Source organism: Conger conger, chromosome 2 (genome assembly GCF_963514075.1).
Source record: "Conger conger chromosome 2, fConCon1.1, whole genome shotgun sequence".
Lineage (NCBI taxonomy): Eukaryota > Metazoa > Chordata > Actinopteri > Anguilliformes > Congridae > Conger > Conger conger.
Genome location: NC_083761.1, coordinates 44,410,396 through 44,554,574, shown reverse-complemented (window position 1 = coordinate 44,554,574; position 144,179 = coordinate 44,410,396). Strand labels below are relative to the sequence as shown.

At 40.9% G+C, this 144,179-nt stretch overlaps 7 protein-coding genes and 1 long non-coding RNA gene across 13 annotated transcripts; 4 read left to right on the top strand and 4 right to left on the bottom strand.

The window, feature by feature from the left end:
* Positions 1-55,289: 55,289 nt before the first annotated feature.
* LOC133122562 (DELTA-sagatoxin-Srs1a-like) lies at positions 55,290-56,981 on the top strand. Its single transcript, XM_061232596.1, has 3 exons — positions 55,290-55,398; positions 55,864-55,999; positions 56,288-56,981. Exons 2-3 carry the CDS (start codon positions 55,896-55,898, stop codon positions 56,706-56,708), a joined length of 525 nt encoding a protein of 174 aa, XP_061088580.1. The 5' UTR covers positions 55,290-55,398; positions 55,864-55,895; the 3' UTR covers positions 56,709-56,981.
* Positions 56,982-57,865: 884 nt separating this feature from the next.
* On the top strand, positions 57,866-60,007 carry apnl (actinoporin-like protein). Of its 2 annotated transcripts, none has more exons than XM_061232501.1 (3): positions 57,866-58,022; positions 59,152-59,279; positions 59,392-60,007. In XM_061232501.1, exons 2-3 carry the CDS (start codon positions 59,185-59,187, stop codon positions 59,840-59,842), a joined length of 546 nt encoding a protein of 181 aa, XP_061088485.1. In that variant the 5' UTR covers positions 57,866-58,022; positions 59,152-59,184; the 3' UTR covers positions 59,843-60,007. The 2 variants fall into 2 exon arrangements, with proteins under 2 accessions (XP_061088485.1, XP_061088484.1); XM_061232500.1 differs by having other exon boundaries at positions 57,936-58,018.
* Positions 60,008-63,328: 3,321 nt separating this feature from the next.
* LOC133121527 (keratin, type I cytoskeletal 13-like) lies at positions 63,329-70,214 on the bottom strand. Its single transcript, XM_061230754.1, has 8 exons — positions 69,774-70,214; positions 69,032-69,114; positions 68,103-68,259; positions 67,399-67,560; positions 66,563-66,688; positions 66,074-66,294; positions 64,361-64,488; positions 63,329-63,548 (listed from the first exon to the last, which is right to left on the bottom strand). The coding sequence occupies exons 1-8, from the start codon at positions 70,197-70,199 to the stop codon at positions 63,331-63,333; spliced, it is 1,521 nt and encodes a 506-aa protein (XP_061086738.1). The 5' UTR covers positions 70,200-70,214; the 3' UTR covers positions 63,329-63,330.
* Positions 70,215-76,381: 6,167 nt separating this feature from the next.
* LOC133122703 (endonuclease domain-containing 1 protein-like) lies at positions 76,382-78,758 on the bottom strand. Its single transcript, XM_061232814.1, has 2 exons — positions 78,292-78,758; positions 76,382-77,460 (listed from the first exon to the last, which is right to left on the bottom strand). Exons 1-2 carry the CDS (start codon positions 78,577-78,579, stop codon positions 76,849-76,851), a joined length of 900 nt encoding a protein of 299 aa, XP_061088798.1. The 5' UTR covers positions 78,580-78,758; the 3' UTR covers positions 76,382-76,848.
* A 538-nt stretch (positions 78,759-79,296) lies between these two features.
* On the top strand, positions 79,297-83,348 carry LOC133122209 (UDP-glucuronosyltransferase 2A1-like). Its single transcript, XM_061232054.1, has 2 exons — positions 79,297-79,549; positions 81,505-83,348. The coding sequence occupies exon 2, from the start codon at positions 81,514-81,516 to the stop codon at positions 83,113-83,115; it is 1,602 nt and encodes a 533-aa protein (XP_061088038.1). The 5' UTR covers positions 79,297-79,549; positions 81,505-81,513; the 3' UTR covers positions 83,116-83,348.
* Positions 83,349-92,338: 8,990 nt separating this feature from the next.
* On the bottom strand, positions 92,339-121,376 carry LOC133122138 (CD209 antigen-like). The gene is made up of 6 exons (XM_061231881.1): positions 121,259-121,376; positions 121,005-121,124; positions 104,178-105,059; positions 103,571-103,722; positions 102,983-103,110; positions 92,339-93,077 (listed from the first exon to the last, which is right to left on the bottom strand). The coding sequence occupies exons 1-6, from the start codon at positions 121,347-121,349 to the stop codon at positions 92,909-92,911; spliced, it is 1,542 nt and encodes a 513-aa protein (XP_061087865.1). The 5' UTR covers positions 121,350-121,376; the 3' UTR covers positions 92,339-92,908.
* Positions 121,377-124,395: 3,019 nt separating this feature from the next.
* On the bottom strand, positions 124,396-135,483 carry LOC133122867 (killer cell lectin-like receptor subfamily B member 1A). Of its 5 annotated transcripts, none has more exons than XM_061233099.1 (6): positions 135,190-135,483; positions 134,878-134,955; positions 129,023-129,145; positions 127,097-127,239; positions 125,164-125,262; positions 124,396-124,654 (listed from the first exon to the last, which is right to left on the bottom strand). In XM_061233099.1, exons 1-6 carry the CDS (start codon positions 135,458-135,460, stop codon positions 124,640-124,642), a joined length of 729 nt encoding a protein of 242 aa, XP_061089083.1. In that variant the 5' UTR covers positions 135,461-135,483; the 3' UTR covers positions 124,396-124,639. The 5 variants fall into 5 exon arrangements, with proteins under 5 accessions (XP_061089083.1, XP_061089081.1, XP_061089082.1 ...); XM_061233097.1 differs by having other exon boundaries at positions 125,159-125,262; positions 135,190-135,475; XM_061233098.1 differs by lacking the exon at positions 134,878-134,955 and having other exon boundaries at positions 125,159-125,262; positions 135,190-135,474.
* On the top strand, positions 134,742-136,160 carry LOC133122868 (uncharacterized). The gene is made up of 2 exons (XR_009708152.1): positions 134,742-135,019; positions 135,319-136,160. It is a non-coding gene; the product is annotated as an uncharacterized LOC133122868 (long non-coding RNA).
* The last annotated feature ends 8,019 nt before the right edge of the window (positions 136,161-144,179 follow it).

Genomic DNA, 144,179 nt, shown 5'->3' with positions numbered 1-144,179 from the left:
GTTTTGTTCTGATGTTACTTGGAAACATACTGATAATCCACGCAAGCCCAGTGTATTGAATGAGGTGTATTACATCTGACAGATTGTTGTGAGAGTTAGTGGTCCGGGGATGAGAGTGTTCTACTGCTGTCGCCCACCCACCTACAGTTATGATGTATTGTGTGTTCAGAGATGCTCTTCTACATGCCACTGTTGTAATGTGTGGTTATTTGCTTTACTGTCACCTTCCTGTCAGCTTTTCTCAGGCCATTCTCCTCTCCTCCAACTCTTTGCAAACTCTACAGACTAGTGTGTGTGACAATCCCAGGAGATAAGCAGTTTCTGATATATTCAAACCACCCTGTCTGCCACCAACAATCATTCCATGGTCAAAGTCACTTAGATCACATTTTTTCCCCATTCTGATGGTTGATGTGAACATTAACTGAAGCTCCTGACCCTTATCTACATGTCTGATTAGATAATCGCATGAATAAGTATGTGTAATAAAGTAAAGTATTCCTAATAAAGTGCTCAGTGAATGTATTTACTGTACACGCATGGTTGTGAGACTTAAATTAAGAAGAGATTTGTACCATTCAGAAATTTGAGACAGAACAAATGTCAGAACATGGACATACACAAAAGTAACACTAAAATACAATTACAAAATGCCTTCTGAATTGTATATTCTTTGTTCTTATATTGGAACATGATTTTTTGACGTAGAGAAATGGTATCAAGGATTGTTAGAATGTGCCTTGTATTGTCTGAGTCTGTGATGAGGTCAGAGTTGTAAGCCATAACCGTGGCATGCCTGCTGTTTTGTCACCCTGCATTGCAAATAAGGGGCTGATAAGAATCTAAACTGCAGTTCTCGCTAGCAGAGCACTAGAGTCTTTTTACTAATCTGGCATCGCCCTTTCGTGGATTACATAGCAGTTTTTTGTACGATTTAAATATGAATACAACAATAATTTGAAATGTGGACATCTCAACCACAAGGGGGCAGAGTGGATGGGGTTAAGTGCCACCACTCTTCCTAAATTTGGATGCTTGTCTGCACTGGTTTGCTCCTCCACCATAGAGTGTTACTGTTTGTAGAGAAAGGATGGTGATTATTACAGATATGGAATGGTAAATTTTAATCAGCAGGCTTAGACAAGATTAAAGAACACAAAGAAGACAAAAGCAAGCATATTACATAAATGTAGTAAAGTATAATGGATACAGCCATGCTTCTCTAAAGAAAGCTGAGGAAAAACAGAGCCCAGATAAAGGTCAGCTCAACATTGTTAAACATAGCTCATTTAGCATTATATAGCATTATGTCATCAAATTAGGGCTCACAATTCAGCAATTTCTCCTCAGGATGCTTTTTAAATGCCATGTCATTATGCTGCTGAACAATTCTTAACAGACAGTATATGCAGAGTGCACCTCTTTCATAGATATAAAGTACTTATTTGAAATGTTGTGTAAATTGGAAAAATTGCAAATGTAATATATGGAGTAACTGCCATGTCTTGATTGCTTGTATAGTGGTCCTCTGCTGGCTATTGAAGCTGCTTTGAATTAGTATAGTAATGAGGTGCATATTGCACTCTCCAGTGAACAATCATGCTTGTTTACTGTCTTGCTTAACAGCAGTTCCACCTGTCCTGGCTGATTCCTGGAACTCTGCCAAGGAGGTGAACCAGAGGTCAAACGCGCTGTGTTGACTGCGGTTGATAGTAAGTTGAAACCCCAGCAGGTGACCACAGCTGTGGAAGGAGAGGGCCCAGGCTCTTGCTGACCCTCAGTTAGACTCAGACAGTGGCTACCCCCTTCCCCCCCAGGACCTAGGGGCTAACCTGTCGAGCCTGGGAGAAGAGACTGGGGAGCCAGCTGAACTGACTGAAAGTTACAACGGAAATATTGAACACAAAATGAGATCAGGAGGTTCTCCTCAAGTTTGCATAATCCATCTTGCCACAATATACTCACTGAGCACTTTATTAGGTAGACCTGTATACCAGCTTGTTAATGCAAACATAGTCAGGTCCATAAATATTGGGACATCGACACAAATCTTTTTGGCTCTATACACCACCACAATGGATTTGAAATTAAACGAACAAGATGTGCTTTAACTACATTAACATTACAGCAATCTAAAAAATCTACCGCAACATTACCACAAACAACTTCAACATACAAATCAAGCCGAGGGCAATCACCCACACGTGTCAAAGAACAATCCCAGTACCTAGCTAGCTAGCTAGTAAACATGTTAAAAACGGAATAACTAAATAAGAAGAACCACCACCAGAAAAAAGCAAAACTGACAAAATGTACTACCTTACCTCTAGCTAAAACCTCGCAGTAACTTCGTGGCCTATAGCGAGTGGAAACTGGTGTACGCGGAGCGCTACATCAGTTTACTCCTGCAAAGCTCAACAACGAAACAGCAACGAACTTTTACACCTGGAAAAGGAACAGCGGATCAGACGACAACGCGCTGCTAAGACGGGAACACCCCAGCCTGCGCATCTCTCCAGGACACACAGTCACAGCACCATCGCGGCTCCTACAAGGACAGCACGTCTTTTGGATCCAATGCGTATGGACTCAGTAAGAGAACAAACATTCAGGCATAGCCAGTGTTTAGTTTAGTCTTAACTGTTTTTGTGAATCTGTGTTTCAATATTTACCATCCAACCATTGTAATGTGTTTGGTTAGCTACATATATATGTACGTGAATTGATTCGCCGTTTTTTGCGCATATATAGAGTAAAACTACGCAAGTAGTCCCTTCTCACAGCTAACTCTAACTCATTACCACACCCAGAACTCTAGCTTACTCAAGCTAGCTACTCCTACCTTTCCTTTGTCCAAGCGACACGCGCGCTTGCGCGCGCCACACACACACACGCACACACACATACCAAACTAAATTTCCTTACTAACTTCCCGTTTGTTTATCTGTTCTGTGTTTTACGTTTGTTTAATAAATATATTTTATTAAACCCCGGTGTCCGTTTGGGAATCACATTGACATGAGAGCCGAGTTAAAGCAGTCTTTCGAAGAACTTCCAACCTTCAGGTTATCGGTATGTTTAATCATTAATATTGGTTATTTTAATTATTAATTAAAATACTAAATTTGTGGTTAGATATTTCTGATAATAGTAATTTTATGAGACTGATTACTTTTTGCAGTTATACTGCTACACAACGTTTAACTGGCGCCCCGGTTTCGTAGAGAGTAAAATCCTTGCCTTATTTGGCGGCCCGTGCGAGGACCCTACATTATTTGGCGGCCCGTGCGAGGACCCTACATAATTTGGAGTCCCGTGCGAGGACCCCTACAGCACTAATGACAGAAAAATAGCCTACACCAGGCAATAACAGGAAAATAATTATAATATGGAGGGATAGATGGAACCGTAGCATAATATTTATGACACAATACTTTATGTCTACATGAGCGTTGGGGGCCATGAGATCCCTCCAGGGGACAGCAGCGGTGGGTGAGCTGAAAATTGCAGAAGCCCGAACCTTTACTTTAAACTGTTCATTAATGTCAACCTGTTTCCATTAAGTTTCCTCAATTTTGTGTACACCAACATTATTTGCAAATGCATGTGCACCTCTTCGTTCTCACACTCAGAGAATAGGTGATTCATGGCAAATATCTGAAATGCACAGATTTTAAATGATCTTGAAGCCCATTTTGTTATTGCTGGTTACACTGAAAGCTACGAATTGAATTTATAATTTATTTATAACGGCTGTGCGGATCTCATTGTGTCTACACCGGAGATCGAACCAACAACCTTGTGTGTCCCAGTCTACCTTAACCACTATGCTACAGGCCACGCGATCCAGTCCCATGCGATCATCAGCATGCTTGTTAATCCAGGAAATTTTATGAAAACAAATCAATTATCAGTTAAAAGGAAAGGTATGGGCTTCCCCAATTTACATTTCACCCCCCGCCACTGCCAATGGTACCGCAAATCTTGTTAATAGGGGTAAGCCAAGTACTTGTTTTAAATGAGTATCTGGTACAATTACTTATATTTGGATCAATATCCATGATGATTGAAGAATTGTTTTTGTTTTTTTGAAGAATTGAAGAACATTTTATATATATATATATATATATATATATATATATATATTTATATTTACAAGATCTGGTATACTAATATATTGACTGAGGTCCATTGTTTTTGTCAAATACCCAACCCCCAACAACAAGAAACACATCCCACAATTTCACATTCCAAGCAGGCCTGTTCCTTATTTATAAGCGTACAGAATGGTAATAAAACATTTTCATAATGTATTTAGACCGATATAAAATTGGGGTCACGTCCCTGATATCGGCCACTATTGTGGAGTCAAATGCGTTTTCACTGTCCTCCTCAGAACTACTCGCTCAGACAAGCAATTTCTTTCGGGCCCTCCAAATTAGTGTTCTATTTAGACATGGTCATCACAAAATATATACATATATATTTTTTGTATATAATTTTTAGGCATAAAATCTCAGGACAGATTTTTCCAGCATGTAAGTTTCTTAGTGTGCGTACTGATAATGAAAGGAAAATGATTACGTTGGTGAAAAAATCTGTGTTGTTTTTTGCAAGCCCAACAAACAAAACACTGTTGGAAACAGAATTTCATTAGCTAAAATTCTAAATGCTTAATCTAATACCTTAATACTAACGGGCTGTACAATGAGCAGAATTTATACTGAGAGGGGCGTTGTATATACCATGGGACTGCATTACTGGGACTGGTCAGAGAACCTCGCAGTTGCAGTGATTGTTTTTGAGAGAGCCAATAAAAAACATAGGTAACAGCATTCCTATATACAAGTACTTTTGTACATATATGCAATGGTGAAATGGACAAAGATTATAATTCCTCCAGAGAAATTCAAAGTAAACAATGGGCATTCTATTCTATTCTCCGGGTTAGCACATTTTTGGAATTATGAACTACTATGGATTTGGTTCACTGGATTGCCACCATGAAAAGGACACAGCTATTATCCTGATTTGTCTAGCTTGTGGATTCCCAAAATGCGTGAAAGCAAAATGGATTTCCACCCCACATTTTACAAAATAAAGAACTGTTGTTGCTAAAGCAATTACATAAAATTGTTGGACAGTGGACAAAGAGATGGAACCATGAGTTATAATGTTTTCAAACGTGAAAAAAGGATACATAGAACAACTCTATTATCTAAAACCGAAGAGTCCAATTGCAGTTACCAGAATATTCACTCTGGACTCTTCCACTTTTTTTTTTTTTTTTTTTACCTATTACTGCATAAATCCTTGATCAACTTAAACAAAGGGACCTGATGATTGGGTCTTATTTGGTTGCATTTGGAGTGATACCAAAACAAGAAATCCAAATAACAGTTCATTTTTTAATTGATCAAGGATGATCAATTAATAGATTAAACCCTGTTTACGGTATCATTTCTCTCTGGTTTCTGCACCAGTTTAAATGTGGCATAAAAGTTGAATATTCCATGGGCCATATCTCAGCTAATTTTCATATATTTTTTATAATAATAATTTTCAATATTCTATCTAATTAGTCACGGTGCTGTAGGGAAAAATTCACAGAATGAAAGATCTCCCTCCTAAAAGCATGATAACCAATCACAAGTCAAAATCAGACTCCACCTTAGTGAGCAGGTTCCTCCAAAACTCTCGACGATGTGTGCTAAAAGTTTATCAATATATCTGTATTAAAGTATGATATGTACCCTGTATAGTTTCAAACTGATTAACTGCTAAATTGTGCTAGGATTACACAGTGAGCCCAGCCAGCTGGCGGGGGGGGGGGGGGCCGTCTTGAACTGTGTAGACCAAACTGTCAAGGACACGGGCAGAGCAAGATATGACTGTACAGCTGATTTCTCCGGGACTCTCAATGTTTTATGCCAGGAGTGTATCTATTTGACCTAGAACATTAATTATAGCTGAGCTTATGAAAACGCAAGAAACCACAGTGAAAACTGTTGAAATGAGAGCAAAGAATGCTATGTACATTTATTCCCTTAGAAGAGAATAATTAATCAAATGTTTAGTATGTCTGTATATTAGAAAATATATTAGAAGTGAATATTAATGAAATGTTTAGTTTGTCTGTATATTTTCAATGATTACTGCTGCTTAGTTCGTCTTATAAAAGTGAAAGATACAGAGTGACGTGTATGGATGACGTGTTAGAGGGAGGGCATCCAGAACTTTACGAGGTCTGGTAGTTTGCCAAGAGCAGGTGCGGGGTGAAGTGAGGACACGTAGTTGGCAGAATGCCCTGAACTTTGTACAGAGTTGGCAGAGCATAAGGACCGTTGGCAATTTGCCACAATAACGTTGTGGGAGGAGCGTTGGGAGGAGTTACGATAAGAAAAGTGTGGGTGATTTGCCAGAATGAGGTTTGAGGAGGAGTTGTAGGTGGAGTAACTGTGTATAAAATGGGTGTACAAATGCCAGTCGGGGTTCAGTTCTGGAGAGCTGATCCGGCTTTGTGCACGTGTGCTAATAAAGTCTGATTTTCCTGAAGATCTTGCTGCCTGGTGTCGTCTTTTCCCTCGCGAAGATGTTTTTCGACAAATTGAAGATTTGGACTCTGTCGTTTCCTAGACACGACAGTGCATCTGTGCTCCACTTGTGTTTGTAGCATCGTCACCAGAACAGCTCTGTTTTCAATAAAATGGTCATCTAATGGGGGTTTGATCTGGAGCATGAGCAAAGGGTTACACTATTTTAAAAACCTTGAACCTGAATATGATCTTTAAGGTACAATAGGTAATTTCAGACTCCTAACGGTCAAGAGAGGAAATGTAACAACATACAACCTCAGACCACCTCACTGTTTAAGCGTCCCACAGTCTATGAATATAACGTGCAATATAAAGCGTTATACAGTTCATGTCGCGTTTCATGTTTGTCATGTTATGTTTCATGTTTAGTTGTTGTTACGATTTAATTGTTAGTCTTGCCATGTCATGTTAATTCGTTTATTTTGTCATATTTCGCAAACTTGTTATGTCACAATTTATGTTTCGTTGTACTGGTCATTGATTAGCATACACTTTTTCATGTCTTTCTGCAAATCTTACATTCCTGCTTTCTCTCTCTCCCTTTCTGTCACTCACCGTAATTGTTTCAATTTCCCTTGTCTACTTACTAATCTACTAATGCTAGATCAGGATTGGGTAATACTAACATTCTAATCATGTGTTCATGTTACCTTACGTTTCTTGTGCATGTCATTTACTAATTTACTAATGCTAGGGCAGGATAGGTTTATTACTAACAATTACTAATTACCTTGTTAACATGTTAATCCTCCACACCTGATTTCCATTTTCTTGCTGCTTTCAAGCTAATTGTCTACACCTGACTTCACCTACATATAAAGCTCAGTTTCATGTTTTGTCTTGGCGAAATTGTTTGCCAGTGCATCGCTTTAACGGCTTTTGTCAAGCCATTGTCTACCCGTTACGGTCAAGCCTGTTTACCGACCAAAGATGATTGACTTCTGTTTTGTTGACCATTGCCTGCCTGTACCATGTCTTTGCCTGCTGTTTTTGTACTTTTGCCATGCAGAGCAGACTTCGGTCTTGACTCTTGCGCTGTCATCGACCCTGAGCCTGCCTACCACCCGCCTGTACTTCTACCCCGCTGACAGCTTTCCTGGCTACCGGACTTCTTGCATGTGTACCGATTACAAGACTGCCTTCTCCCTCGGTACTGCACTTTGGTTTTTTGGCTGGATATTACGTGTACAAACATTGCTTGTTTCTTTACTCCGCTCTCTGGATTTCCCCAAATAAAGCCCTGATGGGACTTAACTACATTATTGTTGTGCATTTTGGGTCCAAACCCCCCACACACCCGTCTCAGTTCAGTGCTCTTATTTTAGAAAGCTGACAGTGACAAACGCAACAGAACCTGCCGTGTTTTCGTAGTGTTCTTGTAAGAAAATGTTCACTGAACGGGTGACTTTTGAAATTTTGACTTTGGTGTGCTACACAACACTATTTATTATTTTTTGTCTTTTTGAGGTTTTCACTTTCGCTAACCAACTATGTTATGAGCAAGTTATTTGGCTGCGTAACTAGTTGGCTATTTAACAAAGATATGATAGTCCACCACAAACGATGCAACTGTAACTTAGTTTGAGAGAAATAAAGGTTTAGCTAAACATGGATGATTGAACACCCAAATTACACTCCAGACAAGCGATCACTGAAACTGTATGCTATTGCTTATCTAGTTAGAAAACAATATCAGCTACTAGCTATTACTAGTTAGCTTCCCAAATGTACACATACCCACCTGAAGTACGCTTGTGCAATCACGACTATGTTCGTTTTGCCTATATTTGATTGTAAGTGGATAGTTGTACATTTGCCAAGCTAACGACAACTAATTTGCTTGTTGCTACCGATAACAAACTGGTATGGTTTTAGAATTAGATATGTAGTCTTCGCTTGGATAATAAGCAGTAGTATACAGAGTTTCAGTGATCCCTTGTCTGGAGTGCAATTTGGGCAGCTACAGGAAAGTGGCAGTGACAGTTAGAACCAATTTTCAACCAATGAGCTTGAACTGTTGTACTGCTGTACAATGTTTTGATACAAAGTGACAGCCCGACAAATGTACACTTTGAAACCCGAGGCAGAGGGTGAGTCAACATGCCAGTGATAGGAAGGGATATACAATGGTCTTGTGACAATGTTTTAACATAAAAATCGTACCTATTGTACCTTTAAGCTTGATATGCAAGCAGGATAGCAAGTCATTTTGAATGTCCTGGAGGTGACCTGATGTAGTAGTTGTGTGGACATTGATTGTTATTCCATTGTCATACGAATATGAACTGAATGTACTTTAGCTTGTTTGTTATATACATTGGCAATAAAAGTTGTAGAACCCGACTTTGGGACGGACTGTAGTTGCGTGCTGTTTTGAAATGATTTATAATTTCACTATGCATTGGTTAATGGCTTTCCTTAGGACTCTACCTAGGTTTTCCGATAGCATAATGTTGATGTCATCACAAAATAATAGCTCCCGATGTCTTGCATAAAAAATGATTAAAGTACATGCTTAACACTTAGCTTTCATTTAAAAAATTCAAAAGTAAGAGTATATGAATAAACCAAAAATTATTGGGTTTCCACACTGTAATTCCGTTTACAAATAAAGTTCTAATTATTAAGTCACAGATGCAGATTAAGCCTAGACCTAGGCTCAATTCAATTGGAGATTCTCCGTTTGAAGCTGCATATAGTCCAGGATTAAGCTTAGTCTGTGTAACAGGCCCCTAGTTTGTTATTGACCCTCATCTTATATTACAGGCCCATGGTAATGTTTATTTAATGTCATATGAGTCTTAAAAAATAGAATGGTTATTTATTTAATCTTATTTATTGATATATCAATGAACTACCACATCAGACCTGAGGTTTTGGCAAAGCCTTTCCCCAGCCATCTTGAGAACAGCTTTGCCAATATGTTGGCTCAGGTGTGTTAATGTTGTAAAGCACTATTCTTACTAACAACTACTAATTTAGATTGAACTAATTGTATTAATACACTTACTGTTTGTCTCACTTATAAACTAACAGTCACTTAATTTGGGTAGTGTAGATTTAATCACGTAACTAACTCACTAACGTTATCTCCTATTTTCCATACTGTTCTATAGCTCCGCCTTCCTATGCTATCCCTGATTACTTGCTTAGATTCAGCGAAGTGTTTCTTACTATGACTACATCTCCAACTCTATGCAAATGTCGACTCCCTAATCTGGAACCGTATGTTTTACATGTTGGTCTTTGTGTACCCAGTTCGCGTTTTTGTTTCCCCCTTGTTATTGTATTATTGCCCATCATGTTGCTCACCTGTTGTTTAATTGTTTAGCCCTCCTCACTCCCGTGCCCCGCCTTGTATGTCAGTTCCCTTCATGTATTTAAACCCCAGTCTTTGATAGAAGCCTTGTCACAACATTGATCATCATTGCCGTTGCCAATTCCTAGTAATTCTGTTTTGCATGAGATTCCTGAGACACACCTTTGCCCAACCTGGAGTTTGCCTTAGCCCTTTTGTTTTGTCATTTTCTGAGTCTTTGTTTTTGACATTCGACTTCCCGCCTGCCTTATCCTGTTGTACCTGTGCACTTCTGCTTTTTGGATTTTGACCTTGGACTTTATTTACCATTCTTTTGGCTACTCGATTTGGAACTGCTGTATAGGTTTGAAACATTTACGTCTCAGTCCTCGTGTTGGTGCCAATTATGTGTGGGAAGCAATGTATAACTGCAATTAGTAATCAGTCTCATAAAATTACTATTATCTGAAATATCTCATTACAAATGTAGTATTTTAATTAATAATTTAAATAACCAATATTAACGATAGACAGATAACGTTGAAGGATGGAGTTCTTCGGAAGACTGATTTCACTCGGCTCTCATGTCAGACAACACCAAAACAGACACTGGGTTTAATAAAATAATTTATTATACAAAACTACAAACTGAGTACACAAGGACTAATCTAATCTAATGAATGAATGCTAACAAGTGATGCTATATGGAATGCTAACCAAGGAATGTGGGTGCGTGTATGTGTACGTACACTTTGTCTTGGACAAAGGAGAGGTGTGTGGTGGAGCCGTAAATGGGGAATTTCTGTGGGAAGCTGCGTGCCAGTTGGTGTCCTTGGCTTTAGCCTAGGCAACGTGATGTGTACTTTGGCCGTCTGAAAGATGAGCGCTGGTGCCGTTGGTCGCAGGCTGCGAAAGTTTGTTTTCTGTTGTGATACATGGGGCGTGTACCAAGTTCCAGGTAGTTTGGAAGTTTTTTCTGGTGGCTATCTAGCGCAGTGTGTACACAAGTTAACTGGGTTGACAGGAGGGTGAGAGAGAGATAGCCTCTGCCTCTGTCTGAGCTGACAGGAGGGTGAGAGAGAGATAGCCTCTGCCTCTGTCTGAGCTGACAGGAGGGTGAGAGAGAGATAGCCTCTGCCACTGTCCAAGCTGGCAGGAAGGTTAGAGAGCAGCAATGGGCGAAAGAGGGAAGGGAAAGAGACTGGACAATGGATTCTCCATTTAACCATTTAACGCTCTTATAGCGTTAACGTTTATTGCTCGACGTCACGCTGGTGTTGTGTTGCAAATGTCCTGTGGAGTCACGTGGGAAATGGAGTTACGTGATCCCTACAGTTGTGTGTTGGATCTCCTGGCTTTGACTTCTGGAGTATAATAAACCATGTTTCTGATTATCCCTTGGTCTGCGCTTGGGTCTCTGACCGTACGTAACAGTCATCGACACTTCTAGTTTCTATTTTTATCGTCATACTGTTGTTTAGGCTGCACCATTCAGGAGACTTGACTCAAACTCTCGCTCAGAGATTTGAGACTTGCCTCTGACTTGCATTTGATGACGTGAACATGTCTGATACAAAGTCGAGGGTGTCTATCTGTGGGTGCCCAGCAAGGTTTTTAGATTATTGATTATTGTTTTTGCTGCCTGCCCTCACTTCACTGTGTTGGATTTTCTTGTCCTCCCATTTAACCCCACTTCCATCTCCATGTGCATCTTCCCCATCTCCCCTTTCCCTAGGTCCCCAGTTTTCTCCCCGCCAATTTGACTGGAATGTGTCTAACATTCATATTATTCAGTAGCCTATGCCTTATGCATTTCATTATATTTGCATTACGAAATCGTGCACATTTAATCATCATTATCTGCAGACACATGTAGACTTCTTTCTCTCACCGGGGTGGAAATGATCTGCAATGCGTAGATTGTAAACTGGTATTGCTGGTCATTCTGAAAGCTAACGCGGTAGATAACAGAGTGATGCATCTTTTTTTATAAGTGTTGGCTAAACTACTTAGTGGTTAATTGATTAGCCCCATCATTGAAACTTGTAATGTAACAAGATGTAACCGGTTACTATTTACTACTGACTAAAAAACACCCTAACTAGTGAATAGGCTAGGTTAACATGCATTCAGGTATCTGGTTTGCTGACACACATATCAATAATTTCAGGAGGCCTATAAATAGGCTGCAGCAACTAGGTACAAGGAAATACCTTACCTGTTTGGGTTCTTGTTCTTCCCTGCTTGTGTGCAGGTTCCTGTACATGTTCCATGTAAGCCTGATGAACATTGTTATTGTAGGTCACCATAGACAAAGTGGTGGAGCTTGAGACTCTGCACGAGCATAGCCTATTGAGGTATTTCTTTTAATCATTATATCTTGTGAATGGTTGTTAATGAGAAGGAAAGCATTTAGCTTCTGAGGTAATGTCATGGTTAAAATGCGCTAAAACATTGCGTTTACAAGAACGCCACACTGCATGTGCACTAACAAATATTTTCTGCTATTGTAGGACATTGGTAGCTACTGTTTTGCCGACATTAGTAATTCACGTCTCTCAGTCTTCTTAAAGAGCTAAGGAATGTGGATACCGGGGCTCCAATACAGCGGTAACTGTCTACGTGGAGTTCCGGCCGTTTGTGTTTTAAACTGTGTTGTACCCGCCTTTTCCCTGGGGTGCCGTATTTATTTCTATTTTTAGTATTCCTACTATTGACAAACCAACTGTTGATCGAGTTGGGGCTTTGGGGCGGCTTACTGTTTACATTGCAGTGCATGGTTTGGGGGTCTGGGTTGGTGTAGAGGTTGTCGCGGCGCTGTCGGAAGTGGTGCCATTCTTTTCATTGCATGCTATAGTGTGTGTATAGAAGTATAATATTTTGTGATATATTCACCGTGTCCATATCTCACCACTTTACAGTGCGTGTGTGTGTATGTCTGCTCGCACCTTTACGAGTGAGTGACCTTTCGGTTCCACTTCCGGTAAGTCCTCCACAGACTTGTACCTGCACGCACCCAGTAGCGCCCCTAGAGGCGGGGAAGACCTACCGGCTAATTTTGTATTCTTGGGGATCCAGTGGGTTTTTGTGTGTGTTTTTCTATTGTGTTTTTAGGATTGTAACAAATAAACTGGATGTTTTTATTATTGAATCCACGTCTCTGCTTGTTCATTTAGTTGAACGTACCTATGTGGGGATTGGTCATAAACCCTTGACTTGTACAAACCATTTATTTGGGTGTAATTCCCAAGGTGGTGTAATCAGGTGGTGTTATGCCAGGTCACAAAGATAATTGAAATGGGATGAGGTCAATGATTAGTTGAGGAAAGTTTTGCGCCCCACCAATTCTGAGTTTGCGAGACACCACTGAAGATGGACAACTCTTTTTCCCACACACCCCACCCACTGGCAGAGGAGGTGGCACAGGTCTCTTAATGTCATCCTGATGGAGATCTAGTATCTTCTCTTCATCCTTCGTCTTCCCCTATTTTGAATTTCATACAGTTTCTGTTATTTTCCTGTGTAAACTTTTCATTATTCTTGTCTATCGCCCTCCAGGTCCTCTGGGGAGTTTTTTGGATGAGATAGACATCCTGCTTAGCTCCTCACCGGACAATGGCACATCCGTGATCCTCCTGGGTGACTTGGAGTCCATCCAGTCAACCTTCCTTTCCCTCCTGTCTTAATTTCACCTCACCCACATACATTCTCCTCCCACCCACAGGGCAGGCAACCTTCTTGACCTGGTTTTCACAAGGTGCTGCATGGCAACCAACCTCTCTGTAACACCCCTCCATATATCTGACCATTCCTTCATTGCTTTTTCTCTTCCACTCATCCATCCCTACCACTATCCACGATCACCTGTCGGTGCAACCTATGCCACCTGTCTACCTCCACCATCTCCTCTGTAATCCTCTCCTCCCTACCATGTGTGGAGTGTTTCTCTTGCCTGACTCCCAATGATTCTGCCTTCTTGGCTTCTCTCTCATCTTCCTTTGACTCTCTGTGTCCCCTCACTACCAAACCAGCTTGGGCCTCCCTCCCCTGTCCTTGGCTTTTTAACGCTCTACGAGCTAAGCAAACCAAAGTCCAGGCAGCGGAGCTCCTGTCTCCCCAGTGATATGGCTTCCTTTCATGCCCTCCCATCATCCTTCTCTTCCTCTATCTCACTTGCTAAATCTTCCTTTCACTCTAAGACTAATGCAGCCACATCTAACCCTCACAACCTTCTCTCTTCTCACCCCCCCCCCCACCTCCCTCATCGCTCACAGCTGATGACTTTGTCTCTGTCTTTGAAAGGAAGGTAGATGACATCCGCAATTCCTTCTCCTCACCCTCTCCCCCTGCTGACCCTCTTGCCTTTCCCTATCCTCATTTTCTCCCCTCTCTGACTCTGACATTTTGAAAACCCTCACATCCAACCACCCAACCACGTGTCCTCTATTCCCTCTCCCCTTCTGCAATTCATCTCTAATGTAATTCTCCCTTTTTTCTCTCTAATCAACACTTCCCTTTCTTCTGGTACTATACCCTCTACCCTGAAGAGGGCCAGAGTCACTCCTCTTCTCAAAAAACCCCTCTGCTCCAAACAAATACCATCCTGTTTCCCTTCTTCCTCTCCTATCTAAAACTCTGGAATGTGCTGTCTGCTCCAAACTGTCAACTTATCTCCTCCAGAACAATCCTCACAATCCCAACCAGTCTGGCTTCAAGAGTGGCCACTCCATTTATATCATCCTTCTCGCGGTCTCCACTCTGTTAGAACCAAATCCCTCTCCTCTGTCCTCATCTTCCTCAACCTGTCGGCCACCACCAGTCTGCTCTCATCACTGAATGGGATGCAGATCACAGGATCTGCACTCACGTAGTCACCTTCCTACCTCTCTGGTCCTTCTTACCAGGTGACTTGGAGGGGCTCAGTCTCTGACCCACGCCCTCTACAAACTGGAGTCCCACAGGGCTTCTTGGTCCTCTCCTCTTCCCTCTATACACTATATCTCTTGATTTTGTTATCCTTTCCCATAGCTTTTCTTACCACTCCTATGCTGAAGACACTCAACTATTTCCTTCCCTCCCAATATGCTGGTCACCACACAGATCTCTGCCTGCTTGGCTGCTCATTACGAGCACCAAGTAGTCAAGCTGCACGTTCACGCCTGTTCTCTGTTCTGGATCCTAATTAACCAATAGCTCAACAAAAGAACAAAAGAGAAAATCCCATGCGACCTCTGTGACAAACACCCAGCCATAAAAATAATAATTACCTTAAACAGTTTAAGTATTTCTCTAACTGCTGATCTCCTGGGATTTTCACAAACAACAATCTCTACAGTTTACTCAGAATGGTGCAAAAAAACTAAAAACATCCAGTGAGCAGCAATTCTGCAGACAGAAACACCTTGTTGATGCGAGAGGTCAGAGGAGAATGGCCAGAATGATTCAAGTTGACAGAAAGGCTATGGTAACTCAGATAACCACTCTGTACAATTGTGGTGAGCAGAAAAGCATCTCAGAATGTACAATGTGTTGAATCATGAGGCGGATGGGCTACAACAGCAGAAGACCATGTCAGGTTCCACTTCTATCAGCCAAGAACAGAAAACTGTGGCTACAGTGGGCACAGGCTCACCAAAACTGGAAAGTTGAAGACTGGAAAAACATAGCCCATAGCCATAGTGAATAAAATATAATTGAAATAAATGTGTAGCTTTGTTGCATTACTTTAAAGTTGTGTAAAATTAAAGTTGTGTTTTCTAGAATGGCAAGATTTTAGTAAGATTTTAAACAGTTGAAAAGTTGAAAATGGAATTGTTGATACCAGAACAATTGATATTGGTATCAGCATCGGTATTGGCAGATGAATCAAAGAATCAGAAATTGGGCCGAAGATTTCATATCGGATGTTGAAATGCATTATTCATTTCAGGACATAAATATGTTCTCATAGAAGTTGCTATTTTAAGGAAGCCTGTCAGACCCACATGGACTGCTTACAGTATATAGTATTAATATCCCAAATATTATAAACCTTCTCATTATACCAAACACAGGAACTCAGCAGTCTTCACCGTAAAAGTGGCAATATCCCAAATTCATACACATGTAGGGTACACAGCCGAAATAGGGCAGCTTGAGTGCATCCATGTTAATACCTTGTCTCTAGCAAAAATGCCTGAACCGTTTCATAACTGACTTGAATATCAGTCATAGATATACAGATGGAGTTCAAGTAATCCATTCTGACATGAAATGTGTCATCGGCCATACAAAAGCAATCTCACATTCTCTGAACGAGGATACACTGATTCACCCCCCTTCACTTTTCAGCACTGTGTCTCCGTTTGGTGCAGGCACCATGGAATGTGCGTCTAATAGAACTATTCTTCAGATACTTCACCCAGACTGTTTTTTTCTCTTTGTTAATTTCTCATGGTTTGTGTTGAGTGCTATACTGTATGTCCTTGTAGTTTACAGATATCCTCTAGAAGGATTGGGCAGGCAATATGTACTGTAATACAGTAACTGTTGATAAAAACATGAATTTTGTATGTGGTTTCATTCAGCACTAAAACAATTTTTGCAAGACCCACAGTAGTGAAAAGATTCAGCCCACTGCAGGCAATTCAGTGGTTATTTGTATTTGTTTCTGTGTTGAAAAAAAGCTAACCAAGAAAAGAGACTGGGTGTTTTCTCTCCAGTTGCAAACAGTAGGAGAATAAAAAAAAAAAATGTTTACGTCTTTCAGGCTTTCAGGTTTTGAAAAGTCAGTTCTGAGGGAAAGAATCAAGTGCTGCATTCGTCCTGCATTAAGAGGAAAAAAATAAGATATAAAAAGTGAAAGGTTTGTGCAATATGTGGATATACCAGGGCCTCAAGGCATGATCTCTATACCTGATGTATACCTGTATCTGTCCTTCTTTCTTTTTCTCTCTTTCCATCCTCCACTCCAATGTGCCCTGTCACATCCACTTAATCGCAGATGTCGGCTATTGATTCTTGGTTCAGTGAGCTTTAAGGAAATGATGCTTGGCTGTGAGTCTTGCAATAACCAAAACATCATTATCCTTGTGGAAACAGACACATACCAAAGGTAATTCAACCACTTCAATGAAAGCAGAGAGGAGATTTTGTGTGTGTGTGTGTGTATATGTATGTGTGTATGTGCGTGTGAGGAAAACAAAATTTTGGGGATGCAGGAAAAACAGAACATTCTGATTAATTAGGTGCCCATCACAGAAATTGGAGACAGTGTGATAGATGGATTGCCTATTACCCTTGGATAGGTCAGACAGGAACCAGGCACATAAGCTGTCTGGAGTTGATAGCCAAAGACAATTCTGCACAAATCTCCTTTCTAGGCAGCTGCTCTAGTCACCTTATCTGTCATCTGATCTTTAATACATTCACCTGGTACTTAATTAATAAAAAGGAGTGTTTGCAGAGGCCCTACTCTCACAAGCTATGACAGTAGATGGTCCTGTACACATGCAAACAGCTGCATCACCAAATAAGTTAGTGGATCTCTGGAAGCCCAGGCAGAGTCAACAAAACTTAAACCCCCCACCTTCTCCAATAATGGAAACAAAAAGAATAAGACCAGGCTCAAAGGGCAAAACCCTGAATATATTCTGCTGCGTTTAAAATACCATGAATAGAGATGGACTTTGACATTCTCGGCTCACAGTGCTTAGCGCCTAATGGAAAAAAGATGTTTTACATATGAGTCGCTCCTTTAATACACTTTAGGCGGTCATCCCTTTCTGTAACTCAGCTCCTGGGTATCTGCCAGCAAAGGACACTGAAGAAACTTAAATATGTTTTTTTGGCTAGCCCAGGAGGCAACTGCCTCTGGACAACCCAAAGTTAGTGCTTGCTGCACTGCAATTTGCAGGGCACATCTGAAGAAGCAAATGCTCCATCACAGGATGACAGCTGAAGAGAGTCAGTCCCTGGTTCAGAACTTGGCCCTAGGTTCCAATAAAAAAATGTGAATTTGCACACAATTCCACACAAGGCCACAATTCATGGAGGTTACAGTGGTGAAGAGACAAATGGGAATTTCTGTTCTACTGTTCAATTTCTGTTGTGAATTCTCTGTTTTCAGACATGGAGCTTTGGATACTGTAATGTAAAGAATTGGTCCGTTGTATTTGATCCAGGTATCCAAGTGAAGTTATATACATTTTTTAATCCTATGATGCCTAAAAAGCAATTCATTTCCTCTAAATATGTACATTAGAAACCAAGACCGAAGACAATAAATATGATCATATGATGCCTAAAGAGCAGTAAGTATCGCCCCTTTTCTTTACAAAAGCTTGAATATGACATACCCAAAATAAAATGGTTACTATTCTTGCAGTGCAACGAATAGTCAACATCGATGACAAATTAGTTGCCAACTAATTAAATTGTCGATTTGTCAGTTACGGGCGGGACGGATGGTGCAGTGGGTAGCACTGGGCGATCACTGAGCACCTCACAGCAAGGAGGTCCTTGATTCGAATCCTGGTCGGCCAGGGCCGCTCTGTGTGGAGTTTGCATGTTCTCCCCGTGTTCGCGTGGGTTTCCTCCCACAGTCCAAAGACATGCAGGTTAGGCTGATTAGAGAGTCTAAATTGCCCGTGGGTATGAGTGTGGGAGTGAATGGTGTGTGTGCCCTGCAACCTGTCCAGGATGTATTCCTGCCTTTCGCCCAATGTATGCTGGGATAGGCTCCAGCCCCCTGCAAACCTGTTCAGGATAAGCGGGTTAAGATAATGGATGGATGGATTTGTCGGTTACATCATCGCATGTGTTTTTCATGCAGACTCGGAATGCTCTGACTTCTAGGCATCACCGCTTACTGGAGTGAAGTGAACAATAGCGCGATGACAACACCTTCACGAACAAAAACCACCCTGAAGTGGTTTATTTCCTTAGAACTGGAGTGGTTTATTCTGCTTGTAGTACGGCTACTCACCAAAGAAATCATTATTATATTAAATTCCTATTTATTTTGAGGAAAGAGTATTATAGTGATATACATGTGTACATCGTCAGAATATAGCTAGATCCTTGTTAACTAAATGGAATTTAGCTAATAGCAATTTACAATTTGTTTAGGGATCACTATCTGCAAAGTGGATAAATCATTAAAATAATGCGGTTTTAAAATGTTGCCCATTAGTTTGAAAGTAACGTAGCTATGAAGGCTAACTATACACATCCACTTACGCTGCCACAACTTAACCCCCTGTCACTAACTCGAGTTTAGCAGGTGTTTTGACAGACAGAGCACTTTTTACTGGACTATCCGGCTGGTTATTTGTCATAATGATTATAGTATCCATATGTGGTAAATAGTGTTGAGTGAGCCTGCATATTAATTTTGAATAAGGCCACTGCACCTACTTCATAGCCGTGGATTATTACCGTACATTTGCTGGGAAATAATGCACACCCCTCCAGTCAATCAGAAACAAGTATTTAGCCAAGCCGTGGTATATCCATCTATCCATCCATTATCTGAACCCGCTTATCCTGAACAGGGTCGCAGGGGGGCTGGAGCCTATCCCAGCATACATTGGGCGAAAGGCAGGAATACATACGCCAGTCCATCGCAGGGCACACACACCATTCACTCACACACTCACACCTATAGGCAATTTAGACTCTCCAATCTGCCTAACCTGCATGTCTTTGGACTGTGGGAGGAAACCGGAGTACCCGGAGGAAACCCACACAGACACGAGGAGAACATGCAAACTCCACACAGAGAGGCCCCGGCCGACGGGGATTCAAACCCAGGACCTCCTTGCTGTGAGGCGGCAGTGCTACCCACTGCACCATCCATGCCGCCTAGCCGTGGTATAATAACCTATTATTTAAAACGATCCTTTTCACCCAAAAAAATGGATATTGGAATTTTTATGTATCCTTTGTATCAGCGGGAAAGTTAATTCAATGAAGTAGTCATCTTTATCAGTTATTTTATGTTATTATGTTAGTTAGCATGTACCTTAACCTCAACCTCAAGCTAAATTTAAAAGCTGATGGCTAAATAAGTGCCATTGAGTAATTTAAGAGACATTGAGTAATTGTTTCAATAATCGATAGATTATTAGACTATTGAAATAGTCGTTAGTTGCAGCCCAACTCTTGAACCCAAAATATAAAATTAAATGCTACAGTTTCGTTAAGCCGGCAAAAAAATGCTGTGTTATTTTATGCAAGCCTAACAAACTATACATCCTTGGACACGAAATGTCATTAGCTAAAATGCTTTTCAGTCGTCACCTAGTCGGTTCATTGCAGGACAGAAGTTATACTGTAATCGACTGCATACGGACATTGATAACGCCTACACTTAGCAACTAAATTGTGATTACTGGTCAGAAAAGCGCGTACGTGAACAAGGGGTGTTCTAGAATGCCTACACAAAACACAGATAATGGCATTCATATGTAAAAGTACGTCTGTAGTTGTATGCAAAGGACTACAGTAATTCCTCCAATGGAAGTAAACAATGGATATTCTATTTACGTTTCTCCAAGTTAGCATGTTTTTAGAATGAGAAACGACCCTTGTCGTGAGAAGGACACCGACATTACCATATTTCTTGTAGTATGTGGATAAGTGCAGAGAAAGTGAGGCCCCCCACACGCATGTTTTCAGGTCACCCACATGTTACAATATAAGGTAATGTTGTCACTAAATCAATGGCATCTTAAAATCGGTTGCACAGATGAAACCGTGACTTTTAACACTTTCAAGCTGTATATTCTGTTACCATAGTGATTGAAAATTGCACCATGGAAAAAGTAATTAAAGGTACACTAGGTAAGATTTTGTGTTAAACCATTGTTACAAGACAATTGTAAATCCCTTCCTATTATTGAAAAAGGCTCAATGACATGTTGACTCACCCTCAGCCTGTGTTTATAGTCCTTAAATTTGGGTTTCAAAGTGTACATATGTTGGGCTGTCACTCAAATATATCAAAACATCAAAACATTGTACAGCTGTACGACAGTTGAAGCTCATTGGTTGAATATTGGTTCTAACTGCCACAGCAAATTGGCACTTGTATTGCTTTTTATCCAAGCAAAGATTACATGTCTAGTTATAAAACAATACTGGTTTGCTAACGGTAGCAATAAGCAAATTAGCTATAGTTTCCAAATTTCCACTTACAATAAAATATAGGCAATACAAACATACTAGCGATGCATAGTGCACAAGCGTTGAGCCTCAGGTGGATATTTGTAAATTTGGGAAGCTAACCTTTATTTCTCTCAAACTGTAAGTTACAGTTGCATCTTCTGTGGTAGACCATCATATCTTAGTCATATAGCCAGCTAGTTATGTAACTAACTGGCTTTATGTAACTAACTGGCTGCTACTTCTGCCTCTGTCAGTACAATTATGGAGTGATCAATGGTGTTGGTGAATATGTCATAGTTTTCGTCATTGTTAAAATTAGAGCGGGGGCGTTATCAAATATAGAATAAAAATGATTCAGGTCATTAGCAAAAGATATACCCTTATTCAGCAGAACGTCTTGGGCTTCCCTTGCCCTGCATTGCATTGACTCTCTACCTTTTCTTTATATTTCATTCTATTCTTCTTTAAAATAATTTAGTTTCTTTCTCTTTAGCTTAACTAGGTCCAAATCCCCATTAATAAAAGCTGTTATCCTCTCCTCTCCTTAATACACTGTTGCATATCTGCAGAAGCCTCTATTTTGTTATTAGAGTACATTCTAATGGTTTTCTTAGTAGTGACAGTAGTCTCACAAAATTTCATGTATTCAGTTATAGTCTCTGTTAGTTCATCAGTACCACTACAGCAATCAAAAAACATCTGCCAGTCTGTTTCTTCAAAGCTATCTTGCAGCATCTCCTCACTCCTTGTATCCCACAGCTGAATGTCCTTTATAATAGGTTGCTCTTGCTTAATTTTAGCTCTGTATTTCGGAAGCAAGTAAATAACATTATGATCTGACTTCCCCAGTGGCGCATGACATAGCGCTCTATAAGCATCTGGTATGTTGCCAAAACACAGATCGAGAATTTTCGTGTGTTTTGTCGGACAGTCAATGGACTTATGGAGCGTAGGAAGATAATTGGCTAGATCACAGTTATTAAAGTCACCTCCTCTTAAATCTCTTTTCTTTATTTTAGTTATCGGTGCTTTCCTCCTCCACTTGTGTCTCAAGATCTCTATACAGTCCGTGGGAATGTGATGTTTAAAACTCCCGACTTGAGCTTGCAGCGTCAATATCTGACCTCTAGTGTACGTAAGTAGGCCTACGGCATTATGTCCCTGTGTTGAGACACCACTCGCCAAAAGCCGTACCAGCATCCATCCATCCATCCATCATCACCCGCTTATCCGGAGTCGGGTCGCGGGGGCAGTAGGCAAAGCCGGGTATTCCAGGCGTCCCTCTCCCCAGCAACGCATTCTAGCTCCTCCTGGGGGATCCCGAGGCGTTCCCTGGCCAGGAGAGATATATAATCTCTCCAGCGGGCTCTGGGTCTCCCTCGGGGTCTCCGCCCAGTTGGACGAGCCCGGATAACCTCCAAAGGGAGGCGCCCGGGAGGCATCCTGATCAGATGCCCAAACCACCTCAATTGGCTCCTTTCGACGCGAAGGAGCAGCGGCTCCACTCCGAGCTCCCTCCGGATGTCCGAGCTCCTCACCCTATCTCTAAGGCTGAGCCCGGCCACCCTACGGAGGAAGCTCATTTCGGCCCCTGTATACGCGATCTCGTTCTTTCGGTCACTACCCAAAGCTCGTGACCATAGGTGAGGGTTGGGACGTAGATCGACCAGTAAATCGAGAGCTTCGCCTCGGATGGTTTGCCAGAACTTCCTCGAGGCCAACCGAAAGTCCTTCTCCATAGCCCCCCCGAACTCCTCCCATACCCGGGTTTTTGCTTCAGCGACTGCCGAAGCCGCAGCCCTTCTGGCCACCCGGTACCTGTCTGCTGCTTCAGGGGACCCCCGGGCCAGCCAAGCCCGAAAGGCCTCCTTCTTCAGCTTGACGGCCTCCTTCACCGCTGGTGTCCACCAGCGGGTTCTTGGGTTGCCGCCCCAACAGGCACCGATGACCTTCTGGCCACAGCTCCTGCTTGCCGCCTCTGCAATGGAGGCTTTGAACATGGCCCACTCGGACTCCATGTCCCCAGCTTCCCCCGGGATGCGTGAGAAGTTCTTCCGGAGGTGGGAGTTGAAGACCTCGCGAACAGGGGCCTCCGCCAGACGTTCCCAGTTCACCCTCACTACACGTTTGGGTTTACCGGGTCTGTCCGGCAGCCTCCCCGGCCACTTGATCCAACTCACCACCAGGTGGTGAGCAGTTGACAGCTCTGCTCCTCTCTTCACCCGAGTGTCCAAGACATACGGCCGCAGGTCTGATGATACGACCACAAAGTCGATCATCGATCTTTGGCCTAAGGTGCTCTGGTACCAAGTACAGTTATGAGCTACCCTATGCTCGAACATGGTGTTTGTTATCGACAATCCATGACCAGCACAGAAGTCCAATAACAAAACACCGCTTGGGTTCAGATCAGGCAGGCCGTTCCTCCCAATCACCCCCCTCCAGGTTTCTCCGTCATTGCCCACGTGAGCGTTGAAGTCGCCCAGCAGAACTATGGAGTCTCCGGGTGGCACCCTTTCCAGGATGCCGCCCAGTGACTCCAAGAAGGCCAGATACTCTGAACTGCCGTTTGGTGCATAAGCACAAATGACAGTCAGAACTTTCCCCCCAGCGACACGTAGTCGCAGAGAGGCGACCCTCTCGTTCCCCGGGTGGAACTCCAACACAGTGGCGCTCAGCCGGTGGCTTGTGAGTATCCCCACACCCGCCCGGCGCCTCTCACCTTGAGCAACTCCAGAAAATAACAGAGTCCAGCCCCTCTCCAGGAGTTTGGTTCCGGAACCAGTACTGTGCGTGGAGGTGAGCCCAACTATATCTAGTTGGTACCGCTCCGCCTCCCGCACTAGCTCCGGTTCCTTCCCCACCAGAGAGCTGACGTTCCACGTCCCCAGAACCAGTCTGCGACGCCGAGGATCAGCACGCCCGGATCCCCGCCTTTGCCTACTGCCCGTTGGGCAAAGCACCCGACTCCGATGCCGACCCCTGAAGGTGGTGAGCCCACAGGGCGGCAACCCCACGTGACCAGTTCGGGCTGTGCCCGGCCCCATGGGATAAGGCCCGGCCACCAGACGCTCGCCGACGAGCTCCCCTCCCGGGTCTGGCTCCAGCAGGGGGCCCCGGTTTCCCTTTTCCGGGCGAGGTAACTGGGTCGATGCGTGGCCGTGTCATGGGAGTCTTTGAATCGCTCTTAGTCTGGCCCCTCCCCCGGGACCAATTTGCCTTGGGAGACCCTACTGGGGGCTAACAGTGCCCCCGACAACCTAGCTCCCAGGATCACCGGGACACACAAACCCCTCCACCACGTTAAGGTGGCGATTCCTCGGAGGGGCCTACCTCCCTGTGAGCCTTAATTGTTGTCTTTGTGACTTGCTTTGTGTATCGGTATTTTTAGTTGGCTAGGTAAGCAGTGTTTGGATAATTAACTTTGGTCACTTTTGCTCTGTTTTGTTTGTTTCTTAGTTCCAAAAATAAATAAATAAATAAATAAAAAAGAAATATTGGCCCTCGTCCTTATCTTTCTTGTACAGGTAGCAGTTGAAATTGTACTTCCCTTTAGGGTCTTTCAGTGCACTTATCCCTGGTTATGGGTATGCACTTTGTTGCACGTCGCTCTGGATAAGAGCGTCTGCCAAATGCCAGTAATGTAATGTAATGTAATGAATCTTTGCCATTCTGACTATTATTTGATCCATTTTAACAGTAGTTGCTTATTTCCTTCCGTGAATTGTGAGACAGTTGCCATTTTAAAGCATTTGAGATCATTTCAGCTGAGCATCCTATAATTTGCTGCACTTCTTTATACGTTTTCCCCTCTCCAATCAAGTTTTTACTCAAATGACGTTGTTCCTCCGAACAATGTTTGGAACGGCCCATCTTACTTAGCAATTCAGGAGGAAATATATTTTCTGACAATTTGTGAAGCATTTGCTTGCTGTCTTCCTTACTAAAGGACGATTAATGACAAGTTTTTTCACAATTGAATTAATTCTCTAATTAAACTCCACACTGCTATTATTTTGAACACTTTCAATGAATGAGTCAATTACTCAGAACAAGCAGCGTGCATGTCATGACCGTTGGGTCTGTTGTTTTTCTATTACACTACTACTTCTACAAGTAAAGTATTTGCCATGCAGAAATATCAGTACTACTTTTAACAGTGGTTCATCAGGTTACTGATGTTGTACTGGTATTTTCTTGAAAACAACTGCAGCAGTTGATGAAACTTCAGCATTTGATCTGGGTGAAAGCTGAGGGTGCAGTGGAGGGGACAGGGCCCAACCTGTGCATAATTTTTGCTTAGAGGCTCTGATGTTTAAGCAACAGCAGATAACAGAACCAAGAGACGTGGTGTATAGTGAGAAGAGGAGAGGCCCAAGAACTGAGCCCTGCGGGACTCCAGTTTGTAGGGGGTGAGGGTCAGAGACTGAGCCCCTCCAAGTCACCTGGTAGGAGCGACCAGAGAGGTAGGAGGAAAACCAAGCGTGTGCAGACCCTGTGACACCCATCCCAGACAGCGATGAGAGCAGAATCTCATGGTTGACTGTATCAAAGGTGGCCGACAGGTCGAGGAAGATGAGGACAGAGGAGAGGGATTTGGCTTTAACAGAGTGGAGTGCCTCAGTGACCGCGAGCAGGGTGGTCTCAGTGGAGTGGCCACTCTTGAAGCCAGACTGGTTGGGGTCATGGAGATTGTTCTGGAAACGAATTATCAAATTATCCTGAAAAAGTGTTTGCACTTCCCCCAACCTGTTACCCTCCCCCTACCTCTCCCTATCCTTGAGCTCTCCTCAGACAGCTACAGGTAAAGAAGATTGTAAACAAAATAAGTACAATAACATCTTGTATAATAATATATTGATTGAGGTCCATTGATTGAATTTTTTGTCAAATACCCAACCCCCATTAACAAGTCAAACACATTCCACATGCTATTTATTATTCAAAAGCATTTCCTATTTATATAATGCATGTATTTAGATCCACACTGATATAAAATGGGGTCATGTCAATGAAAATGCCTTGTATATTGGACCCAAAGGTGTTTTCATGGTCTTCCTCAGAAATATTCACTTGAGAATACTCGAGAGGCTAGACAGACTTAGAAGAGACTTAGAGATGGGAAGTCTTCCAAAGGAAGTCCGAGACATAGGCATACCAAAATAACTTTTGTTGTAAGATGTCAACCTTTTTGGCATTAAAATTGCAAGAACAGCTTTTGCCGAAGCATGTCTCAGTGTGCACATTGAAAATGCTATGGTTTCGTTACGCAGGAAAGATCATTATTTGATGCAATCCTAACAAACTATACATTGTTGTAAACATAATGTCATTAATGCTTCACAGTCATTACTTCAATACCTAAAATGTTTCTGAGTCATTACTTCAATACCATACCACATATCATAGCCAGTTCAAAGCTGAGCTGAAGTAATACTGTATTTTTTGCTCATGGATGGGTATCACGCATTTACTGTGCAACTGGTCCTGGTCAGAGAAGCTTGTACGTGGGTGCTTCCTCCAGAGACATTCTAAGTAAACAATGGACATTCAATCAAGAATTGCATTATTATGAATTTGGTTTGGTTTGCTGGACCCTTGCCATGACAAGGACACTTACATTACTGTATTTTGTATAGTATATGGATATAGTATAGAGAAGGCAAGGTCCTCCCACACTTGTTTTGTCACCCACATGTTGCAAAATAAGTAAACTGTTGCTAAAGCAATGTCATCTTAAAATAGGTTATACATATAGTATACGTATCCTGTTACCATAGTGACTGAAAATTTCATCGTGAAAAAAGGAATTATTGCAAAAAAAACCCACTGGGCCGGGGAGACTTTGTTTTGGTAATATTTGGTGAAATTCTCTTCATATTCCGACAGCAATAAGCCAACTGCTCTGCAAAAGAAATTCAATATCTGTGACAGTCCCGCTACTCCCTGTAGCAAAAATCTAATGAGGGCAGCTCTCAACCAGAAGGTGGTCTTACCTGCCTATCAGAATTGTGGCGTGCATCCCCGAGAGGCTGACTGGACACAGCAACATCAAACCAGTGTGGGTGACGTAGAGGAGGTGGGTTTTTCGCTGTTGTATACATTATGCAGCAGCTTTATGTCTGCTATTATTATATCATTTTCTTTTTCTCAGATATCAATACTTGGTTGTTTTGGTGTGGTAGTGTAAAACCCCACGCTAACCCAACGACGGAATTTAGCGAGGGCTGAAGGTATCAGCGTGCTCATCCTTCTGGTGTTGCTGAAAGAATACTGATAAGGTTAAAAATTAGTGGCCCCTATGCAGACAGTCTAGATCAGCCAATAAACAAACCACGGTACAAAGGCAGTAGTACCACTCTGCCTTCCGCTCTTTACTGGTCCGGGCTGACCCAGAATCTCCACAATAGAATCTTCACCTTCGTTTATCTGACTCCATTTTAGAATAATAATTTAGATTAGTTATCCACATTTAGTGGATGTCGTATTTATAATTTTGACTTGATCGCTATAGGAATCCTGTACTGAGATTCACTCTCCGAACAGTCCTCTGCTGGTACCGCCGCATGTCACATTGCGCGTTATGTGCACGTCTCACGAACTGACTAGCTATCTGTAGTCATCAGAGGTTGCAGGAATAGCTACTCTTGGGTATATCTGTTTACAGCCTAGGGACCCAAGCAGACCAACCTAGCTACTGCTGTGCTCGACATGAATGAACTACCACGTGGAGGCGAGGGATTTACCATCATAGATCTACGGGTGCTATACGCCGTGATACATTAAGCATAAATATTCATCCTCCCTAGACCAGTTTGAGGGGGTAAAGCAAGCATTCCCTGTATAACTTTGAGTGTCAGTAAGCGAAACCACACAGATCAAGTTTTAACAATTTATTTTACCAGGCAGGTTACATACGTAATTACGCACTAGTTCCAAATCAAAAAACATTGCAATGGAAACCATATTACGGAGTCTTAAAGGTCATACCTGGTAATAAAAGCTACATAGGGGAGTCTGGCTACAGACACCCTGTACGTAGAAATTACGTGCACGGAGTGCACGGGAGGCTGATTGCATTCTCCCTGATTGCTTAGTTTGCTGTCCTTAAATCCAAAATCTGGCCTTTGATATTAACCCTAAAAATGGGTCACCCATCTGTAATTTGGAGCCACGCCTCCCCAGGAAGTGCAGGGGGGTTGAGGCACATGGCTTTCACTGGGGCAGAGCTCCACACAGTTTCTCCTGGTTGGTTATGATGTCCAGGGTTTAAATAAAACCATTGCACCAGTCGGACTGAAACAATCAGATTAATACCAAACATGAATATTATCTAAACTGACTTTGTCATGAAACATCCAATGCTGTACACATCATTTAGTGACTGAGTAAAGAGGGAGAGAGCAATAAAGGGGGGTTCAGGAGAAGGTCAGGGCCTAACAGGCCGTGCCCTCTGAAACCTTCCTGTGCCGTAAAGGATGTTGCCCCGTCGTAACGAGTTTTACGGCTGGAGGCCTGAGTCTTCCCCCACAGGCTCCTGCCCGTATGGGTGCGGAGATAGTGGGGGTTAATGGTGCATGCTCCTGGGTTAAATTACTTTACAGCCACATATTCCACAATACCAGAGGAAGCCAGCAAGCTGACCAGCCCTGAGTGATAATGCCAGAATAATAATTTAATAATTAATAATAGTTAATAATTTCCGCCTTACAGTAGCTTTAATAGTCACAGACTTTGAGATTTTTAAGGACTTCGCTATTATATAACAATGCTAAAACCTAGCAACTAATTTGGTCTTGATTCACATGAAGGCAGTCTCATTCCCTGGCTACAAGCAGGCTCAGTTCACAGATTTTCCGTTGTGATGTAAAAATTGGGGACAGCATTTTTTCAATAGATTTCTTAAATTCTAAAATTAATTACAAAATATTATTTTGACTTGCATTTCATAAATATTTCAACGCTTGAATGAATGAGACAAGTCAAAGAATTAGGAAAAATCATTTAGACTTATTTATGTTTAAGGATTGATAATGAGGACAGTTACCTCCCAGTAAACACAGTATAAATATTTATTATTTAACAAATGTACCTATTATTATTGTGATTTACACTCAGTGAGCACTTTATTAGGTATTTATTAGACCTATTTTTAGACATACTGTATGTGAGGAAACGGGCACAGCTCCGATCTTGATGGAAAAGTCTTTATTCCGATACCAACAGTGATAAAGTGAATGACAGGTAAGACAAGAATGCCGGCAAGCACTCTGGATTCAGCGGAGTTTGTCTGAATCCTGGTTTTTGAGAACAGTGACCTTGAACACTACTTCAATTCTAGATGATTGGCCATTTAATCATCTATTCACCTACTCTAAATGGATGGCCTGAGTAGGCGTTTGATCGCCTATTCACCTACACAACTCTAAATGGTTGGCCTGAGTAGGTTTGATCACCTATCCATGTATTATACTGGCTATTGTTGGTTTAAGGAGTTTCTCTGTCTCTTCCTCCCATTCACCTATTCACATGTCAATTACTGTCTAAAATGACAAAAATCCCAGGAGATAAGATTCTGAGATACTCAAACCACCCTGTCTGGCACGAACAATCATTCGAGTCAAAGTCACTTAGATCACATTTCTTCCCAATTCTGATATTTCGTCTGAACTAAACCTCTTGACCACATCTGCATGCTTTTATGCATTTAGTTGCTGCAACATGATTGGCTGTTTAAATATCTGTATTAACAAGCTGGTGTACAGGTCTATCAAATAAAGTGAGCAGCGAGTGTATATTTTAGGTTATATTAAAGAATAAATTATCTAATGAATTACATAGCATAGAAATACTTTTATTCAATTTCTTACTTTTATCAGAATGGGACAGAAATTTGCAAGTCTTCTGTTGAATGGCCTGCACCATAAACTGCACCATACCCAAAGGTAATTTATTCCTTTCATAACAAAGTCTTTTTTAACCATGCTGCAGGTGCACTTCCCCCGCTAGTCACAAAATTATCAAAATTGAGTTGGACATGCCTAAATTTGCCAAGCACCTCGTGTTACCACTAGAGCTTGACAGGAAAATAAAAAGACAGGGCCCTGAAGGTCACCAAAGAGGTGACATTGCCTCCTTCAGTCCTAATGAGAACCTTTTCCAAGGCGTCAGCAGATATTACATTATGATGAGCATGAAGGGAACAATGTGATAGCAAACTAGCAACTGAGAATATTTTCTAAACACATACAAAGGCATTTTGCTTGTATTAATACAGGCCTCAAGCGACCAACGTATTTTGGACCCATTAATGACAAACTGGGGTCAGGTACGACCCCAATTTCAAACTAATGAAAAATAATTCAATTTAGTTTTTGTTTTTATTAAAATGTCATGAAACATGTAGAAGACATTCCATATTCATAAAAACAAAAGAATATATCTATATTATTATTACAGCACATTAGTAATAATTCATGTCACGCACATTGGCGATACACAGGGGAATAGTTTGCCATAACACATGTAACCCATGTGTGGCCAATACAGAATGATATTAATCCTCTGAGACCTAGCCAGATGCTGCCAGGCAATAAAGCAGTTCTCCTAATCACACGTTAATAAAACATTGTTTCTTAATGCATTTTTGATTCATAAAATGTCTTTAAAAGCTAAGATCCTCACTGAGCCAATGGTCACTAAAAAAGGCAGTCCTTTACATGTTTAAATAGTGCTGGGGTTTACAATAATACCAAAAATACCAAAATATCTACCACTGCTTTGGTGTTTTACTGACAACATCGTAAAGCCAATCTGAGAGTTCCATTGAAGAAATGGTCCTCATAACTTTCTGTAGACTCTCTAAGCATAGTTCTAAACCAGTCAGAGTTGGAAGAAGGTGTGTAGTCCAGCTACAATCTTCTACTTTGGCTCTGTCAAGAAAGGAGTGTGAGGAGAGACGAATGTGTGCGTGACACTATTGCGTATATAGGTATTCGTATAGTTAAGCATCATAAGTTTTATCATTTATTTGTTAGTTTAATAATTGGCGCAGTTTTGTTTGGTTATAATTATAGAATCATGTTTTCTGTGATGTGTGATAATGAATTTTTTTCTAATTCCAAGACCATGGAGTAAGAAACAGAAAAAGCCTTTTGCGTTGGTTGTGTGTTATGAAATACAAGTATATCACTTACTTTATTTAGATTTGCAGTTCACACCCAATACAATGAAATGGTTGTATAGACAGAATAAAGTTATGAGTTATAAACTAAGAGGAGGAAAAAGGGCCAAAATATGCTGAGATCTCTCTCTGATAAATTGCATATATACTTGTTTTGAATGTGATATGACTCAATCAGGGGAGTCAGTGATACATATTCACAAGCTTTGTATTTGCAGTTGTTAAACTGTTCAACAGCCACTGAGTTACACACATCCCCTACTTAATGCTGCAGCCCAAAATTGTTACATGTACATATTTTCCACACACTATACTGCGCCATGTGCAGAAATACAAAATTTCTAACTTGAGTCAATGTTTATCACTTATATATTAAAAAATTACCCTCTGACTTATTAATTGAGCACATTCTGTACGTACAGTATTTTTGATTTGGAACATCAATGTTCCTGCCAAAGAAATCTGTGGATATGTATCACTTGATATCTTGTCCTCAGAGACATCTGGATTGTTATAAAGATATGAAGTCATGTTTGACCCTAAAGAATATCACCTAATCATCACATCACTCCAAATTAAGGCAGAAACCAGAAACATTGGTTTGTATTTATTGAGGATGATTCAAGAAGAATCGTGATTGACAAAGTCAGTAGATTTAGGAAAGATCAAATATATTACCATTAAGATATTTTAAAAAAGTATGTCTGGTTGGTCGAGTTAAGAAAACTGTTGATTTCTTCACAGCATTCAGGCATTTCTAATTGTGGGTGTTGTGACAGGGAATTTCTTACTGTGCATCATAATCGTATGTAAACTCGGGAGAGAATTTTGGACCAATTCTTAGGCATGGCTTTTGAAAGGCAGGTGTATCAGGCAAAATAGAATGGTCAGAAAGATTGAGTAACAATTGCTGTCTGCAGACACTGAAGCTGAGCTGTTGTTGGTGCATCTGGAAAGGATATTTTATACCCCAATGAATCATACCCAGGGAATCCATTACAGTTTCATGTTTTCAAACATAAAATAATATAATAATGTTTTTAAAAAGCAACTGCTGTTGTTTTAACGAACAAAGCCGACAAGCTGAAGTACGCAACATACAGTATTTCAAATGTATAATTTAGTATTACTAAAAATGTTCACCAAATGACATACAACTATAGCAGCTGTTAATGCCGAGACACACAAACACATGCATACACACACAGTGTGTCACGTTTCAGGTCTGTCTCGCCATGTTTTATGTTTATTCATGTTGTCTTAGTCACGTAGTGTCTTATCATGTATTATGTTAGTCTAGGTTCGTCATGTTGTTTAGTTTATTTCTTGTTACGATTTATTTTCTCGTCATGTCTAGTTATGTTTCGTTACGATTATATTACCTTGTTATGTTGAATGGTTATCGTCTTAGTTTCGTTTTGTATTATGTTTTGATTTATGTTTATTGTTACGTTAACTGGTCGTTGTGTATGCATACACTTTTACATGTCTTTCCGCAAACCTTGCGTTCCGCCTTTTCTCTCTCGCTCCTTCTGTCATTCACTCCCTAATTATTTCCATTTGTCTATTTACTAAAACGACTAACGCTAGATCAGGATTGGGTAGAAACTAACAAGACTAATCATGTGTTCATGTTACCTTACGTTTCTCGTGCATGTCATTTACTAATTTACTAATGCTAGGGCAGGATAGGTTCATTACTAACGATTACTAATCTCCTTGTTAAACTTCATCCATCGCACCTGTTTTCCATTTCCTTGCTACTCTCTAACTAATTGTCTACACCTGTCTACACCCGCATTTATAGCCCAGTCGCGCAACTGTTCTTCGCGAAATTGTCTGCCTCTGTTTTCCACGCAACTCTTGAGCATTTACTGTTTTGATTACACGTTACGATCCAAGCCTGTTTACCGACCATAGTTTATTGATTTCTGTTTTGTGACCATCGTTTGTTTTTTGACTACGTCCTCGCCTACCGTTTTTGTACTTTTGCCCCGCTGATTGTTTCATGGTTTCGACTCCCGCTTCGCCCACGACTACGCCTCTGCCTGCCGTCCGCCTGTTCATCTGCCCCGCTGACAGCTCTCCTGCTACCGGACCTCCCTGCACGTCTACCGACTACGAGATTGCCTCTTCCCTCGGCACCGTGCTTTTTGTTTGTTTTATATTTGTTTGGCTGGATCTTCGTGTATTGACTTTGCTTGTGTTTACTACGCTCCTGGGACTCGTCCCGAATAAAGCCCTAACGTGACTTTATTTAACTATTGTTTCTGAGTCGTGCATTTTGGGTCCAACCCCCACGCACCCGTCTCACAGTGCACAGTATAGTCAGCCCCATAATGTTCAGGACAAAGATTTTTTTTATTTTTTTTATTGATCTGGCTCTGTACTCCTGTAGGGTGCCATTTGTCAAACAACACTTTAATAAAAAGCTTTAACCACATGTGAGTTGTTTGATTACAAATCTCAAATTGTGGAGTATATGGGGAGTATAAAAAGTTGAAAAGATAGAAGCCCGCACACTGATATACTCAGACCTTTTCAGCCCAGCACCTGACTAAACTGGATGTGCATATGCAGGTGATCTGGAGTATAAAAAGTTGATGATATTTTAGACTATTTTCTCTCTAAATGCTTAAAAAAGTGACATTTTGAAATTGTAATGTTTTTTTTACATTTGCCGATGCAAAATTTGCAACAAAAAGAGAGTGCAACTTTTTACAAAAGGAACCCCATATACTCCACAATTTTTGATTTGCAATTAAACATTTCAGATGTGCTTAAAGTGCAGATTTTCAGCTTTTATTGAAGTATAGTTTTGTGTACTATATATTTATTTTACTGTGCACTTTTTTACACTTTTTTACACATAGCCCCTCACTTCAGGGCACCTTAATGTTTGGGACATATTAATGTTATATAAATTAAAGTAGTCATGTTTAGTACTTTTTCACATATCCTTTGCATGTAATGACTGCTTGTGGTCCGTGACCAGGTGACCACCAGGCGAAGCTCTGCCAGACACCACCTCTGCTGGAGATCTGCCAGACCTGTACTGCAGCAAACGCTGTCTGGCCCAGACTCACAACTTTGTTCTGGCCCCCATTTGGTTTGGGTACGGTCCTTAAGTGGCCCAGATCTGGTATTACATTACATTAATGGCATTTGGCTGACGCTCTTATCCAGAGCGACGTACAGTTCGTAGACTAAGCATGAGACAATCCCCCCCTGGAGCAATGCAGGGTTAAGGGCCTTGTTCAAGGGCCCAATGGCTGTGCGGATCTTATTGTGACAACACCTGGGATTGAACCACCGATCAAGCGGGTCCCGGTCATGTACCTTAACCACTACGCTACAGGTAGCCAGAAATGGGCCGCATTGAGGCCTTAACCTGGCCAGAAGCCAACAACCCAGACAGAGAGCGACTCTGGGCCAGATATGCGTCGATTCTGGCCCGAAGTCAGCCCGAACGGATGCAGGTTCTGGCCCGAAGTCACTTACTTCTTGTGCTGGCCCAGATCTGGCCCCCCAATACATTTGATCAATGGCATACATCTGTCGGGCCGCAGCAAATTTGCATATATTGTTTTATTTTTCCTCAGCAACTACTTGTTGTTCACACAACCACCACCAGGTGCAAATGTGAGCACTCTGACATACTTGCAATGTTCCGACAGTAGGGGGAAGCAGAGTGTCGTATTTCCTCCAATCCATTTCACAAATAATGATGTTCAGGATCAGTTTAGCATTTTATTGTTGGCTACAATGGTTGTGGTAAAATGCATTTAATAACTCTCCAGCCAAATGCTAGAATGCAAGATCATGCACTCAACAAGCAGATCTCTGGGCATTACAATAAAGAACATAATGTAGGCTGACGTTTTTTGTTTCGATGCTGAGTGTGAGTTTAAGCCGCAATTGCTATTCCATTGTATACAGACACTGAACAGTTAATATGAAGTCTCATTCAATTGATTACATTAAACAGTAACTTGCCTGCTTCTAGTTGTGATTGGAGCTCAAAATGTATTTTCTCCAAGAGTGTGGTGCTAATATTTGTCTGTGGAGAAAGTATATGTTATCAAAAAATTATTAAATTATTTCAATGAAATTAAGCATATATTTTCACATATACAAGCTCTTCGTTTGCATGATAATTTTCTTTACAAACCATAATTTTAACAACCATGTATACAGCTACAATAATTTTATATTCTCCATCTGGCAATGCTGGTTAGGCCTCTCTCCCTAAAGGGAACTGGCTGTTGCTGAATTAATCAGGTATAAATCTGGCGCAAGAAGCGAAGACAAAGGGGAGAAACCCTTCCAGTAGTGTCGTGTTTGAATATTTGCTTCTTTCATTTTTGACACGCTGAGGCTAAATCTAGCTAAACAGAACAGACTTAGGCCTACTTAGGCTGCATGTTATTTATTTCTGAGTTCCAGTGCATATCTGAAATGCTCTTTACAGTAAATTTGACAAGTCAGAGCAATGATGCAATGTTTTTTAGAGTCGATGCAGTTTGTCCTATAGGCTAATAATTTCCTTATTGTTTCGGCACATTTGCATTATGATGATGATTATTATTATTAAATAAGCCCATTATTTGGCCTACTTCCTTTGTCGACATGTGTTGCTGTCAGTGGCTATGTTGTTTCTGTTTGGTCTGCCTACGGTTTCTTGAAAAACATTCAGCAACCATACAAGTCATAAACATTGTATTTTTACTGTACTGTACTGATAAAGTTAGGGGAGTTAGTTATCTGTTGGTAGCTATTAGGGGTGAGTAAGTTTTGCATTATCTGTATCTGTATACCCGACTATATTATCGGTATCCATAGCCATGGATCTGTGGTTTAACCCAAAAGTGGGCAGAGTTTCAACTGGTAGCTGTTAGATCAGCACTTTCAGAATCGGCTCTCATTTCTGTAGTACATCCAGGTGCCTTGCTATTCTAAATTAAATCAGGTACATTTTTTTATAATTATTCTTAAGTTTTATATTGAAAAACACAATGCAAGTCAGGCAAAATGGCCCCAAAATGCCAAAAAAAAAGGGAAAAAAAAGACAATCCATATGGAAGTCTCAGAGTGAATGACATAGTCTAGAACTGCCACAGCTGAGCAACAAGAGATCGAACCAACAGCACCAGATTTAACTCTGCCAGTGTATTTGAACACAAGAGCAAAATAGTTACAAAACGTGTTTTTCTATAAAGTAGCCTTTAGGCTACAATCAGCTCCAGAATTACTGGCACCCTTTGTAAAAATGTTGAATACAATAAACAGATATAATAATCATATGCTCAGTAATACATCGTGTTCCACTATCAATATGCAAATGGTCTTCAAGTTCATGCGCTCAGTTCCTTTCCTTTTTATATCACAAACTAAACTTACATCAACTGCCTTTTGATAATCACAATTCCATGCCCTTTTCCCTTTTATCAGTTGGACTTCTGAGGCCTAATTCTCTTTCATCTAATATTATCAGACTTTCGCAACTGCAGAATGCCTGGACTAACCTGGCTAACACACCCGCAAAATAAAGAAACATGTCAATGCAGAACTTACAGAAAAGTTTGGTCCAATGATTAAATCCATGATTAAATGCACACGTCAGCTGCCTGTTGTCTATAATCAGTCTGTTGATGTTACAATTCCATAATATCCCCAGGCTCCAACAAAATGCCAGTTCACTGAAGACTTTTTAAATCATTATTTAAAAGAACCTAGTAATTTCAAGAAATGTTTGGGCAGCTGTATTGACAGCTTGATTTCTGCTGGGTGGAGTGAGACAATTTTCTTTCCTTCTAAAATTTACAGCGATCTCAGAGACGGGAAACCGCCTTGGAGAGGGAAATCTTAAATCCCTGTGTTCAATAAAAGAGATAAGGAGCTGAAGTCTTTTCTTTTTACCAATGTACAAATGAAAGAGCAAAAAGGGAGAGACAGCAACTGCGAGCCACAGACAATATGACAAATGGTTTGCCAGCGTTGCAATGTGCTGCCAGGTGCACCCAAAGAGCCGATCCGCTTCAAGATTTTGTGCCAACTTCTGGTATTATTTAATTAGCTAAATAATGTCTTGATCAGTCATTTGTATATGCACCAGCTACAGCTGAAGACTGCTAGTGTAACCTAACGATTTTACTCTGCTCCCAGTACAGGAGTGAACTAGCATAATTTCTAGACCTGTCAGAAAAATAAAGTTAATTGGTTGGAACAAAAACCAGCCTGTAGACCACCCCTCCAGGACCGGAGTTGTGCACCCCTGTTGGATGAGAACATTGTTTGTCTCAGCACCACGATGCTGTGTATTTTCAAACGGTAAAGTAGGCCACTTAATTGCCTACTAGCAAGTTTTAAAATGAACTTGAATGAGAGAGCAGTGTGTGTGCGCATGCATGTCTGCATTGTCAGCAAATTTGGGGTTGATACCCAGCTTAATACGTAGTATTCTGCTGCAAAAGATAAGTCTTTGTTGTGAGGCATTTTACACCGAAATAAAATGAAAATACAGCTCCGTTTGGCTATTTGCTTTTCTCTGAGACTTTTTATATATAGGTATATATATATTTAAAATATATATACTTCAGGTATATATAGGGCAGATAACGGGTAAACGACAATCAGGTGTCCACGACAATCAGGAAGTGAGAGCAGGGGATATGAATGAATGAGAAAGAATTAACATAAAACCGACTACGGAAAGCACAGAGGGAAATAAAAGGCGAAACCTGAGGGACTTTTATGTAACATGGCACTGTCAATAACATGTTTTATTTCCTAAATATATTGCATTTTACAGACATATTGACAATGATAGATCATACAAATACAGATCAAGACTGACAGAATTAACCTGATGAAACTTCGCATTGTAATATTTCCATTAATTCATTGAAAACAAATGCATCCTCATTAACATGTCAAACAAAAATTGGGAAATTCCAACCTCCAACTCATGCAGCTCTGTTGTGTATTTTATTCCTGAAACAACAGGTAGCCTAGCTATAGGAACAGCATGCTCAGAAACAGTCGCTGTTCACATATTATTTCATTTTCATCTGTGGAAGAGATCAACCGTGCTGTTAATGCATACACTGTTTTAAAATGAACATTTATATAGCAAACAAGGTAACTTTTTTCTGTTATGGATGGACATTTCCTAGCCTATGTACAATGTTCAATGAAGAGTGGATTCATTTGTTTAGGCTCAGGGGGTAGTTTGCTTATGTGAATCCCAATAGAGCAGGATGAGCAGGCGTTTGTCTTGTTGCAGACATTCTTTGATTTATAATATTGCAATAATCAACTTGGGGTGCCAATTCCCAGTCCTCCTTTGGGAGACGGGACTTCTTTGCTATTTCTTTTATCATCTCTAATGGTTGTACCGACTGAGACAGGGTTTTTTTGCATTAAAGTGCAGAGTCTAAGCTTCACAGCATTATTCTGCACCTTGAATCAATGATCTATTATAAGATCTAGAATTTTTAGACAATTATATTTTTAGATGCCAGTGTCTAATCTCGGGGGCCTGTGGCAACATAAGCACAAAGTGTTTGTTCGTAATATTGTTTGTACTTGTTTGCTTGGGCAAGCAAAACTGAGAACAGGAGGACTACACACTTAGTGAGCATGCTGGTGCCTCTGTTCACCTGAAGCTTGTGTGCGCTTACTACAAACTGAATACTGTTGAGATTTTGTAGACCATGGTATATTTGGGGTGCAGTTTGTGTGGTTTATGAGGCCTGTGAGATTACATTCCCATGATGGATTGAGAAGATTTGATTATTTGTTTTCTTTTTGGTGTAGTTTTTAGTGTTTTAGTGTGTGTATTGTCAGTTTTTTGGTTAACTTTTTTTTTTATTTTAGTATATGGTTGACTATGTTGTCTTAGTAAAGGCATCACAAGTCTTCTAATCTCTCTTATAAGCCCCAACATGTCCCAGCTAGTACACATATGTTTTATTACATTAGTTTTAGGTATTATTTTTCAGTAGGACTGATATTTTGACATGACAGCAATGCTTTTGTGACAGAAATGTCTGTGCTAACAATTTGTACTATGCTATGTTTCTAGCATACGACAATACTCCCGAAATAAATTTTCAAGTCAAATGTCCTTAGGTAAAGTAGATTCATTTGCGCAAAATATTTCCACTTAAATATGTATCCAACATATCATCTGGAACATTTGGAATGATCTCATGCTGTTCTTAATGGTGCCAACTGCCAGGATCTGAAGGTATATGTTTCCCCACAGGTATGCCTGAAGACGGGAACCCTTCTTTGTCTGGAACAGAGATGACTCTGGGAATTGAGGAAATGAAAGAATTCTCTAGAAATGATGGCTTCTGACTCTGCGTGCTGGCCTGGGAAGAATGGCAATGAATCCAAGTGCTTTCAGGAATCATGCTTGCGAGGCAGGGGGAGAGAATACAGTGCTCCACTGAAGCAGCTGTCATATGATGATGGACATGCACAGGGGACCCTCACAAGAACCAGCTGGAGTTGAAGCCACCCGATCAATAAACAGCTTTCAAAAGAGACCTGGAGCTCCTCTCGTACCTGTCTTCTTGTTTTTTGTTTTATTTTATTTTATTTTTTTATTTTTTTGGGGGGGGAGGCAGGGGTAGGGAGGGGGGATGATTTAGAGTGATTTGAGTTTGGGGAAGTACAGCATGGGCAGAAGCAACTTATTTAGAATGAGAGTAAGATGGAGAAGTAGGCTGGTGTTTTTTTATGTAGGATCACATAATATAATGGAGCAGTGTCCGGTATCATTCCCATCTCCCCAGTGCCAGCACCGAAACTGGGGCTGTGATATCTAGCATCTGCCAAGAGATAAGTACAGGAAGGTGTGAGAACAGTACTTGCGAAAAATGTATGCGGATGGCATTCTCCTAAAAAAAAATCAGTCTCTGATCATATAAAAAAAGAGACAAGCAAAAGTCATTCATTCTGTGCCCTTTAAAACTGTCGATTCTTGATTTAGGGTTTGTCTCTTGTGCTGGCTTTTTCCTCTTTAATGTCAGGTTCCCTCTTAGCTTGGGGAAATAAAAAAACACAGTGAACTGGCATAGGTATGAGAGGAAGAAATCCATAATTGTGAAGGAACCTTTTCTTTGTCAGTCCCATCACTCTAAATGTGTTCAGTAAAAAAAGAAATGCTGTAGTTTCGATCCCTTTACTGTGCGTGACCCCCCACCCCCTGCCCATTGGACTCCGCTGTTTAATTGCATTAGAGACCAGAATGGTTGACCAGGAGGCAAAGGGTACAGGGTGTGTGGGATGTGCAAAAAGACAGGAAAGCAATAAAACTGATGAATGATCCCAGCCACTCAGGTGTGAGTTTTCCCCCTGAACCGGCCACCTCCTCTCTCAGTCCGCTCTGTCTGTGGCGCACCGCATCTGATTGGATTTTGGATCAATCGGCTTTATTTCTCACAGAAGTAAACAGGTGGCAGCAAAAGAAAAAAAAAAACAAGTTCAAGTGAGGGAGTGAGAGGCTGCTGGTTGAGTGTTGGCAGACATGGAAAGTAAACAGAGCGAAAAGCCAATTCTGTGTGATGAGACGGAAGAGTATCGATCTCACACATGCTTGGAAAAATTGAGCCCATGTGGTCACTGGGAGTTTATCACTTACACCTACTGCGTGAATATCTCGCTAATAACTAGGCAGAATGGATGACAAACTTCTCTACAACATTATTATTGTAGAGAGCTCGCAAAAAAAAGAGATGTAAGCAACAGTGGAGGTCATGTCGAGCAACCTCCATTCTACTACTTCAATGAAATTAAATGAATTTTAATTTCGAATTAAAACATCAAGCAATCCATGTGATTGAATTTCCCTGGATGCCATGCTTAGATATTAGAAAATGTGTGTTGTTTTCTCCAGACTTCTCAATCTCCAATTGCGTAATAGGCTATTTAGACTCTCCAGTCAGCCTCACCTGCATGTCTTTGGACTGTGGGAGGAACCCAGACTGGCGGAAACCCACACGAACACGGGGAGAACATGCAAACTCCACACAGAGAGGTCCCGGCCGACCGGGATTCGAACCCAGGACCTCCTTGCTGTGAGGCGGCAGTGCTACCCACTGCACCCTCCGTGCCGCCCTTAATTTGTGCTATATTAACATTTTAAAAACATTAAAGTATACTAAAGAATGTTAAATTGGAACAATTTATATTATACTTAAGTACACCTTTGAGTTATAAACATGAGCATTGTCTTATAACACACTCAAAGTGTATTGCAAGTCATGTTTCAGTGTAGTGCCATGGGGCAATAAGTATAAATTAAGTATATTAAAAATGTGCTATTTGAATACTGAACATATAAAAATATTATACTTGAAGTATACTCTATTTTTATTAAAGTATAATTGTACTTAAAGCATATGTATGTGTATACGTTCTACCCACTTGAATTTGTATTTAAGTTGCAATTAATATATTAAATAACTACAATAACAATTTTAAGTACATTCAAAGTATGTTAAATATGCACATGTTTATAACTCAGAAGTGTGCTATAAGTTATTCCAATTTAATATACTTTAGTGTATTTAAAATCTTGATATAGCACACATTTAGTGTATTTATTGCAAATTAAATACCAATTAAGATGGAAATAGCACACGTAAGTATGCTTAAAGTGCATATATTATTATATTAAATTAAGTGTACTTCGGTATAATATTTTTTCACAAGGGCATCGATACATGCAGATTATTTTGATAAAATACACGTATAAGCATATACACGTATGTTAATTTGATCATTGCTTTGGATAAAGGAATCACAATTTGAATTTATTCAACTGAAATCTAAGTATACATTGTTTCATATATTAAAGTAAAATTCACATTAAATTATAAGAAATACAACTATACTTTGAATAGGTAATAGGTATAGTGAAGTATAAATTAAATTGCATTAATATGAAGTGTATTTTGAATAAGTATATTCAAGTATAAATTAAAAGATAAGAAATTAAACTATACTTTGAATGAGTATCCTGAATTACAAATAAAAATCATGTATACTTTGATTAAGTAAATTCAAGTATACTTTTCATAAGAACTCCAAATTACCGCGATAAATATTTGTAATTTAATATACTTTTTATGTATACTAAAGTACATTTTAAAATGAACTAACATTAAAGCACACTTTTTGTAAGTAAACTTAAATACACTTCTCTGTGAAAAAGTGATTGCCCCCTAAAACTAATAACTGGTTGGGCCACCCTTAGCAGCAACAACTGCAATCAAGCATTTGAGATAACTTGCAATGAGTCTCTTACAGCGCTGTTGAGGAATTTTGGCCCACTCATCTTTGCAGAATTGTTGTAATTCAGCCACATTGGAGGGGTTGCGAGCATGAACCGCCTTTTTAAGGTCATGCCACAGCATCTCAATAGGATTCAGGTCAGGACTTTGACTAGGCCACTCCAAAGTCTTCATTTTGTTTTTCTTCAGCCATTCAGAGGTGGACTTGCTGGTATGTTTTGGATCATTGTCCTGCTGCAGAACCCAAGTTCGTTTCAGCTTGAGATCACGAACAGATGGCTGGACATTCTCCTTAAGGATTTTTTGGTATAGACAGCAGAATTCATGGTTCCATTTATCACAGCAAGTCTTCCAGGTCCTGAAGCAGCAAAACTTGATTGCAGTTGTTGCTGCTAAGGGTGGCCCAACCAGTTATTAGTTTTAGGGGGCAATCACTTTTTCACACAGGGCCATGTAGGTTTGGATTTTTTTTCTCCCTTAATAATAAAAACCTTCATTTAAAAACTGCATTTTGTGTTTACTTGTGTTGTCTTTGACTAATATTTAAATTTGTTTGATGATCTGAAACATTTAAGTGTGGCAAACACTTTTTCACACCACTGTACTTGCAATAGCTTTTGTATATACAAAATTATATTTCTAATACTCTTAAGTATACTATTTTTTCACTTGGGTCTGCAACGGCAATCTCAGTCTCCAGAATTAAATACCAATTCTCACTAAAATGTCTGTGGTAATTTTTTGTCGTCTGGCATGCCCCATTCCCCTCTCCCCCTAAATTGAGACTTGCCACTGCGGATTGCATGAATGCATCCACTCTGACTATATTTAGGCCTTTAGATCTTTTTATGACACTGAGAAAGTAATTAATGCTTTTAGGTAGAGTATCTATTTTTGGTTAGTACGGTGGACCCGAGACGACATCTCAGTAAAACGTCTGTCAGTCTACAAAAACGTCCGTGGGTGCATGGAAAACAGCCCTTAGTTGAAGAAAAACATCCCTGGGTCTATGAAAAAAGTATCGTGTCTGTGTCCTTCAATCTCAGATGTACTTCGTCAGCTGCAGCATGCTGTTCCTTCACCTGAGAGCCCTTTTTCATGAACTGAGCACCATTTTCCATAAACCGAAGGCTGTTTCCATATGCCCACGGATGTTTTTGCTACCTTGCTATCGGGTGACGTCTGTCCGTCACCTACACTACAGTCAGCCTAAAGTAACCACCAACCTCTGTGGTTACCATAAACAGGCTTTTTTTTTGTTTTTCAGTTCAGCTATTTCACCATTTTAGGAGCTAAAAATCTATTAATTGACATGATCATTAAAACACTCTACTTAAAAGTACAATTTGTTTCTTTAAACGACACCCAGTTATGTCACAGCCACTTCCGCATACGAGTACGGATATGGATAATTTAGTTGGGTTGAAGAGATAAGGATGCAGATACGGATAATGCCATACTTTTTCACCGCTAGTTACCACTATTCTAGGTTAATAATATGGTACTCTGCATTTCACGAATATTGGCTACTTACTCGCAAGCCAGTTCACTTTGGGCACGTGAAAAAAGTTTCCAAAACCCCAGAAACTCCATCGCTGTACAGTTGCCACAAATGCACCACCAATTTCCCCCTACCCTCAGTGTTGGTTCTGGTAGTTATGCTGCAGCTGCGTCCATGGCAGCCTGTTCGGCATCTCGCTATGGAACGGCAACAGTGCCAAAAGTGTCAAAGTGTCTTAGAAAACATGCCTAATCGCAGTCATTTTTGCACTTTTGCACTACTATTTTCCATCACTTCTCTCTTGTGCATGTCAAGAGACTGTTGTGTGAGCTTGTTCTGATTGTAGATTAAGGAAATAACAACTTAACTAGTATCTTGTCATAGTGTGAACAGAGGTGTGTTCAAGATCGCAAACATTAGCAAACTTTTTTTCAAGTTAGTTAACAATTTGAAAAGGTAGTGTGACCCAAACGAAATGGTTGCAGATACGAATACAAATCAGCTTGCTGGCATTGTTAGATCTAAGTTGCATCCATTTGTATTCAAAATGCATTAGTGGCAAACTAAATGGTATGTTTATTTAAAATTGTTCAACAGTAACTGTTTGCTACCTTGAACAAACCTATGATAGGAACTATAGTCACTGGGTGTTCCTGACCAAACTTTATCAGGTCCATGTTCCAGGTTGCTAACGATACAATTATATAGACACGCCCCAAACCATTCAAAGCATGAATGGCAACACTTTGTATGGAGTGACAGGGCTCTCATTACCCGCATCACTGGAAATGAGAGTTAGAGAGTTGCCTATTGATTTTTTTTGCATGCGACAGTCGACACCTTAGAGTGTCAGTGGAGAAATGTCGCATCAGCAGGCTTCTCAAGTGATCAGACCATCAACGCATTTTGGTAGGAGGTTGAAGCCTTCAAAGACACTGGGGGAAATAAGTGTTTTGAACAATTAGCACTGGGTGCCATAAAATTGCTGAATCTGTAGACTTCAGGCCGTTAAGGTGGCTACTGTTTCAGCATGTTGCTATCGTCTGATCAAAATAGAGAAGCTAGACTGGTTTTGATTATTTTTTATCTTGGTTAAATTCAAGGATTTAAACAAGGGTTAAATGTAAAATTTAAAAATTGGTTTCTATTCGCCACTTCATATTCGTATACTAGAATTTTTTTTTCTGTGCTGAGCTGTTGGAACTGCCTGTTGGCAATTTCACGGCAAAGTTTTTAAATGCTGAAATCATCTTGGACCACACATTATAAAACATCACACAATTTAGCCAACATAGCCAGCTTCTCTATATTGTGCTGGTGATAGCCAAAAAAGGAAATGATTATTGCTAATTGAGAGTTGTCGGTTTACAACCATTGCAGCATGTCACATAGTAGGTAGTAACGTCTACCAAATCAATCTAGTAAAACATTAAAGAGCTTACAACTATTAGCTCCTATCTCAATGTAACGTTACTGTACTGTACACAAAACCATTCACCGTTGTATCAGATGCCATTTCACAATTTTTAAATACAAATAGCTATATTGGCATGACAAAGTCATGGTTAATAAGTAAAACCCCATTTAACTCGCATTGCACTGCTGGCTATTAGTATCAGCATATTAATTTAGAATGGTGATTAGGCTTACCCGGGACTACTTGCTAAACATTGAAGGATTATGCAAAAATAACCACCACCCAGCATCCAATCCGAGCATTCAACGAGACCATGGTATAAGTTGTTATTGAAGTTAAAACACACTGTTACATTATGTTTGAAACATTTCCCATGGTTATCTTTCCGACAATGTAAAGTTTAACTCAATGCAATGTAGCCTTCAGTAACATATTTTTGTCACCAGGTTGGCTATAACCAGACTACTTGCATGAATTACAAATCCATAGTGTATGATGTTGCATGCACTGATATTTGTTGCATATGTTAGCTGTGAAAAATTATATGCACCTGTTCGAGATGTTCTTGTTAGCAAGTTTAAATGAGAATAATCCACTCCCATGTGTCATGTCTCGGCCAATCAGAATACTGTATTTGCACTCTGTGTTTGGTTATTTTTCAGTGCCGTAGTATAAGAAATATTACAATCTTAGTTTCACTTGGAGAAGAGTTAATGAAGCTAAAGAAAGCTAGCATGTCTCTGGTCCACACCACTCTGCGATTACCTGCATCCCATACACTCTAGTGTAGCTAGTTGATGCTTTCCTGACAATGAAATTCACCATTACATTACATTACATTACATACATTATTGGCATTTGGCAATAATTACTGGCTAACGACAACTTTCGCCAGTCTAATCTACGCTAGCATCGCTCTGACACGCCTATTTAAATTGCCTACAATTGCTCACAAGCAATATCAAATCAAAGCTAATCTACTGACAAATTCCACAGCTATTTAAGACAAATGTTCAATCACTCTACAGGTATGCAACTGGTATAAGTGATTAACAGCAATAGAGACAAACAAACTGGCTCAAGCCCTAACCTCTGCTGTTCAAATTAGCAATTTCAAATCAAACCTTACCGCGTCTAGAGGAAGGTCCGCAACGATACCAGCACACCTGGTTAAAATTATTCACCACAATGTGAAAAGCGGGCCATAGCAACCAGAAGCAACCTGTTTATACGGTGTCTAGCTAGGCCTGGATTAGATGTTAATTCAATTTTAAAAAGTATCAGTTAAAAATGATCATCTAATGTTTGAGGGTAAACCCAAGGAAACATATACGAAAAAGAGCCCTTATTGACAGTTGATCCGTGTACAACTCCGAAGCACAGTGGACATCAAACATTTATGAATATCCCAGTATATTGAAGTAGGAGATACTTACTCATTGGGCCTGTGCCCAATTGTGTCTAATTGGCACTCAAAAAAATTCAGCTAACTTTACAGAAATAGCTAGGCTGTTAACTGTCTTCTGAGAAGCATTCAGAGGCGTCAATGGTAAATTACATGTTTACTGATGATGACGGCATATAATCTCAGCAATCAAATAACACATAATACATTTATCTAAACTGCTGTTCAACTGCTGAATTAGCTTAAAATTTAGCTGGTCTAGCAGGGTATGAGCTGGTCAGCCAGCTACCAGCTGTTTCAAAATCTAGCTTGAGCTGTTTTTTTCCAGCAGGGTGATGTTTATTTCTATGTATCCATTGCGCAAATACTGAAATCCTGTCAAATATCAGTGGGATCACTCGTTTTATTATTTTATTCTTTGCACTGTTCCGCCTTCTTCGGGCCCCAAACTTCGGTCGCTTAAGAACACAAATCCTTTTCACCTCAAGGCAGGTGTCAAATTGTTTATGGATCACAGAGAGGCAGTCACTCTAGATCCCTGCTTGCTTGCAAATCCTGGCCAACACTGTCACTTTTTTTTTTTCATTGACTTTGGTGACTGCTTCCCCGTGGAGTGATAATTGAAAGAATGGTAAACAAGCATTACAAGTTATTGCCATGGTATATAGTTATTTTATCACTGCTATTAACCAGATTTTATAACCACGATTTATAATATGCCAACATAGGGTTACTACCATGGGTACATTGACATTAAGCCACCATGAGCAATCATTTGCTAACTATGTATCTTATGTAACTATGATTCATACCTTTCTTAAACAGTCTAAAGGGGCCATAATGTTAATGTAGCTAATGCTAGTAATATATTAAAATATTTTGATTTAAATAATATATGAAGAAAACATATAAGTTCATTAAAGAGTTTACTAGTGGTTAAAATACTATTTAATAATATTTATAGTTTATTAGCTGACCCTGGTCGTGGAACAGTGGACCAGCTCTTTACCTTGGCAGGGTTGCTGGCGGGGTCATGGGAGTTTGCCCATCCAGTCCACATGTGCTTTGTGGAATTGGAGAAGGCTTTCGACCGTGTCCCCCGGGGAACCCTGTGGGGTGTACTGCGGGAGTATGGGGTACCGGGGCTGTTGTTACGAGCCATGCGGTCCCTGTATAACCAAAGTGAGAGCTGTGTCCGCATTCTCGGCACAAAGTCAAGCACGTTTCCTGTGGGTGTTGGACTCCGCCAAGGTTGCCCCTTGTCACCGGTCCTGTTTGTGGTATTCATGGACAGGATCTCAAGGCGCAGCCGAGGTGAGGAGAGTGTCCGGTTTAGTGACCTCAGAATCGCATCTCTGCTTTTTGCGGATGATGTGGTTCTGCTGGCTTCATCGGACTGTGACCTTCAGCACGCACTGGAGCGGTTTGCAGCCAAGTGTGAAGCGGCCGGGATGAGAGTCAGCACCTCCAAGTCCGAGGCCATGGTTCTCTGCCGGAAAACGGTGGATTGCTAGGGTAGAAGGAAGCGTGAGATCGACAGGCGGATCGGTGCAGCGTCAGCAGTAATGCGGGCGTTGCACCGGACCATCGTGGTGAAGATTTACTGGTCGATCTACGTCCCAACCCTCACCTATGGTCACAAGCTTTGGGTAGTGAATGAAAGAACGAGATCGCGTATACAAGCGGCCGAAATGAGCTTCCTCCGTAGGGTGGCCGGGCTCAGCCTTAGAGATAGGGTGAGGAGCTCGGACATCCGGAGGGAGCTCGGAGTAGAGCTGCTGCTCCTTCGCGTCGAAAGGAGCCAATTGAGGTGGTTCGGGCATCTGATCAGGATGCCTCCTGGGCGCCTCCCTTTGGAGGTTTTCCGGGCTCGTCCAACTGGGCGGAGACCGCGAGGGAGACCCAGAGCCCGCTGGAGAGATTATATATCTCGCCTGGCCTGGGAACACCTTGGGATCCCCCAGGAGGAGCTAGAATGCGTTGCTGGGGAGAGGGACACCTGGAATACCCGGCTTTGCCTACTGCCACCGCGACCCGACTCCGGATAAGCGGGTGATGATGGATGGATGGATGGATGGATAGCTGACCCTATTATTTTTCATGTAGCCTGTATAACATTTAAAAAATATAAAACATATACCCATAAAATTGTATTTGTATTATGTTAACTCACCACACTTCATTACCCAAATATATTAAAACTCTAACTACTGAATGAAATTACTATTATATTCTGTTACACTAGCAGGGAAGAAATATAGTCTAATACTGTGTAAGTGTAAAACAAACATATCAACAGATGTTTGATCTTTTGAGCTCTCCACAGTGGGTTAGTTCACAAGGTGGATGTGCAATCACGACCTGAAAATAGATCCACAAAATCACACTCTAAAGAACACTCGAGGTGAGATTAATGTCAAGGATTTCCTACATTGAAAATGGAAATGTGAACTAAATGCAGAAATGCCTTCTTCATCTCTTTTGCCGGGAATTGTTGATTGCCTGCTCCACTTTTTATCTGACAATGTGTGTAATCCCCTTTAATGGACATTTAATATTTACACCTGTGAAGCAATCGTTTAAACAGTAATTTACATTCTGTTTCAGAGCCCTGACAGCCTATTCGTCAAAGTAAACGTGCCAAACCGTTTGCCCTCCTCAGCAATCAATCACACCCCACTTTTCCAGTATGGCATGAGATAAATTGTAGGACAGTGTTAATCAAATTGTGAGGTTTGCATAATCTCCCCCCTCCTTTCCTACAATGAGGGGATTTACCTCAAAGACATAGCTATTCAAACATCTCCGAGGATTAATCAAGCTCTTGCACAGATTCCGTTTTCCATTTTACCATCTTATTTACACAAAACCACAAAAACGTGTGCCTCTGGAAGTGTATACAAAAAATAAAAATGCAGAAATGGAAAGAATTTATTTTATTAATCTAAAGAGATGAATGATGTGAAATACATGCGCCATGTAATCAAGAGCACAAAGTATACAATCTATGGTTATTGCCTTGATGTAATAAATGCCTTTTTCTGTGGCATAATCCCTTTTGTTTGTATGTAAAACAAATACACAAGCTATGGCTAATGACCAAATTTACTATTTTATCTCTAAATCATTTGATGTGGCTTCTACCCAGTATTTAATGGGAACAATGATTCTCTCTTAATTTTCATGAAGCACTGTATATGTACAACTGCACTGAGAACAAACATAGAAACAAACTTAAGGGATTTATAGGTTTTACTAATTAATTCAATTTAATTTCAATTAACTCACCAAACATTTTCATTTTTGATTGTTTACCTGTTTCCTAGATAAGCCGATGGAAAATTTTCTTTGCCAAACTGAATTGTCACTATTTTTTATTCTTTTTTTCTCTGGCTACCTTTTAGACATTTTAAAGGGTGATTTTTGCTTCACAAAGCATTTATTCTTTCTCATGCTTTTTTTGGTTTATATTTTTTCTCCTCATGCACTAAATGTTCTTTTTCCTTCTTATCTGGTGCTATCCTCCTCCTTTCACGAAGTAACAGATATATACACTCACTTTCTTAGGTATTTTTGAGACTTTTTTTAGACTTATTAAGTCTTCTGCTTCTGTAGCATATCCACAAGGTTTGATGCACTGTGTATTCAGAGTGTGTTCTTCTGCATACCACTGTTATTTGTGTTACTGTCACTTTCCTGTCAGCTTGGACCAGTCTGGCCATTCTCCTCAGACCACTCTCATTAATAAGGTGTTTCTGAATGCAGAACTGCTGCTCACTGGATGTGTTTTGTTTTTCGCACCATTCTCTGCAAACTAGAGACTGTTGTGCGTGAAAATCCCAGGAGATCAGCAGTTTTTGAGATACTCAAACCACAGAGTCTGGCACCAACAGTCATTCCACAGTCAAAGCCACTTAGATTACATTTTCCCCCATTCTGATGGTTGATGTGAACATTAACTGAAGCTCCTGACATGTATCTGTTTGGCCAAACTTGGCTTTTGGCAGGACTGGGAATCAAACCCCAGTCCTCGGTGTGCAACTACGACAAACTTTATGTTTGACTATTTCATGTTTCAAGGCATTCTTTTAGAACTAATAAAAAAACAAATCAAGCTAAACATTAAAAAAGAATAAAAATAAAATTCATGGAAGTGTTCATAGTTCTTGTAATGAGTGCAGGAATACAACAATAAGGGTTCAACAATAAGGTTTGCCTGCCCAGATGTCAGACATGTACAGCTGTTCAGCCACTTGCCTGATAATTCACAATTCATTCCATTCCATCCTTCATTTGGTGCAACTAAGCTTGCACAGAAGACTGTGTGTAAGAGACAAAGAATGTTACAGTGTGGGGGTAAAGAAAGAAAAACGCTATTTCATGTCTGTGGCTCTGTAAGTTATTGCTTATTGATGGCTAAACTGAACACAGAAAAAGTGCTAGTCATCTCAGTAAATGTATTGTTTATCAGTATTACTTCATACAACTATGTAGCTAGATAATTAAATATGTTTGAACATCTACACTTTCATACATATTTCCAAAACCTTATAACCAATAAGATCTGGAAAGTATTTATTTGACAGATGCTCTCCTGTTGGTGGTGTAGTAGCTATAGGCATGAATGTTTGAGAGGCTGACATAAAGGCACGTTAGATAACCCCCACTACCAAGAACACAAGGCTGGTGTCCAGATGGAGAAATACACTGGGAAAGCAATGCCGCAACACCACTTTGAGATGCAGTGAAAATAAGCGACTTATTTTCCCTTCCTGGAGCAGGGAAAGCAACACATTTTCCCCTCCACCATGGCCACATAGATTATCAGGACTATGAGGACAAAATACAGGGCTTCCACAGATAGGGCCATATAATTCAAGCCCTGAATGTTCCCAGGCAGCGGTTTTGTTTTAGACTGGCTTGACAATGTTGCGACATGGGTGTGTACTGTCTCCGGAATCTTTTTCCAGTCCACACATGTACATTCACTTGAATATACAGGCACCACACTAACTAGGTTGGTTGAACATGAAAAGTTTCATTCATGCAAGCAATTGTTGCGAAATTGTTGAATGTCGAGTAATTCTTTTTTTATTTTCTCATGATACTTTTTCTTTGGTCCATTATTGGACATATTTAATTTATCCAACTTACAAATTTGTTCTCTTGTTAGGTAGAGATGTTTGGCAGATATTCAAGTTTTTTTATTCTTGTAGAACAATGCTGCATTGCAAAGCAGTATAAAATCTTGACCATGTTAGTTACTTTACCACGTTTATATAAATACTTGAATTTTGTTTAATTTAATTTAATTTTGTGAAGTAATATTTTAAGGGCTAACCCTCCTCCCTCTATTCACTGACTATATTTGGGCTATTGGCTTCAAACATGCACAATTAAAAGACATTTAAACTCAAAGATCTCAAGTGATGAGATTAGCAGAATTTTGTGGTTTAAAAGCATTATCTATGTTTTGGATTGTACACTAAAATTACTATAATAACTTACTAAGTACTATATTAACTGACAGATCTAGCTGAAAAGGTAACTGCTGACTTTTAATGAAGTATCAAGTTGCAGACGCACCCATGTTTGCTGTCATATGAGGGAACTGGAATGGAGTGCTTGCCTATTCTAACCATTCCTCATTCCTCGGGCTCAGACAGCAGGATAGCACTGAGCATTCAGTCATCTGAGACGCCACCCTGAAGAAGCAGGTCAACAGGTTCCAAATAAGTATATGTCCCCAGTCTTACGTAGCTTTTTTTTGTTGTTTATTTTATTTTATTTTTTGCTGTTACTCTGCCCTTTGTATCAAATTGTATCATGCATTAGCCAAGTTTATTTTTGCTGTATGTATGTATATTTCCAAAAAGGGGAAAGAAGGATGGCCTGAGAAATACTTATAAGTGTGCATCAACTTCAAGAACAATGCATTTACATGCATTAAACTTGCATTTAGCAGTGGCTCAATGCCCCAAAATCAGTGGTACCAAAATGTAATTATTTATTAAAATATTTTAATATATGGTTCCCAACATTAGTGGTAATATGCACTGTCAATTAATAATTTGTAAGCCTAAAGCATCAGAGGTCTGAGAAGGTGCACATGTGCTGCATTTGGTGAAGAAAACTAGCTATGTAGTGTCATAGTTTTTTGACCAGAGGGTTGAGTCCCTCTGTCTGCACAATCTTGTTAGAACTCAGTCCACACCATTCTAATTAGCCATGTTATATCACTTTGAAACTACTGTTTTGTATTTCTATGTCTTAGAGGAAAACTGAACTAAAATAAATAAAGATGCCTGAGACAGCAGAAGTGGTTTCTGCAACATTGACCACCAACTGCAAGTGCACGGTTGAAATCACGAATGTCTCCAGCAACTATTGTCTTATCAACCCCAAGTAAGATTTGAACGCTTACATCTGCTGTTTAGTGAGTATATATAGTACTGTGCAAAAGTTTTAGGCAGGTGTGAAAAAATGCTGTAAAATAAGAATGCTTTCCAAAATAGAAATGTTAATAGTTTATTATCAATTAACAAAATGCATGAACAGAAGAAGTGAATGAACAGAAGAAAAATCTAAATCAAACCAATTTTCCTCCACCAAGCTTCACTTTTGCCTGCAGACACTCATTCTTGTACCACTCTCCAGCCCTTCGGCAAACAAACAGCCTTCTGCTACAGCCAAATATTTCAATTTCATTTTGACTCATCAGTCCAGAGAACCTTGTAAGCAGAGTTTTGCTGTCCCTCACCCAGCTTTAACCCTCATACACAGCTGTTTCTGTTCCTGTTAATACATATTAAATTGATGATCATTAGCTCCTGTTTGGTATAATTGGTTAATCACACACCTGCACCTGACTATATGCCTACAAAATCCCTGACTCTGTGCAAGTGTACCTTGAAGAATTGATGCTGGTTTGAAGGCAAAGGATGGTCACACCAAATATTGATTTGATTTAGATTCTGTTCACTCACTTTGCATTTTGTTAACTGATAAAAAATAAACTATTAACATTTTTTAAAGCATTCTTACTCAGGGAGACTGTCTTTTTTCACTTCTTTGCACTCATTTTCAGTGTCAAGTATGTTTACACATTTACAGTTCACATTGCAAGACATTTTCATTGAATTTATCTTAATTTATATGGTTAACTCAGAAATGATCTAACCATGATCACATAACTACAAACTGAAGAGGCGCCAAGTGTGGGAGTGGTTTGGGTAGCAGTCTTTCACCACATTACCTGATTTTCCTGTCTTAACCAGCTTTGACTGAGAAAGGCAAGAGCTCAGATGTATCTAACTCTGTCCCACCCTGCTTGTTGTTTATACAGTTATGTATAGTCTATTCATGCTTAACAAACGTTTCAGCTTTCAAGTCGAACCAGGACTATAATTTGAATCTAGCATTTGGCTAACCCATTCTTATAGCCACAGAGTTTATGACTATTTCCAAACCAATAGTAACATTCATTTCCTGTTGCATTCACTGTACCGACATGTAGTCCCCATTTGTTTGCTTTGCAACTATTTTTCTGTAATCCATGCTCTTGCAATTCTTCTTGTATTCCGATCTTTTCTATAGTACATGGGAGGACATGCAATGTATGCTTACACGACAGTCAGACCTCCCCTTCAGAGTATACATGTCCAGTATGCCCCCACCCAGCCCACGGTGCGTACCTCCAAAACTTGTTGGGGTGCTGACCTACAACCTCTGGTTGGCAATAATGTTCTTTATTCTATAAGAATTGGCTGGGTGGGGGGGTCTTTAAGCGCACACGTGAGGTTGACCATATAAGCACATGTACAAAGCAAGAGATTTCACCCACTTTGCCCGCATCGCGGCTGGTGGTAATGGGGTAGCTTACAAGGGCAGCACTTTGGACATCCATGCCACAATGTCAAATGTGGGCAAGGCAATCCTTAAAGTGGAGGTGTATGCCAAAATGGGTGCCTAGTTAAACTGAGGAAACTCCTTGAAACTAAATGGTTCTACTTTAAGCCCTGTTGGAGTAGCAATTCACCAAAGGGTGATTTCCAATCTTTACATTTTCATGGAGGTAAATTCAATATAAAAACAAGTAAAGTTTTGGCTAAATGTTGTCATTATATTGTGTGTCACCTGGTGTATATTTGTTTTACTGTAACAGTAGACTGGTGTAAAAACCCAGAGTACTCAATGGAAATATATACAATCTGACTTGATCTACCTTGCTGTGATCTATTTCTGGAAAATGTTCCTATATAGCTTATTTGCAACACTCACATGCAGCAAAGATTATACACACACCAAAAAAACAAATAAGTGACACCATTCTTCATCTGCAGATTAAGTCTGTGCACACCTGAAATACAAAAGGCGCAAACATGGTTTTATAATTTCCGTGATATATCTAGAAAGTTATGGCCACACCTAAACTGGCTGAATGGGAGTGACAGTGGTGCATGTTTCACCTCGCTCTTCCACCTTTCTTACGGAAAAAGGTATCAGAGGACTGACAGCTCTCTGAAGTACAGAAGCACAGGCAAGGTAGGTGGTTTTCTGCCTCCCATTTTAATTTCTCCAATGCAGTCTATGTACTTTAACAGAAGTGGGTTATGCTTTACATGATGTATGTACAGTTCTGGATCGTATTTCATGATTTGTATCGTTAAGGAGTGACAATTAAGTAATTTCTCCTTCTATTTTCTTCAGCGGCTTATTGTACAGAATAATATGATAAATTACCTGCTCTAAGTACTGCTTTCATTTTGAAGGGTTTACAAGAATTAGATTCTTGGGTATTCAACAATTTCTTCAAAAGTAATTTCGCAATAATCTAATTGCTTGTCAGTCAGAGTGCAACTCATGAACTGAATGTAGCATTTATGTAGCAAGACAAACAATGCTTGTGTTTCAACTGGCTTTCCCCTCATTTTTATTGAGGAGATATTCACATGCTGTACTGATTTTACAGTTTTACAGTTTTACAGTTCCTTCTCCTGTATTTCACAGACAAACGCCCACCAACCTCCAGACAAGTCAATATGCCTGAGACCGCAGAGGAATTTGCTTCAAACCTGACCACCAACCGAAACTGCACCATTGAAATCAGCAATCTCAGCAGTAAATTATGTTTGGTCAACCCAAAGTAAGACCCCAGAACTGTTCCCTGAAATAACTTTTGTAGCTTAATTTACATTGCACTCATTCATTTGTACTAACTAAAACTTGATTTTCTGCTCGAGGCAATGAGGATTTGGTTTGAACCCATAGGACAAGTATTCAGTGGCTCTTAAAAGCGCGTGTTGTTAATGCTTTCACATTGGTCCAAGCATGGAGCCTTTTGGCATCAGAACAGCTTGAGTTATCATTCCTAACACAAGAATAGCTGTGCAATTTGCAGTCTCAATGATACTGTATTGACCTCTCCGTGCAGGGTGTACATGGACAGTGGCTTCAGCTTCAATCCACCTCAGCCCACTGTGTGCACCAACCAGATTGAGGTTTGCTCCTTCACCAAGAAAGAAGACAGTGCCTCAGGAAGCGTGGGGGTCCTGACCTATGAGCTCTTTGACATGCAGGCGCGCCACTGCAATGAGCTTATTGCTATCATGTTCTCGGTCCCCTTTGACTACAACATCTACAAGAACTGGATTGGGGTGGGGATTTTTGAGCACACACGTGCGTGTAATAAGGATCTCTACAAGCATATGTACAACGAAGAAAACATGACCAATTTTGCCCGCAGTGAGGCCAATGGTTCTGGGGTGCAATACAAGGGGCGAGTAGCAGAACTGAGGGCCAGCATGTCAAATGTGGGCAGGGCCATCATTAAGCTGGAGGTGTTTGATAGATAGATAGCTTCTATAAATAGGAGGAATTAACTTGCCATAGTAAGAAAATTCCAGTGAAAAATTATCTGTAACAATAAAATGGCAGGGTAGTGAGATGAGGACTTAAAATCAATATATTTGGTCAAATAGAGGTAGATAATGCCTCCGAGAGTATACTCAAGATAAGAATCAAGAATCTACATTAATAAAAAGTGAGGTCAAAACAATCACATTTTATGGCATGTCTCATTTGAATTTATGTTAATGTACTTTCAATAAATAAAACTAAAAATGAAATGTGTTTCTTTACATGTGATTTCTTTATACGGTCTGTTTTTTTTCTACAACACCTCTTTGCAAAGGATGCCTGGTCATAAGGCAACACAATGAATAGAAACATGTCCTTCTCAAAGAAGAACACAACTGCAAATAATGTGGGTTAGTTACATTTAACTTTTATTCATCTTGCTAAGATATACAAAATCCTGTTCAATAAACGTATTTTTATTTTTCAAGATGTGGTTTATTCCTGGAATTTGAATCACCAATAAAAAATCATTACAATTGCATTATAGATCTAGAACCACACCCATCTCAGTGAAATGACAGCGGCATACAGAAGGCTTGTTCCTTTCAACAATTGGATGATGATATTGCTTTAAGAAAATTTTATTGTAGAGGAATAGCTAAGCTGATATTGCTGATATTGCTTTAAGCCGTTAACTTAGCTATTCCTCTACAATAAAATTTGTGCATTCAATTATAATCTGAGAGATGGACTCAGTGATGTCCTAACTGCTGAAAGTGTGGACATGCAGGCACTGACAATATAACAGACAGTTAAAGCAAAAGACAACAAACCAAACCAGAATTGTGCTGAAACTCATTTAATTTCATAAAATTTGAACATTGAACATTTGAACACCTTAACTGATCTTGAGATAGCGAACACATGCCGAGCATACTTTGCAATGTGGGTACAAAGACGGAGCCTGAAAAAGCCTCTGCATTAGATTATCCGATGACTCACATCTGTTATAGGACACCTTTGTGGTTGAGCAATGAACCCCAACCCACAGATACAGGTGTAACGACTGCTGAATTCAAATTTTCAGAAAGGTACTGTATAGGAAAAAACAGAGCTTAAAAATGATGTGACCACACCTTATTCTCAAACTGTTTTTCGAGGCGGGGTGCATGAAGAAGGTGTGTTTTTTTGAGAGAGGAACAAGGGGAGGAATCTTGTGGGTGGTAAAGTTTGTCCCATCCCTGATAAGCAAGCTGACTGACAGACTTGCCAGGTTGTGCCTGACTTAATGCCTTTTGGTTGTGCTGTAGGTAAGTTCCTCGCTGATAATGCAAGTTAACCTGCTTTCACATATCCTGCAAAACCTTCATCAGTTCAGTTAAAAAGTAATCTGATTGTTGATATAAATGCTCTGTAAAATTATTATTATTGTTTGGACATTTGTATGCATTTTTAATGATCTGTAACTTATGTGTAACTTCTTTTTCATCCAGTGTGAGGGTTTCTTATGCTGAAGTTAGACACAAACCCAGTGCATTGCACACAATTGTATCTCTCACTACACAAAGAAGTGAGCTTTAAAAAATGAAAAAAATCTAAAGCAATAGTGTTTATGGGCAGATTGTGAATATACTGTATAGCGATAGAGTCACTATGAGAGAGTCTGAAATAAACAGGGTGTGACCAATAGGTAGCTCACCAGTAGGTTAAAGTATTGGGTAAAACTTTTCATGTTATTTTTCTTAAAGTTTTTATTAGGTCAATATCTTTTTTGTTCATTTGAATACCTTAATGGTGGCATATCAATTTAATGATTAATTGATCATTCTATCTCGTATTAGATAAATTCTAATAAATTTATCTAGATAAATTTTTTTATGTATGTTGAATTTGCTTTGGTACAGTAGGCAATTTTACACAAAGTGCATTTACAGGGCTGTCTATACCCAGTGAGCAAAAGCCAGAATCTAGACATCTAGAAGGGTGGAAATCTAGGCTGAGAGACGTTTTGACATAAACGGATTAGGCTACCCCCTATACAGCTTAGGTTTTACCCAGTTGTAGGCTACCTATGTCCTAGCTGGGTGGAAAACCTTTCAACCAAATGTAGCTGGGGTTTCATTCTGAACATCTAGGCAGTGTTTAACTGACTGTTTTAAAGATATTTTTTAGGCCTTTTTCAGCTTTATTGGACAGTATACAGTATAGAGAGACAGGAAGAATGGGAGCGAGAGAGAGGGGAAGACATGCGACAAATGTCAGACAGTCGGATTCGAACCGCTGACGTCGCGGCTCGCAATGAGCATGCGGTCAGTGCTCTACTGGCTGCGCCACCGAGACACCCCAGTGTTTAACTGACTTTTAACCAACCTTTCACGACAAAATATGTTCACTTGGAACTTCCTTTTAAAAATCTTGGTTCCACCTTTGTATTCCCAGTGTAGAGCATATACTCTAGTCAAGCTTGCAAAGATGTCTGAATCAGCGGAGGCCAACATGAGCAGCAGGAGAAATATCACCATTGAGATCAAAAACCTCACCAAAGACTTCTGCCTGGCTAACCCCAAGTAAGTCCATTGGGAGTCATTCTGCACTCCTCCACAGGCTTAGATGAAACCCCAATTGCTATTATAAAAATGCTTTTGATCACTTGAGTGGGTATGCATCTGTTTTCTTCAGGGTTTATCTAGACAGTGGAGTCACCTTCAACCCTCCCCAGCCCACAGTACGCCCACTGAAGACCGAAGTGTGCTCCTTCAGCAAGACATCTGGCCAAGCCCAAGGCAGTGTTGGTGTCTTGACCTACGACCTCATGGAGAGGACTGGGAGCACAAAACCAGAGACACTGTGCATGATGTTCTCTGTCCCATATGACTACAACCTGTATATGAACTGGTTTGCTGTGGGCATCTTCGGCAAGGGCCGGAATTGTGATGAGTCATTGTTCAAGGAGATGTACTACAATGATGAGAGCGGCTTTGTCAGGGCAGAGGCCAATGGGTCAGGCATCAACTATATAGGCACAGATCTGGATGTCAAAGCCACCATGTCCCCCATGGGCCGAGCCATCATGAAAGTGGAGGTTTGGGATAAGCTCTTCATACCTCAGGCCCAGAAACCTAAGTGGTAATACTAGTCCTTTGCTTAAAAACATCCCCACACCAAATGCCATAGTTGCTAATAATCTGAAACCATAATACAATAAATTGGCGTGTATGTTTGTACAATAACTTGGATGTATGGATATGCACTTTCCATAAAAAAATAAAAAAATAAAAATGATTAAAAAATGGTATTTTTGTTGCAACTGTGTTTTGTTAATCTAATAACAGAAATAATGAAATGTATTGGAAAGAGATGGAAATTTCATCCAATAAACACTGAGTTAGTAAAGTTCAGCGTAGCTTATATGTAACCCAATGAATCATTCTTTAGTAGTTACAAAGGTGTAATTGGTTTTTCAACTGCAACGTACAGCCATTGACTGAGGATACATTGCTATCACCGTATCACAAAATGACACATTCCATCAAAGTGTTTTCAGCATATGAACTAATTGTGGGCCCATACATATCCTTCAGAAGACAGGGAACATTTTGAGTTCGAGATCAATGCAATTGGAAAATAAAATCAGATCACAGGTATTTCATATGTTGGAGTAGTGTGACCTCTTATGTGAATACATAGGGTAAGAACAAATAACTATAGTCCAGTGATAATGAAGAAGACTGCCTTCTCATCCAGCCTTTAATACTGCCTCTTAGTCTTTTAATAAACTGGATGAGAAAGTATCTCTTGTCAAGTCAGAAAATAAAAAATTAAGTAAAAATCACATAAATGTGCAGCTTTAGTAACTGATGGTTCTTGAGAGAAACATCCAGTATCCACAACCAATTAATCAAGAATGGAAGTTTCTGAATAACTAGCAGATGGCACTCTTTCATCCCTGACACCATCTAGCGGTGAATGGTGTCAAGTGAACTTAACTGTTTAAAGGGAGATGTATGTGAATGCTGAAGTGAGAGTGAATGAGTGGTCAAATGTCACTGTGTAACTGTGATTCCAGTTTAAATTTTCAATTAGATCTTAGAGTAAATATATTTTTGTACCATCCAATAGGAGCCACATGCAGTGGGCTCCAGAATTATTCATAAATATGCAAACATACTGTAATACAGGCGGCACGGATGGTGCAGTGGGTAGCACTGCCGCCTCACAGCAAGGAGGTCCTGGGTTCGAATCCCCGTCGGCCGGGGCCTCTCTGTGCGGAGTTTGCATGTTCTCCCCGTGTCTGCGTGGGTTTCTGCCGGGTACTCCGGTTTCCTCCCACAGTCCAAAGACATGCAGGTTAGGCTGATTGGAGAGTCTAAAGTGTATGAGTGTGTGAGTGAACGGTGTGTGTGCCCTGCGATGGACTGGCGACCTGTCCAGGGTGTATTCCTGCCTTTCGCCCAATGTATGCTGGGATAGGCTCCAGCCCCCTTGTGACCCTGTTCAGGATAAGCGGGTTAAGATAATGGATAATGGATGGATGGATGGATACTGTAATACTGTTAACTAAAAAAATAATAGTTATTGACATTACCTTTATTTTCCAACATGCATAAAGTAAAGACCCCTGGCAAAGATGACACCCATGGGTGTTTTCCTATAATGTTTGATAAGAACACATTTGGAGGGATTTTTGACCATTCCTCCGTGCAGAACCTTTCAGAATCATTGATATCCTTGGATTTGTCCAGATGGACCCCCCTCTTCAGTTCAGACCACAGGTTCTTGATGGGATTTAAGTCTGGAGACTGAGATTGCAGAACATGGATGTTGTTTTCACTTAATCATTTCTATGTGGATTTTGAGGTATGTTTGGATTCATTGTACAGCAGGACAAACTACCTATGACCAAGTCACAGCTTTCTTGTGGAGACTAAACATTTTTGCCAATATTTTCTGGTACTTTGCTGAATGAATTATGCCATTGATCTCAAATAGTGCCACTGGAACACTTGCTGAAAATATCTCTAAAACATCAATGACCCACCACGATATTTGACGGTAGGTATGAGGCCCTTCTCCTTGTATACATTCCTTTTCTGCCACCAAAAGTGTGGCAGCAAGAATGTTGGTCTCATCTAACCATAGCACTCTCTTCCAGTCATAATACCAATGATGTTTGGCAAACTCCAGATGCTTGGTTTTGTTTAGTGTGCTTAGTAAGGGTTGTGCTCATTACATTACATTACATTAATGGCATTTGGCAGACGCTCTTATCCAGAGCGACGTACAGTTGACTAGACTAGAAAAAAATGGATTACTGAATAAAAAACATTGATACGTGAGAGGAAATCTATTGAAATAAAATTAGGTAGTTTTACCATATGTTTGAACATAACATATAGATTCTGTGTTGATTATTACTTACAGCTTTTTTTCATAATTTTTATCAAGCGTGCCAATATTTCTGGAGCCCGCTATATCTATACTTATCTCAGAAGACTGACTGGTAACCACAACAAAGACGTACTTTCACATAGTATATATACATGCGTATATAAACTGCAGAATTTGCATTCGATTGGTTCAGGCATCATTTTCTTTTTTTAAGAGGCATTGTTTGCACTGAAACAGCACAAGTCGGTGAAGCGGGGCCCCAGGTAGATCATCACAGTATGTTTGGCTGGGATTTCTTCCCCTTTCAAAGGGATAAATCCCAGGATTCTTTCATTCGCTCTGTTTCCCAAGATGCTGTCTTCACTTACACAGACGCTGTATAAAAGGCTGTTTTGCCTTTTCAATTTCATTTAAAAGTCATCTTTGCTAACAACGCACATGGGTTTCCTTTTTTCCCCCGAAATGCAACCGATAGGATGATTGAAGGCTAGAAATGGGATGGATTTGTGAGCATTTTGTTTATCTGTGTGAAACGAAATTCGATGGAGCTGTCACTGGTACAAGAGAATGCATCGGTCTCCTCTGAGCTGCAGGAACATTTGTCTTGCTGTGTGCATCAGACATACAGGCCCAAAGGAAATGCATGATAGCTAGAGTTGGACATCTTTGACATGCTTCTGGTTAATAGTGCTCAGCAGCTGAAGTGGCAAAATCTGATTTGATTTCAGCATACAGTATGAGTCTTGGAGTGTAAAATGCCAATGGCAAGGTATGACAACTCAGTATGCAAATGTAACACATTTAGCATCAGGTGTTATCATAGTTATCATACACCTTATGGACATTTATTGAGGCAATGCAGAAGTCCAGGAGAGCCCTGGATGATATTGGCCTAGAGATATTGAGTATTTCATGATTAATGTACTCTCAAGATGAACGCAAACTAAAACATCTTCTCGTTCAATGTGGGAATAAGTGGATCCAGTTGCTTCATAAACTTCTGAATTGAGACTAAGGTTGGACTTATCAACATTTGTCCTTAGGTCTGGACAAAATACAGTAATGCAATTATTTTTGGTTGTTTTCCCAGTCAATAATTTTAACATGGCAGGTATGTGAAGAAAGAAAATCATAACGCGAATATTGTTCATAGCTGAACTTTCCAAATTTTATTTAGTAAATCCAGGTGGTAATGTATAGATGGGCTCTCTCCAGGATGTGGGTGATGGGTTACTCTGGTACTGGAGAGATACTCACTTCTTCTCCCTCCACGATGCATTGGCCTGGGGCATCTGAATCAGCGATGACGGTGTTGCTGGTTGAGGAACTGGAACTTACCACCACTCCATCAACCAGCTCCTCCACCACAGTGACCACCTTCTTAGTGATTGTTACTGAGGACGAGGCCTCTTCAGCTGTTTCAATGGGTTCAAGTTTTGTATCCAGTCCTGCAAGATCAAAACAAGTTATACACATTATATCACATTATAACAAATGTTTTTGTATCATAAGACACATCTCCAACAATGAAAGACTGTAAAAGTGTACTTAGAACTTCATGGGTTTTCTGGTTTCAGACACATTTTTAAACAAATATTTTGCATATGACTTTTCATATCTGAGTCAATATTAAATATTTTATAATATTGATTCTCTTCATAGTTTCATCATTATGCATGACCAATCTTTGAAGCATTTCATAAGAAATGTTTAATTGAACCTGTGAGATTGAGCATTTGTTTAATCTCACCATATGCTTCCCCCATAATCTTTGAGGAAGTATGAACTAACACCAGAATACTGTTACAGAGATCACCTTGAGATAAATCACTGAATGCATTTGTTTTTCTTGCAGAATGAAGAGGTCAATATAGCCTTGTTTTCTATAGTAGCAAATCACAGATTAATGTACATTTTACCACCAGGCTGAGTTACTTTTCCTCTCCTCTTCCCCTGATGCAAAATGATTCCCCTGGGGCAGCGCTTTGTAATTTAAAGTTCTAGTTATATATGGCTACTAGATGCAAATCATTTCTGCATTTCGTAACCAGAAGTTTGTGCTAATTGGGTTTTTTTTCTCTCTTCAATCAAGTAGGACATTGCCTTTTAAAAATAGTTCACAATGCATTAGTCACACTGTTAATCAGTACATTCAATTTTGTGAATGTCCTTCATTTATGTTTTTATGTTTCCATTTTAATTAGAGTTAATAAAATAAATACATAAAATACAAATAAGAATTATGTGGAAAAAGACATACCGACAGCAGAGCTTGACATACTGACACCAGAGCTTGACATACTGACACCAGTGTTTAACATCCCGACCCCAGAGTTTAACATCCCGATGCCAGAGCTTTCCACCACAACACTGCTCTCAGAGGTATACCTGATAAATGCAAGAAAAACAGTGAATTTTAGGATAATATTCACATTCTGATCAAAAAGATCACTTTTTAAACTTGACTTGTTCCAGTCATATAGGAATGCTTTTCTTTGACCACTGAAATGATTATTCCTGTTGTATTCATTGAATCAGGCTTAACCTGAAGGTGGTCAAATTATATTTGAACAGAGTGACACCTAGAGGCTGTACTGGATTACTGCCCCTGCCTCATGAAATTGAGTTTTTTTTCCCCACAAACGCTTCCCCCCCCTTGCATTTTCATAATTGTGCAGTGCCAATTAAAACAACTTTTTAATCCACTATTGTTCAATTACATTTGATTTTATCTTGTAGTTATTTGACAAGTAATTCAATTAATAGAAATGCAATTCACTTTCTTGAAATGTAATAGCCTTTAGTAGTGCTTTAATAGTGCTGGCTTTTGTCAATGAAACCTTGCCCATAAGATACACTTCTGCATAACATACTGTACACTTCAGCTTAATCAATGATAACACATACAATTGTCATATGCTGTCCTCATGCAAAAACAATACAATGTCCATCATTGTCTTGAGAATGTGGACAACAGTTATACAGGAAGATTTGCTTAATTCAGTTTTTAAAAGTGCTTATTCCAGGTATTGTTTCTCAGGATCAGTATAACTGTGAAATATCTGGAGAGTTTTGTCATTCTCTGCTTAGGAGGGCAGAAGCAAAGAGTTCAAACTTCATCTAGTCATTCAATCCATGCTATTTACATCAATATTCATTTTGACAGGTACAGCAAAGCCTGATAATCCTAAATTGCAAATTGATGGCTATAGTGACACCTGCTGTGCACTCAGTAGAATGCACCTCAAGAATAATATTTTAAAAACAAATGGACCATGTCTAAAACAGCTTACTTGCTATTGCATATGTAAATTGAGTACACTGGATGAGAAAGTTGTTAAATTGGCAAAAAGTGTCTCTAAATGTAGTATACTCACAGTCTGCATTTGGGAGCACATCACATATGAATATAAAGCAATATGTTTAGTAGACATTACATATTCTGAGGATGTAGTTGTCAGCAGCCTGTCTACTTGCAGCCACACCTGTTTGTACCAATGTGATCTTTTCATTGAACAATGACACAAATAGTGTTATGTTTAGCAACATTCTGTGTTATCTTGTCAGTCCCGCTCTGTACACTGCCGCTATTTAGATTTTTCTCCTAATTAGCTGGACTTCTGGTGTTGTTAAACATGTGCCACACATGCAAATACAACTGAACTCTTAAAAAATGAATGATTTAGTCCTAGACTAAGGCCCTTAACCCTGATTTAGTTTAGATGTTTGTTTAAGAAGCTAGCAGCAATAGTGAGATGGTTCTGAATTGTGAACATTCACAAGGAGTTATGTATCATGGTGCTATTATATTCATTGTCTGTATACAGTCCCTTCATGTTATTGGCAAAGTTCAGCATAACTATTTTTGGTAAAATCAGTTTTGTGAAGACCACCTTGTGCATATTCTAGCATACAGAGAAATATCTTTCTACAAATTTATCATTGAGAAATTGAGCCATACAGTTCACCTCACCCTATGTCCCCGCCCTCCAGAAGCCTCCTGTACTCTGCGATCTCCATTTCCAACCGCATCTTGATCTGTAGCAGCTCCTCATACTTATAGCTGTTGTTTTCTATGTTGGCCTTCAGCTGCACCAGCTGCTGTTCCAGCCCTGTCACCGAGGCCTGCAGGCTGAACATCTGGGCGCCGTGTCGGGCCTCTGTTTCCGCCAGGGTTCCCTCCAGGGATGCCTTCTGCAAAGGCCATGGTTAGAGCATTAGGGAATATCCCAGGTGGTCATTTTTGCTTCTCTCAATTGGGAAAAAGTGCATCACAACAATAAATATTAGTCACAGCCTCAATTTAGAGATACAACTGATACTGAGTTGATAAAGTTTTATGTTTAAGTTTTCTGCCAAATGCCAATAATGTAATGTAATGTTTGAGATACCCTCTTTGGATGGTTGATTATATTCATATTATATATTCTGACCATTCAAATTTTGTTGTCCGGGTAATTACCATAGAGAGTAAGGCCTGCAACTCGAGCTCCAGGGTGCGCATGCTGCTCTGGCTGTCCCTTAGTTCCACATTGCTGGTCTGGAGGACTTCAGTGGTGACCTGTATTTCCTGTTGCACTGCTTCTGACTGAAAAACACAAAGAGAGAACATGTCAAATCAACCAGGGTGACACCAAGAAATCAAGGGTTTAATGTACCAGGTGTTCCTAAAAAAGGGACCCTGCTGAAAAAAAATAACTCAAGCTAGGTGTTGAAACAGCTGACAGCTGGTTGACCAGTTCAGACCAGCTGCCCAGCTTGACATGGTTTGACCAGCTCAAGCTATGTTTTGAAACAGGTGGTAGCTGGTTCACCAGTGACCAGCTCAGGCCAGCTTATACCCAGATAGACCAGCTTATGACCAACTTGACCAGCTCAATTTTCAAGCAGGTCATGCTGGCACAGCTGGATTTCACAGCAGGATTAAATTGGGAATTGACTGCACAGCTCAATGGGTGGATTGCAGATTCTCTTTGAAGGTCACATACATTTCCAAGGATTTTCTTGCATGTGTGTGCCTTCCTGAAAAGAGAGCACTAAAAACTGTTTTAACTGCATACATTTTATCTTTAAAAAAAAATATATATATACATATATATATATATATACGTTTTTTAAAGATAAAATGTATGCAGTTTTTAGTGCTCTCTTTTCAGGAAGGCAATTATCGGGTATGTAACAAAAATATAAAGCAGTCTTGATTTATTTTAAACACTTGGATGGCACCTAACCCTGGGTGTCAATGTGGAGAATTGATTATTGACTGATATTGACCGGTGTCTTATAAAGACTGCCTACCTTATTCTTGAACCAGGCCTCGATGTCTCTGTGGTTCTTGGCCACCAGGGTTTCATACTGGTCCCTGATATCATCTATGGTCGTGGTGAGATCCACTGCAGGGGCAGCATTCACCTCCACTTGCACTTGTCCGCCCAGTTGGACTTGGAAGGACATGGTCTCCTGTAAAGAATAAGGACACAGTTTGTGTCAGTATGTCTTGAAACCAAGATGGTGGATGTGAGAAAAACAGTTAAATGTCCTGCAGACCCATTACTCTCAAAGTACAATATCAAAGTACACAGTAAACAATATAGCCGAAACAATAATCTTCCTCTGTTTCACACCCCGGTTTCTCTTCTTTTTTTGTGGTCAGACCTTTCCACTTTTCTTGACAATGAATTAAAGTGACAAGCTGATTTACATGCATATCATATTCATACTGGGCGTGGCATTAACCATTTAAGCATAATACTAGGCACGTACACGTAAGCAAAGTTTCACATTTATTGTGAGAAATATGCGTAATCCAGCATTATCTTTGGCTTTTTAGGAAAAGGGTTGAGAACCACTGCAGTAAAGTACCGTTCACAGCTTAAATACAAAAAGTGAGGTATTGGACATGATACAAGCAGCTGATTACGACCTTGCTGAACTTCATTTGTTTTTGTTTACAGACATTTCAATGAGAGCTAGAATAAAATGTCTTTATATTGCTCACTTACCTCTTCGTGATTTTTAGTCAGATAAGCAATTTCTTCCTTCACCCCCTCTAACTGTAGCTCCACATCACGTTTTCCCAAGGTCAGCTCACTCATCATTTTCTTAAGTCCAACGATATCAGCCTCCACGCATTGTCGGATACTCAGCTCATTCTCGTACCTGTGCACACATCAAAACCTTCCACCATCAATGAAAGTGTATCAAACGTAACATGATCCTATTATGATTGGAGTCATAAGCAGAGAATAAGGTACTGATTTTAAATGGGCACTTAAGAGGCTTCACTAGCAGATGAATGATGTCTTAGTGATGAAAAACATTTGCCAGTTAATTAAAGCATTACTAATACTTAGTGTTAACAACACAATCCACAAATGATGTGTTAGTAGACCTTTGTGAGTAACATGGTTAAATGAATTGATGTGAAGAAACGTATTTGCATGAATAATAAATGAGTAATGAATTAGCACAAAATATTTGGCATTTACTCACCAAGTTTTTAATAAATAAAATGTTTTACCAAGGCCTACAAAACCAATGGTATTTAAAAATTTAAGCAATTGCTGATTGGGTATTCTTACTTCAATAAGGTATTACATAAACCAATACTTAATGTAAACACTTGTTGACTGTTTAGCTGCCATCTTCCTCTGTAAAATAGGTTGGGAAAGGTGTGTATCTTCTGACATCCATGTTTCCTGTTAGTCAATTAGATGAGTCATGTTTGAATGTGAGCATATGCTTGACTTGTGTTCACACCCTTGTTGTATATTAGACACAGTTCACACATTGTAAATGATTTACTTATGCTTGTTGAGTGCTATTTCAGAGTGAAAAGCATCAATTAATGTGCTCAACTACACATACATTTTCACTCACAGTGAGTCCTTAATGTGTAACAATATTTCCATCCAAGATGAAAAACACTCACTTGATTTTGAAGTCATCTGCAGCCAGTTTGACGTTGTCAATCTGAAGATTTATTTCAAGGTTTACAGCAGCAGCAGCCAGAATCTTTAAATTGGAAGTGGAAAAACTGTATTAACGTTTTCTGTAATGTTTTAATAATTCAATACATATCACAATGTATGGGCTTCAGTAAGAAGGGAGAAGAGATCTGTCGATTAAGAATATCTGCTATGAATGAGCATAGATTTTTTTGTTATGCGACTAATGATCCATTGGCATTATATACAAATTTGGCAAAACTAAGCAAAAAAGCAAGAACCATAATCAAGACAAAAGTGTGGCCAGTATAACTAAATGATCATATAACTGAAGCATACTGCATTATGTCAACCTACAATTCTTAATGTCAAAGATGTTAAAAGTGAATAAAATAGAAAACCCTTTTTCCAAAGATACTTTACTACACAAATTGTTCCCTGCATTTGATTCTGCATTTACTTTCAGAGAATTCGAAAATATTCATAATTATTAATTAATTGCCACACCCAAAAAAGCATGTAAAACATTCTGAACATATACTCTACTTCAACATGCTGCAGTGAGCTCTCATGGTGGCGCATTCTACATAGAAGCTATTATTAAGTGTGTGTAATAAGTGTGTGTGCTGATTACAGCGTGTTTTGAAACTTGACGCACTCATACCCGGTTGTGTTTTACTGATTGCTCTTTTTTATTGACCCTTTTGCCTGGCCAGCATATTGTACCTGACTACGGAGGTCTCTGATAACGAGGCGCTGGGCGCTCATGTCCTGAGTGGTGACCTTGGTGCGGGAGAGTCCCCAAGATCGGATCTGTTCCTCCAGCTTGGCGTTGGCAGCCTCCAGGGTGCGCACACGCTCCAGGTAGCGGGCCAGGCGGTCGTTCAGGCCCTGCATGGCCTGCTTCTCATTCATGGGCAAGGAAGATCCTTCGAGTGCGGACTCCAGGGAGAAGGCAGCGCCTCCTCCTCCACCTCCACCTCCACCTCCACCCAGGGCGCCGAAGCTGAAGCCGCCACCACCACCACCCGCGGAGCTCAGCTTGCCCACGGAAGTGGATACGCGAGTACCGTGGCCCCCCGCACCGCCGTACACACTCCCGCTCTGGTGAGACAACCGCGACATCCCCCCCCCGCGGGTGGACCCGGCCATAGACCCCCAGCCATAACTCGCGATGAGAGACATTTCTCCTGGGATGTGGCGTAGTCAACCGCTGCGATGCACTGAAGGATGCAGACGCGCTCCTTCAGTCTCCCGCCTCATATATATACACACACTCCCGCTCCCTCCGCCCCCCTATGCATGGGTGTGTGCAGTACAGAATACCCGAGAGGGTATCAGCCACTTTAATTTACGAGTGGAATGTACTGTCCAGAGTATGCCTTGTGGTTCTATGTCGTTTTCGCAAACCTCACCCTTCACTCACTCGTCTTCAACTTTTCAGTCAGCATAGTGACTGGAGGACTGATTCCTGCAAATGTATTGTCATTCCATACAGTGCATGCATGTCACGTTGTCAATCTTAGCTTGAATTGCATTTGGCAACCAACATTTTATTTATTGACAGTGGGAAAATAAGCGGAAAAACAGTGGTAGTTTCTAAAATGTTTTTCTTTTTTTTGGCTAGGCTTTCCTTGGTTTAGTGCGAGAAGCCTGGCCTATTTGTCTTAAATCTATACTATAACCCATAAATCTTCACCATAGAACAACAAGGCAGAAGTCATTAGGGATTCACTGAGTGTGTTTCCTGAATATGCAATAATGCTCTATATAACAATAAATTGTAAGACAAATCCTCCTACATATGCATGCATTGGAAAATGAAATGTGTTTGTTAAGAGGTAAAAATGTTTTGGTGCAATGATTTATAGCCAATGACACCATTTCTGCTCAAACTCAAATCAACAGTGCAATAATTTTTCAGCCTTGCTGGTAGATGCAAGTGTGTATACACCATTACATAATCTTAAGTTTAATATATTTGTGATACCTTTTTAATTCATTAAGTGGATGTATCCTCGTCATTCTTAGACTTCTTATTTTCATAAAGGCTAGCTGCGATTCTTGCATGAAATTTGCAATCTGATTGGGAGATTATTAGGGAAAGGAGAGCTGTATTACCTTTCAGAGATTAATTGAGAGTGATATCAATCTGATATGAAGGCAGTATCTTGATAATGTCTGGATTATTTTCCCCACGCTAACCTCAATTTTAAAAACTCCCTTCTACAAATAAGAGTTTATACTGTATTTGCCACATGATAACAATTAGTTCCATAATTCATTTCTGTATACGTTAAATGCAAAAAATGTAGTACTACTCCTGAAAACCTGTAATCACAAATAAAATCTGCAATTTTTATAACCTTCTCGAAATGTGTAGCAGTCAGGAATCCGTTTATACTACAGATATAATATTATACTTATATATGTAATTATGTAATAAGTTATGTAACTAAACAAGTCTGTATAGGAGCCAGAAGTGATTAAAGGGGCAAGGAAACATTATATTCCCCCAAGCATTCTTTTCCTACTAAACCTGTATGTCTTATCCAGCTAAAAGTACAGCCCCCCAGCATCTTGTCAATCTTTGAGAAGTGAATGAATGATGGTGATATGCACTGAGACAGAGTTCTCATCGCTTCAGTTAACTTGCTCATGTCGGGACATTGCAGAAGCTTATATAATGGTGCATTTCGTTATTGCTGAAGGATACGATGGGAGAAATTGCGTGTTCTTCCCCAAAGACCATAATAATAACGCAATGATTATGGTGGGTATGGGTGAATTCAGTGAGCTGCCCTCAAGGGAATCAAAATTATGTCCATTTTCTATTTTTTGTGTTCTGCACTATACACCATTTAATATCACCCCCAATATTGAACTGACCCCAGCACTAATCACTGTAAGCATATGTTTTCAGGACCTCTCCAAACACACAGAACCTCCAGTATTTGGCATCAGTATCAGAAGTTCCAGAGCCTGTTGGTCAGTTTGTATTTTTTTGTTCCAAATGATGGACCAGTTTTTTGTAAAGAGTCATTATAATGGTAAAGCATACAATGAATGCCATGGCTTTCATGTGAAAAGGGCTTCTATTCAATCTTATGAATGACAGTGTTAGATTTACCGGTTCAAGGCATCTCTGCCTACAAGCTAATCTGTCATATTCAATGATTGAAGTGCAATGTTAGACAAGCACAGGCCAGCTCAGAGTAACACCTGCGCTTAAGGATCAAGGAGTTAAAGAATCTTAATGTACAGTACAGTTTTACCTTTTACTGTAACCTTCAAATGAAAATTAGAAGTTACTGATGTTCATTTTTACAAAACAAGATACAGTTGTAAATTGATGTTTCATTGTTTTACACTCTTTAATATTGTGTTAATTTGATTATAAAATCACTGCGATAAGTTAATTAACTTTAAAACTTAGCTGAAGGACTAGCGCAGCTGTCGCTAACCAGCCCACATGCCACAACTGTGGCATCGTTATTGCTAATATCAGCTAATTGACATTTCATCGTTTTACATTCATTATATGTCTCCTATCCATCCAAGCATGCCTTCTTTTTAAAAATATACAAGTGGCATTCATGGTTGCTTCGAAATATAGCTTTTTGCTGTCTGGTAGTAGTTTTTTTTTTCTTTCTCTTTATTTGTTTAAACGGAAGGAAACAGCCTGAGGTCCTGCTGCTCATGAAGCCGAACTATAAATACAGCAATGACAAAGGGAGGGGGAAATTGCATGTTTTGTTTTGCTAGTAATGTTTACACAAGTAGCCCACAACAGCGCAAATTAAAATATCAAACTAAACATACAATGTTTACCCTAATGGAAGGTGGGGAATTATTTTGTAACAAGTGGAATTTTAAGATAAGTCCCCCCCAAATCTTCAGTCAAACTGTTAAATTGCAGGACTTTGCATCGTTATTTTCTAAATTTTCCTGGGGGAGGAGCCCTGGCCCCACCCACCCGAAAAAAAAAGAAGAAAAAAGAATAACTGTGCCTCCCTGAATTTTTGCTTGCATGAAGCCCCTCAGCTGATTCACTTGTCGAAGATCATTAATAAAAACTATCATTTTACTACTGTCCAAAAACCGAGTAATCATTGGCCAGGAGCGGAGAAAGGATCAGAATAAAAATGTTGAAAGGTAAACGTTGCACTGCTAGCCACAGAGCACTTCAGACTGAAAATAACAGGCAAGGTAGCCAACATATTAAGCGAATCCTCCTGAAAAGCTTTTAAATTTGCCACGATCACAATGTCAGACTCACGCTTTCATTTTAACATTAGCTAGTAGTAGCCTGACTGAAATGCAGCCTGGCTCATAAACAAATCAACCTTATTTTAAAAGTTTAAGACTTGTGGAAGTAGTAGTCTGTCATGCAACAGAATAATGGAACCCAGCGCACACTGAGAAAAAGAGATCTTTAATTACCGGGTCGGACAGACCAGCTACAGAGCCAGTAAACACTAAAAATAGGCAGAACATAGTGACTGAGCAGGCAAAGGTCAAAACCAGGAAGTCTGATGGGGCAGGAGCAGGGAAAGAGCTTGGTGGGGAAGGACGAGGGAGCATAGGCTGGGCAGTGGAGCCGTGCTACCACTGCTTGCAGACATTTATGTCTCACCCAGAACCAGGACACGGCTGCCTGATGGTCCCTCCCCTGGATCCTCATCCCCAGTGACCACCTCCTCCCCAGATGCAGCAACAATGAATACACCCCCATGTCTGACCCCTTCCGCCAGCTTTACCCAAAAATCAGCGGAAGGGGAGGTGCGGAGGCTAACCCAAGCCTCCATGCTATATATTTTGCCTGCAATTGAAAAATCGATCTGTGTAGTCACATAATAATGTACTATATCCCTGTGCACACACCAAATCTATAGCCACTGATGGAACCTGACGTTGGTATGATCATTTTAAAATTCTCAAGATTACATACAGGGCTTTATGTGGAGAAGCTCCTGACTATATAGCAAAGCTGCTGTCTACTTACACCCATGTGTGGTCCCTGAGGTCCTCCAACCAAGGTCTGCTGGTCACCCCAAGGGCGAGACTTAAATTGAAGGGAGACTGCACTTTAACATGTCTTGCCACTAGACTGTGGAATACAGAGTCTCCCTCTTGCTATGAGACTGTCTGATTCCACTGGCACTTTTACTGCCACCCATTTTTACTTTCGTTCCCTGATCATTGATCTGGTGGCTATTTCCTGATATATTCCTTTATCAGTATGCATTATCTATTTTTGAGAAATTATTATCTTTGTATTCTATCTTATTTAATCGTGTTTTTATTGCATTTCCTTTTTCTTTTATTTTTCCTGTTTGTTGATTTTTGTTTTGTTTGTAGTGCTTTTTAAGTATTCCATTGTGAAGCACTTTGTAACCATTGGTTTACAAAGATGGTATATAAATAAACTATTACTTACTTACTTACACACTACCGAAATTGGAGAAAATTGGTGAATGTGCCAAGTATTGAATCACTCGTTTTAAGAGATTTAAGTGACTTAAGAACGAAAGACTGGGGCTCGGGTGGGCGCTGCCGCGGCGCGCGTGGGGGGGCCGGCCCGGCTTGTTGTGGTTGGGGTGGGCCGGGCCCTGGGGGCCTGGCTGCCCCGGCCCGCCCCTGGGCCCCGCGCCCCGGGGGGTGGCGTTTCCGTCTGCCTGCCCCCGCCGCCGGCCCCGCGTGGTCGGGCGTGTGGCCGCCTGGGGGCGGGGGCCCCGGGACCCGGCCGGGGTGTGCGCGGGGGGCCCGATGCTTGGGGGCCACTGGTTGGCGGGGCCAGCCGCGCCCTGTCGCGCCCCTCACGTCCACCAGCGTTCCACAGGAAGTGACAAACCTGCTCACGCCCACTTACATGCGCGTATACACACATACCACTTTAGTGCCTGTGTATGTAATGTTGAAGGTTAGGTGTTGATATGTGCTCATGCAGTTTGCATGCAATATGATATTCTTTAGATTTTTTGGCTGTTAGGTGAATACCACAAATGTCAGGCTATATGATTAGACTATAGTTATTCTGCATATATAATATATTCCCAAGGTACTGTAGTAAGACACCATTGGTATGTCCACCTGAATAGTTTTTTTCATTGCAAAGATGAATCTGTTGGTTTGTAATATATTTGGAGCACTGATTAGCAATAATTCTCACGTATTTCGAATACATTTACGCTTTATTTAAATTAACTGCACTGGTTCTCTCAAAACAATCCATGCTTATTGTGAGTGGTGTTAAAGCCCAACGTCTAATTAAGGGTATTGATTTATCAGCCGCGCAGAAATTACGACCAGACAACCGGCTACCCAAAAGTGCCAAAGTTGTAATGGTGTCAAACATACATATTTACAAGAGAACACATGGAGAAAATAAAACTAGTTACACTATGCACATACGGAAAGGGGAAAGGGGAACTGGAAGCATGTGTTGCCAAAGAAAAGAACATTCTAGCAACTACTCTAGCAACCCACATGTGACTAACTGATTACGTAGGAGAAGTTGCCAAATACTTACTCTCTTGCTAACAAAAATACAAAGGTGGCAGTCACCCCCTAACCTAGGGTGTCTCGACACGATTGGCAAAACTACGTGTAAGCAAGTGTATGTGGGCCCCCGTCTTACCTCTCCAGCTCCCAATAGAGCATATTAACCAAAAGGGAAGCAGGTGTTGGTTTCTAGGTACATACACACAGGCACAAGAACAAGTTAGCTTTGTTGTTTACACTCGGCACAAAGATATACACTTACAAGACTAACCACTGTTCTGGAAAAAGGTCTTGTGGACAGATGAGATGAAGATATCAGAGAGATAGCAAGAGAAAAGTATGGAGGAGAAAAGTAATTGCCCAAGATCCAAAGCATACCACCTCATCTGTGAAAGACGGTAGTGGGGGTATTATAGCCTGGGAATGTATGGCTACCGAAGGTACTAGCTCACTTATCTTAATTGGTAATATGACTGCTGATGATAGTAGCAAAGTTAATTCTGAAGCGTATTGACACATTATATCCCATCCTAAGTTCACAGTCAAGTCAATCACCCGATCTAAACCCAACTGAGCATGCCTTTCATATGCTGAAACCCCCAAAACAAGCATGCGCCCAAGATGCAATACAGGCCTGGCAGATCATCACCAGAGAAGACACCCAGCAACTGGTGATGTCCATGAATGACTTCAAGCAGCCATTGCATGCAAAGGATGTGCAACAAAATAACATGGCTACTTTCATTTACATAACATTGCTGTGTCCCAAACATTGTGGTGCCCCAAAATGACTATGTATAAACACTGATGTCATTTCTACTTTTACCAAAAAGTGTACAAATTTCCTTTATTAAAATCTGACAATGTGCACTTTAACCATGTGATTTTTTAATTACAAATCGTGGAGTACAGAGGCAAATAAATAAATGATGGGCTTTTATCCCAAGGGCACTGTCAATGGCTAAGGCTTTATTTTAATACAATTAAAATGTATCTAATGTTTAAAATACACTTCACATATCAGTATCATAGCATATGTGCAGAGGTCATAAGCCTTACAGAGCACTTACTGTTTAATTTACTGTTTTCACTATCTGCCTGGCACCTTGGGTTGAGTAGAACAGCAGGATTGTTGGAAAGGCAACAATGGCATTTTCTTTCCATTTGGAGAGTATCTCTTTACCCAGGTATTATATCACTTTGTTTAAAATGGTAACAAGATTTGTTGAAACACAAAAAAAGATAGAGAATACAAGTCAAGAACTGACCAAGACTGCAGTGATGAAAGGGCCAAGCATCACTGCTCTGAACACTGGTTATAGAACACACTGACAAAAGTCCCAAATCTGTCCCGCAGGTATATCTCCAGAGTGTCCAGGGGCATAGTCCTTACATCATAACCCCAGAATTGTTTCTTCTTCCCCCTGTCAATGGGAACTATCTTCTCTGTGCTATTTGGGTCATTGCGGCCAATGGCAGCAAAGGTTGGAAATAAATGTCTGAGGTTTTCAGGAGGTTTTGTGTAGTTTGGACAACAGTAGGCTGACCATAGATACTCTGGTATAGCTACACGGTGCTCCTTTAGCCAGCGCTCGGTTTGGTAGGGCATAGCCCCTGTCACAATGTAGGCTTTGTCCTTGCAGTATTTTTTCAGGAGATTGCTCACATTCCTCTCCAACGATGCCCAAGGACCGCCATTTGAGCCAGACTTCTGTGGGACCACATTGGTGAGAGTGAAGGTGGAGCTCCTCGTCTCCTGGTCCTGGTGGTGCAGGTTGGGGTTGAGGTGACCATGGGTATAGCTAGAGTTGATGTAGTCCGTCTGTACAGCTTGGCTCTCCACAATGTTCGGATCCACCTTGCCCTCTCGGAAGAGTACCATGTTTCCATCTGCTTTGGGATATGCCAGCTGAAATTAGAAAAATGCATCTCCCATTAATACATTACAGCTCATTTTTAACTGAATTAGTTTCTTTGTCTGCTCATTTGAAGCATCTAATAGTATATGATGGTGGAATTTCATGCTGAAGCGACCTCCTGCAGTCTATGAAAAAGGAGACTAACATGTGCACTAAAATTACCAGAGAATGGAGTCACCCTGGGACACCCTGGGAGCATATGCCAAACTTCAGTGGCACTAGTGCCATTGGTTTCTGATAGATAAATAGACCATCTACAAACATGCGCAGTGTCTTCATATTATAAGCCTCTCAACAGCCCCCATCTCCAAAGACATCTTCAAAACAAAGTCACCAATACAGGTCAGAAACTGCATGGTGTGCAGTGCATACATATGTGTAATATTTCAGATTACACAATTCTGAATTTAGAATATACTAGCTATACCAACTTGTTTTGAGAAGTTGCTTATGTACATAATAGCCTGTTCTCATTTTCTTTTGGAAATAATACAGTTCCTCTTTCATTCACCTACTGCACATAAACAGTGCTGACTTATTGCTAACTGAATCACTGGTTCCCATAAACAGATGAGCTGTGGCATGTGACTAATTCCAGCAAATGAGCATGTCGATTCACATGAGTGCTCCACTAAACACGGCCAACTCCTGACTTACAGGGAGCAACTCTTCCCCATATAAATACGTTGACTACTGAGTTTTTCCTCTGAAAAGAGAAAACCTTTTCCAGTTGACTACATTGTAAATATGCCGCTATTCCCATTGCTCTGCAATTAATTCTGCTGCAAGCATGCATGCAAACTCCGGTAAAGACTGCCTACCTGTGGCTCATACTTCCAATGGTCTTTAGGTCTCTTTCCCGCCGGCGATGAGAATATGTAGGCAGAGTAACAGGGTGCACGGTATCTTCTGCTGTACAGAGAAGCAAAGCGGTACCTGTTCAGGTAACGCTGGCAGATGGGGATCCCCAGTAGTCCCTTGGGGGATGAGGCACGGTAAAGGAAGTCGGCGCAGGGAGTAAAGTCGCCCACATCAGCTCTGGTGAGGCAACACCAGGCAGTGAGGGCCAAAAGAGAAGCCGTTGATACAGCTGTGTGAATACCCACCATGATGAGCGTAGTCTGCTCCTGAAGGTCTCACACAGCCCTTTCAAGAGAAGAGGATCAGAAACAAGACACGAAACCCTGGTCACAGCTTCTGACATCCCTTGTCCCCAAACAATAGTCTGGCCAGGAGAGGGCGGGACTGTTGGGTGCTGAGTTAGATCAGGAGGCTCAGTAATGTACTGCATGTGAACTCATTTCCGCTTTTTGAATAAGATCATCCTACACAGGAGAAGAATAGTCCACAAGACCTGGCCCCTGGCCACAGTCAGCACTGTACATGCACTGTAAAGTAAACATTTGATGCAAGCCTCAAAGGAACCTCATTGTATTAATTAGTACATGTATCAGTCCATGTGTTGAGAAATGCATTAAAATAAAGTATTGAAACACAAAAATGTTTTATTGGGCAAAGCAAATTCCAGTTTAATTTTCCACTTACTGCAACATTTGTAATGCTGCAATAAGTGGAAAAAGAGCTTAGGAACATTCTCTGTGCATTTTCAGTGGAAAGACATTATCTTATGTCAGAGCACTCCTTATGTGAAAGCAAGAGTAATCTCAGTAATAGGGGAAGGAAGAAAAGTTAAGGTTTCATTTCTTTATTGTAGTAAGAGGAATCCTTCACTCCTCCTACAGTATCAGGCTTTTGCAGATTTTCTTATCTTCGGAAACTGACCATCTGTATGTCTTCTGAGAAAATGTTTGTTTTGTTTTTGGGCAGAGGGAAAAGGAAGGGGCGGAACTGTGGGTGGACGCTGGTGTTGGCGTAGAGGCAGTCACTTGTGAATGGTTTGCCTTGCTCACATCTGTTGTCCATTTTGAAATGCCAGTTTTTTTCCATTTGTGTAATCTCTTGCACATTCCACAGCGATTGCTCAGGCTTGGAGAACAAAACCTGTTCTGCAAAAACGGCAGCGTCTGCAAAGCTAAAGGGGCTCAAAGCACATAACTGTTGTGAATCTGGTGACTCAAGGTACAGTTTTTAACTTTTTAAACAGTGTTGTAATAGTATACATGCACAATATGCAATGATGCCAAAGTTTTTCTGTGAAGTACAAAATCCAGACCTGCAGAAAGTCCTGTGGTAGATACTGTGGATTAGTTTTGTATTAACTATTAACTTGTTTGCAAGGTTGAAGGTTGTTTTTCCCCCTCCGTCATTCATGAACAGGACGTTTGTTTCCTTGCTAGAGTGGTCACATGACATTTATGGCCCACTGGGGAAACACTTCTGTACTTCAGAGTTAAGAATCTGCCCATTCCTTCTTTTCTGCTGCCTTCCATAAGGTTTCACATCACATCTCAGTTTGTGCTAACAGTTTTTAAACTCAAGAATATTCGGTTTGCTGTTTCTCTCACATGGAAAATGTAATACTATAAGCTAAAGTAAAGGCTTGCTACTGGGAGTACTTTTGTGTATCCTTGTGACACCTACCACCACCACCTACATTCGTGCCCCTCTAACTTTTAACAATTCCAACATTCTACTCTCCTTTGCTTGATTTTCTTTTGCTTAAAGGGTACCTGTACCGAAAATGAGCATATGCCTAGATCTGCTTAATATATCATAAATATTCCCATTCTCGTAAGCTAAATAAGTCACGCATAATGACATATTTAATGTTAGGTTTCATGTTTTTGTGTGCATGGTATTCTGTTCTTGTTATTAGCACTTTGATGGTTATTTCCCCCCATTGTTACCTGTGTATATAAACCCCTTTGTTAGTCTTGTTCGTCGCCAGATTGTTATGTGTTTAGACCGTACTTTCCAGTGTTATTCGATTGATATCTGTTACAACCTGTTTAATTTAGCGTATTCCTTCTGTCTGATTCTGACCTGTAGTAATTCGACCCATTTATGTTTTTCGACTTTTGTTTCTGGATTGTGTTTCTGTTTGATTAGGCCGTTTGTTTTTGACCCATTGCCTGTGACTGCTATCATTCTTTGGATTATCATTGACATATCTGTTTCCTGGAAATCTGACCCATCGCCTGGACTATCGTTTACAAACTGCATTATCCCTGCTGTACCTGATTGCTGACTTTTGACCCTTGCTTGTTCAGCCTGCTTTAAGAAAATAAATACTTTGCTAACCAAAGAACTTTCGTTGTTGTCTCGCTATTGGATCCCCAGTTCTGCGTGCCTGATATTTAATTTCTTTTGTCATTACATGGGTCCCGTAACACTTCAGTGAGCAGACATATTGCCAAACACTTGATGAAGAAGTGATGTCAAGTCGTTGCGGGCCAGGAGACAATATGTGTTCTATGCAATCCTTGCAAGCTAGTGATTGTGATGAAGGTCCCATAATCACCTGAATTGTCTCCTTCTCCACCTGAGCATACTAAATTGGGATAATGCTTCATATAAATAACCAGTTGAAGTTTCTGAATAATTTTTGTCACTCAGAATGATGCCTATATTGAAAATTCTCTGCATGATTTGGCGTATATACTGCACTGTGTTTACATTATTCAGTACAGTATTCGCCAATATGTCCGCTCACTGAACTGTTACGGGACCAACATAGTCCAGTAAAATAAATGAAATATGCTATTATGCATAACTTATTTAGCTTACGAGAATGGGAAAAGTTATTTTTATGATATATTGAACAGATCTATGCATATGCTCATTTTTGGTCCAGGTACACTTTAAAACGATGATAACAGACGGTGGCTACTCTTAAAAAGATGATAGCTCCTCAATGCATTCAGCAGTGATGGTAAATATAACTCTTCAGGAGTGGGGTATTTAGAGCTGTGAATAATAATATTACTAATAATAATAATAATAATAATTACAATAATAATAATAATAATAAAATGCATTAAATCCATTTGCACCATTCAGCAGGATGTTTTCATTTTCAGCTAATGTCTAACAGGGAGAAATGTCTTTGACATATATTTTTATCTTTCATATAGAGGGAAGCTATGAGAAACATTACATGGGTCAAATGTGCAGCCCTTATCATCTCTGTCCTTGTCAATGTCCTGGGTTCGCATGGGGGGAAGATCCTGGTATTCCCAGTGGATGGCAGCCACTGGATCAACATGAATCTCTTAATTGAGGGACTCCATGCCAGGCACCACAACATCACTGTGGTACGGTCTGTTAGCAGCTGGTATGTCAAGGAAAAGTGTCCCCACTACACCTCCATCACTGTCCATCTTCCAGAGGTCATCAGCATTGAGGACCAGGACTTCTTTGTGTCCTTTCTCAGCAGAATTATGGAGATCCAGCGGGGAGGGGCATCTGTCCTGGCCTTTATCTCCTTCTACTGGGAAATGTTGACCAAACTGTCAAACATGCACAGGCAAGCTAGTCAGCTTGCAGTGGAGATGTTCAAGAACCAACAGCTCATGCAGAGCCTCCAGGACACTCAGTTTGACCTGGTTCTTATGGATCCAGGTCTTCCAGCAGGGCTCCTGATAGCACACAAGCTGCATCTTCCCACAGTCTTCAATGTCCGCTGGATCACCAGTGGGGAGGGACATTTTATAGTCGCACCCTCCCCAGTCTCATATGTTCCTACTTCTTTATGTACAGTCTCAGACAAAATGATCTTCACTCAAAGAGCAAAAAATATGTTCCACTACTTCCTCAACATCTGCATCGACACATTTGTAGTTTGTCCACATTACAATAGACTGTGTGCTCAGTACTTTGGACCAGATATTAACTTCTACCATCTCCTCCAGTCCATTGACGTTTGGCTTATGAGGGTGGATTTTGTCTTTGAGTTCCCTCGCCCAACAATGCCTAATATTGTCTACATTGGTGGGTTCCAGTGCAAGCCATCCAAGGCTCTGCCACCAGACCTGGAGGAGTTTGTGCAGAGCTCTGGAGACCATGGGGTAGTTATCATGTCCCTGGGGACACTCGTTAAAGGCCTGCCTGTTGGAATTACATCAGAGATTGCTGCTGCATTTGCCCAGATCCCCCAAAAAGTAATCTGGAGGCACCTTGGGGAGAAGCCCCAGAACCTGGGAAATAATACACTGCTGGTGCAGTGGCTGCCCCAGAATGACCTCCTGGGCCATCCTAAGGTCAAGGCCTTTGTGGCCCATGGAGGGACCAATGGCATTTATGAGGCTATCTACCACAGCATACCAGTGCTGGGCTTGCCATTGCTTTTTGACCAGTTTGAGAACGTTTTGAGGTTGGAAGTACGAGGGGCAGCGAAAGTGCTGGATGTGACAAAGATTACCAGCCAGGGCTTTCTGCAGGCCTTGCAAGATGTTCTCCAGGATCCCTCATATCAAAGCAATATGCAAAAACTCTCCAGACTCCACCGAGACAAGCCCCTTCCCCCTTTGGACAGTGCCTTCTTCTGGATTGAGTTTGTCATGAGGCACAAAGGAGCGGCCCACCTGCGCACTGAGTCCTACAAGATGCCCTGGTATGCCTACCACTCGTTGGATGTGATCGGCTTTCTCATAGTCGCAGTGTTGGCTGTACTGGCCACAGTGGCAACCATGTTCCATTTACTGTGCTGCAGGTTGTGCAGGAGAAGAAAATTAAAGCAAGAATGATCACTGGTGTCAGAGAAAATCACATACAGTACAATACAAATTGCTGACAGTCAGATATTGCTATATTGAAATAGTGTGCATTTTTGTGAAAAATGTTTAGCCTTGCACAGATTAGTGCATTATGAATGTTTTGTATGGGATTCATGAAATGTACTGTGATGTTAGTTGTTTAAATGTAAATGTTATAGGTTTTATCAGAGAAGCAGTAAAAAAGTGCAGCCTGTTAACACTTATACAGTAGTTTGTGGTCTGATTGATGGGATATGCAGGATTGCTGGCAGGCACACCAAAAGCACACTGTTATTTTGTTACATACTGCCAACCTTCAACTGGAATACATCTGCATTTTGATTAATGCTATGAATATACCGTATAATTTCCAAAGAAATAAGTATGAGAACAGGTGTTATCCCCTTAAGTCTCTCCGGCCCATGGTCATTTTTACCATCCTATTATGTTAAGATTTTATGACCACTTTTATATGTGGGGTCAAATTGAGCCCAATAGTTGAAATAAACACACACATATTGTAATAGAAAAACTTTGATATGCAGTGTGTTGCCTTCTTATTGTCTACCAAATGACTACCATTTTATCCATAAATATCCTCCAGAAATCTGTGAGAAAAATTGACCACAAAGGTTTGGCACCTGTATGGGAAAGTGCCACAATAATCATTCACAAATACATTTTTGAAAAAAGTAAATGTATACATTTACAGAGGGTCAAAATAATGCTGCACAACATATTTGTATGCCAAGTTGGGGATGTGCCAGAGGTAGTTAATACACACACTGACTCACCAACAGCAATTGGCTGCCATGCAAGGCACCAACCAGCTCATCAGGAGGGTTGGGGGTTAGGAGTCTTGCTCAGGGAAACCTCGACACCCCCAGGGTGGGACTGAACCAGCAACTCTCCGACTGCCAGACGACTGCTATTACAGTTGTTGTATCCTTCAATATCTTTATTTACTAATTCTATATATTTATAATAGTTATGGCCTGATGTACTTAACCTTTGTAAAATTAGTTATGGAAATATAATATTCTTAACTAAGCATTGTAATGCTGATGTAACAATAACTATTGCTAATTAAAAGCAATGTACTGTAGTTCTGGAACATTGACAAAAATCGAACTCGAATAATACAATTATCTTTGTGATTTACAAGGTGGCTACGTACAGTTTTTCACACTGAACCAGTTGAGTGTACCTGGACCTGCACTTGTTTACCCTATTTTATTTTCACCTCCATATAGACACGCACTGAGGATGACTGTTTTTCCATATATCAGTCATTTGTGAATACATTTATTGAAATGTGCATCTCTTTTGATTATGTTTTGTACTGCAAATTATTCATAGTGTGAATAATTATTCAGAGAGTGCTTCATTATCTCAAAAAACAAAATCTAAATAGTAACAAATACAGTTTTTAAATATTTTAAGTATTTCTGTATTAAGTATGCATAAATCAGGTTGCATTATAAAATAATGTTTTCACTCATGCTACACCATAAACAGGGTCACACTAATAGTGACTATAAAGGCTAATCTGTGAATGGATTCAGACTACATCGTATTGGGTTATTATGGTGTGTATTAAGCATCAACAAAATTCAAATGCATTGCAATAATTACTATTTATTCAATTTATTCTGAACTCTGAGCTATTGAGTCAGGGTCCTTGTTATCAATAATTCCCTGACCTAATGGCCAATAAATGTTTTAGTCTCATCGCATATCTCCTCCCATAGTTGCATGAGATTTTTCTCCTTCCTTTTCCAATACAATCCAATCCAATGTGGGTGGTACATTTCCGTAGGGGTTGATGTGGGAGGTGGGGTTGTGAGGCAGTCCAGACCACAGCCATGCAATCCTGAAATTGTTTGTCAGACTTGAAATATATGTTGTTGCTATTTACATGTGTAGTGCATGATAATGTGTGGTTATTTTGACTTGTAGTCACTTTCCAGTCAATTTAAAGTGAAGATAAAATCATACTTTTTTATGACATACCTTTAAAATAAAATAACGTATTAACTGATTCTGTATCTTTTTACTCCTGCACTGGGTTTGTGGGCCTTTGTCTTGTATTTTATTGCCTACTGTAACTAAATACTGGTTTACCTCAGAATTTGCCCCTGTAATATGTAATTGAGGTTATTAAAAAAAATTGTTTCAAGATGCAGAATTGACACAGACCTGTATTCAACAAATATTTTTTCTAAACATCGGGCCACGTCCAAAAACCACACCAATTTTCTTGCTTTTAGAATTCTTTCTTCTGTATGAATAACAATATTTTGTGTGAAGCAGGGGGAGCACATGCTCTAAAATAGTGACGGGATCTTACTGAAGGTGCTCAGGGAGATGGGTGGCTTATTTATAAATTAATGGTCAACTAGGCTATTCATTGTAGCCATGCAATGTATCAGACATGCACCAGTGCATCATCTCCTATGATGGCACGGATTCTGTCGCCGTATCTGTAACGGAGACTCCCCCTTGACCCCACTGCCATTGCGATCATGGTGAGACATTTTCTTCTGTGGTGACACAAACAATTTCTTCTTAATTTCAGTGATGGTTTGAGCCTCACTGCATTAGCAGCATTATTTACCCATTCATTGGCTTTTGGAGGTCCCTTAACTCCACCGTTCATTTATCAATCTCAAAGTGTTTATTTGTGTTATTGTCCAGGAAGTGACTAACCTATTGTTTATTTTTCTTTCATTATTTTTGGCAGATCATTCTATTTTAGGGTCTTTGGTTTGGGGAAGTGCAGATCTTTTTTATGTAGTTCCATCCACATTTTTGTTGCTGTGAGCACTGTCACTGTGTTTAATTTGAAGTGAGCTCTTCAAAGTTATCAGGAAAGTTTTCTCCGCTTGAATTTCAGTTTTGTTCATAGGTAATTCAGAGGTGGCGGACGTTCACATATTTCGTGTCGGTTTTATGTTCATGTGCCTAAGGACCAAACAAGTCAGGACTACATTTTATGTTAAGTAGTCGTAAAAAAGAGCACGCATTTTAAAAACCATACACCCCCTGGATGAAATTCCCATACAAAGTTCTCAATTAGGAAAGGGAAAAGTTGAATTACTTCTGGTGTAAAGGTCCACTGCTTTGGAGCATAAATTATTCCCACGTGGAGCATAACTTATTACCATGTGGAATCTTAATAAAGAATAGAAATATGATAGATTTCTCAAGCATATTATTCTGCACAATTAGTTTAAAGTTAGAAAATGTTGAATTCTTCAACATAAAAAGTGTGTCCTCTTCAATGTTACAAATAGACATTCATTTACCTAGTAAGGTGACTTGCTTGCTAGTTGCTTGAATGATTATTTCTTTAAAAAACAGGCTGGCTATTGTGCTTGCTAGCCAAATAAAAAATGTAGTGATAAACTGGTTAATGAGTGTATTCCTTGGTGAAACTGCTGCTATGTGATTTCTCTTTCTTTGGCGCTTCAGCACACACTTTTTTATTTTTCAATAACCGTCAAAAGCATGTTGGTGCATATTTGCCGAACAGTTTTTTTTTACTATTATTTTGTTCCACTGTTGGGTCAAGCTACCCAGCTCAGTCAATCTGTGATATTAGATTGCATTTCTTCTTTGCAGACTATTAGTGTACAAAGATAATTATCTGCAATGCCTGAACACGATGAATCATCAGAAGATATACTGCACAGTACATGACCAACAAGTACTTACAAAGACTGACATCTGTACGAGACCATACTTGCCAAAATGCCAGCGGACATCTTGCTGCTGTACTGTACAAGGTGCATTATCAAATTTCAGAAGATAACTTTTCCATGGTGTCGCATGCTCAAGTATAATGTGAATTCACCCTTAGACTTACTGTATGTGGATAGGTGCATATAGGTTGGAGCCATTTGGGAAGTTCCGTGAACTAATATTTATACTTGTAGCTTTGGTATAATTGAAGTAATCAACCAAATACTGGATTGTCCATTAGCTGTTGTTCTTGAAAAGATATCAGTGCACTAACATGTGTAGGGGAGCTGGTGCAGACACTTCAGATCAAGTTTAAAACTGGGGAATCCACATCACATCCGGACTGCAATGATTTCTGAGCCATGTGGTGCTCAAAACAAAATACACCCCTATCCACAGGAAATCTTAAATCAATGCACTCGCCAAAATAAAGTGATAGTGGAGGTACATTTTTGTTCTTCAAGGATTACATTTACAAAATGTACCCTGACAGTACAGTCATGTTCTCTTTGGGAACAAAAGAGTAGGTGTACCAAGCAAAAAAGCAGCCATCTGGCAGTTGGCGGGTTGCCAGTTTGATCCTGCCCTGGGTGTGCCGAAGTGTCCCTGAGCAAGACACCTAACCTCCTTGCATGGCAACCAATCGCCGTTGGTGTGTGAGTGTGTGTGTGGATCGGTCAATGAGAAGCATTCATTTTACAGCACTTTGGATAAAGGTGCTATATAAATGTAGGCATTTACCCATAGGGCACCACCCTAGAGACAAGCATTTGTACCTTTTTAGAGAGTGTGAGAGTCGATACATGTCTGGGTTGTTTTGAGTATATTTGTGTGAGCTTTGCACATTTAATTTCTGCCCATTCCTTCATGCAAATGTTCTCCAACTCTGCCAAGTTAGACAGAGCGTGTCAGTGGACAGACATTTTCAGGTCATAACAGAGATTTTCAATGGGATTTAATTCTATGCTTTGGCTGGGCCATTCCAGAATACTGATTGTTTGAAGCCATTGCTTTGTAGTTTATAGTTGTCATATGCTTTTGAACATTAATATTTGCCTTTCATTTTTGGAATGACAGATTCTCATGAAGCATATATAATATATAATATTTAGCTCCATCTATCTTCTACTTTGAGAGAAACAAGCTTCCATGTCCCTCCTGATAAGCAACCCCATAGCATGATGCTGCCACCACGTGTGATGGCAGGGATGGTGTCACATAGACTATGGTTTGCGCCAAACATAGTGCTTTGTTTTCATGCCAAGTTTCTGTCTCATCAGACCACAAAATCTTTTTCAGAAGGTCTCTGGGCCTGTCCCATGGCTTCTGGAATACTCATGGCATGACATTTCTCAGAAGTAGCATCCGTGAAGCCACTCTCCCAGAGGCAAATCTGTGAGTTGAGAGATTGGTGATACAAGGCCAATGGGATTAACAAGAACAAGGATCATCTCACATAGCTGTTACCTGATTGGGTAGACTTCGGTTTATTGTTATTTTTTTATTTTTATTTTTTTTTAATTTTTTTTGCAAAACATAATAATCCGTAGACCATTGATATACTTCCGTCCCGTGTTGCTGGTGGTGTCGACATTCGTGCCTTCATCATACAGTGGCAGGAGTTGGCCAGGCTTGACGCGCCGGGATGGCTTGTACCCAACCTATTGCTAGGAAATGTCTGGCCCCATGTGGCGTGGGGCTGTAATCCTTTGCCTGGAGGAATTTAAGCGTGGGAAGGGGACTAACAGACCAACTCCACCGACTGCTTGGGCCAATCACCCACCCAGCCGTAAAAATGATTACAGAAACCGAAACCAGAATAAACGAATCCCACTCGAATCAGGCATGCCACCCTACCAGTAGGAGACGAATGAGTTACTTGGGCCAAACCCTGATAGAAGCCCAAGGGAGGAAAGGCCTGCTCCGGTTCAAGTCCAAGACCAGAATAGGATGCTGGAATGTGAGAACTCTACATCAAGCAGGAAAGTTAGCACAACTAGCAAAGGAGATGAGAAGATATAATGTCAGTGTAATAGGAGTTAGCGAGTGTAGATGGAACACCTTTGGGGAAGTCACCACAGCCACAGGAGAGAGGTTTCTGTATTCGGGGAAGGAGAACGAAGAGGATCCACACATGCAGGGTGTGGGCCTAATTCTCTCTAAAGATGCAGCAAGAAGCCTCCTTGATTGGGAACCAGTTTCAGAACGGATAATCACTGCCAGGTTTTTATCCAAGGGTCGAAACATCACCATCATTCAGTGCTATGCACTGACAAACACTCAGCTGAAACTGAAGAAAAGGAGAAGTTCTACCAACAACTGCAAGCACAAGTGCAGAAGACCCCAAGGAGAGACATCCAGATAGTCATGGGAGATATGAATGCCAAGGTTGGAAGGGACAACGGGCACTGGAAGAACACCATGGGAACAGAAGGTCTCGGAGAAATGAACGAGAATGGAACTCTCTTTGCGGACTTCTGCACTTTTAATGAACTAACCATCGGAGGGACTTTATTCCCACACAAGCCCACACACAAAGCTACGTGGATCTCTCCTGATCTAAACACAGAGAACCAGATCGACCACATAGCAGTAACAAGAAAATGGAGAAAACTACTCTTAGATGTTAGGGTAAAGAGGGGATCAGACATCGACTCTGACCACCACCTTCTGATAGGAGAGTTTAGACTCAAACTAGCTGTAAGGACAAGGGAAGAAAGTAGGGCACAGAGAAGATTTAACATCAGAAAACTAAGGGATCATCAGGTTAGGCAGGAAGCAGGGCTTACACTTAAAAAACAATTCCAAACACTAGCAGAAACAGGAGATGTTGAGGAACAGTGGGGAAGCTGCAAGAAGGCCTTTATTGACACTTGTGAACAGGTTTTCGGCTATAGGAAAGGTGAAAGAAAAGACTGGATTGCAGATGACACCTGGCAAGACATAGAGGAAAGGAAGAACCTTAAAAACAAGTGCAATAGGGAACCAGATATGACAAAGAAAGAAAAATGGAGGCAAGAATACTTACAAAAGAGCAGGGTAGTGAAGAAGAAGACGAGAAGGGACAAGAGGAGATATGTGGACAACCTAGCATGTGAGGCAGAAGTAGCAGCTGGACAGAGGAACATGAAAGATCTTTACAGAATCACAAGACAACTAGCGGGGAAGAACAGAATCATTAGCCGACCAGTGAAGAATAAACAGGGACAACTCATCACACAGGAAGCCCAGCAGCTGGACCGCTGGAGGGAACACTTCCAAGAGCTCCTAAATAGACCTCCCCCAGAAATAACACCAGAGATCAGCAGTGTACCATTGGAAGCCCTGAAGGTCAACTGTGGGAGGATCTCAAAGGAGGAAATAACCAGAGCCATCAAAAAGATGAAGGCTGGAAAGGCACCAGGAGTTGACAACATCCCCCCTGATATTCTGAAAGCTGATCCCAAAGCAACCACAGAGGTTCTATACCATCTCCTCAACAAGATCTGGGATACAGAGGTAATCCCAATAGAGTGGAAAACAGGCTTAATGGTCACCATTCCTAAAAGAGGAAACCTCAGTGAATGAAGCAACTGGAGAGGCATAATGCTCCTGTCCATCCCTAGCAAGGTTCTCTGCTGGATTATCCTAGATAGGATACAAGCAGCCTTAGACGAACAGCTGAGAAAAGAGCAAGCAGGTTTTAGGAAGGATAAGTCATGCACAGACCATATTGCTACTTTGAGAATTATCATCGAGCAGTGTGTTGAGTGGCAAAACTCCCTGTACATAAACTTTGTGGACTTTGAAAAAGCCTTTGATAGCCTGGATAGGGAAGTACTTTGGAATCTCCTAGGTCACTATGGCCTTCCCTCTAAGATCATCAATCTAATAAAGAACATGTACCAAGATTTCAATGGCCAGGTGATCTGCAAAGGTAAACTGTCAGACACCTTTGCCATCACAACAGGGGTGCGGCAGGGTTGTCTTCTTTCTCCTTTGATTTTCCTCATTGCCATTGACTGGATCATGCGAAGAACAACTGAAAAGCAACGGACAGGAATCCAGTGGACCTTGTTTATCCAGCTCGAGGACCTGGATTTCGCAGACGACCTGGCACTAGTCTCTGAAAACCACATGCACATGCAACAGAAGACAGATAGGTTACAGTGACCAGCTTGGACTCAAGATCAACACCGGAAAAACCAAGACCATGAGGTTAAATCCGAAAACACATGATCCAATTACACTCAGGGGAGAGGCCATAGAGGACGTGGAGCACTTCACCTACCTAGGGAGTAACATCAGCAGGGATGGAGGAGCAGATAGAGACATAGAGGCACGCATCAGCAAAGCACAGGTAGCATTCAAGATACTCAGGCCAATCTGGTTGTCCAAGCAACTCTCCAACACCAAGCTACGGATCTTCAATACCAATGTGAAGACTGTCCTGCTCTACGGCTCTGAAACGTGGAAGATTACCGAGTGCCTCACAAGCAAGATCCGGGTGTTTGTCAACAAATGCCTGCGTTACATCCTCAAGCTGTGGTGGCCCATCAAAACCACAAATGAAGAGCTGTGGAGGATGACAAACCAGGACAGCATAGCTACCACCATCAAAAGGAGAAAGTGGAACTGGATAGGGCATACCCTTAGGAAGGCCCCAAATAACATCACCAGACAGGCCTTGGACTACAACCCGCAGGGGAAGAGGAAAGCCGGTAGGCCGAGAAACACCTGGAGACGTTCCACACTCCAAGACCTGAGGAACATCCGAGTGAGCTGGCAAGAAGCTAAGGCCCTGGCCCAGAAGAGAGTGAGATGGAGAGCTCTGGTGGACGCCCTATGCCCCTCAACGGGGTAAAGAGGATTAAGTCAAGTAAGTCATTGATATACTTAATTTTTTTACTCCTAAACAGTCCAAAATATGCTTCTGAAAATATTTTAGGCAAGAAATAAGCAATGCAGTTGCTGAATTTTGGTTCATATTTCATCTGCAATGCCTAGTTTGAAAGTTTGATTTGTGTTTCTATGTGCCATGCGACCTGCGCTTGCTTTAAGAGATTTAAGTGATTTAAGTGGTTCTTGCATGAGGCCCATTGTTTCATTTTGACATGACACAGTTACTAAGAAAGTAGGGAACAAAATCATTTTATTCTGGACAAAGCAATTGTTTTTTAATTTAGTGAGCCTAAAGAGAGACAGTGTGATGTAAACTGGCATAGTGTGGGAGAGAAACATTTTGAAATGGACCATGAATCACAAAATCCACTGCTGATTGCTTATATCCAAATAAAATAAATGGCAATAACATGAGACCAAAATATGCAATCATACACATAAGTTTCATGGCATTCATACCTTTTATCAACTATTTCCTGACTTGGCTGCATTTTTGATAAATATGATAAATGTCAACATAAAAAATAGACTTTCATCTGTAGCATGTAATATAGGTAATATAGGTAATGGTGCCAAACATTAGTCGTACTGAAATTTCCACAAGCTTTATTGAAACTGCAGTTCCCACAATACACCCTCGCAATCCAATATAGAATGTAAAAAATATGGTACACCAATTAAATTAAGAAAAAAGAACATGCATTGAATTTAACTGATCAACACAATCCTATGGCTGATGTTCATTATGTAGCATTTGATCACATATATATATATATATAAAATTAAATCATGCCATTGAGTGAACACAGCCTTCAAAATGAAAAGAAATTAAAAAGAGAAGCTTCATGGAAATGTTAACATTTTGGAAATACTAATTAAATGCTTACTGTTTATATTGTAATAGACACCCCTACCATCCATGTCTCATATCACTTTTATTGTGATTTGACACAAAAAATAGTCTGCTTGCAGAATCATGCTAATTGCAAGCTCAATATATAGATCATTGGGCAAATCCTTGGCTATTAAGGAATGAAACGTGGAGGAATAAAAGGATTAGCCTAGACCTATTCTTAATTCAACTTTGTTGAAGCATATTTGGATTTTAAAATGCTATCAGAAAAAGCAAAAGATCAGAACTCTATCAGCTTCTGTTAGTTTAAACACTTTTCTCACAGATTGCGCTATAGGCTGTCTCACATGGTCCATCCATCCAGGAGTTTAGTTCATAAGTGCTAGTGTCTAGATGTCCACAGTCTTCACCCAGAGAGTTAATTGCCTTCCAGTCATCAGGCTCATCCATTTCATTAGTCCGATTAAGCCAGAACCTGAGGATATATATACCAGCAGTTATTGTTTTCAATGTCACGGAAACATACATTGTGTTAAAGGCTGATGCAAACTAATGAGGATGCTGATTTTGTTTACTGCCAAATTTTGTGAATTGATACTGCTAAACTAAAAAAAAATGTCTCCAAATAATGGTCCAGCTCTTCATGCATCTCTTGCTTCCAGGAGGACATAGGTGCAATAATTAAAACTTCAATTTCTGATATAATCAGGCTAAAGAGAGTAAATAATCTGTAACTGTAATAAGACAAATTGGCAAAAGGTTCATTACTATAGGATTGCAGCATACACATCCTCAGGGCCGAGTTTGAAAACCACTGGCCTAAGTTACCCACAGCAGCAGGTAACTTTCAAAATAATAATGAGGTACAGTAGTGCTAGAAAGTTTGTGAACCCTTTAAAATGTTCTGTATATCTGCATAAATTGCATAATATTGCATAATCTGCATAATATCTTCAAAAATGTGATAACAGTCCTAAAATTTGAACCCAATTAATCATAAAAACACACCAATGAAAAAAAATTAAAAAAACTTCACTAGCTAAGTCTGGTCTTCACCACACAGCTTTCTGGAAGTGTTCCATGCCTCGATCAAAGGAGATGCATGCTCACCAGGCTGGAAAAGGTTACAAAACCATCTCTAAACAGTCTGGGCTCCACCAATCCACTGTCACACATAGTCTACAAATGGAGGAAATTCAACACCATTGTTACTCTCCCCAGGAGTGGTTGTCCAGCAAAAATCACTCCGGGAGCAAGACGTATAATATTCCAGGAGGTCACAAAGAACCCCAGGGTAACATCTAAGGATCTCTTGCTTCTCTTGCGTTGGCTAATATTGGTGGTCATGAGTCCACCATCAGGCAAACACTGAACAAGCATGGTGTGCATGGCAGGATGGCAAGGAGGAAACCACTGTATAGTGGTATATAGTGGTATGCCTGTGTATAGTGGATGAGCCAGTAGGCTATTGGAAGAATGTTCTGTGGACGGATGAGTCGAAAATAGAACTTTTTGGTTTAAATGAGAAACGTTATGTTTGGCAAAAAAAACCCCACTGCATTCCAACATAAGAACCAAATCCCAACTGGAAAGCACAGCAGTGGCAGTATCATGGTTTGGGGCTGCTTTGCTGCATCGGGACCAGGACAGCTTGCCATCATTGATGGAACTATGAATTCTAGATTGTACCAGCAAATACTGCAGGAGAATGTCAGGGTATCCGTTCGTGAACTGAAGCTCAACCAAAGACGGGTCATGCAGCAAGACGACAGCCCTAAACACACAAGTAGAATGGTTAAAGAAGAAATTCTATGTTTTGGAATGGCCGAGTCAAAGTCCAGACCTTAATCCAATAGAAATGTTAGAAAGAGGGCAGTTAATGCACGGAAACCCATGAACATCACTGAGTTGAAGCAGTATTGTAAGGCAGAATGGGCCAAAATTCTTCCAAGCCAGTGGATTTGTGGAGCCCAGACTGTTTAGAGATAGTTTTGTAACCTTTTCCAGCCTGGTGAGCATGTACTTGTACTGAGCTCCTCAGGAATCTCCTTTGATCGGACTGATGATCGGACTGATGAGCAGTTACAGAAAACAGTTGCTTGACATTGAAAGCAAGGTTTCACATACTTTTTCCAACCAAGCATTCAATGTTTGTGTAGGAGCCATTTTCCATTTAAATGAGTTTAATGCGTGCTACAGGAGCACAGAGAACTTGGTTTCAATTTAGGATCTTTTATTTTGAAAGAACTCTTATTTTTGTTATTATGAGAAGGCCTTGAGCTTTAAGATGGCCGACACTCACTTTTGATTTTTAGAACACTGAGAACAAAGGAATTAGGAAGACGTAAGAGCACACAGTTCTCTACGGCTATTGAAGACCTTTTGACCCTTTTTTGAATACTTAAATGTCACATTTTCATTATTTGGATCTACTGATTTAACCACTTTCTACTAACCATTTGTTTGAATCATTGGAATCTATTGGAGTTTCCTTTGTTTGCTCTCATCCACCTGCCAACTCACCTGCCTTGCCTGTCTGCCCTGCTTCCCTCTCTACCCCCAACCATCGCATCTTCATCCATAAAGGTACAATTCAATCATTGTAAAGCCAGTCAAAGAAGCTCGATATTACGTCTAAACTTGTGGCTATTTTATGGACATATGCCCTTACATAAGGTAAAGAACTATGCCATCGCTTCTGCTGTTTGAGAACCGAATGCTTTGAATTGTTTGGAAAGCATGGAATCTTTGTTTGACTGCATCTGAAGTGTGAAGCTTTTGGATATTTTGGAATTGAAGATGTTTTTTGATCTTTTGAGCGTTGATTTTTGGAATAGATTCACTATTGGAGTGGCTTATTGTTTGAAACTGGATTTGAAGTGGCCTATTGTATGATTCTGGATTTGAAGTTGACCATCATATTTTGGACACTGCTATTGGAGCGGATTTTGATTTTTTTGTTCATGTTTATGAAGAGAATGAATGTGAAGACACAAATTTTGCCGCCGTGCTGAATTTTGAACTGCTGTTGATTAAGCTTTAAACATGGCTGATGAGAGTGTTAAAGAGCTTTGTGCAACACGCAGAGGAAAACTTGGCGTGTGTACACGTAAAATGAATGAATTAAAGGAATCATTAGAGAGAGAAATTGTTGAAGATATTGAAGCAAGCATTGAACAATTTCATCAGGCATTAAATGAATTCAAAGAATGTCATCAGTCTGTGCAAGAGCTGCTTGAGGGAGAAGAAAAAACAGCTGATAATGAGGACTGGTACCAACCAAGAATGCAAACCTTTGAAACATTTTATGTTACTGACGTAGGAGCATGGAGAGCCAATCAATTCATGCAAGCACAAGCTGCAGTGTCTCATCTTGACAGCATATCTAATTCTGGTAAAGCAGAGCAATCACAGACTGTTGTAAGCCGTGTCTCCAGATCATCATCAGTGTCTTCGGCACGGCTAAAGGCTGAAGCTGAGAAGGCAGCCCTACTGCAACGTACAGCTGCTCTGCAGAAAAAGCATGCTTTGGAAAGGGAAAGAATTGAGGTGCAAAATGCAATAGAAAGAGTCGAACTTGAAACAGAGCTGGCTGCAGCTCAGGCCAAAGTGCAAGTGTTTGAGTGCATTGATGTTGAGGCCACTAATTCTAAATTCACCTCAACAGAACTTTCAGAACTACCAGGCGATGGTATGAATGCTTATCTGGAGAGTCATTATGCAAGAATTCATCCAGAACTCTCACCAGTGCAATATGCCAAGATCTCTGTAGTTCCCAAAACACCGCTGCAAAGAGTTCTGACACAAGATGCAAGGCCAAAGAGGCCTCTACAGCCTGCTCACTCAATCCCATTGAATCCGGCCAATCATAATGCTGCAGGCTCTTCCAGACCACCCATGCCTTCAAGCTCCATTAATAACAACCTGGGTGCGATCGCTGATCTCATTGTGCAGCAACAAAAGTTGACTTCTCTTCCTACTAGAAATGTGACTGTGTTCAACGGTGAACCGCTTAATTTCAAGCCATTCATGCTGGCATTTCAACACTGCATAGAAAATAATACTAACAGTAGCCAAGACCGGCTATATTATCTCGAACAGTACACGTCCGGGCAGCCTAAGGAGCTGGTCAGAAGTTGCCTTCATATGGATGCAGACAGAGGGTATGCAGAGGCAAAAAGGCTACTGGAACATCATTTTGGAGATGAATTTAAAATCACTAATGCGTACTTGGATAAAGCGTTGAATTGGAGCAACATTCCAACAGACAATGGAGAAGCTTTGCAAAGCTATGCTCTTTTCCTGCGTGGATGTTGCAATGTAATGCGTACCTTGTGGTACATGGATGAACTTAACCTTCCATCAAATTTGAGGCTTCTTATCTCTAAGGTGCCATACAAGCTAAGAGAAAAATGGAGAGAATGTGCTTTTGACATTAGGGAACGAACTGGAGCCAGGGCCACATTTGATGATCTTGTCCACTTCCTGGAAAGGCAGGCCAGGATTCTACAAGACCCCATCTTTGGCAATCTCCAAGATGCCACCGCAACCAAACGACCACCCAAAGCAACCATAAGCGTCACCAAGCCCTAAACAGAAGACCAGAGGGAGCAGTTTTGCAACGACAGTGGCAGCAGTGCCACACGACAATGCAGCGCGTTCTACTGCAGAGAACACAGTGCAAGTGTCAAGGGTGTCCATCATGCCAAAACTCTGTCCTGTCTGTAATGATGAACATGATATTGCAGACTGCCAAGAGCTGGTGAGCAAGCCTCATAATGCAATAGTTGATCTTTTGAAGACTAAAGGTATCTGCTTTGGCTGTCTGGTTAAAGGGCACATGAGTCGAAATTGCAAAAACAGACAAACCTGTTCAGTGTGCACAAAACTCCATCCTACTATCTTGCACATACCACAGAACGACATTAAAGGCCAAAATGTTGATTCAGCCAAAGTTTCTGAAAAGATAATAAACAACGGGCTGGTTTCATTGAAGACCAAAGCACTTGACTGTAGTGATAAAGACTGCACTCTCGCAATTGTACCAGTCCAAGTCAAGCTAAGTAATTCAAATCATGTTGTCCAGACATACGCTTTCCTTGATCAGGGGAGTTCGGCAACATTTTGTACTGAACAGCTTAGAAGGAAGTTGAATGCCACAGGAAAGCATAAACAAATTCTTCTGCACACGATGGGGCAAAAGAAACCTATTAACAGCTTGGTGCTCAAGGGCCTCGAAGTGTGTAGTCTGGAAGGAAGTGAATTCATAGACTTACCTGAAGTTTACACTCAACAAGAAATCCCTGCTGGCAAAGAATACATACCCAGACAAGAAGACATCAGGAAATGGTCCTATCTTCAGGATGTGGAAATACCCAACATTGATGCTGAAATTGACCTTCTCATAGGGATGAATGCACCCAAACTGATGGAGCCGTGGAGAATTATCAATAGCCAGGGTAATGGGCCTTTTGCTATAAAGACACTGCTAGGTTGGGTGGTGAATGGTATTCTCCATAATGAGGATGCATGCATCAATCAGCAAGGCCAGAAGCATGTTCATTCACATCGAATATCTGTTGAAAAAATTAGTGAACTCTTAATTCAGCAATACAATCATGATTTCCCAGAGAAGGGCTTTGAGAAAAAGCAGCAAATGTCAGTTGAAGATTGCAGATACACGCAAATAATGGACAGCTCTGCAAAGATAGTTAATGGACACTACCAACTGCCCTTGCCATTCAAGAAGGACGACCCTACAATGCCAAACAACCGTCACCTGGCAGAGCAACGGACCTTGTCATTGAGGAGAAAGTTTCAGAGGAGCATTGACTTTCATAGGGAGTATACAGCCTTCATGGAAGTAGTCCTATCAAGTGGACATGCTGAACTTGTGCCACAAGAGCAGCTGGAAAATGGAAAGGTGTGGTACATACCTCATCATGGCGTGTTTCATCCAAAGAAGGGGAGTTTGCGAGTGGTGTTTGATTGTTCCGCTGCTTATCAGGGAAAATCACCGAATACTGAACTCCTTCAAGGTCCCAATCTTACAAACACCTTAATTGGAGTTTTAGTCCGTTTACGTCTAGGCAAGATCGCCATCATGGCTGACGTGGAGAAGATGTTCCACCAAGTCAAAGTCCCACCTCACCATGTGAACTTCCTGCGCTTCCTTTGGTGGCCTGATGGAGATATCAGCCAGCCACTGAAGGAATATAGGATGGTCGTACATCTTTTTGGTGCAACGTCATCGTCCAGCTGTGCAAGTTATGCTTTGAAGAGGACAGCTGAGGATAACAAAGGGTGCTTCTCAGCTGAGGCAGCTAGCACAATCATGAATAATTTCTATGTAGATGATCTGTTGAAAGCTGTTGATGCAGAGGGCTTTGCCATCAAGCTCTGCAAGGAATTGAAGTTACTCTGTGCAACTGGAGGCTTTAAGTTGACAAAATGGATTAGTAACAACAGAGCTGTCTTGGCCTCCATTCCTGAGTCTGAAAGGGCAAAGGATGTAAAGAATCTTGATCTTGACATAGAAGATTTGCCAGTTGAGCGGGCTCTGGGTGTGCAATGGTGTGTCAAGGAAGATGCCTTCACATTCCAGGTGACAATCAAGGAGCGTCCATGCAGCAGACGTGGAATTCTGTCCATGGCCAGTTCCATATATGACCCACTGGGGTTTCTTGCACCTCTCACCTTCAAGGCAAAATGCATTCTACAGGAGTTATGCAAGCAGAACGTTGGATGGGATGAGGAGTTGCCAGAGACCCACGCCCAAGCCTGGAAGCAATGGTGGCAAGAACTTCCAAAAGTGAGAGAATTCAAGGTCTGTAGATGTTTGGTTCCAGAAAACTTTGGAAGCATCAAGACAGCACAGATGCACCACTTCTGTGATACGAGTGACGTCGGGTATGGGACCGTTACCTACCTGAGGTTGACCAGCAGCAACAAGGCCCATGTCACTTTTCTAATGGGAAAGGCCCGAGTTGCCCCCTTGAAAGTGATGACCACACCACGTATGGAGCTTACTGCTGCAGTTCTGGCAGTACGTATGGACAGAATGCTATCTGAGGAGTTGCACATTGATTTGGATGCATCTCTGTTTTGGACAGATAGCATGACCGTTCTCCGGTATATCCGGAATGAAAGCAGACCTTTGTGGCCAACCGCGTCAATATCATCAGAAGTGCATCAGAGGTGTCTCAGTGGAAGTATATAGGAACAAAATTGAACCCTGCTGATGATGCCTCCCGAGGACTGCATGTCGACACCTTTCTGAAAAGAAAGACTTGGATCAACGGCCCAGACTTCCTAAAGGAACCAACCCATTGCTGGCCAGATCCTCCTTTTGAACTTGTCCTGTCTCCAGATGACCCTGAATTAAGAAAGGGAGTTGTCACTGTGAATGTCACTGTAAAGGAAAACTGTGAGGCTACTACTTACCTTTTCAATCGCTTCTCGGCCTTTTGGCTAAGATCAAGGGTAAGATCCATGATGGTTCATGGATCCCCTTGGGTCTCTGCCTTAGGCCTGGTGCTTAAAAAACCGGCTCTCAAGCCAGGCTTCGGCCTGGCGGTGAGGAGCGATCGGGGGTTTTACTTTTTTTCCCCCTGATTAGCGTAGCGCCCTTCGGGGATTGAATTGGACCCTTCGGGGATTGTATTGGACCCTTCGGGGATTGAATTGTACCCTTCGGGGTCATTGGATTGGACTTATTGATACTGGAATTTGGAAATTGGACTGGGATTGATTTGGATAATGATTTGGACAACGTCGCTGTTGTATATATGTATATAGGATTAGTGTAGATTCAAAAAAAAAAAAAAAAAAATTAACAAAAAATTAAAAAAAAAGAGTCATGTTAATAGTATATGGCTCCTTAGAAATTTTTCATTTTTGATTGTTATAGCTTGCTTCCTGCAGTAGCTATAAGGGACCGGCTATGTAGGAGCCATTTTCCATTTAAATGAGTTTAATGCGTGCTACAGGAGCACAGAGAACTTGGTTTCAATTTAGGATCTTTTATTTTGAAAGAACTCTTATTTTTGTTATTATGAGAAGGCCTTGAGCTTTAAGATGGCTGACACTCACTTTTGATTTTTAGAACACTGAGAACAAAGGAATTAGGAAGACGTAAGAGCACACAGTTCTTTACGGCTATTGAAGACCTTTTGACCCTTTTTTGAATACTTAAATGTCACATTTTCATTATTTGGATCTACTGATTTAACCACTTTCTACTAACCATTTGTTTGAATCATTGGAATCTATTGGAGTTTCCTTTGTTTGCTCTCATCCACCTGCCAACTCACCTGCCTTGCCTGTCTGCCCTGCTTCCCTCTCTACCCCCAACCATCGCATCTTCATCCATAAAGGTACAATTCAATCATTGTAAAGCCAGTCAAAGAAGCTCGATATTACGTCTAAACTTGTGGCTATGTTATGGACAAATTTGAAAATATGCCCTTACAGTTTGATTATTTTGCTCAATAAATAAATTATAAAGGAATAATATTGTACTGGGTTCACTTTATTAAGTTTTAGGACTTAGATTAAGATGTGATCACACTTTAGATTAAATGAATGCAGATATACAGAAAATTCTAGAGGGTTCACTAATTTCTAGCACCACTGTATCTCAGTGGGGCCCATCAAAAACTCCACACCAATCCCCTTGAAATCCGCTTGTCTACTCATTCAATTGATGGGAATCAGATCTAAAACAGGTCCAGAATGACAGCAATTGAGCAGTATGCACAATGCACAAAACCCACTTCAAAAAATAAACAATATGATAACTGAGAAACAGAAAATGCTGAAAAATACTGTACTTTATTAATGTTTCAATGGAACCAACCAAAATCAAACATTCATTTAATAAAAAATAGATTACATTTTTGTCTCATTTGGCCATTTAAAGTATGATTAAATGAAATGAAATCGTAGGTCCTGTGGTTCGATGAGACCAAATCTTGGTCAGATGCAGATGTTTAAACTGAGATGCATAAAAGGAGATGTGTGTCATACCCATGGTGAAATTTGATGGTGGGTCAGTGATGTTTTTTAATTCCAGGTTTAGGGGCACTGGTTAAAATAAATCATATAATTGATTCCTCCAGGTATCAGGCAATTAAGTAAGTAAAGTAAGTAAGGAAGTAAGTTTGCCTGACATTCTGGTTGCCTCGACAACAAGGCTGAGACTAGGCTGTAGGTGGACTTTCCAGCAAGAAAATGACCCAAAGCATACCTAAGAATCCACACAGAACTGGTTCAACAACAACATATGTGTTCTGCAGTGGCTATATTTGGTGCCAGACCTCAATCCAATTGAAAACCTGTGGGCTGAACTGGAGAGAGCAGTTCATAAGTACAAACCCATAAATGTGAAGTATCTTGCAAGATTCTGTAAAGACAAATGTTCCAAAATCCCTCCAAATGTGTTCCAACTAAAAGGTGGCTTAATGTCTTTTATTTACTCAAGAACACAACAAAGGTTTAACAAAGAAAATAAGCCAATCTGGCAACCCAAAATCCTATGAATGAACTCTAACCAAGCAGCACTGCGCAAAAAATGGCTCCCAAACTCCATCTGCCCCAGGCCTGAGAACCCCTTTATTTAGCCCAATAACAAGTCAATTGGCCATTGCTACAGAGACTGCAAGGAATCATAGCGTGGAATGGTTGTTGGTGCCAGACAGGGTTAGACTGGTCAAAGCTGCCAGGAAGGCTGCCAGGTAACTAAACCACACATTACAACAGCGGTATTTAGAAGAGCATCTCTGACCACACAATACATCAAACCTTGAAGTGGATGGACTGTAGCAGCAGAAAATAAGTCAAAATAAGTTTCATATATACTGAATAAAGTTGTCACTGAGTGTATGTTTTGCAGAAACACTTTCTTATGATTAGTCCCAAATACAGTAAGTATATATGGAGAATAAAATTAATTGTACCTTTACCATGCTTTTGGAGGGCCTGGATGGTTTGTTCAATACTGGTCAGTCCTGTTACACACTACAAGAGTGTCAACTCAGTTACAGGAGTACTTAGATTTTAATAGAAAATCTATTTTTTATGCTAGTTTTTATGTTAGTCAGGGCTGGGGCTGTGGTGGCGCAACAGGCTAAGATGCAGCAGACTTGTGGTTGCAGTTTGCTGCAGTTGCACACCGGGGACTGGGGTTTGATTCCTGGTCCTGCCAAAAGCCAAGTTTGGTTGGCTCACGTGTGAACAGTGTTAATTGGTTCTCTGCTCCAGAGGGGAGGGTCTTGGCAGGGTTAGCTGATCACCGTACAATAAGTATTTATCATTATTTTCACAGGACGTGTCTCATATACACTTTGCAATAAAGACTGGTATATTAATGTAACTTCTTACTGCAAATCTTGAGTGACAGGACTGCCGTCCACCCAGCGCCACTCTCCTTCTCTCTGTTCATCACTCAATCCGATCCAAACCCTGGTGCCCACTTGATTGATGGAGAGACTTGTCCTAAATGCAAACTTCTGTAAAGGGGAATGCACAGAACGATTGGTCATCAGTGGTAATAAAGCCTGGTTTTTATGAGATGCTGTTCTGTAATTTCAGGTTTGATATTTTATTGTCTAAGTGAAAATAATTCAAGACGACGTAATTGTTTGACACATCTGCATCAGTCACTGAGTCATTTATCATATTTATTTCAATTTATAGACTTCCTGCACCTTTAAAACTGTTTGTGGGGCCTGCCACAGTGGCACTGTAGTAAAACTTTCTTAGCAGTTATTATTATTAGCTTTGTTTTTTATTATCATACTCAGACTGAAAACTTGAGTACTCAGGATTAATCAGGTCAAGAAGAGGTAACAGTGAAGTGTCCCTCTGTTGCACATATGTCAGTGAAAAGATCTTAGCAAACGACTTATGAATTAGTCCTACCTCATTCACTGCTCAAATAGTAGTTTCAATACATAAATGTACCCTTACCTGCTCCTCCACACTATTGACAATGAGTAAGTCTGCCCCTTCAGACTGGCATTTTGATCGGCTCTCATGCCAGGTTTTCCTGTCACCAGAAAAGAAGTAACACTTGGACTGGAAAACGATCCAGCTGCCATTACATGTCCTACAAAGTCGTTCTGTAGATGGAAAACAGAACACTTACAAATAGACCAGGCAAAGACCTACAGTCAGGTCCAGAATTATTGACACACTTGATAAATATGCACAAAGAAAGATGACCTTAAAAAAAAAAACATATATATATATGTATATAGACATAAGCTTCATTTTTGAGTAAAATATTGTGCTTTATTAATTAGTCAATCAAATCATCCAAAGTCTTACATAAAAAATAAAATAAAAATAAAAAGATTACCCAAGGAATTGGCACCCCTGGTTTAAGACAGCCAAGCTATTTCTGTAAAGGTAGCTGAATTCTTTTGAGTGTAGATTAAGCACAATAATTGGGCCCAATGAGTAAGTATCTCCTACTTCAATATACTGGGATATTCATCAATGTTTGATGTCCACTGTGCGCATGCACATAATGGTAAGATTTGACCATGAAAAGGGGCCCTTTGTGTTCACTTACCCTGAGACTCTTCATTCACAACAGGGCAGTACTGATCCAGAGACATGTAGTTCTGGTAAAGCCTGAATGTGTCATCCAACAGGTTTGCATTCTTCAACCTCAGCCTGGCATTGTCACTCATGAGGGCCTGACCCTGCATTTCCTGCCATGTATTTTGGCGGGTTAAATTCTGATTCTGGTGCTTCAACCAGGTGTTCTCTTCCAGCAGATTCTGGTTCTCCTCCTGCAGCTGCGTGTTCTTCTCTTTTGCAGTCTCACAACAGCCCCTCAGGAAGCTGTTTGCATCAGAAATGTTGCGATTCACCCACTTGAGTTGTATGTTTTCCTGGGTCAGGTTGTGGTTCTCTTCCTGAAGCCTGCTGTTCTGCCCCGTCAATCTCTCAGTCTCCAGCCATAGTCGAGTGTTATTCTCAGCCTCTTGCTCAATGTCACTCCTCAGAAGGACGTTAGCATCAGACAGGTCCTGGTTATCCCTCTGCAGTTGCCTGTTTGATTCTGTCAAGTTTCTGTTCTGTTGTTGCAGTAGAGTGACAGTGTGTGACATATTCAGGTTCTGCCCCTGCAGCTGTTGAGTGTACGTCGTGAGATTGGACACCTTGTCACGTAGTTGACCACTGCTGTTGGTGAGGTTCCAGATCTCCCAGCGTTGTTTTGTGTTTACTAGGGTGAGGTTGTCATTTTGCTCCATGAGTTGCGTGTTGTTGTGGATGAGGTGCTCGTTCTGAACATGAAGACTAGTGTTGCTTTGGGCCAGTTCTGTGTTCTCTCTTTGCAGTTGAGCATTGGCCTCAGAAGCTCTTTGGTAGAGGGCACTCACTTTATGGTATTCATCCAGCAAACTGTCCAGCTCAGGGTTGGTTTTTTTCTTGGATTCCTTGTCATCTAAACAGAATCAAACTTTTTCTTATTTTCAGGAATGGCATCTCTTATGTAGTTACTGGCCAATATAAAATCAGTCGGTGAAAGTGTTAAGATTTAGCCATTATATTATAAAAAGCAACGCATCAAAAAAATGTTTAACTTTTTTTTTTTTTCTATTTCTTTTTTTATTGCTATATCCCTACCCTGTAAGCGAGCGCGGTTGGAGGACCAAATGCGACCGAGTTCAGTTCTACAAGACGTGAGATAACCACTGATATTTTCTGTGGACATCTCTCGAGACAAGGAATGCACCCCAGAGGAGGAAGGGGAAACAAGAAAGAGAATAAATAACTCCCCGGCAATTAGCCAACTAATAAATTTGAGGAACAGAGGGAGAGGACGCAGGCGCTGATTGTTCGCCGCTTCTCCACCAGACCTATGTACTTTATTTATTTTTTTCCTACCTTTTATTCAAGTATTAAAGTTAGTTTTAAAAGTTAGTCTTTTAGCCCTCTTCTCTCGGCGACTCTATGGCCACCAGCAAGCCATATTTCCTCTGATTGCTGTTACTACAAACCGGACGACTCTGCCTACCTCAGACATCTGCTGGTTCCAGTTTTCCACTCTCCGGAGCAATGGATTACCTCCAACCTTCCACCACGACCCAGCTCTCGGCTCTTCTCAGCGTCGTGGCATCGTGAGGCTAAAGCGGTCGGGCCACGTCTGCCTTGGACCGCAACAAACCTCCACAGCTAGCCTCCAGCGCTCCATGGCTAGCCTGGCTATCGGCTAACAACATCCAGGGCCTCCATTTCCCTGAAATTATGCTGCAATACTCCATCTCACGCCTCCGAGAGCTGAACAATCACTCAATTCCAGCGTGTGTTTCAGTCATAAAAAATCTAAGACTTCTTCGTCGACCACGTTACATCCACAGAAGCACCCGTCGTCAGTTTGTTTATTCCCAGCCCGGCCACAACATACCATCCATCCGCTCAGCTGAGCGCCCCGTCGCATCTGTTCTACGTCATCAGAACACTGTCGCCTTCAGAGCTTGTAGCCTTGGAAACACCGCAAGATTGCCACAGCCCAGGCAGCAGTATGGAAAACGTGGAGTGGATTTCCGCGTACTCATCCCCATACAGAAATTCACCACTTTACCAACAATCAAAATAGAGCTTTTTAATACTCAATCCCTCACACTTAAAGCTCCACTCATCTGTGATCATATTATGGATAAGGGCTTAGACGTCATGTGTCTCACCGAAACCTGGCATCAGCCTGAAGTCTTTTCAAGCCTGAATGCAGCCTGTCCACCTGGTTACTGCTATATCCAGAAAGCCCGCAGTACTGGTCGGGGTGGCAGCCTAGCCATTTTCCATAAGGATGAGCTGGAAATATCATCCCTCCCCCTCCCCCCACCATCCTCATTTGAATGCCTTGCTGTTCAATGTAAACCACCTTTCCATATGACAATAGTACTTATCTACCGGCCACCCAAACTTAAACCAAATTCTGTCTTCATCTCCGAAATCCACGACCTTCTCACAACACTCTGCACCTCATCCTCAAACATAATAATCCTCGGAGACGCCAACATCCATGTTGACAACCCCTCCTGCCCCTTTGCATCTGAATTCCTGCAACTCATCGACTCCCTCAACCTCTCACAACAGGTCCATGTCTCCACACACAGGAAGGGCCACACACTGGATTTGGTCATCACTGACACCGCCAATCTGGTCGCCTATGAAATGGGCGTGTCCGACCACAAGGTCATTTCCTTCATCCTGCCATTTCCCCCCTCCCACACTAAACCCAAACGTCAAATTCATTTTAGAAGCCTAAAAAACATTAACCCAGACACCCTGACTGCAGACCTCAACCTTCTCTCCTCTGCCACCCATTCATCAGCCACTGAATCAGTGGCATTCTACAACTCATCCCTGAGCAGTCTCCTGGACACCCATGCCCCACTACAAACTCGATCCGTTACCTTCTCTCGCTCAGCTCCATGGTTCACCAGCGAGCTACGAAAAATGAAGACGGCTGGGCATGTCCTTGAGCGGCGTCATATTGCCTCTGGACTAACGGTCCACAAACTGGCCTACAGGGACCATCAAAAGGCCTATTCAAAGGCACTCAGTGAGACACGGGCTAACTTCTTCTCTAACATCATTAACAACACCCCTGGCAACTCAAAACAGCTCTTCTCAACCATAGACCACTTCTTAAAACCACAAACCCCCACAAACAGAGCAGCCACAATAGAACAGTGTAACGAATTCCTTGCGTTCTTCAGAACAAAAGTTGAAAACATTCGTTCCTCCGTCTCCGCCCCCCCTTCTTCATCCGGGCCGACTGTTAGCCCACAGCCTGGGCCTTCCCAGCCTCTCTGCTGTTTTTCTCCCACCACGCAGCAAGAGGTTGAGGACACCATCGGCCGAATTAAGCCTTCCACCTGCTCCTTGGACCCCCTTCCCACAGCCCTGGTCAAACTGCACATCAAAGCCATAAGCCCCTTGATCACAGAAGCCATTAACCACTCCCTACAGTCCGGCCACGTCCCACCAGCTCTGAAAATGGCCATTATCACTCCCCTTCTCAAAAAACCCACCCTAGACCCGGAACTTCATGCAAACTACAGACCCATCTCCAACCTCCCGTTCCTCTCCAAGGTCCTGGAGAAAATAGTCGCCACCCAGCTACAACATCACCTGAAAAGCAATAACCTTGCCGAAAAATTTCAGTCCGGTTTCCGCTCCGCCCACAGCACTGAAACAGCACTGGTCAGGGTCACCAACGACCTTCTCATGGCAGCTGATGCTGGCTCTCCTTCCCTCCTCATCCTCCTGGATCTCACAGCCGCTTTTGATACCGTCGATCACACCATCCTCCTACACCGCCTTCACTCCACCATTGGACTCCGCAATACCACTCTGGACTGGTTCAAATCATACCTCTCCGAAAGAACCGAGTGCATCTCCTTGGGAGGTGCTAAATCCCAGACCCAGCCTGTCACCTGTGGTGTCCCCCAAGGATCTGTACTCGGCCCCACCCTATTCACACTGTACATGCTTCCCCTCGGCCGTGTCATCAGCAGGCATGGATTGGCTTTCCATTGCTATGCTGATGACACACAGCTCTACATTAAACTGGACCCATCATCAGCACAGTCACCCTCATCCACACTCACCATCTGCCTGGAGGAGATCAAGGCGTGGATGAAACAACACTTCCTGCAGTTGAACAGCGGCAAAACAGAAGCCATCCTCATCGGCACCCCACACCAGGTCAACTCATCCCCCATTACATGCATCACCTTTTCTGGCCAGGCTATCCCACTGTCATCGGTCATCACCAACCTGGGTGTCAGAATGGACCCCCACCTCAACTACGAGGCCCACATCAAACACCTCTGTAAAACATCCTTCTTCCACCTCAAAAACATAGCCAAACTCCGCCCCACCCTGTCTCTGCAGGATGCTGAAAAATTAGTCCACGCCTTCGTCTCCTCCAGGCTCGACTACTGCAACGCACTTCTCATCGGGATTCCAAGCAAGAGCCTTCAAAAGCTTCAATACACCCAGAACAGTGCTGCTAGGATCCTGATGAGAGTGCGCAAACATGATCACATCACTCCCATCCTCCACTCACTACACTGGCTCCCCATCTCCTCCCGTACAGAATTTAAAATCTCCCTGCTGACCTACCAATGCGTCCATGGCAATGCACCCCCCTACCTCAAGGAGCTGGTCAAGACTCAGGCCCCCACCCGCAGTCTCCGCTCATCAAACACTTACCTCCTCAAACCCACCAGGACTAAGCTGGTCACTATGGGAGGCCGGGCCTTCTGTTCTGTCGCCCCTGAACTGTGGAATGCCCTCCCTGCCCACCTAAGAGCACCACAGTCAGTCGACTCTTTCAAGAGCGGTCTTAAGACCCACCTATTTGGAAGAGCCTACCCACATTTTTAGTTTTAGTGATGATGATGTCTGGATACTGCTGTTTTATTTTGCTGTTTTTAGTTATTTTTATTTTTATTTGTATTCTCTGATGTTTTTGACTCCTGTAGCACTTTGAGATTCTCGAATGGAAAGTGCATTATAAATTAAATCCATTATTATTATTATTATTATTAATAAAATGACCTTTCAAAATGGTCAAGAAGTCTAATCTTCAGTAAGGAAATAACAAACGGCAGGGAAACTCGCGGGGGTCTCAGACACAGAACCCCAGCTATTAGGAGTTTGCAAGGCTCTCCACTGAGAGGGAGGATAACTCTAACAACCATGTATTTAGAATTAATGAAATGCATAAAATATTAACAAACATGCAGTAAACGAAGACAGTGAGCATCTCGGCTCCCCTGTCAATGCAGAATTACTGACACCAACACTGGAATACACGAGAAACATTAACAATCTAATTTAAAAAATATATAAAGGTAGTGCTTGGAAATACATCAGGAAAGAGCTCTGAGCCGTTACAAACCCACCCAAATTGGAATGTCCAATTTGCTACCAATGTAAAAGCGTACTCATATATGCCCCCTGCCTCCAGATCGGCTCCTTCCTTTTACACTGCAGTCACAAGCTGCGCATGCACACAGTGGGACTCAATCATAAGCGTGTTCAGAGAGCAAGCCAGATGGCCAAAAGGGGTCACTTGAGCGATGAGAACTGCCATCACCGTCAGCTGATCCAAGCAGGCACAGGCTAGATTCAGAGACCTTGGTGCTCGTTCTGTTGCTGCGTTTGCTGAGGGAGCTACCCAGAAAGCCAAGATTGGCTGCTGTCCCCCCAACTAGTTGAGCTTAGTAACTACTAAATATTTATACCTACACCAAAGGAGACGTAAATTGTGGCATAATGGCACACTTACGTTGAAGTGCAGAAAAAACGGTGTTTGACTGAGCTATGGAATTTCATCTTGGTTATTTAAGATTTTTTTTTTATAAATACAATTACAAGAATTCCTACTTTACACATAAGGTTGGTAAAACATCAGTTCTTGAGCTTTTCCACATTTTTATTTATTCTCATAAGAGGAAAATTAAAAAGGAGCAGCATGGAAGAATGTAAAGAACTCTGGTCCATGAACATCCATCCATCCATCCATTTTCACCCGCTTATCCGGAGTTCGGTCGCAGTGGCAGTAGGCTAAGCTGGGTATTCCAGGCGTCCCTCTCCCCAGCAACGCATTCCAGTTCCTCCTGGAGGATCCCAAGGTGTTCACCAGCCAGGAGAGATGTATAATCTCTCCAGCGGGTTCTGGGTCTACCTCAGGGTCTCCGCCCAGTTAGACGAGCAAACCTCCAAAGGGAGGCGCCCAGGAGGCATCCTGATCAGATGCCTGAACCACCTCAATTGGCTCCTTTCGACGCGAAGGAGCAGCGGCTCTACTCCGAGCTCCCCTCCCGGGTCTGGCTCCAGAAGGGGGCCCCGGTTTCCCTTTTCCAGGCGAGGTAGCTCGGTATTAGTGTGGTCGTGTCATGGAGTCTTTGAATCGCTCTTAGTCTGGCCCCTCCCCCGGGACCAATTTGCCTTGGGAGACCCTAATGGGGGCTAATGCTAATGCCCCCAACAACATAGCTCCCAGGATCACCGGAACACACAAACCCCTCCACCACGTTAAGGTGGCGATTGCTTGGAGAGCATGAACAGGTTGAGGCAATCATTGGTGAGTATAGGAATATCGCATATTGGTATTTATAATATTCTGGAGTGTACCGCAGTGTACTTTACCTTAATTCTAATAGTACATACTGCATAATGCGTGCTTAAAGTACCACTTTTCTCAATATCAATGGTAATCAATTTGGCTCAATTCAGTGTTTCCTCAAATAATTAGCTTCTTGTGTATTTAATAGGTGTGGTCTTTATCCATATTATTGAAAAGATAGCAGTGGAAAATATAGGGATTGTTTTTAAAAGATGGCATGGTAAATGTAATCTGACTATTTAAAAAAATAATTTATAACAGAATGTAGTGTGTGTTATCTTTACGTTTCCCTTAAGCAGGAGGTGTAAGTGTATGTTATCAGGATTCCCCGCTGTGCGAGTCATTTTTGAACACCATGGAAACCAACTCATAGCTCACTTGTCTGGCAACACATTGAAAACAATAGTTAGCTATCTTTTTGACAAAAGAATATTCCAAACTACCTCAGATGTACTTGACATTGCCACAGTAGACTTAAGCGAACTGCAACAGTAACAAAGACTCAGTATCACAGGGTTCAGCGGGTTAAGCAAAGTTGTTGCCCAGGTTACCAAGACGCCAGTGCATAACATTAAATATTACGGGTTTGGGCTGCACAATTAATTATTCAAAATGTTGGCTGCTGTGATATTCTCATCTTGCAATTTTAGCAATTTTATTCCGCACTGACAAAATCAAGCTTTGCCAGTTACAAAACTGTGGTATTCAGTGAATGAGTGTTGTAACCAATCACAAACAAAGCAAGGGTGGTCCAGCTGAGCACAATGAGTATAATGGTCCTCGTGAAACATGAAGTAGCGTCTAAAGAAGCGCATATGTATTTTCGCCTGTTTGCGGTTGCTTTCAAACTGAAGGGCATTCAAACTGCAGAACGCACAGCTTACCAACAAAAAGCATAATTATAATCTAAACATTTGTTTCAAACACTTAACTTACTGTACTGAAGCATTCCAGCAAATGGCCTATCCCAAACCAAAATCAAACATTAATTTAATAAAAAATAGATATCACCAAAATCAATGTTCCATAATTTTTGGCATAACAGCCAGTGGTGGAATGCTTGACAGGGTTGAAGATTAAAAACCCTGTCTGGCACTAACAACCATTCCACAATAGTATACACTTTGATCCCATTTCTTCCCCATTCTGGATATCGCTATGATTCCTTGCCGTCTCTGTAGCTATGGCCAATTGCTGTTTTGTGCGCAGTGCTGCAGGACTTTGGTTAGAGCAAATCTTGGTTAGAGTTCCTTCACAGGATTTTGGGTTGCCAGATTGGCTTGTTTTCTTTGTTAAACCTTTGTTGTATTCTTGAGTAAATAAAAGGCATTAAGCCACCTTTTAGTTGGAACACATTTGGAGGGATTTTGGAACATTCGTCTCGGCAGAATCTTGCAAGATACTTCACATTTATAGGTTTGCACTCATAAACTTCCCTCTTCAGTTCAGCCCACAGGTTTTCAATTGGATTAATCTGGCGCCTGAGATGACCGCTGCAGAATATCACATCCCATGCCCCTGTTTCTTAGTTTGTTTCCCTGTTCCTCCTTTTCTATGTATTGTAAATCCATGTTCTGTTTTGTGTTTCTACATTTGTACTGAACCTGTTCCTTGGTCACGTCCCCTGCACCTGTTACCTGTTTCCTTATGTGTTATCACACTCACCTGAATCCCATTGTGTCTCGTTACCTGTGTATATAGTCTGTCTAATCTGGAGGCTCTCCACCATCAGAGCATTCATCTGGGGCAGCATTCCAGATTCAGTGACTCAGGCAGGAACAATGCAGTGTATCAGTGTTTCAGACACTGATGACCTCTTCCGGGTGGAACAAGGAGGCCCTATACGACACTTTCCTGTATGGACTTTCTGATGGACATTCAGGACAAATTTACCATGTGCAATCTGCCTGTGGAACTGGACAGAGTAGTGGACCTGGCTATCTGCACTGACCACCGCCTCAGCCCCCAGGAATGACCATGACATTTCACCAAACACCTTTGCCTGTATTGTGGGGCTTTGGGACATTTCCTCTTCAAGTGCCCAGCAAAAGACAATGCCTGAGGAGGTCCTCATGGGCGCTTTCTTGACTCCATCTTCCAGTCGCCTCCATCTTCTGCTCCACGTTACACGTCCTGCTCACGTGGAGAGGTGTCCAGTGCCCTGTGCAAGCCCTGGTGTACTCTTGGGCTGACACCAACTTCATCTGTCCATCCCTGGCCCAAGGCATGGAGATCCCGACCTCTCTGCAGGCTGATATCCTAGTCTTCTTCCTATCCCTTGAGAAGCATCGCCACCATGTCAGTCAGATTCTAAACTGTTTGTGAAAGCAAAAAAGCGTGAATTCCATTGGTCCTCCAATCAGTTCCTGGGTTTTGTTATTGTAGGGGAAAATTCACAGAACAAAAGATCTCCCTCCTAAAAGCATGATAAACAATCACAAGTCAAAATCAGACTCCACCTTAGTGAGCAGGCTGGTTCCTCCAAAACTCTCAACGATGTCTGCTAAAAGTGTATCAATATATCCATATTAAAGTATGATATGTACCCTGTATAGTTTCAAACTGATTAACTGCTAAATTGTGCTAGAATTACACAGTGAGCCAGCCAGCTGGGGGGGAGGCGTCTCGAACTGTCAAGGACACAGGCAAAGCGGGATATGCCTTGACAGCTGATTTCTCCGGGACTCTCAATGTTTTATGCCAGAAGTGTATCTATTTGACCTAGAACATTAATTATAGCTGAGCTTATGAAAACGCAAGAAACCACAGTGAAAACTGTTGAAATGAGAGCAAAGAATGCAAAGAATGAAACGTACATTCACTCCCTTAGAAGAGAATAATTAATCAAATGTTTAGTATGTCTGTGTATTAGAAAAGTATATTAGAAGTGAATATTAATGAAATGTTTAGTTTGTCTGTATATTTTCAATGATTACTGCTGCTTAGTTTGTCTTATAAAAACGAAAGATACAGAGTGACGTGTATGGATGACGTGTGTGTTAGAGGGGGGGCATCCAGAACTTTATGAGGTCTGGTAGTTTGCCAAGAGCAGGTGCGGGGTGAAGTGAGGACAGGGGGAGTCCTGAACTTTGTTCGTAGTTGGCAGAATGGCCTGAACTTTGTACAGAGTTGGCAGAGCATAAGGACAGTTGGCAATTTGCCACAATGACGTTGTGGGAGGAGCGTTGGGAGGAGTTATGATAAGAACAGTGTGGGTGATTTGCCAGAATGAGGTTTGAGGAGGAGTTGTAGGTGGAGTAACTGTGTATAAAATGGGTGTAAAAATGACAGTCGGGGTTCAGTTCTGGAGAACTGATCCGGCTTTATGCGCTGCTGCTAATAAAGTCTGATTTTCCTGAAGAACTTGCTGCCGTGGTGTCGTCTTTTCCCTCGCGAAGATGTTTTTCGACAAATTGGAGATTTGGACTCTGACGTTTCCTAGACACGACATTTGGGGGCTCGATACGAAAGAGAAAGAGAAGCTCCTGGCTCCTGGCGACCAGGGCGGAGAGTACTTTTTGATAAGCTGCAGCTGCATTATACGTCCTCACTCCCTCCACTGGAATCAGGGAATGAAAGTATTTAACAACTCTGATCTCCTCTCCCGGATGCCGGAGGCAACATTCTCTCGTATAACTAACCCGGCAACTAAATTGAGGGGAAAAACGCAGTAAAGTCTCCAGGAAACACACAGGGTGAATGAATGAACTAAGTGTGTGTGTGAACTTCTAAGGGGTGATATAAATTGTGTTGAAAAGTGTTTTTGTTGAAGCAGAACTCATATTAAGTCTGAAGGTATATTGATACTGTGGACTGAAGGTATATTGTTGCTGCTAACGGTTTAAGGTGTGTCACTTGGAAGGAAAGAAACCCAAAAAGGTTATCCTGCAAGATCTCTGATAAAAGTATATTTTGTGTTGAAATTGTGTTTAAAAGTGTTTTGTGATAAGGGGCCAGAGACTTGGAAGGAAAAAAACCAAAGAAGGGGCTCCTGCAAGATAGATCTCTCATAAAAGTGTGTTATAAATTGTGGGAAAAAGAAAACGGCGGTTAAGATAATAGCGGGGGTGTATCCTAAATGTATACAGGAGATAGAAACTATCTGCGATAAGTGGAACCAAAAAAATAAAAAAGAACTAAGAAAATGGTGGCAAAATGGCCGTTTGATAAGAAAAATATGTGGAGGAGAAGGAGAGTGTAATGGCGGCGGGTAGAGAACGAAGTGATGACTGACTCCTCCTCCGTATGATGCACAGACGCTGGGACGTGTGGAGGAAAAGGGGAGGGGGATACAAAACTAAAAAATGAAAAGGTGGGGGTGGCCTTGGGAAGGAGGAGTGTGGAGAAGGGGGGTGAAAACAGATGCAGATTTGGCTGGGTGATACAAAACTATTTTTTATTTTTTTATTAAATAAAACAAGAACAACACAGAAACCATACGGTTTAGCGATAAGGAGGAGCTCCCCAAAATAGTAGGGCCATTATTAATTAGGGCTGCTGTACCTCGATACATTCCTTGGTCCACTCAAGCAACATGCAACATGTAATAACAAATCTCCCTGAGTTACAGAATGGAGTGAGCCACTGGTTCAAGATGCTGGAGGTGCTGGAGGAGATGACAGGCCGAATCTTGGCTGTGGGGGGCCTGAAGGCTCTCCTGGGGAAGGTTGTGGGGATGGAAACAATGCTGGACATATTCAAGCAGGCTGGCTTTGTCAGAGCCCAGGTGCAACCTACAGCAGTGGACAGTGGGCCATTTGACAATGTATGTGCTGCGCAGGTGGAGGCTGATAACCGAAATGGACAGAACACCATGACACACAGGGAGTTTGTGGATCATGTGGCGCACGCTGTAGAGAGACAGCGAGAAGAGGAAAAAAGCTGGAAGATCAAGCTAAAGACATTCAAAGAAAACTACTGCAGATGCAGCTGGAGGAGCTGAAAGCCAAAGAAAAAAAAAGCACCCCCCACACCTGAACCATGGAGCAGCCCGATGGCACCCCGGCCAGCGGTGGTCTAGAACTTCTCCGGCATCCAGTGGCTATGTAAGGTAATATACAAAGGGGGGAACTACAAATGGGTGGGAACCAAATTAAGGGAGGGCCAGGGAATGGTGGGCAAGCCAATCAGTGGAAAGGGCAGCAGAATCAGTGCAATTTTGATGATGCTGGTAGTGGTAGTATTTATGATAGCTGGTATTTATCTGATTCTAATTGCAGTAGATAATCAAAGTAAAAATAAAAGTAAACTCGGTGAACTTTTAGATAGATAGAGCCAGATGCCTTCCTAAGGTTCTTTTTATTTTCTTGCTCGTGTGAGCTTGTGGGTGAGGGACGTTGTCCCCGGTATTTGTATTTTGGTTTGTGTTTTGTCCTGGTTCTTTATTTCCGTGCCTAGTGTTTTTTCTGGGTTGTATGTTGTTATTTTGGTTGGGGTGTTTGCCCAGTTTTTTAGGGTCGCTTTATTCCAGCTTACAGCTGGGAGTGCAAGCACCAACAGTGTCCCAATGGACCCAGTACGAAAATTGCAAGCCGGTTCACCAGTGGAGGGACGTGCAGACCACATCCACTGGTTGGATCCAGGAGCCCACCTGTTACATGGACTGCGGCGATTTAACAGGAATGTGCTATATGGAAAGGGAAAACCATCCCATGACAAATGTATATGGGGTAGGGGAGATTGAAACACAGGTAAACGACAACATATGGAACACTTGGAAACAAAACGTTGAAACTCAGATCCCGGATGCAACGGAGCCAGAGAATGATTTATTCTATGAGATTCAACAAATATGAGATTCGATCCCACACAGAGCCCAGAGCTAGAAAAGGAGTGGAATGAAGATAAAAGGAAGAGAGAACATTTAGTGACAACTGCACTCCTGATAGGACAGGAAGGAGCGGCTTTAAAAGTATGCAAGTCCTCATGGATTGAGAAGTGGTTTCAGGAGCAAAATGCAGCCCCACACATAGCGTTGAAAGTCAACCCGGGGTACCAGGCTAAGGACTTAGGTCCCATTGTTAAGAAAGCAGAATACCTTGACTTTAGGCCGACAGACAATCCCTTAATTTGGTGCACCGAAGATTGCGCAATGAGCAAAATTATGGCAAGTACCTCAATGTGGGGAAAGCCCCAATTGGTGAGGGTACCGGGGGAAGAGGGTACAACACGGGAAGAATCAGGGGAGGATCTAGACTCAGAGGAACTTTTGGGCCAATTGCCAACTCAGTTGTGGTCACAGCATGATACTGATGTGGGTAAAGTAAAATCAGCAAACTCGGTCAAAGTGTATTTAAAACCAGGCTGTACAGGTCCTTTTACGGCACAATATCCTCTAAAGGAAGACGCAGTGGAGGGAGTGAGGACAACAATAGCAGGCCTGCTAAAATCAAGAGTACTCAGAACCATGCGTAGTCCGTATAATACACCGATACTGCCAATGCGAAAAGCAGATGGGGAAAAATGGAGATTGGTACAGGACTTGGGAGCAGTTAACGAGGTAGTGCAGGATATGACTGCAGTGGTACCTAACCCTCATACTTTGCTAACCAACGTTCCTCACGCCGCAAAATGGTTTACAGTGATAGACCTGTGCTCTGCCTTTTTCAGCATTCCATTGGCTGTACAAAGTCAAGAGCTGTTTGCCTTTGCATTTGAGAATCAACAGTATACCTACAACAGAATGCCGCAGGGGTTCAAACATGCACCACATGTATTTAACCAAGTGTTGAAAAATGATTTGGATATTGAAAGTGGGGTTTTGCAATATGTTGATGACTTATTGTTATGTGCAGACACAAAGGAGCAGGGCATAAATGACAGCATGAAGCTGCTGGAGAAACTGGCCAAGGGGGGGCACAAAGTGTCCAGGAAAAAACTGCAGTTCTGCTCTCAGGAGGTGGAGTATTTGGGAAGAGTAATCTCGGCTGGCGGTAAAGGAATGTCAAACAAACAGTTGGAAACAATAATGCGAATTCCTCAACCCCAGACAGTGGGACAAATGATGACATTTTTGGGAATGACGGGGTTTAGCATGGAGTGGGTGGAAGCATACACTGAAAAAACGCAACCATTGAGAAAAATAATGAAAGAGGCAGGCCAAGAAAAATTGTCAAACAGATTAACATGGGATACAGAGGCAGAGACCGCCTTTAACTGTATTAAGAAATAATTAATGCAAGCACCTGCACTGGCGATCCCTGATTATAAAAACCCATTTGACCTATATGTAACAACGAAAAGGGGATATATGACAGCGGTACTAATGCAAACAACACATGTGGGTAAAAGAAAACAAGCCGTGGCATATTACAGCGCTAAATTGGATGGTGTTGCTTCTGCTTTTCCTCCATGTTACCAGGATCTGGCAGGTGTCTGGGAAGCCTATCAAAAGGCAGTTTCAGTCACCATGGGGTACCCGGTAAGAATATACACGTATCACAAAGTTGTAGAAATGTTAGACCAGGCAAAATTTGTGTTGACACCTGCCAGAATACACAAGTATCAAATGTTGTTAGCTTTTTCAGACATCACATTGTCAAGTGTGATACAGTAAATCCAGCAGAATATGTCCCACTCCCAGGTGATGGGATACCTCATGAATGTGTCCCGGAGAGCAAAGAGTTCATGAAATTACGAGAAGATCTAAAAACAGAGCCATTGCAACAGGAGGATAAAATAATCGTGTTTGTGGATGGCTTGAGTTACTTAGATCACAGAGGAATACATTCGGGTTATGCAGTAGTTGAAAAGCGAGGTGCCAAGTGGGTGACCTTAGAAGCTGAGAGATGTCAACAACCCTGCTCAGCACAGCTGGCAGAGCTAAAGGCCCTAACCAGAGCATGTGAATTAATGGCAGGGCAAGACGCAGACATATATACTGACTCTGCGTATGCTCATGGGGTGTGCCATTTCTTCAGAGCAGTGTGGAAAGCCCGAGGTTTTCAAAAAACGAATGGCACTGATATACAGCATAAGGAACAGTTTCTGGAGTTAATATTGGCAATGTTGAAACCAAAGCAGTTGGCGATAGTCAAATGTCAAGCTCATAAAAAGGGAAACAATTTTGTGATAATGGCCAATAATAATGCTGATGAGGCAGCAAGACAAGCCTCAGGAAGTAAAGTTTCATTAGTTGCACCGACAATGCTATTACATTCACAACCATCACTAGTCGATATAAGGGAAGCACAACTGGAGGCGAATAATATGGAAAAAACAGACTGGGCCAGGCGAGGGGCTATGCAAGGCGCGGATGGGTTATGGCGAAATGTGGAGGGATTGCTTGTGGTTCCGGTACCACTACTAACCCAACTAATCAGTGAAGCACATGGCCATGATCATTGTGCACGGGGACAGGTATTGAGGAATATTAAAAAGCAAGGATTGTGGTCACCTTACTTACAAAATCGAATTGGATTATCAGTTGAGGTTGTGACCCACATCAGTATGACAAATTGAAGATTTGGTTTCCTAGACACGACATTATCTAGCATCGGCATGTTTGCCATTTAAATAGAGATGCATAAAAGAAGATGCACAACACACCCACAGTGAAATTTGGTGGCAGGCCTGTGATGCTTTGGGACTATTTTAAATTCAGAGGTCCAGGGGCACTGGTTAAAATGAATGGTATAATAGATTCCATCAAGTATCAAAATCCACACAGAAATGGTTCTGTAACAACAAAATCTATGTTCTGCAGTGGCTATCTCAGGCACCAGACCTCAATCCAAATGCAAACCTGTGGGCTGAACTGGAGAGAGCAGTTGATAAGCACAAACCCAAGAATGTTAAGGAGCTTGCATAGAGGAAAGGTCCAAAATCCCCACAAATACCTACCACCAGTGGATTTCAGTCTGCTTCTAGCCTGCCTGGAAGGAAGCACAATTCTATAACATAAGCATGCATACTCACAAACACATCAATCTATTATATTTGTATCAGACATCTGAAGTGATATCTGAAAGTCTTATAAAAGTCTGAAAGGCTAGGCATAAGTTCCATGCCCAGGAAAGGAATAAGCTGGTAGAATCTCCTGAAAATATAAGCAATGCTGTGCAGTGGGACCCTACTATCATGGCTTGCCAGCTGACATACAAAACTGAATTTAGCTAATAAAGGCAGCTACCTACTGTAATGTTACCGAATGCTAGCAAGCCAATTGCTTAATGGTAAGCCTCTTATCAAACCCAGCTCACCACTGTAGTTGCCAATCCATATACGTCTATTCTTGCCCTCCTTCCATTGGATCATTGAACGTATTCAGAATGAGTTCAGTGTATTGGACACATGCTTTTCAGATACAGTACAAAAATAAGAAAGATCCAAGCCCAGAAGCAGCCTGGGGAGTTTTTAGAATAACAAATCCAAGTAGACTAGCAAGGTAGAAGTGAACACGAGCACAGGTTGTCAGTGTATCATAGTATTGACTGAGCATATTTGTTACAATATTTTAAAGGTGAAAATCCTGCATAGTATGCCTTTTAAGTATAGCTGAAATACATTTTAGTAGCAATAATTCAAATACATTACATAGAATTTAAATGTTTCAGCTGTCTTCAATATCATTTGAATAATGTGTAAATAAAAGAAGTGACTTGGCCTACTCATTTGAGATTACATTAACATTATCCAGAGCGACGTACAGTTGATTAGACTAAGCAGTAGACAATCCTCCCCTGGAGCAATGCAGGGTTAAGGGCCTTGCTCAAGGGGCCAACGGCTGTGTGAATCTTATTGTGGCTACACCGGGATAAGAACCCCCAACCTTGCATGTCCCAGTCATTTACCTTAACCACTAGATGAGTTCACAGAGAGCTAAACATTTTATTTACACATTTCGTAAAGCTACTGTGTTCACAAGCCCATGAAATTGTAAATGGTTTTAGTAGGATTAGTAGTAAGCTTAATTCATAATTTTATTGTTGGTGTCCCTTAAATTATTTTAGAACCAATAATTAAAACGCATTAAATAGACAGAATCTAAATGTTTTAACTATCCTTGGACATTTATCATTTGAAGTGAACAGCATGTGTTATCCAATGCAATGATGAGTACACAGAGAGCAAAACATTTAATTAATTTGACATATTTCTTTGAATTACTCCACATGACCATTACATTTATTAACTTAATTTCTTTGAGGTAGTTCACTCAAAAAAACTGTGTGAATGTAATTACTTTGAGTTTACAATGTAGATATTGTACATGACTTGTAGCCAAATAAGGAATTTACTCACAGAGGACTCCCAGCACTATAGATGTAATGACAAGTAGACAGCAGAGGATTGCAGTTAAGACCAGAGCCCAGCAATAAAAATGTTTTGGCCTTTCACTGGACTCCATGGGGGCTAATGATCCTGAAAGAAATAAAGGACAGAGGCAATATCAAATGAATCGACAGTTTCTGTATTGACACTGTTGACTGAAATCAAGCCCATAATGTTTCTTTAGGAAACAGTAGGTAATTATTTTAACAATTGTGTCTACACACCGTCTTGTTGCACAGGTCCTGAAGGTTCAGTTGAGGTGTCCATTACCGATTGAGGATTTAGAATCCATGGGACTAAGTGCCTTCGGACCATATTTGCTGAGGTCCGTATGCGTCCAGATCTTTGTAGTTATTCCTCTGATTTCATGAGAGATGGAAAATATATGAGGAACCAGGAGCTGGTTAGACAAGTTAATGGTTCATCCCTTTATTCTCTTCATAATTTTTTCATATGAATAAAGGATGCTTTGTTCATCAGTTGTTGGATAGTAGTGTATATAGTTGAAGGATCACATGTACCTGAAACCACAGACAGCTTTCATATCCTACACACTGTTCTGTTCATGTGCTGAAACTATACTGTGAATCATTCCTGTTTTATAATCAGATAAGAATGGCACAGCCACAATAGTGTTTTAAGGGTTGCAAGACACTTGCCAGTATTGTTCCTGCAGTTCCTAGAGATTTTGTTGGGCACTCATCAGCTTTTAATGTATGTATTGTTATATACAGTGTGCTCCAGAATTATTGGCACCCTTGATAAATTTAAACATATGAGCTTTCCAACATGTGTAAAGTAGTGTGCTTTATTAATGATTCAATTGAATCATAGAATCCAAAAAACAGGTTTCACAATTACTGGTTTTAATGCTTATTGAAACACCCCTGGCAAAGATGACAGCTATGAGTCTTTTCCTATAATTTATGATACATTTGGAGGCATTTGTTAACATTCCCCCATGCAGAACTTTTCAGAATCATTGATATCCTTGGGTTTGTGCGGGAATGAAGAAAACAGAAAGTGACAGAATGACACAATATAGTTATATTGAGATTCATTTATACCTTTATATTGAGATTAATTAAATGAAGTAAAATTGTACTGCCAATATCACTTTGTTAGATTTTGTTTACAATAATTGTTAGGGGTTCTAATAATTATGACACTGATGGTTTTCAGATGGTCTTCATTTTTATGAAGAGTGCCAATAATTATGGAGAAAATTGTATGTTTTATTTATTTACACATGTTGATGGACACACAACATTATACATTCTGATTCATTGAACTATGATTATGTAATCATCAAAGCAATTCAGGTAAGTGTGCCAGGTTTTCATATTGTGGAATGCTGTGGAATTAATTTCTAATTGAATAACAGTCTTCCTGCTTCTTCAATATGCATTTAAGTTTGACAATGTGCATTTTTCTCTCTTTTTCAGAATTTGGAATTGGAAAGAACTCACTGCTATGCCACAAAAGCAAATCAGTCGCTGTTTTACATTGTTCAAACTGAAAAGAAGTCTGGCTAACTTGCCATGTCCTATTGCAATTGACTCCTGGTCTTCGTCATCTAATGACTTTGCTGAGGTCTGACCTGGGCCTTTACAGACTAGACACTGAGGAGCCCCAGTTAAGTGCTTTTCTAAATTAATCTGGTGCTGTTCCTAATGATCATCTTCTCACAACTATCTACATGTTGTCATATTGTCATTTACTGCATGCATATTTATATTATGTTTGTGGCATCATTTGAAGAAAGACAGGGAAGAGTACTACATGACAGCTGCATATACATTCATACTCTATGCTATATTTGTCTACACATTTGGACTAAGTTTGTAGCAATATGGTGCATTGTGGATTATGCGTGCAGTTCCCATGATCATTAAACCTTCTACACTACAATTAACACATCAATACTTCACTAATCACTAATTCACGAATGATCCATTACTTTATGTATGCCTCTGCCTCACTTTTCAAGATGCAATGTGAGGTTTCTGCATTGTTGCAGGTAAAAGCAATGGGAATCCATTTTGGGAGACTGGTTACAGTAAGATTAACAGGAAGTTTAAGGGAAGATGTATATTGTGCTATAAGCAAATATGTTGAGTCTTCCATCTGTTCCCTGCCATTATTTGTACCTTTCAAAAGTTTAATTAACAAATTTAATCACTGAATTCGACCACCACCAAAAGCACTACGATGGAACAAGGAATTCCGATTGCTAATTTGACCGTGTCATTTACAGACTGCATATGATCTGTCCATTCTTAAAATAAATGTCATCACATTACAATATTGAAATGTTACATGAAGACAGTATGCTTGAAGATACCAGGGCAAATAAAGCTGTATGCCTCATACATTTAAAGATTAATAATACATAATGAAATATGTAAAGTAAAAATCCATACAAAGCATCAGAATGATAGAGAAAGATACAAAATCCTTTTGTATCGCAGATTTGGTTGGGTTTTTACAGTTGAAAATTCCTGCAACTGTCAAAGGATGAAATAACTTGTAAGACAGTCAGAAGAAAGAGACAACTGGAGATTACTTTGTAAAGGTTCAGTGGTCTGTGGTGTGTAAAATAGAGGTCAGTTTGGAGGGTATGAGGGTTTTATCCCTATATTACCCCAATTGCATTCCTCTACTGTAGCGTGAGGTTTATTTATGGCGCAAATGATCATGCCATCATGATCTTTCATCTTTTACCTTTTATCAGTCCATGGAATCATAGAGTATAGCGGGTCCACATCAAATATACTTGTTTTCATTAGTGAAAGTACTCAAAATAAATGATATCAGTGTATAATGCAGTTTTTCTGAATCCTTTTTATATTGCTTGATATGCATATGCCACACTACCCTATGTGTTGATCATTATATTTTAAAATACATATATTCACTAATATAGGCAAATTTATACTGAGATTAATACATTTTCATATGTATGTGAAATATATGCTAAAGTAATGGACTCTTTATCAATATTATACTGTATGTAAGCAGTTGCTACCAGCCACTATAGCAAAGTTTCGGTATGAATCTTTTTGGTTTCTTGCTGGCTGTATTAAGACTGCAGTTAGCATACTGTTGCTCTTAAGAACCCAGATGAAATGTGTGTAGTTTGCACCCACTTTTTGTGGTCTCTTGTTGGATGCACTGGTAATTTAGTGCGGTTTTATTGTCTATCCCAAGTCACACCTCTAGATGGAGACATGAGCATTGTGAAAATCTTCAGGACAGTTAAATTCCAATGGTGTGAAATTCCAAAAGCTTCAAAGACCCTGTTATCAGCTTAAAAGGGGCAAAACAAATCATGAGGGGAAATAATTAAATCAGGCAGAGGTCATTCACACGTTTTATTGTTCTTGTTGAAACATGCCAGGGCTTTCCTTTTGTTCAAATAATTTTGTTCTGATCTCAAACATAACTGAAAATACGTACTAAATATCAGCATAATATTATATTGTTTTCATCAAGCGTAAGTCTTGGCTTCCTTCTGACAAATATAACCCATCAGTGCATCACATTTCTCTGCAAAAATGGCATTTTTGGACACAGTGGTACAGCTTCTCTCCAAATGATCAGTATTACTGAAGAAAGACCTGCAGAAAAGGAAACAGTAAAGCCTGGTGAGTGAGTTAGCAGTTTGTCATACCAGGGTGGCAACCTTTTGAGCTACCAGAGCCACAAATGACTTTCAGTTAGCAATAGATTCTGGAATATGGAACACTGGGGGGCTAAATTTTTTGCTGAAATAATGGCTGGGACTGTAAGTGCAATGAAAACCAACTGACCCTTGTGAATTATATTTCCACATTAGATATTGTATTGTTGTACTCGGGGTATTCTAGTTGCCAACCGTGGTATGCTAGTTTAAGTTGATATATTCTTCAAGGATTCCAATTGTATCTGTATGGTCATGCCAGGACTCGGAACCGTACTGTCCTCTAGGGTCCTCTTCACACTTGTTCCTGTGTTCGATCTGCACTTTGTTGTACGTCACTCTGGATAAGAGTGTCTGCTAAATGCTTTGTAATATAATATAATTGTAACATGACCCTGCATTCTACAAGGGAAACCTGAGATCAGTCAGGTCATGGACTTACTTAACTGCATTCTGCAATTGCCTGCCATCCATCCAGAACCAGTGTTCTAACTTGATCAGGCCAATCCAGTAGCTCGCATCACCCATGTGTGGTCGTAAAAAAATCTGTGAGAGGAGACAGTAATTACAGTCAAAAAAGGGACACTCCACAAACGTAAAACGCTGAAAACTCATAGACTTTCCCATTCCTGAATATGCGATTGAACTATTTGCACTATTTAACAGCTTCATATACATTCATTGACCACTTTATTAGGTAGACCTGTACTGCAAATATCTAATCAGCCAATCATGTGGTAGCAACTCAATGGATAAAAGCATGCAGACATGGTCAAGAGGATCAGTTGCTGTTCAGACCAAACATCAGGATTGGGAAGAAATGTAATCTAAGTGACTTTGACTGTGGAATGATTGTTGATGCCAGACAGGGTGGGTTGAGAAACTGCTGATCTCCTGGAATTTTCAAGAGTAATTTCTAGAGTTGGTGTTTCACAATGGTGTGAAAAACAACAAACATGCAGTGAGAGGCAGTTCTGTGTTCAAAATCCCTTGTTAATGAGAGAGGTCAGAGGAGAATGGCCAGAGTGGTTCAGGCTGACAGGAAGGTGACAGTAACGCAAATAACCACACATTACAACAGTGGTATGCAGAAGAGCATATCTGAACACACAACATTTCAAACCTTGAAGGGGGCTAAAATAGAACACTTACAGAACAAAAATGTATGTTCAAGATATGTGATAATGGGTGATCTTAACATTTTAGGGGAGCAACTTGCTAAATCAATTATGGCCAATGTATCTGTTTGTTATGCTTGAAAAAAGGCTGTCCCCAATTTATGTCACAACAAAAACACACACTGTTTGAGTCTGAACTGAACTTTTTAGCCAGGCAATAAGAAGCCTTCATCTGAATCAAGACCAAATGGTGAGTTGCTAGGTTTTAGCATTTTTAAAGAATTCACAACACACACACACACACACATGCATGGGCGTGCACACAGCAACCAGTAGTTTAGATGGGATAATAGGTTAATGGATAAAGGGTATAGTACAGTGAGCTCCACAATGATTGGGATAAATAAATATTTTCTTGATTTGACTCTGTACTCAAACTTAGTGTGTGATTAAACAATTCACATGAAGTTAAAGGGCACATTCTCAGCTTTTATTAAAGGGTATTTATACAGGTGCATCTCAAAAAATTGGAATATCGTGGAAAAGTTATTTTCACGTAATTTAATTAAAAAAGTGAAACTTTCATATATTGTAGATTCATTACACATAAGGTTAAATATTTCAAGCATTTTTTTGTTTTAATCTTGATGATTACGGCTTGCATGAAAATAATCTTTTCTACGACATTCTAATTTCTTGAGATGCACCTGTACATTTAGATTATGCTAACTGTATAAATGACTTCCGTAGAATGGCCCATATATTCCTCATCTCTGAAATGAAGGGTAATAGGTAATCCAGGGATAAGAAGAGGTTTTATTATATTACATTATTGACATTTGGCAGATGCTCTTATCCAGAGCGACGTACAGTTGATTAGACGAAGCAGGAGACAATCCTCCCCTGGAGCAATGCAGGGTTAAGGGCCTTGCTCAAGGGCCCAACGGCTGGGCAGATCTTATTGTGGCTACACCCGGATTAGAACCACCGACCTTGTGTGTCCCAGTCATTTACCTTAACCACTACACTACAAGCCTCTCCCCTTCTGTCTATACCTGCCCTTCAGGTATAGACAGAAGCACTACCAAACAGAAGATAGGCGAAAAGATAGCCCTTCCTCATGCTCCTGTGAAGATCAAACATTAATTCCTCTCATGGTCACACTTACCGTATCTCTAGTAAGACTACACCAGGGGTTTCTACCAGAGCCTTTTTATTATTTTTAAATTAGGGGATCCCCTGCACTCTCTATCTGTTCTCACCAGTGTGTTGAAATCCTCTGTATGAACCAGTTCAGAAGAGTTTTGGCGACAGGAGATGAGGGCCGATAATATGGTCAGCTTTGTGCGACCAATGAAGTAACACATGTCCTTGTATTCCAACCAGTTAACTGGACACGCAGGCACTAAGGACAGAACAAGAGACAAGTAAGCACATGCTGATGAGTCCAGCCTAAGTCATTCTTAGCCATCAGTTTTATGAGCATCTGCCCCCATTTCAACAGCAGCACTTCAATCGAATAATTGCATCTATATTTATTTTGAGTTCAATAGACCTCATTTTCAAGACTAAGGCCATCTGAACCAGAACTAAGGCCAACCAAGTGCTACGCCTTTTCTCTTAATTTCATAAGATGTGTTAGTAAACTTCAGAATATAGCTCACCAGGTAATTTATCAGAGGCAGAGATACTAGGTGCATTCAAGATCAAGTTTGCAAAATGTAGGATGATCTCTCCTTCAGGGATATCAATCTGTCCATTTAGGAAGCACAAGCGATTGTGAATAAATTTCACCTGCTTTAGTGCAAAGTGACAACAGATGCAATGGAGATACAAAAGCAAGATAACCCCCAAAAAGGTAATAGTCTGTGGCCACAGACAATTGCTCTCTCCTTATCCTTCCTGACTGATTATTCTCTAGTTTTGTGTTCCATGTCACTACTAGTAGCATGAGGTGGTACCTGCAGCCCAATCAGGTTGCACAGGTAGTCCAGCTCCACCAGGATGGCACATCCATATGTGCAGTCGCAAGAAGGTTTGCTGTGTCTCCCAGCACAGTCTCAAGAGCATGGAGGAGATATCAGGAGACTGTTACACAAGGAGAGCTGGACAGGGCTGCAGAAGGGCATCAACCCAGCAGCAGGACCGGTATCTGCTCCTTTCTGTGAGAAGGAACAGGAGGAGCACTGCCAGAGCCCTACAAATTGACCTCCAGCAGGCTACTGGTGTGCATGTTTCTGACCAAACTGTCAGAAACAGACTCCATGAGGGTGGCATGAGGACGATGTCCTCTAATAGACCTGTGCTCACAGCCCTACACCGTACAGCTCAATTGGCATTTGCGAGAGACCACCAGAATTGTCAGGTCCACCATTGGCGCCCTGTTCTCTTCACAAATGAGAGCAGGTTCATACTGAGCACATGTGACAGGCGTGAAACTTTATGCTGCCTGTAACATCATCCAGCATGACCGCTTTGCTGGTGGGTCAGTGTTGGTCCAGGGAGGCATATCCTTGGAGGGTCGCACAGACCTCCATGTCATAGCCAACGGTACCCTGACTGCTGTTAGGTACCGGGACGTAATCCTCAGACTGATTGTCAGACCTTACGCAGTGCGCCCTGGGTTCCTCCTGATGCTGGACAATGCCCGGCCTCATGTGGCCAGAGTGTGTAGGCAGTTCCTGGATGAGGAAGGCATTGATGCCATTGATTGGCCCTCACGTTCCCCTGACCTAAATTCAATTGAGCACCTATGGGACGTTATGTATTGCCAAGTACTGTCACAGTCCAGGAGCTCATTGATGCCCTGATCCAGGTCTGGGAGGAGATCCCCCACGACACCATCCGCCGACTCATCAGGAGCATGCCCAGACGTTGTCGGGGGTGCATATGGGCACGCGGGGGCCATACACACTGCTGAGTCACATTATAAGTTGCCGTGAAAAAATGTACACAAGTTGGATCAGCCTGTGATTTAAATTTTTTATTTTGATTTTCGGTATGATTTTGAATCCAGCCCTCAATGGGTTGATGATCTTGGTTTCCTTTGACCGTTGTTACATTATTTTGCTCTCAACAAATCATACAATGTACATCAGTAAAGATTTTCAACTTGAATAAATCGTTCATCAAGATCAGATATGTCCCTTAAGTGTTCCCTTTTTTGAGCAGTGTATATTAATACTCACAGAGATGTTTAGATACCGTGGGTGGGATTACAGTCTGACATCTATTAGGGCACATGTCAAACCTCTGTTGTCCTCCCTGAGATTGGAAATGGCACTGACTTGATTCTCCATGGAGCCTGACCACTGAAGAAGAAACAGGGAACCCAATTATGATGTCCAGACATTCTCCTTATACATTGCAATGTATCAAGAAAGAAGCTGTGTGGGCTAATTAACTAGGACCCGCTTAACTCTAATATGTCATCACTTAACTAAAGGTAGACACCAGCTGGTGATACTAATACTAAACATTTAGTATGGGCTAGTTTTAATTCCCCTTTAAATCTGTAGCTCAATATGTTAAAGGTTCTGTTCTAACTAAGAAATACTGGCATGTTTTTCAAGTATTATTTAAGTTTTACTAAACAAAATAACACCAGGGAAGATCATAACACAGGCTATCAAGCTGCTCGCAGCAATGAATGACTCGGTATGAACTGTTACTCAAACAAAATGAAAAAATAATGTACAATTAATTCATATGAATGATATGGCTTAGTAAACTGAACTGAGCGATTTTGTTTTGAGTAGAAAACCGGTGTTTGGGGTTTCCACACGTTGCTTATGCGACTTTCTCCTCGGTTATGTAGTAGTAGTAGGTACTTTATTGTCCCCGTGGGGAAATTAGTTTTCGGTAGAAAAACATTGTTGGTGGTGTTACATAAAAACAGGCACAGCACATAGAGACAGACATATAACATCAACAGATCAGATCTGAAGTCCAAAATTAATTTAAAAAAATTAAATTAAATTAAAAAAACACGGTGCACTATAGCAACTGCTGGTAGTTACGACATATATAACAAAATAAAAGTAGTGCTCTGGCTGGACCCGCTAGACAGATTTAAACTAAGTGAATAAAATATTAATATAAAAAAATATATAAAATATGTATAAAATATGTGGGTTAGACCTTACCATTCAGGGATTTAATCACCTGTGGTATGAATGAATGTTTGGACCTGTTTTTTGAAAAGGCTGGCTGCCGGAACCTACGCCCAGAAGGTAACCGGTCGAAGGCTGTACACAGAGAGTGCTTGGGGTCAGAGATGATTTTTTCTGCTTTCTTGAGAGACCTGGTTCTGTAACTCTCTTCTAAGCTGGTCAGTTTAAAGCCCTGCAATTTGCCGGCACTGGTTACAGTTTTCCTCAGGGTTTTTTTCTGTGCTTCTGTTGCATTACCAAACCAGCAAATAAGGCCAAAAGTTAAAACACTCTCAACAAAGGCACTGTAAAACATCTTAAGCATGGTGAGATTGACATCAAATAAGGCTAACCTTTTAAGAAAGTAAAGCCTTTGCTGGCTCTTTTTGTTAATGGATTCAGTATATTTGTCCCACTTCAGCTTATTATCTAAGACAACCCCGAGGTATTTATATTCCGTGACTGACTGTATAGGCTGTCCTCACAGTGCAAGGCCCACTTTCACCTGCTGTACTCGCTGACTTAGAAAGTCCAGCAGCCAGAGAATCAGACGACCATCCAGGGAAAACTCATCCGCTAGTCTCTGGGCCAGGATATGAGGCTGAATCGTGTTGAAGGCGGAAGAAAAATCTACGAATAAAATTTTTACGTGCGTCTTTGGAGCCTCAAGATGTGAGTGGACAAGATGCAACAGGGTTAAAATGGCATCATCTACCCCCCTACTAGGCTGATAGGCAAATTGTAAGGCGTCCAGTGAATGTTGGGTATGTGATATTATATGCCTTTTAATTATTCTTTCAAAACATTTCATCACTAATGAAGTTAGTGCTATGGGGCGGTAGTCGTTGGGCTCAGAGGGTTTAGGAACCTTGGGAATGGGAACAATGATGGACGTTTTCCATAAAAGAGGTACAGTATGCTGATCCAGAGAAGACTGAAAAATAGAACTGAAAATGGGAGACAGTTGTTCTGCAGAATATTTCAACACGTTACCACAGATATTGTCTGGGCCTGGGCTTTTATGTGTATTACAGCTTCTGAACAGTTTGAAAACCTCTGACTGGTTGATGGCGATATTATGAGCTGTCATTAAGGAAGACTTAACCTGTTCAGTCTCAGCAGTGCTATCACATTCAAATCTAGAGAAAAATGCATTAAGCTGATTAGCCATGTCCTGCCCCTCTACACCCTCCAGTCCTGCGTGGAGCTTTCCTCTGCCCTTATGGGGAGCGCTAGTCATGGCTTTGATGCCCTGCCATGCATGTCTGGGGTTGCTCAGGGCCATATTGTCCTCCACTTTTTGCTTGTAAATGTTCTTGTCCATCTTAATTTGTCTCTTAATTTCCCTTTGTATGTCTCTCATGGCTGTCGCATCGTTTTGAGTGTGGGCCAGTTTCTTTTTATTTAAAAGGTGCTTCAGTTTTTTTCGATACCCAGGGCTTATTATTAGAAAACGTCTTAAATGTATTAGTGGGTATCACTGAATCTACACAAAACTGTATATAGTCTGAAATCACGTCGGTCTGTTCGTTCAAGTCTGGACAGTTAAAAACCTCCCATGAGGTGCAGTCGAAACAGAGATGCTGTCCTCATTCCAGATCTTTACAGTCTTGACCTGGGGTTTCTCCCTCTTCAGGAGCCTCTGATATGCTGGTCGGAGGTACACCACATTGTGATCTGATGCCCCCAGTGGAGGCAGGGAGGAGGCAGAGTAGGCACCCTTTACAGTGCCATAACACATGTCCAGGATCTTGTTTTTTCTCGTGTGGCACTTCACATATTGATAATAAGTGCGTAGACTATTTCGCAAGGAGCAGTTATTAAAGTCACCTAAAATAAATTTTGGAGCATCTGGAGACATGGTTTCAAGTTTCTGAGAGAGATTATAGATCGCCTCCGATGCTTTGGCAGTGTTTGCTTGGGGGTGGATGTACACTACGGTGAAGAACAGTTGTGGAAACTCCCGAGGGAGATAGAATGGTCGGAGTGACACACAGAGCAGTTCGATGTTAGGAGTACAAAGACGTTCCCTTACCACTACTGATCCACACCATTCGTCCCGAATGAGGAGACACACACCACCGCCATGTGACTTTCCTGTGACACGGGAGTCCCGGTCCATTCTGTATGCGGTAAAACCGGCCGGCTCCGCCTGACTGGACGGGGCTTGACTATCCAACCACGTCTCCGTGATCGCCATCACACAGGCAGTCCGGTACTCGTGGAGGTGGCGGAGATTTGCTGTCAATTCATCTGTTTTCCCCCTCAGGGACCGGGCGTTGATCAGCAAGCAGGTGGGCAGGGGAAGTTTGTTCTTCATTCTTTTCAGTCTCTGTCTGATTCCGCCTTTCTTCCCCCGTTTTCGTTTGGATTGTGTGTGAAAGTGGGTCCGCAAAAAGCTCGGTATTGAGTCAACTTTTAGGTTGACCGGAGCTTTAGATTTACACTGTAGTAGGAAGTCTCTAGTGTATTGAATTGCAGCGCTGCCCGCAGCGTTACCGTGATTGAGTCCTTGAATAAAATAGGCGCTTAAAATCAGCAGGGCAAGTCCGATAATCCATGCAGGCAAAGCCATGGTAATACACAACAGGTCGAGTCGTAAAAACTGCAGTAAAAGTGCATAAAATACACGAAGGACGACAAAAGATGACAACATGCCAACAAGAAAAACACCGCAGGTCGCCACAGTGCAGCGCCCTGGAAGCAGTCTTATTTGAACTTGAACTTGGCCCAGGCAATCTATAGATGTAGCCGGCCTGCCAGACAAAAAATAATGACAACACGTCTTGTTGTTTATCGGTCTCTTTGACACTGAGCACAACTGGATGATATTAGTGAGGAAGATATGCTAGGAGATAACTAATGCAGCTTGCATATATGGTACTGGCATACATTGGAAACACTGTAGTTTAGTTCTCTTAACTGCAAGATAGACTGCTCAGAGATGTTGGTAGTAACCACATCATAGTAGGTGTAATGGTCATTCCTTGTTTAAAAAAACTGTAATTATGTCTTCACATGTACATTGATATTACATCTATGCCAAGAGAGAAATTGTTGCAAAATATTATTGGATATATTGTTGGATTAATTCTCAAACTGAGTGTACAAATGCAATCTATCCGTAATTTGCGCAGAGCACTAACTACTGTCACATAATTTAAATGAAAAGATTGTTCAAGATGCGTTGTGCCATTCTTCTCATTACACACCGGTCTAAGAAAAATAATGACATCGTATCTGAGCAATCACAGTCTACAATGAGAATAGCCACAAACAATTAAAAACAAAAATAAATATAGGAATTTAACCAATGCATTTTCCAGCTTGTGGCATTTAACAATATCAAAGACAAACTGAACAGCATACTATTAACAGAAATTAATAGCTACTGAAACTTGTGCCTTAGACCTGGGTTGAGCAGGTGGGTGGCAAAAGGGTGAAAGGCGGACCTGTCTGACCGAAAAATTGCAATGAGCTACACCAAATTGGCAATAAGCTGCTAACTCTTGACTGACACTCTTGGCGTGCAGCGAGCCAAAATTACAGGAGGCATCGGGATCATCCTGAAAATGCGAAATCAACAGCATGCCAGCTCGCAATTTCGTAGATGCTGGCTGGGAAATAGGGCCATATATGTTTCTTCTCTGTGACTTTTTAAATGATATTAGCAGGCATCTCAACTCTCCCAGAATGTCTGGAAATCTCCTGGATTTTGGCACAAGCTCCCGGACTCCTGGAAACTTCCCCCACTCTCGGTCATAATGTCACATCTCCCTAACTAAGTTATGCAAACTTGAGAAGTCTGTAGTTGTCTTGTAGATGTGGCACAGCGTTTCATCTTAACGCCATTCATCGATAACAACAACATGGATGCAGAGTGGCCGGCTTCTCTGGTGCATTGTCAACATTGAATCAAGAAGCTCATACAGTCGACAGTCTCAGCCCCATCCACACGCAGGCATATGATGACACACAGAACGGCAAAGGAAATGAAAAGCAGAAGTAGATGATGGATCCTTCAGTGGAACATAATAATGAAATCTGACACCTTAAACACCCCTATCTCTCTGACCTTCTTCACGACTACACCCCAACTCGCACTCTCCGCTCCTCCTCAGCTGGCCTCCTGTCTATCCCCACCACCCGACTCCAGCATTCAGCTCTACAGCACCCAGGCTCTGGAACTCTCTACCCATACACATCCGCCATACAGAGTCACTGTCATCTTTCAAAAAACTTCTCAAAACTCATCTGTTTACTCTTGCATACCCCTGACTGTTTCCTTCCCTTTACATGTTGTTGTGTCTATCTCTGTCTGCTGTCTGTTTGTTTGATATTAATTGTATGTTCATTGTAAATTATTTTTAATTAGATATTTTTTAGATATGTTTTTACCATGTTTATTTTGTATTTTGTACAATGTAAGGTGACCTTGAGTGTCCAGAAAGGCGCCACTTCAAATAAAATGTATTATTATTATTATTATTAAACTGTTAAGCCATACTTTTTTTTGATAACATGGAAGTAATATTTAATGACAGCCGGCTGGGAAATATGGCCCGATGTGTTTCTTCACGGTGAGTTCTGTCCCTTTTGGGTTTGTACGCTTTTTTTCATGTTGTGTTTCATTCATTTCCTCTTACACATGGAAATTAAATGTTTCATTCATTTCCTCTTACACATGTTCTACCACAAACTCTATGCAAATAAATCTAAAAATACATATCACTGCCTGGCACTTCTCCATATCCAGCTGGCTGAATGACTGGACTCTGGATTCCAGAAGCTACATTGAAGCAGTAGGTATCCATTCAGCAATGAACATGTGGCCTGATACTACAGGTTGGACCCACACCCATGGAAAGACAGGAATAAATAACCCACATTACTTTTGATGGCCATTCCGATGATTGCAACCAAAAGAATGAAGATCACTCCACACAGGACCCAGATGATTTTGGAGTTACCTGCATATGTATTTTGTGGAGGTTAACAAAGAGGCCGTCTCAATTGCAAAGAAAGCAGTCCACAGTAAGTTCTACTTTATATCATCTGTATACATTGATAACTTCATATTGCTGTCATGCTGCATTTACCTGCATTCAAGACATGTTACATTAAGTTAACTTAACACTTCAAACAAAGTTTCATTTTTAAGTTTCATTTTCCCTCATATGATGTCAGTGTCCAGGCATACTTACATTGAGTCTGTGTGCCAGAATGGTTGGTGGGTAATATTTCAATTCCTTTCCCACTGTCCTCACCATTCAACTTGAATTTGATTTCTGAGTAGATCACCGCGTCAGTCATCTTCTTTCTCTTTTTCACAGTCGCCACTACAGCAGAAACAGGAAAACAGATGAAGAGAAAGAGAGAAGGAAGTTGAAGAACGGATGTGTTTTTTGATTTGTTGAGAGCAACCACACCAGAATAATTTTCTGAAGTGAAATACATTGTTAAACATACCTTCATGTAATTTAAAATAAAACATATGAGGGGACACACAAGTGGCTAGCACACCAACTCACTCACAAAACACTTAAAGTTCTACAAAGCTCTAGTCCTAGCCTATGATGCAGCACAAGGAATAAAGTGTCCAACTTGCATTCTGTTATCATAACTTACACTCCCGCTTGACTACTCCACTCTGCATTTGTTGGTTACCTTCTCTTCCCAGTCAGAGGAGGACCTTTGCAGACTGAAAACCCACCTGTTAAAATTGCATCTTGGCTCACCGAGCACACTATTCAAACTTGGCAGATTTCTACAACTCCAACTCCAAACCTTATTATCATTGCTGTGCTTTTCTTATGTTTTTGCCTTTTTGTTTGTATTTTTCCTGTTAAGCACTTTGAGCTGCAGTCTGTATGAAAGGTGCTATGCAAATAAAGCTATTATTATTATTATTATTATTATTATTATTATTATTATTATTATTATTATTAAAGGGATAGTTCCCTTTTGGATTGTTTTTTATATTACTTTTAGTGTATGTTCTCAATTGGCCTGGATACTTCTTTCGTGCAATGACGGATATTTTCACAGTCAATACACAATATAGCTGTATATTAGCATGATGTATTGATACTGCACAAAAAATGACTGTTAAGTGTTTGACAGATGTCAAGTTTAAATATAACACAAATACTTGAATACTATGATTTTCCTTTTTTTTTTGCAGTGTATTTATTCATTCTATTTTTTCTGGTATCATTTTCAGTGTTTATAGACCATACATACATACTTTTTATAAATATTCTGAATTACATAATACACATTCTCTACTTATTGATGTACATTTAAGCCAACTGGTCCACCTAGTCATAAGGCCATATCACGTTCAAGCTCTGATTTTAAAATGCCAGCATTAAAGTAAAATCTCTTTCTATCATTACAAATCTAAATGCTATCAAAAAAAAGGCTCAGCACCATTGCTTAACAATAAAATTTGGAAAAAATGTACCTACAGACAGAGGCTATGGCCTCTTAATCTCATGGACATTTCATATATCTTTTCCTTCTCCCGCCACCTCCTCGGTTCAGTTTTATGCAGGTACCATTTTAATATTAATAATACTACTACTAATACTACTACTACTAATAATAATAATAATAACTTAATCATACATTTTTCACAATGCATAAGAGCAAATAAAAATATAAAATTAGCTATAGGGGGATGCCCATCGTCCTCTGAGGTTCCATAAAGTTATGCACCATAGAAATGAGCAGTGCACTCAATTAGTACACTTAATTTCAACCAGGCACAGAACACCTCATGCAAAAAACGCCTGTCCCACAAAAATGGCAGTAGCATGTAAGAGAAGTCGAATCGAGATAAATTGTAAAAGCCAGTTCTAAAAAATAATTAGTCTTAAGGAGGGATTTAAAGACGGTCACTGATTCCACCGATTTAATATTCAAGGGGAGGCTGTTCTAGAGTCTCACGGCTTTTACATGAGACTTTTTATGATCACCTTTAGTTCTTAACCTAGACTCTGGAACAGCCAAAAGGCCCTCATTTGTAGACGTTGTTTTTTTTTAATGTTGTGGCACAGTGCATTAATTTCCTCTTACACATGGTCTACCACCAACTCTATGCAAATAAACCTCTAAATATATATCACTGCCTGGCAGATTTGGTCTCTATGTCTCATATGGGGCAAGCAACTCTACAATATAGTGTCGAGGACCCGGCCCTAGGCCCCCCTGATGAGAGATTGACGGGGGATGGGTTAGAAAGGAATGCATTGTTAACCCCTCGCACACGCCATCAAGGTGGTAGTAAGAACGCCCGTAAGAAGAAAAATATGTGGTTCCCAGATAATGAGCAGCCATGCTTGTCAGTAGAGGAGTCTGAAGTCGGGGGACTTAGATTTAGGGTTTTAAGGAGCAAGGTTAAAGTTCTGACTGAGAATACCCCAACCCTACAGGGGAGGGGCACAATGCCTGGCTAAAGAAAAAAAATAAGGAAAATGGAAAGGATGTCAATACCGAAAGAATATTAAGAGGCTTCAAGGGCCTTCCTGATTATAGCACAAATAATTTATCGGATAGATTCAAAGGACTGACTGTAGAAGAAGTTGGGGGATGATTTACACTCAGCTATTGGCTGGATGTCCTTTGTAGATCCCTTAAGGCGCCACTGAAAGGGGCACCTGAAGAGTGTATTGAGATGGTGGCAGGCTTTAACTTCTGGCTTGCATGAGATCAAAGTTTGGAGGAAGTCAAGGAGAGACTATGAAATTGAAACAGACACCAGTGATGAATAGGTTCATTAAAAATTACATAAGAGCTAGTGTTTTTCCACTCGTATATTAAGATGGTGGAAATTCCCAAACCGGAGGGGCACATGAAATAAAATATTGGGGAAATTTCTTTTGAGGTATGAGAAAATGACAATTGGAAAAACAGAAATAATTAATAGGTTCATTAAAAAACAAGTTACATAAGAGATAAATGTCTTCCCGCTTGAAATATTGGGGACATTTCTTATCAAAAAGGTACACTTTTGTATGCAAAAAAGATATATAAGGAATAAGCTTTTAGACCTTAGGATGGGATCTTAGAATTTTGCTTCAGAAGATATCTAAGGGCTGTTGAAGAGAGAGCAACGCAAGACAGCTGTAGTCAAGCTGGAGTGGCGCGCTCCCTCTGCGCGCCACTCCAGGATATGGATATGGAGAGAGGAGTGACGTACGCGGTGCGGACTCAGCCCAAGAGTTGTGGCAGCAGGACTGATGTCGAAGAGGTGTTCATGCGCATCCCTCATCATACAGAAAAGCTGGTGAAAGAGTTAAAGGGCTTTTATGACATGCTTGGAGCCGTGAACTGCACCTGGAGGCCAACAGACGGGACGCGGGGTTCCTCCACGCTACAGAACACCTTCCTGCTGGACCCACGCAAGAACCTGAAGCCTCCCCCCCTAACCTCGGTGTCAGTGAGGAGAGGCATATGCTGCGGCTGCACTGCAAAAACCCCCGACGTGTTCGAAGACATACCAGTGCACATCCCAGACAACAGGCAGGAGAAGTACGAAGTGCAAAGTCACGTCTTTCGAAAGTCTGGGTCCTGATCCTGCCCCAGATTCCCAAACCAATGCAGCTGTTCAAAGAGCTCATCAACAGCAAGGAGGAGGGATCAAATCCCACAGAAAACGAGCTGGCTATATTTAAGGCATGGGTGGTAATTATAATCTATATTACTTGTAAAAGTAGGAAAAGTAATACATAGAAGTAATACATTATAAGTTTCCTTTTATTTTTATGTCTTTTATAAGTAGTAGACTTTAGGGGTGTTCGTACCCATTGTATTAATGGAAGTTCAGTAGCTTTTATCTCCGTGAAGGGGGAGCCATAAGATAAGGTAAAGGCCAAAGAGGAGGATGGATATTTAAGGGGTGTACCTTGATTTTTAAACATCATAGGTGGAAAGGTAACTTAGAAAGAGCTAAAGGGGTATATGTAACTTGCATGTGATCAGCAAACTGCAAAAGATGATATTTACACTGTAATCTGTATAACTCTATTCTTTTGATTGATTATAATAAAGTATATCTTATTATAACCATATGTGATAAAGATTCTTTAGAGGAATACATTGAATACAGGACATCGAATACCAGATTTGCAATAGCTTTGTAAGGCCTTGTAATTGATAAATACATTTTTTAAAATTGATTCTGAAATTCACATGGCATGAATATTAATGATACAAGTGATACCATTTCATATCAATATCAATACAATAGGAGGATATATTTAACTCACAGAACTGTTAACTGTTAGTGGACTTTTGGCAGCTAGCTGTTCGTGCACCCCACCAACCACAAAATCAGTGGTTAACAAGATCGAATGGGTGTGTGAGGAGCATAGCATTTGCTAACGTCTGCTTAGCATTCAAGTGACATCTTGTGTCAGATCATCATGTGTCAGACCAGGCCACCACCTGTTTGGCTGTAGCCCCTTTAAGGGCAGCATACAGGTGTAGCATGAGGAATGAAGCGATGATAAAAATGAACTATGCCCAAAAACCAGGAAATGTACCGCAGGAACCCCAAATTGGCAATTTGCGACATTGATAATTAACCCGTATTTATCAATTTATTAGACTGCACTCAATGCCTGAGAATACTGCCAAATTCTTGCAGCATTTTTGCAGTTTCGGACAGTCATGATTGATTGTGTGTTTGTTGCAATAAATTTCATCATGCACCTACGCCCAGAACCGCGGTTGCCACATCACTGCCCTGCGTGTCTGCTGCAGAAGAAGAATTTCCCCATTCATGCAGGGAGTCAGCTGGGCAGAAAGAGGAATGAGATGGTATGTTCAGTAAAGCCAGTTTTTTTCTGGCTTTACAGAGGTAGCATGTCTGCGAAAAGAACTTAAGAACTCAGAAGTTTCTTTTGAGTCTCTCATCTTCAAAACACAACAAATTCATTTTGATGTACTGACTTGATTGAACTGATTTATTCTAGTGAACTAAACTTCCCAACACTAGGTTGGACATGGCGATAGGGGGTGTGTCAATCGAAACATTTGGTGCTGTGCAGGTTTGGTGGTCAATAATGCGCTTACATTATAAACCAACCCATACCAGGTTTAAATTGAAATGTCTGGGGTGCCGTTTGTAAAATGTAGCACATTCTGTAGCACAAGGCACGATTTTCAAATATCACTTTTTAAAACATTTTTTTCCAGAGGAATGTTCTATATACACGGATATGCTGAATATTCCATTCTGATTGGACATTCTGTGGTCTTATATTTCTGAATAAAAGACCACTGCTATGGGCAACAGGCCACTTCGACTTTTTCATATCACTCCACAAAAACAAGTGCAGTTGTGTCGTGACCCCTGGTGTCAAAAATATGTTACACCACCATTAACTTGCCACATATCTTACTCCAGTACTCCCATTAGCCAATACTCTGTTACTACAACCATGTTATCTTTGAAGCCACTCCATTCCCACCCACCCTAATACCATAATACAAAGACAGACAGACTTGAGAACAAGCAGATGGACAAACAGATGTGCATGACAAGATATTATAAAACCCAGCAGATGGATGGACAGACAGACAGACGGACATGTAGATAAACATATAAACATGACAGGAAAAATTGTTCTGATGTAGGAGGTATGAGATTGGAGAAGCAAGATGATGAAAAGGAAGAGATTAAGATTTTGGTGAAGGTTTTCTGGTGTGTTGGTTGGCGGGATTAGTTAACAGCCAAGTCTAATGAGATTAAGGGGCCCCAAACTGTTTTAAAGACTGAGGTTTGGTGCTGGAGTGTAATTTGTTCCATGGATATATATTCTTTAAGGAGGTTTAACCAAATTATCGCTAGAAAGTATGTCAATTGCTGACATTTTTATGATAGCTGTTGCACCAGTATAACAAAAGTCTCAGGTTTTGGGGGACAGAAGAGCCAATCGCAGACTCAGGGGTGTGAGAAAAATGGCAGGTTTAATGAAGTAAACAGGGGGAAAATCCAAAACGTAACGGGGAATGAGACAACCTAGGCGGGGCATGGGAGTGAGGGCGGTCTAACAAATAAACAAAGACACATGAAAGGGCAATCATACAATGACGAGGGAGGAACGAAAACGCGGGACTGTATTCACATAGACACACATGTAACCCAAACGGATCCGGACTAGGGAGTAGACAATTGCACAGGGTTAAGGAATGTAGAGATAGTGGATAGCAGGTGCGAACACTTCACTGAATTAAGGCAGGCAATTAGAGATCGAACAGGGAGGCAGAGTCATAGAGCAGAAATAGATAAAGTTAGTATGTTACCCAAACTAGTGACAAAAAGTTAGACAGACGATTAGTATGTTAATATAATTAGTAGTGCACAAAATCTGTTGTTATTGGATAGTTGTTATTAGTATATTAGTGCCATCTACAAACTTGAATGGCGAAAAAGCAGGAAGTAAGAAAAGCGAGACTGAGAAGGAATCATGGGAAACCGGCAAATTCAGAAAACACCCGAATAGTGAATCATGCAGACAGGGTAGAGCTAGAGCTACAGAGACACAGACATCACAGGGGAAGACGAGTGCAATGAAATATAAATGTAAACAGAAAACCAGACAAGAAGATGAAAATTACTAACATTTACAAGAATAAGGAATAAAACAGACAGAATCTGTAGGGGAAAATTCACAGAACGAAAGATCTCCCTCCTAAAAGCACGATAACCAATCACAAGTCAAAATCAAACTCCGCCTTAGTGAGCAGACTGGTTCCTCCAAAACTCTCGACGATGTGTGCTAAAAGTTTATCAATATGTCTGTATTAAAGTATGATATGTACCCTGTATAGTTTCAAACTGATTAACTGCTAAATTGTGCTAGGATTACACAGTGAGCCCAGCCAGCTGGCAGGGGGGGGGCCCGTCTTGAACTGTGTAGACCAAACTGTCAAGGACACGGGCAGAGCAAGATATGACTGTACAGCTGATTTCTCCGGGACTCTCGATGTTTTATGCCAGGAGTGTATCTATTTGACCTAGAACATTAATTACAGCTGAGCATATGAAAACGCAAGAAACCACAGTGAAAACTGTTGAAATGAGAGCAAAGAATGCTACGTACATTTATTCCCTTAGAAGAGAATAATTAATCAAATGTTTAGTATGTCTGTATATTAGAAAAGTATATTAGAAGTGAATATTAATGAAATGTTTAGTTTGTCTGTATATTTTCAATGATTACTGCTGCTTAGTTTGTCTTATAAAAGCGAACGATAAGAAAAGTGTGGGTGATTTGCCAGAATGAGGTTTGAGGAGGAGTTGTAGGTGGAGTAACTGTGTATAAAATGGGTGTACAAATGCCAGTCGGGGTTCAGTTCTGGAGAGCTGATCCGGCTTTATGCACGTGTGCTAATAAAGTCTGATTTTCCTGAAGATCTTGCTGCCTGGTGTCGTCTTTTCCCTCGCGAAGATGTTTTTCGACAAATTGAAGATTTGGACTCTGTCGTTTCCTAGACACGACAAATCCAGGATCATGACAGCAAATTCAAATGTAGGCTAAACTAGTTGCACCAACTGATAAGACTTAAATTTACACCTACTCCCTACTACGTGTAAACCGAACAAAGACACAACTTTAGTTTCAAACTAACTAGTTACAACATTTAGTCTTGACTTTACACTCACTCACGATCAAACTTACGCTATACTGGTGCAACAGGCTGCTGGGATTTGGAATGAAGGCCTATATAAGTTAACAATATACTTTAACACATATGCAAAATAAAACCCAATAATTGTTCCATACCACCTTCCCCTTCCTAAAACAATGTGAACCCACCACCAAATCAATAGTCTTATACAGGCTACTCCAAGCCCCTCAGCATGCTGAGCACAATTAGTTAAGTGGTGTGGCACAGACCTGAGCAAGTTGGGAGACACAAAGCAAACTGGCTTAGATTTGCAAAAAGCAATACGCTTATACTAAACACCACTGCAATGAATTGAACTAGTGCTCTGCTAATACAATAAACCTTCACTTGTACCACCCTGTTAGATAGCCCTATAATAAATACAGATATTTAATAATAAGCTTACATTCTTCAAAGATTAAAACCAACAATTTTCATGTCTCTCTGTTCCCACAGATTTCACAGGTGTAAGAGCCAACCGGGAATAGCTGATGCTGCAATTTAAAGGAAATGCTAGTTCAACTGCTCATTGGTCAGGAAACAGCCAGTCTGTCCATATAACCCGCACACATGCATGTTGTCAATTATCCACTTACATTCTCCAACACACCCCACCCAAACCACAGGCACACAGAGAGGCAAGAAATATTCCCAACTAACATGAACAGCTGTGAATATGTATTCAATAGACTATTCAATGGAATCTTACCTATATACTTTTTAAATATTCACACTTCCGTTACAAGAACAGTTAGAGAAGAGAGGCCACATGTGATGTTGTACTTTATGTAAGATGAGTGCCGATTTAAGCAATTACACAGCTAACAGAACTCAATGAAATGACCATGTCAAGAAAAAAGGGTAGAGAAAGGATCCATGCGAGTGTACCAAGGTGGAAACCACTGCTAACCAAGAAATATATCAATGCTCATCTCACAATTGCAAAAAAGTGCCTGGGTGATCCCCATGCCTTTTGGGAGAATGTTCTATTTACAGATTAGTCAAAAGTACAAGTTTTTCAAGGATACAGGTCCCATTATGGTGATGTTACTGTGATGATGTGTGGATGCTTTGCTGCCTCTGGACCTGGACAACTTGAAGGAAGAATGTCTGGTTATCTATGCATGAGCTGAATGTAATTGGCTTACTTTATGTGCAGTAGCAAGACAATGATCCAAAGCAAATAAGTCCACATCTAATTGACTGAAAATAATCTAAATTAAAATTTGGATTTTTGTTAAGTGAAGTCAGTAACATCCTGACTTAGAGATGCTGTGGCAGAGATTTGTGATTTGTGCCTAAAGAATAGTGGGTTAAAATTCATCCTCATAGAAAGACTGATACCAAATTGTGTTCGTTTGCAATTATTGCTGCTTAAGGTGGTGAAACCAGTTATTAAATTTGAGGGGGCAATTACATTATCACAGGGGTGACGGATGTTTCATAACCTTTTTCATAAAATCAACGACACAATAATGTGTTTTGTGTTTACTGAATTTCCCTTTGACACTTC

Excerpts from the sequence above, each read along its gene's own strand:
- LOC133122209 (XM_061232054.1), top strand. The coding sequence starts at position 81,514 with ATGAGAAACATTACATGGGTCAAATGTGCAGCCCTTATCATCTCTGTC.
- LOC133122867 (XM_061233097.1), bottom strand. The coding sequence starts at position 135,460 with ATGAAGGTATGTTTAACAATGTATTTCACTTCAGAAAATTATTCTGGT. Across the intron at positions 134,956-135,189 it reads TTCTGGCACACAGACTCAAT|GTAACTCCAAAATCATCTGG; the intron begins GTAAGTATGCCT and ends ATACATATGCAG. Across the intron at positions 125,263-127,096 it reads CAGAGGATTTCAACACACTG|ATTTTTTTACGACCACACAT; the intron begins GTGAGAACAGAT and ends CTCCTCTCACAG.
- LOC133122562 (XM_061232596.1), top strand. The coding sequence starts at position 55,896 with ATGCCTGAGACCGCAGAGGAATTTGCTTCAAACCTGACCACCAACCGA. Across the intron at positions 56,000-56,287 it reads TTATGTTTGGTCAACCCAAA|GGTGTACATGGACAGTGGCT; the intron begins GTAAGACCCCAG and ends CTCTCCGTGCAG.
- apnl (XM_061232500.1), top strand. Across the intron at positions 59,280-59,391 it reads TTCTGCCTGGCTAACCCCAA|GGTTTATCTAGACAGTGGAG; the intron begins GTAAGTCCATTG and ends TGTTTTCTTCAG.
- LOC133122138 (XM_061231881.1), bottom strand. The coding sequence starts at position 121,349 with ATGGTCCGAAGGCACTTAGTCCCATGGATTCTAAATCCTCAATCGGTA. Across the intron at positions 105,060-121,004 it reads TATAGTGCTGGGAGTCCTCT|ATGACAAGGAATCCAAGAAA; the intron begins GTGAGTAAATTC and ends GATTCTGTTTAG. Across the intron at positions 103,111-103,570 it reads TCAATAGTGTGGAGGAGCAG|AAGTTTGCATTTAGGACAAG; the intron begins GTAAGGGTACAT and ends TCCCCTTTACAG.
- LOC133121527 (XM_061230754.1), bottom strand. The coding sequence starts at position 70,199 with ATGGCCGGGTCCACCCGCGGGGGGGGGATGTCGCGGTTGTCTCACCAG. Across the intron at positions 69,115-69,773 it reads TCAGAGACCTCCGTAGTCAG|ATTCTGGCTGCTGCTGCTGT; the intron begins GTACAATATGCT and ends TCCAATTTAAAG. Across the intron at positions 66,689-67,398 it reads AGGCCTGGTTCAAGAATAAG|TCAGAAGCAGTGCAACAGGA; the intron begins GTAGGCAGTCTT and ends TGTGTTTTTCAG.
- LOC133122703 (XM_061232814.1), bottom strand. The coding sequence starts at position 78,579 with ATGGTGGGTATTCACACAGCTGTATCAACGGCTTCTCTTTTGGCCCTC. Across the intron at positions 77,461-78,291 it reads ATTGGAAGTATGAGCCACAG|CTGGCATATCCCAAAGCAGA; the intron begins GTAGGCAGTCTT and ends TTCTAATTTCAG.